A 137,290-nucleotide genomic window follows, 5' to 3' on the forward strand; every position below is an offset into this window, starting at 1 on the left:
AAACTCTATTTCGGGATTGTTTACACATAAGTCGACATCCAGTCACTATTTCAACTTAAACTTTAAACCTTGGAACTAAGTGTTCCAATTTATTCCAAAATCTCATCGGACCCGAACCAATCACCCCGACGAGTCACATAATAACTGTAAAGTATAAATAGAGCAGTAAATAGGGGAACAGAGATGTAATACTCAAAACGACCGGCTGTATCGTTACAATTATTATATCAATTTATGGAAACTTTACTATACACGTTAGGAATGTCGTGATAATATTTCTTCTTTTAAAGTTTTCTCTGGATGTCTAACCTTCAAACTAATTAAAAGAGGACTCTATCTCCTTATGGTTATACGATGACTTTACTAAATATTATAGGAATATTGAGTGAGAGAATTTGCTTCTTCAAATTTTTTACTATTTGTTTTTCCCCATTAAAGTTAATTAATCATTTAGACTAAATTTGCTTATAAACAACAAATATATTAACATGAATATACATTCCATGTTGGATATAATGATAATTGCCATCCATATTTTAAATGTTGGACTTACAATTAACTTTTTCCAATTTAGAACGAGCTAATATGTTAGAATTTTGAATTCAACTATGAATGTTTCACTTTTACTCTCCTAAATTTTATGAGGTTTCTTAAATTCTATGACCTTTTCAAATAATAAATAAAATTCTTATTTTATTGTAAGATCCATGCATGGCGTTGCTTATGAGAATATTGCTTTTTTCAAGTTTTTCATAGCTATTTGAATTTTTTAAATAATAAAAAAGTATTTTTCCTTGTAGATAATGATGTGAGAATATAATCTATCCTTTTAAAAATAAATTTCACATTAAACAAAATTATAATTTTATTTTTTTCTAATATTAAGAACTTAGAAATCAACTGAAATTTTTAATTTTTAAATTTTTTCTTGTTTGAACTATATAGGAACTTCTAATATTTAAGAATTTAAAATTAAATAAAAAATTACTCATTTAAATTATTTTCTTATTTGAATTGTATAAGTAACTATATAAATTATTTTCGTATTTAAACTAATACTTTTTCTTATTTTGAAAATTTTAAGTTTATTCGAGCGAGCAGAGCCCATCTACTTTTACTTCTTAGTTTTCCAACAAAAAGGCTTAAAAAGATAAAACTAATGGTTTTTCGTCAATATTGTAAATGCTTCCGAATAGAAAGAACAAAAGATGAAATTTTATGGGAAGTGCCTCCTTCCACAATATCTTGTAGGAATGTGTTTATATTCTCTAAAATAAGTTCAAGCTAAATAAAGTTGTAGTATTTTCTAGAACCTTACCTAATACTTATAAATTTGAAGTCAATTAATAATAGAACTTATTAAATTTGTAAGTATATATATATATATATATATATATATATGATATTTCAAGCGATTAGCTATGTACAAAATATTAATAGAGTCTAAATCAGAGTCTGATTAAGATAAAACTAAAAATAAAGTTTTCGATATTTTGTTTAGGTGTTTCAATTCCAAATATATCTTATTTATTTCCTTATAGTTTTTTATGCCGTGAATTTGCCTCTAAATGTCAAAATTAATTAATATTTTTAAACATAATTCAATATTACGTATCTTCTATGTATAACATAACTGCATATTTTCATAAATACAAATAAGAACTATTTTTAAGAAAATGTTTTACAAAGAAAGTATATCAAAGAAATGAACTACCATTGTTCCTTTGTAAAAGTTGTCATGAGTTCGGTCATTAAAAATTTAAATATAATTTATTGTCTTTTATATGCTAATCTTACTTAAACTTTAATTTTACAAGATGATTTCATTTATTAGAAAGTATAAAAGAATTTCTCCTTAAAATGTGGTATATACATCTTTCAATATTTCACTTTTAAATATTGTAATAACACAATACGATGCAATGTACGTGCATAAAGATTTAAGTTTTAAAAAATATTTTAAGTCATTTATATGTATAATTATCTACATTATTAGATAAATATGACCGCTTAAGTAAAAATATTGATAGACTAAAATAATTATTTTTAATATTGTATTTATCTCGATGTCAATTACTATTACATATAATTTATTCTTATTCTAAAATATATATACTTTTTATTGATACATGCAAAAAAAGCATGCAACGTACGTACACTAAAGTTAGTCTTATTAATAATAAGAAAGATTTAAAAGCCACCAACACCTATAAATAGAAGTTTCTTTCTGTCTCTATTATCATGTGTATAATCTTAGCACTATCTTTCAACAAAACCCCGAATTGGCAATGAATATGTCCTTTATACTTTACTAGAAATAGCCAATTTCTCCCATATATATTCAATATCGTTGAAGACAGACAGAGACTTGAAAACGGGAAGATATCCAGATTTGTTTGCTCTAGGAGAAAACCTTTGTTTGATTAGGACCTTGCTCAACTATGACTCAATGCACGATTCTGAAATTTGGTACTATACGGAAACGAATGGATTAAGCTATTTACGGAATAAAATCTTGACAATTACATCAATAGACATTCTTTGGTTGTTTACTCTTAGATTTATGAAGGACGGAGACATGTTTTTTTGGGAGAACTACGCTCCTTATCACATGGCCCAACAACGCATTAAAAATGTTTGAAGCCCTTACTAACTTCTATAAATGTGTGTGCCAAGACCCGGTATCACAAGTGCATGAACATCTAGTAGATTATACAAAACTCCAAATACTGTCTGAAATGAAAGAGATAGAATATAAATATAAGAAGAGACACTCGTAACTGTAGAACGGCTCAGAAAGGCAGCTCACCACTATGCCTCGGGATGACGTGGGTGTAAGACGATAGGTCCCCCACTAGTACTTGCCTCAGGTCCTGCACAAAAAGTGCAGCAAGTGTAGTATGAGTACGTAAACAACGTGTACCCAGTAAGTATCAAGCCTAATCTCGAAGTGGTAGAGACGAGATGGCCGACTTTGACACTCACTATGGGTCAATAATAACTGAAATAAAACTAGGATATTTAAATCAGCATGATTTACAGAATTCACAATAATTTATTTAATCATCAAAAATAATTAAATTCCTTCAAATGTAACAATTCTCAATATATTAATTAAATTCCTTCAATTCAAATAGTTTCCAATTTATCAATTAAACCTCATTTACAGGAGTCACAATTAATTCCTTAACAAGAAAGAATAATAATTCATTAAATCTCAAGGATTTTTCAATTTATTAATTAGTTTCACAAGTTGAAATAAATTATTAAAGTATCGTGTAATTATTATTATTAAGCACAATTTCTGCCGAGGACGTACGGCCCGATGCAGAGTGTCGTGTACACTGCAGAGGGACGTGCGGCGCGATCCATAGATGCATTTATCATGCCGAGGCGTCCGGCCTGCTCCACAAGAAAGGAGGACATTTTCTTATGTGCCTCCGGAAGGAGAGTATATTTATTATAAGATGAATTTGGAAGGAGAACAATTTCTTTTAACAATTAATTGATTTAAACAGACAATCAAGCCTATGAGATTTTCATCATTTAATATCTTTATCTAACAATTCACAATATATTCATATAGATATCAATTAATATAAATAAATCAAAGAATACAATTTACACAAGTAAGGCATGCTTTGAGTCCTAAACTACCCGGACTTTAGCATTAATAGTAGTTACGCACGGACTCTCGTCACCTCGTGCGTACGTAGCCCCCCACAATTAGCAAAAGTTATTTAATTTTAAATCACCTATGAGGTAATTCTCCCCTCACAAGATTAGACAAGAAACTTACCTCGTCTTGCTCCAATTTAATCCACTATAGGGCCATTTTCACGATTATCCAACTCTGTCTGGCTCGAATCTAGCCAAAATAATTCGATAAAATTATTAAATATTGTAGAAATCAATTCTATAAGAAAATATTACATTTTTAAGAAAAGATCCCGAAATTAATTAAAAATTTGCCTGCTGGGCCCACATCTCGGAATCCGGCGAAAGTTATGAAATCAGACAACCATTTAATTACGAGTCCAACCATACCAGTTTCACTCAAATCCGACTCTGAATCGATACCGAAATCTCAAAAAATTGTTTCTATGAGATTTCTAAAAATTTCCTAAATTTCAATCTCAAAACACTAATTAAATTGTGAAAACAATGATATACTTGTATATGTATACCAAATCCGAGTTAGAATCACTTACCCCAATATTTTTTCTTTGAAAATCTGCCAAAAGTCGTCTCTACTCAAGCTCAAGTTCGTCAAAAATGGCAAATGGGACGAATGCCCTCTTTTTATAAAACTGCCAAGCAGCCTTCGGAACTGGTCCTTGAACTGAGCCTCGATCGTGACTTCGATCACAGGCTCGAGCCTGGACCTAGGTCATGACCTCGATCAGGGCATCGAGATTGGGCCTTCGATCAGGATATCGAGGCTGGACCTTCGATTGTGACCCTCGATCTTGGGTCTCGATCTTAGCCCTCGAGCCTTGCCTTCGATCATGGCCTTCGAGCTGGACCTTCGATCATGGCCCTCGAGTTGGACGTTCGATCATGGCTTTGATACACTAGCTCGATCCTGTACTTCATCAACCCTGGGCTCGATCACATCCCAGAATGTCCAATAGAAGAGGAAAAATTGCAGCAGCTTTTTAACTCAAATTTTTGACCCGTTAACCATCCGAAACTCACTCGAGGCCCTCGGAACCTCAACCAAATATACCAACAAGTACTAAAACATCATACGAACTTAGTTGAACCTCTAAATTACATCAAACAACGCTAAAACCATGAATCATACCCCAATTCAAGCTTAATGAAACTAAGAGTTTTCAACTTCTACATTCAATGTCGGAACCTATCAAATCAACTCCGATTGACCTCAAATTTTACACACAAGTTATAAATTACATAACGGAGCTATAAAAATTTTTGGAACTGGATTCCGACTCTGGTATCAAAAAGTCAACTCATCGGTCAAACTTTCAAACTTAAAATCTTGTTTTTAGCCATTTCAAGCCTAATTTAACTACGGACTTTCAAATAAAATTCCGAACACGCTCCTAAATCCAAAATCATCATACAGAGCTGTTGGAATCATCAAAATTCTATTCCGGGATCATTTTCTCAAAATATTGACCGAAGTCAAACTTTGCACTTTAAGGCCAACTTAAGGAACCAAGTGTTGTGGTTTCACCCCCAAACACTTTCAAATCCTGAACCAACCATCCCCGCAAGTCATAAATCATTACAAGCACCTACAGAAAATTTTATTTTAGGGAACGGGGTTCTAAAAGTTAAAATGATCGGTTGGGTCATTACACCTGATATGGTTCAGGTTGTACATAATCTGAACATTACTTTTTACCAGTTAGCCTATCCCATTTTTTTTTCTTTTTATTCGTTCTTCTTCTCCCTGTATCACGATTTTCACTCCAAAATTTCTCTACCATTATATTTATTTTTCAATTCTCCTTCCAGATTCAAATCTGATAACCACTATTTAGATGAGGAGAAAAAACACTACGTAAAGATTTTTTTTTTTGGGAGTCATATGAAGATCATTTCCTCCATTGGAATGGAGGGAATTGTGAGGTTCACTTTATAGACACGTAAATTTTGACCCTCCCCAAAATTTTATATCTTTTAGTGCTTAGATATTAGTTTTAGGTCTAACAGTACTATTTTGACTATTTTAAACCTTTTTGCTCTATTTTATCTTTAAAACTTAAAAAAACTACAAAAATATTTTTCTTTAATTTAGATTATTTATATTTTGTTTAGTTAGTTTTATTTTATTTTTACAAAGGATAAAAAGAAAATTTTCAAAATAATAATAATAATTATATATATATATATATATATATATATATATATATATATTCTTATATAGTTTTAGTGAAAATTTTAATTCGTAGGATTTAGTAAATATTTTGTAGTAGTTGAATATCTTTAATATGTTACTATATTAATTTGAAGCAATAGGAATTTGTTTTTTGCTATTTGGATTTAGTAGTATTAAATTTTAGTTTTGTTTTGTTGCTTTGAATTAAATGTAGAAAACTAAAATCAAAAAGAAAAAGAAAGCCAGTGAATAAAGAGGGGAGTTGGAGAGAAATTGGGGGAGGACCACAAAATATTTTTTGGGGACCACACGTTTTCTTCCTCCCCAAGCACTCACTTTGCACACTATATAGTCATACAGGAAAAACAGAGTGAGGGACGGACGGGGAAGGCACGAACAGAGACGGCGACACCACTACTGGTTTAGCCAAAATCCCTTCACCAACAGTGATTTTCCGGACATATATTCCTTCACACTACTTTCAATCTATATACCCGGAAAATTAGATAACAATTGAATTTGTCAATTGTTTTAAGCAGTGGCGGAGCCACATAGAAGCAAGGGATGTCAAGCGATACCCCTTCGCCGAAAAATTACACTATTTTATTAGATAATTTTTTTTATTTTATGTATATTTACTATACGTTGACTCCCCTTAACTTTTTGATGTATCTAATTATTTATATTTTGACACCCTTTGATAAAAATTATGGATCCGCCACTGGTTTTAAGGATATACGGATTAACTTAATACAAAGCGATAAATTAGATTGCAATTGAAATAAATTACGATAAATTAACTGCAAACCACGTGAGTTGTATGATTTCAACGTAAGAAGCAAGCCACTCTCGAGTTGAATACACTTTTATTGACACACAAATATCAAAAGAGCACGAACTTAGAGAATATATTTTGTATCAGTACATGTTACAATGTCCTTTATGATTTGTCAAGTCCCCTTTATATATTATGGGAGATCTATCTTTTAAGGTATTATTTTATTGTTCTATAAAAGGCAAAAGTCATTGATTTGTTGACCATTGGTTCTCATTTTAAGCCGTTCCGTGATTTCTGTCATAATTGGTTAATGGTGAGAATTACGAACCCTTATCGGATGAGTTGGCAAAGCTTTTTTCGAGACCGCTAGAAACGAGACCGGTTATGCCTTTGGTTAACTTGTGGGCAAATCCGATGGTCTCGATGGCTAATTTCGACAATACTTTGGGTTCGATCTCAATCACCATATTTCGATCTTGACTGATTGTATCAAATGTTAGATCGAATTTCAAGCTCGACCTTATCCGATCACAAATATTTTGACCCCGGCCTAATGAGGGAGTTTTGGAAGCGAGATTGAATATCGAGCTCAGTTTTACCCGTATGCATATAGTCCCCTCATTTTTCAGAAAATAAATGACGAGAAACGATATGAACCTCCGATTCTTACTTCGATATATCATGACGTAACATACTCTTGTTTGCTGGAGAGTAAATGATGAGAAACGATACGAGCTTCCGATTCTCACTTCGATAAATGATGACGACGACTTCATGATGTAAGTGATAAGAATAGTTGAAACGTCCCGTTGGTCTAGTTTTCGAGGCATTAAATGAGTGTCAGTTAACGGTCGGCTGCTACAGGATGTGAACTGCAGTTTTGAGAAAACTATAAATACCCCATTCATCCATTCATTAGAACTTTTACATTCAAATATTTGCTCTTGTATTTTGAGAAAACTTCATCACTCTCATATACTAATTTTCTGAAAGCTTAAGTTCAAACTTCTTCCCTTATGGTTTTCTGAAAGTTCTTATAAGTTATCTGATAATTATACCTTCTCTTTTACCAGTACCTTCTTTCCTCCTCTATTTAGAAGAAATGGCAAAGACCTCAAAATCCGTTCATCAAAAAGAAAATCCCTCTTCTTCGAGACCGTCTAAGAACGTTTCGCATGTTGTTACTGAAGAACCGACACCAGAACCCCCTTCAAAGATGTCCGTACCTGCGGGGTGTCCAACCAGAGCCGATTTCAAGGTTGAGAAAACCTCCTCGGTACTGGGCCGGTGCGATCCGGTCTCGAGGTACATATGTACGATTACTGCAGTGTCCTTGATAAGGTCAAGAAGGACTTTAATTGGGTCGATAAGCTTGTAGTTGTCCCTACCCCCGAGGAATCGATCGCCACCCACGTGGAGAATTTTTTAAGTGTTTACATTTACCCTTTCACGCTGGGTCCTTTAGATCGAGTTATCATTGCCTTTTGCAAAAGGTATGAGGTGACTCTCAGGCAGATTCATCCTTCATTTTGGAGGATTGTGATTCTACTTCGTTTCTTCGTGAGCAAGCTCGAGGGGTGTCCTTTTACCATCAACCACCTTATGCGCTTGTATAGCCCTCGATTCTACCGATGGGAATTAATCAAGCTCGCATGTCGAGTCACTAAGTCCCCCTTCTCGAGTATTGACGAGGATCGGGATCGAGGTTGGTTGGGCCGATTCGTTCTAGTGAGGATCTCAGACTTAATCTCGGCCGTGGATATGCCATTTCCTAAGAAATAGAATATGAACCGTAAGTATAACTTTGCCTTTAAGATTTCTTTTATTGTTTTTTTTTCCTCTATTCTTATTGATATTTGGTGATGATGCAGATGTTGCCCAGATGTCGGATGCTGTTCCTCGACTCAAGGAGTGGGTCGAGTGTATCGTAACACAAATATCTTATTCTGAGCGCTCATGGCATGAGCTCTCGAAGGGTATATGGGAGGCCCGTTGTCATGGTGAGATGTTACTATATTCAACCTTATATTCAGCCTTACTTTTCATGTCGTTGATTTCTGAATTGATTTACTTTCCCTTTACAGGTTTATCAAAAGATGTCGAAATTAGACCCCCATCCACTGATGATAATATTTACACCGAGGCTCCTGCTCCGAAGAACGACAAAGAGAAGAAAAGGAAAAAGGCTCCGAGTTCTCCGGGCCCTAAGAAGAAGAGGCCAAAAAAAATATTGGCGCATAAGCCCAAGGGAAATGCCAATGGTCGATCATTGTCCCCGGACTCACTCTATCGATTGAGAGATGAATCCGGGGAGGAAGGAGAAGTCTTTGAACTGGTGGCCAGTATGCCGTCATAACTCGAAGGGTAAGGGGCCTCAGAACTAAGGATAGGCGAGGCCGGGTTTCATCGTGTCGAGCAGGTCTAGGGGGAGGCAGGAGCTGAGGCTTCCCAAGATGCGGGAATAGCGTCGCAGGAAGCACTTGGTCCGATCGAGATTGTCGATTCTCCCTCGTTTACAAAGTTGATGTTTAATGAGGCCCAAGTAGCAAAAGAATGCCCCATCGACGAAGCCCATAGATCGAAAGACTCTTTTCGCAGTTTTTTTGATGGTATGGATTCGACGGCCACGGAGGATGCCATTGGATTTGGCGATTTAGAGATACCGAGGAAGAGCTCTCCCTCTGAAGCAAGTGGGCCTTCCTCGAGCCTAAAATTGGTCAATCGATTCCCTGCCCCGAGTGCATATCCTGATCGGAAACACACCGTTGTCTTTTCCTTTCCTGAGGATGCTCGGGTTCTTTCTGCCTCGATGGTAATTGCTAGTTATCTTCAGTGCTTGGTGACCGAAGAGGATCAAGCTAAAATGAACGAGGTGGAAGCGCACTGCATGTTTAACGAAGCTCAACATGCGCTGAATCGGGTAACTTCGAATGTCCCTTCATTATGTATTAGATTTAATCGTGAATAATCGTAACATTTTCCTTTGTGTTTCCAGGCCTCAGTGCTTCATCGTGAGGCCTTTCTTCGATACCTGGAGAGTTCAAACGTCACGATATCGAGACTCAGGAACTTGCGGAGAAGAAGAATGCTTACAAGCTTCTTAGTGAGAAATCCCAGGCTGAGCTAGAAACGGCTCGGAAGGAGCATGCAAACCTGGTCGAGCAAGTAAGAAGAGTTATTGAAATTAGTTATGATGAGTCAAACTAAGTGGCTAACAACTCGAACCCGCAGGTTTAAAAGAAGCTTGACCAGATCAAGCAACTTCGAGGGGAGGTGGATACAGTCAAAGCTGAGGCCAAAGAATGGAAAAAAACATAGATCGCTTGGCTTCGGGCACAGTTGGCTTTGACTGAGGTTCATTTTCGAGCTGCAAAGGAGAAAAACTTGGAGCAGGCCCAAAAGATCGAGGGGCTTCAATCTCAGCTGAACTTGGCTATTTCTGGTCAAGAGAATCTGGCCAGGGAGCTTGAGGCGGCCAAGTAAGAGGTTATCATGATCAAGACCGAGATTGATGAAAAAGTGGCTCAGTTCAAGGGTGATGTCGAGTCTATTCAGGAACAAAAGAGAAACATGGTGAAGCATGCGAGGTGGCAATCCCGAATGGAGGCCCTCGAGGGAGTCCATGCTCAGAATTTTGACGTATTGGCTGAAATAAAAAATGCCAAGATATACGAAGCTAAGGCCAGAAAGCTGGCTTATCCTGAGGAAGATTACGAGGGGTCCGAAAAGTCGGTGAGTCTGATGATGGCGAAGACCTTGTTGGTGACGATGTTGTCCCCGATGAAGATTAGGCCGTTTAGGATCGTTTTAGGCATTTTTGCTTTTTTGTTCCTCATGTTTTTTGTCGAGGTCGTTCGGCCATTGTAAACAATATGTATCGGGGCTATGCAACCCTTGCAAAGAAATTTTGATATATATATATATATATATATATATATATATATATATATATAAGGGTTTTTCCTTTTCATAGCTTTTAAATTTTTCCTTTGCTTTTTTATTTATATTCGCAAAGGTTAGGTTCGAACCTACGAACATAACCGAATTATTTTATGCTAAGGCGTTTCGAGTTTAATGCTTGGTTCTCTGCCTCGACTGGTATTAAAGCTTCGGTGCCATAAACCAAAGAAAACGGGGTGGCCCCGGTACTGGACTTCGAGGTGGTACGGTACGCCCACAGGACCTTAGGTAGCATTTTCCTTTAGCGTCTGTTAACCTCTTTTTAAGGCTTTGGAGTATAGTTTTATTGGTAGATTTAGCTTGTCCATTCCCACTAGGGTGATAGGGAGTGGATACGATCTTTTTGATTTTATGGACTTCAGAAACTTGCTTACTTTGCTACCAATAAATTGTTTCCCATTGTCGCACACGATCTCGGCCGGTATTCCGAACCGACATATGATGTGGTTCCAGATAAAATCGATGACTTCTTTTTATCTGACCTACTCATATGCATGTGCCTCCTCCTATTTAGAGAAATAGTCAGTAATATATATAATATATTGAGCCTTACCGGGTGCCCGTGGGAGGGGGCCGACGATGTCCATCCCCCATTTCATGATTGGCCATGGTGACAAGACTGAATGTAGCAGTTATCTAGCTCGATGAATCATCAGAGCATGCCTTTGACGATTATCGAATTTTCCAATGAACTCCTTTGCATCTTTTTCCATGCTGATCCAGTAGTAACCGACTTTGATTATTTTTCGGACTAGTGATTCGGCACACGAATTATTTTCATAGGTACCTTCATGAATTTCCCTCAAAACGTACTCAGTATCCCTCAGTCCTAGACATATCGAAAGTGGGCCATTGAATGTTTTTCTGAACAGGGTTCCATCTTCGGCCAGGCTAAATCGGGTTACCTTTATACGCAGGGCTCTCGATTCTTTTGGGTTTGAGGGCAGTTTTCTGGTTCTAACATATTCCACTTACTTATTTCTCCAGTCCTAAGTTAGGCTCGTCAAGTTGATCTCGGCGTGGCCTTGTTCCACTACCGATCTCATAAGCTGTACGACTTCTCCCGAGTTAATCTCGGTTTCTTCGATCGACGATCCTAAGTTAGCGAGGGCATCGTCCTCGCTGTTTTAATCCTGAGGCACATGTTGCAAAGTCCATTCTTTGAACTGATGAAATATATCTGTATTCGCTCTTCTCTGACCTCGAATGTCCCATTAATTTGGTTTACCACAAGGAGGGAGTCGCTCTTGGCTTCGATCACCTCTGCCCCCAAGCTCTTGGCTAGATCAAGGCTTGCAATCATGGCTTCATATTCGACCTCATTTTTAGTCAATTTTACAGTTTTAATAGATTGTCTAATTATATTACCTGTTGGTGGCTTTAGTACGATGCTAAGTTCGGACCCTTTTGAGTTTGAGGCGCCGTCTGTGAATAGGGTCCAGATTCTCGAGGAAGTTCCCGAGTTAACCAGTAACTCTCTTTCGACCTCGGGTATTAGGGTCGGTGTAAAGTCAACAATAATGTCTGCAAAACTTTGAGACTTAATGGAGGTCTGAGGTCGGTACTCGATATCGTAACCACTTATTTCTACGGCCCATTTGGCCAATCGGCCCATGAGTTCGGGCTTATGCATAACGTTCCTCAACGGGTAAGTAGTTACGACACATATGGGGTGACATTGGAAGTACGATTTTAGCTTCCTAGAGGTGCTTAGCAAAGTATGCGCCATTTTTTCCAGGTGAGGGTACCTACTTTTGGCCTTACCTAAGGTCCTACTAACATAGTAAATTGGAAATTGTGTACCTTTCTCTTCCCGAACTAGGAATCCACTTACCGCTATCTCCGAGACCGCCAGGTACAAGTACAGTCGTTCGTTTGTCTTTGGTGTGTGAAGCAGCGGGGGGCTCGGTAAGTATCTGTTGAGTTCCTCCAAAGCTCGTTGGCATTCCTGGGTCCACGAGAAATTATTCTTTTTCTTTAACAGAGCGAAGACTCTATGGCCCTTGTCAGACGACCTCGAAATAGATCGCCCCAGGGCAGCTATTCACCTGGTTAACCTTTGCACGACTTTTATGTTGTCCACGACCATGATATCTTCGATGGATTTGATCTTATCGGGATTGATCTCGATTCCCCGATTGGATACCATGAATCCGAGAAACTTACCCGACCTAACTCCAAACACACATTTTTTCGGGTTCAGTTTCATATTGTACTGTTTTAGTATGCTGAAGGTTTCCTGCAAATGTTTTAAATGGTCCTCTGCTCGGAGGGACTTAACTAATATGTCGTCAATGTAAACGTCCATTGATTTTCCTATTCGTTCATTGAACATCCGATTTACTAGGCTTTGGTATGTGGCACCGGTATTTTTGAATCCAAACGGCATTATATTATAACAGTATGTGTCGTATTTAGTAATGAATAAGGTTTTTTCCTGATCACCCGGTCCATCCGTATTTTGGTTGTACCCGAAATAGGCATCTAGAAAACTGAGGATCTCGTGGCCGGTCGTGGCATCGATCATTCTATCGATGTTGGGCAAAGAAAAAAAGTCTTTGGGGCATGCTTTATTCAAATCTTTGTAATCTACACACATTCTTAGTTTATTCCCTTTTTAGGGACTACCACTACGTTTGCTAACCAATCCGGGTATTTAACCTCCCGAATGGACCCAATTTTAAGGAGTTTAGATACCTCATCCTTGATGAAAACATGTTTGACCTCGGACTGGGGCTCCTCTTCTGCTTGACCGGATTGATTTTCGGGTACAGGCTTAGCTTGTGAGTGGGATCCCTGTCATATCAAGATGGACCAATTAAAACAATCTATATTAACTACAAGAAATTGAATAAGTTATTTTATGAGCTCAGGAGTTAACCCCGTGCCCTGATATTCCTTCTGATCGGGTAGATGCTTGACCAATATAACCTATTCCAACTCTTCAACCGTCGATTTGGTTTCGACGGAGTCATCGGGGATTATAAAAGACCGGGGAACCCCGTAATCATCGTCTTTATAAGTCCCCTTCTTGCATGGTTGGGTCGTGGCTGGTATCAGTGACCGTTGTTTGGCCTCTTGGTTTGCGCCCGAATTCCGTCCCTTAGATGTTGCGAGTATTGATATTGGAATCACTCCTTACACTGCAAATATCTCTTTTGCGGCTGGTTGTTCCCCATAGATTGTCTTAATCTCCCCCAGAGTTGGGAATTTTAACACCTGGTGAAGAGTCGAGGAAACTACCCTCATGTTGTGGATCCATGGCCTTTCGAGAAGGGCGTTGTACCTTATGTCTCATTCGATCACATAAAATTTGGCTTCTTGCATGGTTTTTGTGGTATTCACTGGTAACGTTATCTCCCCCTTGGTGGTTTCACATGCCATGTTAAACTCGTTTAGAACTCGGACTGCATGCACGATTTGTATTGTAGACCGAGTTGTTTCACGACTCTCGACCGAATGATGTTACCCGAGCTACCTGGATCAATCAACACACGTTTAATTCGAGTTTTATTTATGAGTACAGATATTACCAGTGCATTATTGTGAGGTTGTACGATCCCTTCCTTATCCTCGTCGCTAAAAGATAAAATTCCTTCTGTTATGTAGTATCGAGTTCGTTTCTCCCTAGAGATGAATACTTTGGTGCGTTTCATCATCGGCCCCTATGGGATATCGATTCCACTGATGATCATATTTATGACGTGTTGAGGTTCGGTATCCTCTTGTTCTGTTTGTTTGTTAGAATCCTTGTTCCTAAAGTAGTTCTTGGCTCAGTCTCTCAAGAATTCTCGAAGGTGCCCATTTGTTGAATAAACGGGCTACTTCTTCTCTCAGCTGTCGATAATCTTCCATTCTATAACCGTGAGTGTCATGATATTTGCACATCTAGTTAGGGTCCCTTTGAGCTGGATCAGATTGTAGAGGTCGAGGCCATTTGGGATAGCTGATATGATGGCTACAACATCGACATAAAAGTTGTATTCCGATAGCCTCAACACTTCTTTAGGACCGATGGACCTATCGAAGCTGTTTTTGGTCATGAGCCCCCGATTGCTTCGACCTTGGTTATTTCTCCTTTCGTTTCTTAAGGGTTCCGTCCGGACCCTTTGCTCCTCCGATCTCCATTATATGGTAGATATCGATCCTTGTTTGGTCTTAGTTCACGATCGATGTCTCTCTTTACTCTATCGAGGATTCTGACGGGATAAACAGACTCCGAAGGGGTCCCATGTTGGTCATCTTCGACTTTGATTTTTGATTGGTACCAGTTATGTATGTCGGCCTAGGTAACGGCAGGGTATTCTATCAGATTCTGCTTCAGTTGTTGTGAAGCCACCGAGCTCCGAATATTGAGTCCCTGAGTGAAAGCTTGAACAACCCAATTATCGGCGACTGGCGGCAGATCCATTCGCTTGATTTGAAAATGGGACACGAATTCCCTGAGCATCTCGTTATCCTTCTGTTTATCTTTGAAAAGGTCTGATTTCCTGGCTTCGACCTTGATGGCACTAACATGTACTTTTACGAAGGAGTCTGCAAGCATAGCAAATGAGTCAATAGAACTAGGAGGTAAGTTATGATACCATATCATAGCTCTCTTTGACAGGGTCTCCCCAAATATTTTCAGTAGAACAGACTCGATCTCGTCGCCTTCCAAGTCATTCCCTTTGATAGCACATGTGTAAGAGGTTACATGCTCGTTTGGATCGGTCGTTCCGTTATACTTAGGTATTTTGGGCATACGAAATTTCTTGGGGATTAGCTTTGGAGCCGCGCTCGGAGGAAAAGGTTTATGCACGAACTTCCAGAATCTAGTCCTTTCAGTATCAGAGGTGCTCCTCGATTTGATCTACCCTGGAATTGTAGGTTTCTACCTTTTTGTTGTTCGCTTCGATTTTCTTTTTCCCTGATTCTATCCATTTTGTTAGCTCTTCGAACATCTTTATAATCTCGGGGTTAGCACCCGATTCTTATTCAACTCTGCTCGGCGCCTGACTTTGGCTCTGTAACTGAGCTATCGCCGCTTATTGAGCTTGAAGCATTTCGAAGATCATCTGTAGACTGATTTCGTCTTCTTCATTGTTTTCTGTGTTTCGAACTACCGATCGGACCCTACGACAGACGCTATTTTCGGGATCGGTAGGCAAGTTTGCATCGATGGCCACATGTGAATTAACATCAATCGGATCTGCGATTAGAATCCCATCGGGACCAGCGGGTGGCACTACGTTACCGGGCTCCATGTTGTTATTCTCACCCTGATGACCGGACTTGTTATCGATATGTAGGGGGTGCTAATTGAGAGTTTGACATTTTTAGCCTAAAATCAAATACACTTCAAAGAGCAAGCGTAAAGTAGTATGTGTTATGGAGATTTGTATCAAATAACCATTATTATCCTTATCCCCACGGTGGGCGCCAAACTGTTTACTTGAAAAATCAGATAACAATTGAATTTGTCAATGGTTTTAAGGATATACGGATTAACTTGATACAAAGCGATAAATTAAATTGCAATTGAAATAAATTACGATAAATTAACTGCAAACCACGTGAGTTGTATGATTTCAACGTAAGAAGCAAGCCACCCTCGAGTTGAATACATTTTTATTGACACAAAAAATATCAAAAGATCAAGAACTTAGAGAATATATTTTTTATAAGTACATGTTACAATGTCCCTTATGATTTGTCAAGTCCCCTTTATATATTAGGGGAGATCTACCTTTTAAGGTATTATTTTATTGTTCTATAAAAGGCAAAAGTCCTTGATTTGTTGACCGTTGGTTTCTCTTTATGAGTCGTTCCATGATTTCTACCATAATGATTGGTTAATGGCGAGAATTACGGACCCTTGTCGGATGAGTTGGCAAAGCTTTTTTCGAGACCGCTAGAAACGGGACCGGTTATGACTTTGGTTCACTTGTGGGCAAATCTGATGGTCTCGATGGCTAATTTCGACAATACTTTGGGTTCGATCTCAATCACCATATTTCGATCTTGGCTGATTGTATCGAATGTTAGATCATTTTTCAAGCCCGACCTTATCCGATCACAGATATTTTGACCCTAGCCTAATGAGGGAGTCTTGGAAGCGAGATCGAATATAGAGCTCGGTTTTACCCGTATACACCATCTTCTTTCCATCATCTCCTCTCCACCATTAAAATACCATGTAAACCTCCATTAACACCACATCCAAACACCTGTAAAATCCGGCCACCAACAAACGCACTTTTAAGTTTTCACTGCTGCGGCTTTTCGAGTTTTCCCGTGAGATTTTCCGTTTGAGATCGTTGTTCTTTGTTTCCGGTTTGAGGTCCGTCGTTCAGCTTTCGGTCGTCGTCGCTTGCCGTAGCAATTTTGCATCCAAACAGAAATTGTAAAGTTGGAGACTGAGGTCCATTTCTATCTCTTTTCTTTAATTAACCTTAGTGCTTTTGGTTTGAATGAAATTGCGTTCTTGGTGAGTTTGTCATTATTTTTGGATTGATTTTTCATGTTCGTCCTTATAATGTTGTTATTTGAAATTAGTATATTAATGTGATAAGTTTAGAATTGAGGTATAGGCAGCCTATAAGGAATTGTGGTTTACGAGGAATTGATCTTCGGGATTGGACTAAAGGAAAAACGGTGGTTTGGGCTAAAAATGAAATCGTAGTAAATGTTAGACTCACATTATGGGCTTTACACGGATGTGGCTTGCCGTTTAAGTTTCGGATTATTATTTTTATCATATCACTTTATTCAATTAAGTTATAGTTTAAATTAATATTTTTGTTTTGACATTTAGGAATATACTTAGGCCGTCCACACTTGGGTAGGTAAGCTTTAGGTCTTTTTTATAAAATTTATTCGAGGTGACATGTCGTTCCCTTTAGTTTATATCCGGGGGAATGCCCCCGTAAACTCTGTAAATATTTTTATCAGAGGAATACCCCAAATTGAATGTAAAAGGAGGCCGAAGCGACATCATCAGGGAGACATAGTAGGATAATTAGATTTATTTTTGTTATTTTCTTTTCTTTTCTTTTTATATATTAGGTGGGACGACCTAGATCCTCTTTTGTATTTATTTTCGTATTTGTGTGTTTCTACCTTAATTTGAGTATTCTTTAAAGCCAACTAGATCATGTATGCAACCGTGACTACTACTATACCTATATACAATTATACACAGTTTCACTACTGTGCTTATACACTTTTATATAACTATATATAATATACCTCTTTGTATAAAAGTGTATAATATTGTATAAAAATGTGTAAGTATCTCTAATGAATTTTTTGTATGATTTTCACTTGCAATTCTTGTATAAAACTAGTCCAATTCTCCATCAAATAACTACAAACTTTGTATACATCCTATTTAGACTATTTCTAATAAGTTCAAACAATACCCACTCCAAATTTCTCACAAAATCATATTCTATATATAACAAGATTAGCATTAAAGGGGGTGAGATTTTAGGTTTCTCGCGTCTGTTTTTGTGTTTTTGTAGTTGTGATAGGTATATATAAACTTGAGAAAAAAGGATAATGAAAACTCACGGATAATTCACGCCTGAAGATATAGAGGAAAAAAAACAAAAAAAAATAGGATCTAAGCTTTGATATTTGGCTATACATTTACAAACTTGTAACTGAGCTAAATTACTGCAAGGTCGGCTTACGAAGTGCATTATTCTGTAATTTTGTTTTCTTTTTTCTTAAGAATAACCCCGAATTCGTGGTTTAATTAATAATCACGAAAAAATAAAATAGAACAATTTAATAATACTGGACTTGGAAATGTTGTTACATATGTGGAAACTTTGTTCTCTCCTATTTCCTAATGCAAAACAAGAGTAGCAGCGCTCCGTAGAGCAAATTAAATAAGTTCTCAAATCGAACCAAAATATTACATGTCATAATAGCAGTTTTTCTAGTAGTATCGTTTTTCGTACATAATCGAAAGATGAACATAGATTGTATATAGCAAGCATGAACAAATATATCAGGAGCTGAATTAGTTTTTCGCTTGAATATCAAAACTCCCCCTCGTTGACTCCTTCCCCAAATCACAACCAGTAAAACTTAAATAACATATTCTATTTAGAATTGGAATTACTTTTCACCTTATGTTCTAAAATTTTCAATCTTTTATCTACATAATGGTGATTTGTGTTTATGATCTTCCCCTAATTGCTCCTTTGTCCACTAAAACACTTGCTTTAGGTTAGCGGTTCGAGTTTAAAGCCTTTACTCAAATAGATGTTTTCCTTGGGCTTCTGCAATCACAAATCCGTTATCGTCCAGCGGTTAGGATATCTGGCTTTCACCCAGGAGACCCGGGTTCGATTCCCGGTAACGGAATTTTAACACTTTTTGTTTTTTAGCCTTTTCGATTTCATAAATACTTTCTAGCACCCAAAGAAAAAGAAACTTAGTTGTAAGTGAAAATAGTATTTGAAATTTAGAATTGTTTTTGGACATGAATATAATTTTGGGTTGTTTTTGAAGTTTTGTGAGTGGTTTGAGTGAAAAATTTTGAAAAACTGCTTTTTGGAGTTTTTCAAATTTTCGAAAATTTTCAAAATGCTTTTTCAATTGGAAATTGGAAATTTTATGAACAAATGCTGATTTCGAAAAAAAGTAAAATTTTTTAGGAAAAAAAGATTTTTTTTTTATGTCCAATCGGGCTCTTAATATGGCGAAGGAAGAATTACTTTTCTTACTATATCACTACTTCCTTCCCACATTTATAATGGACTGATATGTAAGTATGATAATGGACTTTTTGCTCATTAATGGACAAGAGAAATTGAAATGCGTTTTTATTTTGTTATTGCTCTGTAAATTTGCTGTGTAGTATACTTTTAATAGAGTATATAATACTTCAATGAAAATTTCTGCATATTTTGTTTTATCCAGACTAAAAAGCTCTTGCAAAGGATCCTCAACTTAAAAGGCATATCGTATTTCTTTTCTTTTTTTTATATGGAAAAGAAAACGAATTTATTTTTTGCTGCAACATATTCATATTATTGTTCACTTTATTCAACTATATACTTACATTTTCATCTAAACTTTTGTAAATTACAAACAAAAGAAAATTCAGAGGTGAAGATAGAATTTTGAGTTTATGGGTTCTGAATTCTACAAAAGACTGTCTACTATGTTTCGAATAAATAATATACATATTAAGTGGATAATTTAACAAAAATAGACGGTCTGGACCAAAGCTACTAGGTATTGTCGAACCCATAAGCCCTACTCTAACTCCGCCCCCGAAAAAAATATAAACTAGTTACGATTATCATAGAAGTGAAAACTAACAAAAGAGAAAATTGTATTACGAACAAAATAAAAACTCAAGCATGATGACTCTTTTCGTAGAAATGTTTATGAATAACTGAAGTGCGTACAAGTTCGTAGTAGAAACCAAAAACTAAAGAGATAAAACAGAAGAAAATTAAGGAATAGAATGCAAATTCAGCGGTTATTTTTTCATACAATAAACAATATTAATAAAATAATATGCATGCTAAACAAATTAACAACGACCACTGATTTGTTGATTTATTCAAACAATATGCATGCCAAACAAATCCTTTTATAATACATGTGTTTACCTGAGCAGTTTTGGTTTTGATGATTTACAAAAGAACATATTCATGACCCAGGTCCATGGACAATGTACACAAGTGACGGACAGAATCAAGCAAAAGGCATGCACTTGAAAGGGATAAGTATAAGTGATTATTTCTGACAATCCCTGAACGGAAATATTGCATATTTGATAAGGATGGGGACTCCTTACTTGAAGAGAACTCTATCCAAGATAAGTGTCACGACCCAATTTCACCTATAGGTCGTGATGGCGCCCAACACTACAGCTAGGCAAGCCAACTAGTGATTTAAACACATATTCAACTCTTTAAAAATTAACTGAGTAATTAAACTCTTACAACTTGCAAGAATTAAGACAATATAAAAAGATCTGGTAAATTAAAAAAAATACCGAAACAGAATTAAATCCAAAAATTCTACTAGTGTGTGTGTCAAGACCTGATTTCATAAGTGTATGAGCATCTAGTAGATTATACAAAAATTTCAAATACTGTCAGAAATAAAATAGACAGATAAAATTTCAAGAAGAGGCACTAGTTGTTGCAGAACGACTCAGAAAGGCAGCTCATCACTAAGCCTCTGGATAACGTGAATGCGCGCCGATAGGTCCAACTATATCACCTGTCTTAGGTCCTGCACCAAAAGTGCAGCAAGTGTAGCATGAGTACGTTAATAACGTGTACCCAATAAGTATCAAACCTAATCTCGAAGAGGTAGTGACGAGAGGTCGACCTTGACACTCACTAAGGGTAAAATATAATAAATAAAATGACAATAGAAATATTTAAATCAATATGATTTGTAGAATTTACAATAATTTTTCTTAACCAACCGAAATAATTAAATTCCTTCAAATATGACAATTTCCCATTTATTTAACTTCACAAGCTGTAATTAAAATATCAAGGTATCGTGTCATTATTATTATTAGGCACGATTTCTGCTGAGGTCGTACGGCCCGATCCAGAGTGTTGTGTACACTGCCGAGGGACGTGCGGCGCGATCCATAGATGCATCTATACTACCGAGATGTTCGGCCAGCTCCACAAGAAAGGAGGAAATTTTCTTATGTACCTACAGAATGAGGATATATACAAGAAAAGAGGACATTTTTTTATGTACCTCCGGAATGAGGATATATATATATTATGAGATTAATGCAAGAGGGTGTACAATTTCTTTTAACAATTAATTAATTTATACAAAAATTCAAGTATATGAGATTTGTATCTTTTACTATTTTTCCTAACAATTTACAGTATAGTTCAAATACTTTAATTAAATAAAGGATACAATTAACACACGTAATTCATGATTTGAGTCCTAAACTATCCGGACTTTAGCATAAATAGTAGCTACGTACAGACTCTCGTCAGTTCGTGCATACGAAGCCCCCACAATTAGCAATAATTATTAATTTAAATTACTTAAGGGGTAATTTTCTCCTTACAAGGTTAGGCAAGAGACTTACCTTGACTTGCTCTAATTTAATCCACTAGTAGGCCTTTTTTCGATTATCCAACTCTGAATGGCTCGAATCTAGCCAAAATAATTCGATATAGTCACCAAAAATTATAGGAATCCGAAATTAACTCAAAAATCATCCGTAGGGCTCACATCTCGGAATCCGACGAAAATGACGAAATGTGAACGCCCATTCAACCATGAGTTTACCCATACCAAAATTACTAAATTTCGATAACAATTCTGCCCTCAAATCCTCAAATTTATCCAAGAGAGCTTTCAAACTTTTCCAACTTAATTCACCAATTAAATGATAAAAACAGTGATGGATTCGGGTAATTTAACCAATATTGAGTTAAGAACACTTATCCCGTTATTTTCTCTAAAAATCTCCCAAAATTCACCTCAATCTGAGCTCCAAATCGGTAATAATGGAAAATGGGACCATTTTCAGAACTTAAACTCACTTCCCAGTGATTTCTTCTACACGATCGCGAACCTTCTCACGCGATCGTGTAGCACAAATTTTTATTGTCCAAAAATAACCCTACGCGATAGCGAAAAATCCCACGCGATCACGATCCACTGACTCCGTAAACCTACGCGATCGCGAACCTTCTCGCGCGATCGCGAAGCATTAAGCACGTGGCCCAGCTCCCCCCCCCCCTTCGTTCCTCTTCGTGAACGCGGCCTTAGCCACGCGTTCGCATAGCATAGCTCGCCCAACCTACGCGATCGCGGACGTTTCCACGCAATCGCATAGAACAAATTTCCAGCTGCCCAATTAAGCCTACGCGATCGCGAACATTCTCACGCGACCGCGTAGAAGGAAACCATACACTAGATTTCAGCAAACTCCAAATCCAAAAATTGATCTGTTAGCCATTCGAAACTCACCCGAGTCCCTCGGGACCTCAATCAAATACACCAACAAGTCCTAAAACATCATACGAACTTAGTCGAAACCTCAAATCATATCAAACAACACTAAAACCATGAATCATACTCCAATTCAAGCTTAATGAAACTTTAAATTTCCAACTTCTACATTCGATGCTGAAACCTATCAAATCAAGTCCGATTGACCTTAAATTTTACACATAAGTCATAAATGACATAACAGAGCTATAAAAATTTTCGAAACTGGATTCCGACCCTGATATCAAAAATTCAACTCCCCGGTCAAACTCCCAAACTTAAATTCATGTTTTAGCCATTTCAAACCTCATTTAACTACATACTTCCAAATAAAATTTCGAACACACTCATAAGTCCAAAATTACCATACGGAGCTGTTAGAATCATCAAAATTCTATTTTGGGGTCTTTTACACATAGGTCGACATCCAGCCAATCTTTCAACTTTAGTTAAACTTTAGAACTATGTGTTCAAATCCATTCTAAAACCTCACCGGACCCGGACTAACCACCCCGTCCAGTCACTTAATAATTATAAAGCATAAATTGAGCAGTCAATAGGGGAACGGGATTCTAAATGTCAAAATGACCTGTTGGGTCATTATAATAAAGGCATAGTTAGATATCGAAGTTGACTAGAACTCTTCTACCAAGGAGGAGTAAAGCATTAGAACTCTAGTTAATCCTTATTTACTAACTCTATAAATACTTAGCCTTGGAATATAGGTGAAATAGTAAAGATAGTGATTCCGTGAGCACGGTTTCCAAATACCGCAGTGATGAGATCAAAAAGAGTGAAATTATCTAAATCTTTTGTATAAAATATAGTATATGTTCTTGCTAGAGATTTCATGTCCCTTATAATAGTAACTGAGCTCACTATTTATAGCTATGCCTAGAATAAAAGGTCCTAGGATCATACCCTTCTTTAATGCCAATTACGAGGGTCATTGATGGAGATGTAACGTTGAGTATAAATGACAAATTCTCTGTAATGGACCGTCGCTCTTAATGCTGTAGAATATTTCTTGGTAAATGCTATCGGGCGCAGAGCATTTAATACACTTTTATGAACGTTATCCGTTCCGGTGACAAGCGCAATGGCTGCGTTCGGTCCTCAACCATCTCATCCTGGATTCCACGTATCCTTCTTTTAGTCAGTCACGTGTCATATCATATTTTACCCTATACAGATAGTCCCCCTGCTTTCTAGTAATATAACTTTGTGTTACCGGGAAGTTGGTAGAAAATACCTTTTTGGAGGGAATTACTATAACTCCTTCTGAAGGCCTCTAACAGTTGATTAGATGCACGTCTCTCCGCATTTAATTCCATGAACATGCGTCATCCCATGATTCAACACAGCTTTTGCCGATTATCGAGGTAATCATGGCCATGAATTTAGCCGCCAGAATTTCACCTATACGCAACTTTATTTTCCTTTACGTTTCACAATTACTTGAGTTTTTGATTTGCATCCTTGTTTTCTATCCTTTTCCTAATTTTCTTCAAACACAAACTCTTTAGCTTCTTCTCTTCCAATGGCTTCTTCTTTCAAACGTGGTGGTTCTTCAAAGAATAAGAACAAAGCCGAGGACTCCATTCCTCCAACAGTGGATTCCATCATCCCAAGAAGCCTTAGTACTTCGAAAGATTTTGAAGAGAAGTTTCCTACTGCTAACCCTCGTATATGGGCTGTTAGTAGGTATCTATCTTCCATTTGTCCTTCCAGTATTCCTGTTGTGAAGGAGGACTGTCGCTGCAATGAGTTGGAAATTATCGCTCCTGATCGGTAGCGAGTGACACTTCCCAAGGAAGGTTTGACACACTTTTTCACGTATCCCTGTACTTTGGGTGCGTTTTCTTTGAGCGGAGAGCTTGATTCCATGATTGCAGAGTTTTTCCTTCGCTATCAGGTAAGTTTGGCACATGTAAGTTCTTCTGTGTGGAGGATGATCGCCTGCCTCCGACGCTTATGCCAAAAAACTGGAGAGGAGCTAACCTTTGCAATGATAAACCTTCCGCGGGGGAATGATAAACCTTTGCAAGCGTGGCCACCATGCTTTGTTGTCTAGCATGAATGATGAAAACGATAATGGATGGATGGAACGGTTCGTTGCAGTTGCTACCAACGACATTATTCTGACAACGACTTCATCCTTTCCGGTCGCTTGGAACCGCACTCGTAAGTTCTTTGTATAATATTCCTCTTACTGTATATTCTTCTATGGTCGTATCATATCTTCACCCTCCACATGTTTTAGCAACTTGATGGCTCCCACCGGTGGTGGAAGGTTTGAACTGGTGGGTTCAGAAGATTTTGGACGTCACAACGCCGAAAACTCATTCGTGGAAAGAACTGGCCCTTAAGTACGGGTGGAATGCCAAAAATCATGATAACTCTAATTTACCTTGCTTCTATTTTTGTATATGGAGAACTTGGTTGAACTCTTCTGACTTTGTTCATGGAATTAGGTCTATTTGTAGGCTCTGTCGCTGTCCCTGAGGAGGACATTCTGGCAGATCTTGCTGATGCAACGAGGCTGCTTCAGGAAGCACTTACTCGAATAGGAATCTCTGGGCTTGTTTCGGGTGCAAATATTTCTTTACGGAGTTCCCGGCCAAAGGATAAACTAATAAAGAGAAGGCGTTCCTCCGCGGACGGGGAAAAGAATAAAAGGGCAAAGATTGCTACCCCCGAGTCATCTCTGGTGGTGATGATGACTGGTCTTCCTTCCGTTCATAGACACCATGATAATTGATGATGATGAAGAAGTTGTTGATGAGGGAGCTTCTTTACACAGAAGGCGGCGATCCTCATCATCTCAGTAGAATGTTCAACCTGTTGAGATAGTTTCACCAACTGAAGACGACGTCTTAGCACTTTGGGGGAAATCTGATTTAGTACAATATGCTAACTCCCGCTTTTGGGCCCCAATTGTTGTAACTGGTGCTGCGAGGCTGAGCACCGGGTCCCTTCCGTCTTTGGTTGCGAGTATCAAATAACCAACACAACATTGGATGTAGCTTCTTCTCACTCTTCAACTCCATTAGCTTCATCCCCACCTTCACCAATACCAGCAACTGCTACATCATTTCTATCAACTCCACTACTCTTCCACTAGTGGTTGCTACACCATCTCCATCGGTCGCATTTGACCATGAAGAAGGTGTTCCTCTTCCACAGTCCCCAGTTCATGGGAATTTTGGGTAAAATTATTCCGCCCCTTTTGAAGATCCACAAAGTAGGAGGAACGTCACTCTTTCGGTCTCTATCGGGTGCAACTTGTTGTCCCAGCCGGTGGAGCTTGTTGACTCTCTGAAGCCTTTGGCTTCAGAAAAGGACTAGGAAAAGATTCAGGCACTCTCAGGAGAGTGCTTGTTGAACAATGCCATGAACAATGCCACAACGGTACGTTCTTTTCTTCCTTTGTCACTTCTTCTAATTTAGTATGCATGTATTCTAAGCTTTACTTCTTGTTTTGTAGGCCAACTTTCTTTCTTCTGAGGGACTTTAAAGGTTGATTCACGAGAAGGAAGACCTTACTTCTGAACGGGATCAGCTTTTGGCGGAACGGGACAAGACTGTTCTTCGCCTCTCAAAAGTGGAAACCAGAGCTGCTGAGGCTGCTGTCTTGGAGGCTCGTCTGTAGCAAAGAGAGAAAGAAGTGGTAACCCTTAGCCAAGAAATTGGGCCGCTGAGGGTTAGATTTGATGAGGCCAAGGCCAAATGGATAGAAGTCCAGGACGCCGTTCTTACTGCAGCCGACCGCGAGGCTGCCTCCGCTGAAAGAATGATTAACTTGGAGGCAACATTGAACTCCAAAAGTGAAGAGCTTGCTGCTGTGGAGGTGAAACATGCCCAGCTACAAGAGAACTACAGGAAAACTATTGAGCATAATAGGCTTTTTTAGCTCAACTATCAGCCTCCAATCTGCTAGATCCGCCCGAGAAAACCTTTCCGCCGATGTCACTCAACTCAATTAAGAACTTACGCGTTGAGAGGATTCCCTCATTATTGAGAAAACTTATTCCATGTATAGCATGAGGAGAAAAACCTTGGAAGAGGCCAAAGCTGGTATCATCGATGTTGATGCCAAAATTGCTAAGGCCCGAGAGCTTGAGTTGGTTGCAAAAAAATGGACTCCAGGTGCACTCTGATGCTCCATGTTCTTCTGATTCCGGTTCCGAATTTTCGAAAACTGAAGAAGGATCGGAAGGCGATGAGGCCTAAGGACAAATTGGGGAAAGCACTGAGCCATCGGTGGAACCAACTACTCTATCCGGCAATGCAGATACTTCTCTTCCTCCTGGTCCCGGAGGCTTTGCAGTTTAGCTTTTCCTTTTTTTCTCATTTTTTAATTGTAACGTTTTGGCCCGTTCTTGTGAATAAAGACATACTTTTTGTTCAAAATATCTTTTGAGTCTTACTTTCATTTGAATATCCATGCAAGCTTTTAACTTTTTCATTTGCTCAAGTATTCTGCGCATGTTGTTCAATTCGCGCTTTACTATGTGTAGTCTTAGATGCCTTTTCTTCAAAGAATTTTGCTTCCTAGTATTATCCCTTTTACGTGAGGGTTTTTGTGAAATTTTGCGCAAGTTTGCCTTTTACGTGAGGGTTTCTATGAATATTTATGCAAGTTTCCCTTTTACGTGAGGGTTTATATGAATATTTGCGCAAGTTTGCTTTTTTCATCCTTTTCATATGCAACTTCGGGTGTATTTATTTTTTTCCGATGGCATTTTGGATTTCAGGCATTGATTCTTCCAGAACCAACCCTTTAACGTAGGGGTTTTTATAAGAGAGGACCCTCTTATGTTTACAGTGCTCTTGAAGAGGACGTCTCCTGTTCATTATGGAACTAACATTTGAAGTACTTGTTTAACTTTGAAATGACAAAATCAACTCATCGCTCAGACAAGAAACAAGATAAATGCAAAAGGATTTCATTTTATTCCTTCTATTTTCAAAAATTACATAAGCATTTTGCTATGCATAAAAGAAATTGCCATTACTTGTGACTATCTTATATGTTCTTGCCATAGATTTCGTGTCCCTTATAATAGTAACCGAGCTCACTATTTATAGTTATGCCTAGGGAAAAAGGTCCAAGGATCATGCCCTCCTTTAATGCCAATTATGAGGGTCATTGATGGAGATGTAACGTTGAGAATAAATGCCAAATTCTCTGTAACGGACCATCACTCTTAATAGTGTAGAATATTTCTTAGTAAATACTATCGGGCACAGAGCATTTAATACACTTTTATGAACGTTATCCATTCCAGTGACAAGCGCAATGGCTGCGTTCGGTCCTCAACCATTCCATCTTGAATTCCATGTGTCCTCCTTTTAGTTAGTCACGTGTCATATCATATTTTACCCTATATAATTGTAGTAGGGCTTTTGAGTTGTACCTTTCAGCTTTATCTATAAGCAATTTTACTAGGTACTCTGAGTGTTGTATTCAAGTTAGAGTTAACTTGAAGTTGTCGCAACAACTATAGGCTGGTTGCCACAAAGGGTTAGAGGTAATCCTTGGGTTTACAAAGAGTTTTGTTAGTGTTGTTTTTGGCTCAGTGATTTAGTGAAGTGTTGGGGGAAATCCTACTGGTAGTAGGTCGTATTTCTTTTACCTTTTGAGCAAGGTGTTTTTCATGTAAAAATACTTGTGTTCTTTACTTTTCGTATTTATTATTCTGCAAAAGTAGTATAAGGAACACATAGAAGAACCAAGTCCTTCTATAATCTGTGCATGTAAAAAATTGGACACCACACAAATCACCCCCCTCCCCCCTTTCTTGTGTTGTATTGAAATACAAAAAATCAATTGGTATCAGAGCAGGTTATCCTTGAAGAGGCTAATACCTTAGGAAAAGATCAAGATGAGGGAACTACCTGAAAACTGTAAAGAGCAATCCACCACTAGGCTACCACTATTCAATAATCACTACTATTCTTTGTGGAAGGAGAGGAGAAGAGATCACTTGAAGATGACTGATGTATGCTTCAAATATGGTTAAAAGAACCACATGATCAAGAACAGTCCTATGTGGGAAATCGAGTGGAAAAAGGAGAAATCTGAAAGAAGGAACATGTTCATGACTAGAAGAGCTACAACAAAAGTTCACCCAAAGCAATGGTTGCTACGTGGAAAGATAGTTCAGATGAGGACACTGATGATAATGTTGAACGAGCTCTTATGGCAATTAGAGAGTCTGAAGATGAACCTGATGAAGAATCTAAGATAAGTTTTTCGGCCCTAAAGGATAAATTAAATTCTTTTCTAAAGATAGACTATTAGAACTATTGCTAACTTTAGTTGATGAATATAAGAATATAAGTTCTGAAAAAGAACAGTTGTTAAAAGAGTGTAACTTTTTAAAAGTAAAGTGCAAAAACCTTGAAATTAGGGCTTGTGAAACTGAAAAAGAAAATAATGTTTTGAAGAACCAGGTTCATGCACTTGACATAGTTGTTTTAGAACTTAGATCTGATAATCTGAAATTGAAGTTAGGCACGGGTAAAGAAATAGATAATGTCATACAACTAACATTAGAAGAAGATTTAGGAAAGGTAAAATATGAACTATACAAAAGGGATGAACAGGTAAGAGCTTTGAATGAGGACTTGGCTAAGGTTTAGCATGAAATTGATAGAACATGTAAATGGAACAAGTCCTCTGATGTACTTTCATGGATACAATAACACTATAGTAGCAATAGAAATGGACTTGGCTTTGGGAACTCTGCACCTAAATGGGATTCCAAAAGCGAGTACCTAACACTTTCTGAGAACAGGATTTGCACTCACTGTGGTAATACTGGACACTATAGGAGTGAATGTGTAGCAAAAGAAAAGGCAAATCTAAGGAATAAAGCTTTTGTTCTAGGGAAGAATAGGCTTCCAAGTTGGGAAAAGACAAATTTGATTTATCCATTTGCCCATAGAAAGGGACCCAAGCTAGTTTGAGCTCCTAAGACTAACTTCTGATTTTCTTTTGCAGGTCCAAGTGAGAGAGAGAGCAACCAAAAATGATATATGGAAAGTGGTTGCTCAAAACACATGACAGGAAATAAGAAAAAGGTTCCTTTTAACTTGTGGCCTTTAAAGGAGGTAATGTCTCCTTTGAAAATGGAAAGAAAGTCTTGGAGGGAAGAAGAGTGAATAATATATATTGTGGATCTGTCCACATTCTCAGATAATGATCTCACTTACTTGAGTGTCATGGACATTGATCCCCTCCTTTGGCATAAGAGACTTGGACATGCTAGTCTAAATCAACATAATAAACTAGTCTCCAAGGACTTGATGATAGGACTGCCTAACATTAAGTTCAAGAAAGATATAGTTTGTATGGCTTGTGCAAGAGGGAAACATGTAAGATCTTCTTTTAAAAGAAATAAAATGGTAAGCACTACTAGGTCGATGGAATTGGTCCATATGGACCTGTGTGGACCAATGAGGACAATGAGCATAGGTGGTAATAAATATGTTATGGTGTTTGTTGATGATTATTCTAGGTTTACTTGGACACTGTTTTTAACATCTAAAGATGGAGCATTTGACATCTTGACTTCATTTGTTAGAAAAACTCAGAAACAACTAGGTAATCAACTTGCATCAATTAGGTCTGATTATGCTAAATTTTTTGAATTTTATGATGAGCATGGCATATATCATTATTTCTCTGCTCCTAGAACTACACAACAAAATGGAGTAGTTGAAAGAAAGAATAAGACCTTGGAGGAAATCGCTAGGAATATGTTACTTGCTAGTAAATTGCCTCATAGCTTCTGGGCAGAAGCTGTGAACACTACATGTTATATCATAAATAGGTTCATGACTAGACCTCTTGTTGAGAAGACTTCCTATGAGTTACTTAAAGGGAGAAAGCCAAATATATCCCACCTTAGAGCATTTGGATGCAAGTGCCTTATGCATAATAATGGAAAGGACTCCCTAGGTAAGTTTGATCCCAAAAGTGATGAGGGAGTATTATTAGGATATTCTTACATAATAAAGCTTATAAGATTTATAACAAAAGAACCATGTGTATAGAAGAAAGGGTACGTATGGTTTTTGATGAAACTAACATTCTTTCTGAGAGGCGGGAACATGATGATGAAGCAATTGGGCTGGTAAGAAACTCAAATGAAACCATAGTCTTGGCTGAAGCTGCACCAGAGGAAGAAAAAGATGACGGAATAGGACTTTCCACCCAGGGCAACCTGACAGGGGAAACTGAACAAAGAGGAACTAATCCTCAAATCACGTGGAAGCCTGTCCATGAACATATTCCTCAGCAACAGAACCAGGAAGGAACATCCAAAGAAATTGACACTCATATTGCAATATCCACAAAATTGGATATGGATGAACCTGGTTCATCCGTTGATCAGAAGATGTATAGCGAAATGATTGGCTCTTTGTTATATCTCACTGCTAGTAGACCTAATATTGTTTTCAGTTTAGGCCTTTGTTATAGATTCCAGGAAAATTCAAAGGAGTCTCACTTGACTGCTGTCAAGAGGATCTTGAGATAACCAAAAGACACCACTGATCTCTGCCTATGATATCCAAAAGGTAGTAATTTTAACTTAGTGGGATATGTTGATGCTGATTATGCAGGGTTTCTTGTGAATAGAAAGAGCACTTCACGTATGGCACACTTTCTTGGCTCATGTCTTGTGTCTTGGGCCACCAAAAAGCAAAATTTTGTGACCTTGTCTACTGCTGAAGCTGAGTATGTGGTTGCTGCCTCATGTTGTGCTCAATTGTTATGGATCAAACAACAAATAATGGACCTTAGAATTTATGTAGGTTGTATCCACATATTTTGTGACAACACCAGTGCAAATAGTATGACCAAGAACCCGATTCATCACAAAAGAACTAAGCACATAAATGTTATGCATCACTTTTTGAGGGACAACTTTGAGAAGGATTTGATCACTGTGGAATTATATACTACTGATAAGAAAATAGGTGACATCTTTACAAAAGTTTTGAGCAGAGATCACTTTGAAAAGAACATGTTAGAATTAGGGATGATTAAGTATCACCTAAAAGAAATTGATTCTAACTCAATGATTGGTTAGATAATTTGTGAATTTTATGAATAATTAAATTAGATATTGCTCAGTCTCATGCTTTTATTAGTATACTCTTGTGCCATGTGCTAAAATGTCTCACTGATATCTAATGATATTATCCTTATTTTCTTGGAAAAAATCAGTCTTAAACAAGAGAATATTCAGAAGAATCTGGTTCATCGAGCTTATTAGGTATGTATTCTATACTCCGCATAATTTGAAATAACTGCATATGGATCATGAACTAAAAAGAGTCCCACTTTATCCTAAACTACTTTTGAACCAATCAGTTACAAACGAACAAGTTTTACCCCTAAACCCACGCGCCATAATTATCGAGATTTTTGGGGAAGAGTCTGACGCCTCTTCAAACTGAAACTACCAAGATGAAAAGACTTTTAACCTCCAAAATGTTGTTGTTACACACTCAACCTTTTCCATATTTATATTGATCTGGCCTTACCCTCTTATCTCAAATTGTTTCGAAAGATCAAAATCTCCAAAACCTCAAAACTCTCTTTATTTCTCTCAAAAGTTTTAACTAATCAAATGGAAAACACCCATGAGAATCCCAAAAACTCTTAAAACCTTTGCTCACCACCCAAAGAACTTTCACCCACACTTTCGACCACCCAAACCCCTAAGAAAAGGCATATCAAAATAATTGCACGTAAAATTGTAACAAGCAGAGAACAAGCCAAGAATTGAATGAGAAGCTAGAAGCCAATCAAGCAGAAGAATCATAAAATTCTTATGATTCTTTCCGGTCTGTGACTAAGGGGGAAGAACCAATTTCTTCTGAAATTGAACAGGTAACCTCTGAGTTTGGTTTTAAAATTGCAAAAAATCTTGAGAATTGGTTTATTTTGGTTGGGTCTAAGGCTAGTATTGAAAAGGGAAATGTTGTTATTGAATACATTGGTGGTAAAAATAAAAAATAAAAAATGAAAAAAGAGCGAGGATATTGAAGTATATGTGAGGGTAAAGGGAGAATAAAGAGTGGTTGGAGCTCCTTCACTCACTCTTGTTAGTTTGACTGAAGAAGCTGGAGCAATGATTGTATTGAGTGAAGAGATTAGTGATAATGAGAAGACTATAGATGAAAGTTTGGGGATAGAATCACAAGAGATAGGTGATAGTTCTGGTGATAGAAGTGCAGCAGATGGGCTGGTTAGGATAAGGAAATGGGTTCATGAACCAGTTCATTCTCTTGCTAAAATAGATAAGAGCCCCGATCTGCAAAAGGTGTCAGATAGTTACAATCAAAAGAAGAAGAGTAAAGTTGGAAATATAACAGAAAAGGGCATGGGAGGCACTAAGAGAAAGAATGATCCTTCTATATATGTAGTAACTCCTCCCACAAGAGGAAGAGCTACAAGGAGCCAAAAGAAGCAGAGCGAGGCCTATGTGAAAAGGGCCTTAACTGAGAGTACCAAGAAGTCACTTGGAAAGAAAAGAAAAAAGGCTGATAAGCTAAGTGGAGTAGTCCAAATTGACGTGATGAACCTGGTTCTTGAAGATGAATATGAGAATGTGGAAGTACCCACACCTAGTGCCAAAAAAAGAAAGACTTCTTGTAATGACCCGACTAGTCATTTTGAGCTTTAGTACGTCGTTCAGCAGTTTAAGGCCTTGAGTAGCTTCACTTCAGGTATTATGACTTGTACGTGTGATCGAAATTGAATTTCCAGAAGTTCAGAGTTGATTTGGAAAGAAAATTCTAATTTCGGAAGCTGTAAGTTGGAAAAATTGAGTAAGGTATGACTTTTGAGTAAATGACTTTGGAATCGGGATTTAAAGGTTCCAATAAATTTGTATGATGATTTCAGACTTGGGCGTATGTTCGGGTTGAGCATCGGGTGATCTGGGAGAATTTCGGCACCTATTATGGAAGGTTGGCATTTTGGAAGTTTAAGAAGTTCTAAGTTTGATTTGAAATGAATTTTGATGTTATCGATGTCTGTTTGGGATTCGAGCCTTGGAATAGGTTTGTATTGTGATTTATGACCTGTGCGCAAAGTTTGGTGTCATTCCCGAATATTTTGATATGAATCAGACGCGTTCGTCGAAGTTTGAAAGTCTGAAAGATTAAAGAAAGATTTCGATCAGCGATTCGTAGTTTCAATAGTGTTTGGCATGGTTTGAGGCCTCGACTAAGTCCGTGTCGTGTTTTGGGATGTGTTGGTATATTTGGACGGGGCCCCGGGTGCAGATCAAATCGAAAATGGATCGAGTTTGGGCTTGGGAGAAGTGCTGAGGCAGCTGGGATCTGGTGCAATCGCACCTGCGTGAAAAGGGCCGCATGTGCGAGCCCGCAAAAGCAGGGTTGTGGTCACAGAAGTGACATTTGGACTGAGTTGGGATGGCCGTATATGCGAGGTTATTTTCGCATCCGCGAGCCCGCATATGCGACGAATGCTCTGCAGAAGCGGAATAGGCCAGCTGGGCAAAGGGCCGCAGGTGCGGAGTTTGGGCGCGTAGATGCGCATCCGCAGAAGCGGAGAACGCACAGCAGAAGCGGAGGCTAGACCTTTGTCCGCAGAAGTGGACTTGACTGGGCCTAGGGGGAACCACACCTGCAATAGGAATTTCCACAGGTGCGGAGCCACAGAAACGGCTAATGGACTGCAGGTGTGAAGGTCGCTGGGCAGTGATGTATTTTAAATCCAAGACTTAGCCCATTTCTCTCCCATTTTCATTTGGCTGGGAGATATTTGGAGCTCTTGGAGGGAAGATATTCATCATCTATGTCAAGTTAAGTAATTTCCACATATTGTGAGTTAAATACATGGTTTATATGTAGATTTGAACATGGAAATGAGTAGAAATTTGGGATTTTGGTAGAAAACATAGAAATTGGTATTTTTGGATTTTTATCACGAAATTGGACATGAAATTAGAAATAAATTATATATTTGGGTTCGTAATGTTATGAGTAAAGTTTATCTTCGATAAATTTCAGAATCCGGGTAGGTGGGCCCAAGAGTTGACTTTATTGGCTTTTAGAGCGGAGTTGAGGATTGTTATGAATTGATTAATTATGGGTAATGGAGTATATGGATTTGCACATTTGTTTGACTAGGTTTGGAGACATATGCATCGGTTTGAGGTGTTTGAGAGGTGTTGGAGCCGGTCATGAAATTTCATAGCGAGGTAAGTCTCCTATTTAACCTTGTGAGGGGGAAACTAACCCCTAGGTGATATTTATTGTTATGTGCAACTAGTTGTGGGTGCTACGTACACACGAGGTGACGAGATTCTGTACGTAGCTAAAGCATGTTTATGTCCGGGTAGACTTAGGACCTTATCATGTAATATTTGAATTATTTGTACTCATTCTGCTGGATTAATTAATTGAAGTTATAATTGAAATTGATTTAGAAATAAATATATGTATACTAGGACGAACCTTATCACTTTGAGTTGTGGGCGAGTTATTTGAGAAATGGTAAAGATTATATTCACTTTGTGCTCATGTACTATATTGTAAGCACGGGTCTCGTAATTTGGTAACTTCCTTCCTTTCGTGTGGAGCGGGCCGAACGCCTCGGCAGTATAATAGATGCATCTATGGTTCATGCCGCTCAACCGTTGGCAGTGTACACATTATTCTGGATCGGGCCGAACGACCTCGGCAGAATCGTTTGTTATATCATTAGTAGTCTGAATATTAACGAGATAATCTTTCCACTGATGCCCAACATTTTATATGGTATTCCTTATGTATTTGATATTGGCACTTGACATTTTTTGAGTTGTTAAGGTAGAGTACAAGATCGAGAAATTCACACTTTAAAAGAAATATTTGGAAGATTATAAAATTTACAGATCCACCCCACTATCGCTATGCACTTCATATCTGTTATGAATTATTATATTATTTTATTGGACCTCTAGTAAATGTCGATCTCTCGTCACTACTTCTCCGAAGTTAGACTAGATACTTACTGGGTACGTATTGATTTACGTACTCATGCTCCACTTCTGCACTAAATGTGCAGGATCTGACAGGTTCATTTGGTGATCATCTTAGCTCGTGGGCGCACCAGTTGAAGAGACTTTATGTGAGTTGCATTCGAGGTTATACATCACAGTCCACTGAGTCTCCATCGTACTATTTACTTTATCTTGTCTTATTTACATTTTGACAAATGTTATATTATTATTGTACTCCTTAGAAAATTCTCATGCACTTGTGACACCGGGTCTTGGGGTTATACTAGTTGATGCTTACGATTTCGTATGTTATTATCGACTTCCATTTCTTTTATAAACTACAAATGTTGTACGTTTTCGTGGATTTAGAAGTGTAAATCTCCTTCCTTATTAAAATCTATATTGTCGAAAGTAATAAAATGAGTAATTAAATTGATAAATCACCGTTGGCTTGCCTGATGGTGGTGTTAGGTGAAATCACAATCTATAGTGGATTTTGGGTTGTGATACTTCTCAAAAGAATTTTCGAGAAATAGAGGCCGAGACAGAGAGGTCAATTGTGTCTAAAAGAACTAGGTCTGCCAAAAGGAGAAATGAGGCTCAAATAGTAGAAGAAAATGGCTAAGGATGCTGAGATTGAAAGGCTGAAGAAACGATTGACTGAAGTAGAGGCTGAGAAAGACCTTCTCAAGTCTGAGCTTGCTAAGTAAAATGAGAAGAATGATGGTAGTTTTCAATATACGCTGAAGCTGCTTCAAGCCAAGAACCAAGAACATGGTCCTTCCCAGTCCTAAATCCCTCCTAGCCCAGTTGTAACCAGTGACCCAAGTGGGATTTCTCTGTTTTTTTCCTCATGGTTCTATGTTTTTATTTCTTTTTATGCCTTGTGGTAGGATCTTATCGATCAAAATAATTCACTGCTTTTGCTCTAATTGTTTGTTGATATTTCTTAGATGGCTAATATCCTTAGATTAAAAAAGAAAAAAATGAATCCATAATTGTATTTGAAGTAGCCCTAGTGGCCATGAGTGATATCTGTTAAAATATGGTTGCTTAACTTAATTATGCAACTTTTTGATGATGCCAAAAAGGGGAAGAAAAGGTGTACTTTTGCTTTGGACTGTGATGTTTATAACCTAATGAACCTGGTCCTTGATGATTTGTGCATTTAAATGGAAAGCGTTCTGACATTGTGTTTGATGTTGAGCTAAGCTAAAACAGGTTCCATGCTTTTGAAAAGCACAGAGTTTGTCATCATCAAAAAGGGGGAATTTATTTACCTGAGCAGTTTTGGTTTTGATGATTGACAAAATAACACATGCATGAACCAGGTCCATGTACAGTATACACAGGTGACAGACAGAATCAAGCAAAAGGCATGCACATGGAAGGGATAAGTATAAGTGGTTATTTCTGATAATCCCTGAACGAAAAGGTTGCATATTTGATAAGGAGCATGACTCCTTACTTGAAGAGAACTCTATCCAAGGCAAAGTTAGAAGTTGAAGATGACTAGAACTCTTCTACCAAGGAAGAGTAAAACATTAGAACTCTAGTTAATCTTTATTTACAAACTCTATAAATATCAGCGTTGTTCTCTTTTACAGGTGACGCACAAACGCTGAAGTTAAACGTGAGTTGAAAGCAAAATAACAAGGCATTTTGCAAACAATTCTTGTGTGATTCAAGTGTCTATCTTTTATTCTAGTTTCATTGTAGTAGGGCTTTTGAGTTGTACCTTTCAGCTTTATCTATAAGCAATTGTACTAGGTACTGTGAGTGTTGTATTCAAGTTAGAGTTAACTTGAAGTTGTCGCAACAGCTAGAGGTTTGTTGCCACAAAGGGTTAGAGGTAATCCTTAGATTTACAAAGAGTTTTGTAAATGCTGCTTTTTGGATCAGTGATTTAGTGAAGTGTTGGAAAAAATCCTACTGGGTAGTAGGTCATGGTTTTTTTACCTTTTGAGTCAGGTGTTTTTCACGTAAAAATACTTGTATTCTTTACTTTTCGCATTTATTATTCCGCAACAGTAGTATAGGAAACACATAGAAGAACCAGGTCCTTCTATAATATGTGCACGTGAAAAAATAGACATCACACAAACCACCCCCTCTCTTGTGTGGTATTGAAGTACAAAACATTAACATGTCTGATTAGTAAATAGTAGTAGTAGTACTGTTTTTCAATTTCTTGGGGAAATAAATAGAGAAAGAATTGCATAAATAAGCTTATGAAAGTTACTTATAGCTTGTTTGGCCAAACTTCTCCAAAGGACAATTATTTTTTTCAAAAGTATTTTTTTTCCTCAACGTAAGGTGTTTGGCCAAGCTTTTGGGAGGAAAAAGTGCTTTTGAGAAGAAGCAGAAAAAATAGCTTCTCCCCAAAAGTATAAGCAAAAGCAGTTTTGACTTTTCTTATTACCAAAAATATCTTTAAAAATATATAGTATATACCAATATAACCTTACTTATTTAAACATAATACTTTTTTTTTCTTCTATTTTGTTTTTGTGCCTAAGGGCTAATATATAAATAAAATCCCAAAAATGGGTCCAATGCTTACAAGATGTCCAAACAAAAAACCAAAATAGAAGTTGCATGAAGCTACTAGCTATTAAAAAAGATAGAAAAGCTAAAATCTAATGAACTAACTATTACAACATGATAAGTTGAATGCTTCCTTCTCCTATTAGTGTGTGTGAATTCAATTGTCATTGGCAAATACCAAGCAGCACCTATCAAGCTCTCACCAGGTGCCAGGGTATATTGTCCATAGTCTAAAATGAATTCCAAACATCTCCACCACAGAGTTGAAGTCCTCATCGTCCTCCAAGTGCCGCTACTATATGATCTCCATATGCAGTGGATTGATTTTGTTCAAGTATTAATCATGTGCTCACTCATCAAGATTAATGTGTAGAAGAGGGGCATGGCTTTAGGTAGGCTTTGCAAGGCAAAAGCCAGGCTTGAGCTGGCTTTAGGCAAGCTTTACAAGGCAAAGGCCAGGCATGCGCTGGCTTTAGGCAGGCTTTGCAAGGCAAAATCCAAGCATGAGCTGGCTTTAGGCAGGCTTTGCAGGCCAAAGGCCAGGCGTGAGCTGGCTTTAGGCAGGCTTTACAAGGCAAAGGCCAGGCGTGAGCTGGCTTTAGCCAGGCTTTACAAGGCAAAAGTCAGGCATGAGTTGGCTTTAGCCAGGCTTTACAAGGCAAAAGCCAGGCATGAGCTGGCTTTAGGCTGGCTTTACAAGGCAAAATCCAGGAATGATCTGGCTTTAAGAAGACTTTGCAAGGCAAAAGCCAGCATGTGCCTTTTTGTGATCTTGTAAGCACAGATCATTCCCTACTAGAACCTTTAATGTAGACATCATTCAAAACATTGCTAAACCATCCTCAGATTAAGCTTGAAAGCATGCTAATACCACTGAGAAATGATTCAACAATCTCCAAAAATACCATATGATGGGTTCAACATCTTCCTTAGCATTTGGACATATCAGTTTGTTCAGAGTCTAATCTTGTGAAGCCATCAGTCTGGGGTTCTTCTCTTTGCTATCCTAATCCTAAGGTTAGGTGATTGAGATTTTTCTAGATTGATCAACCTCCTCCCTAAACTAGGCAGTTCAGAGAATGAATGAAACTCAGATGAACCTGCAAAAGAGAACACAATGTTAGCTATAAAATCCGCCACTGAGTTGCCTTCTCTGAACACATGTTGAAAGATCACATTGAAGTTGTCCTTCATCTCTATAATTTTCTTCACATCCTGTGCAATTACCCAAGGAGGATCTCATTCCCCTTCTATCGCCTTCTTTATCACCAATGAATCAGTCTCCAGTATGAGAGGGTAAAAATTATGCTCCATACAATATTCCAACCCTTGAAGAATAGCCTTAGCTTCAGCCACCACATTAGTTGTAATTCCCAGGTGTACTGCCCTAGCATACACCACATCACCTTCATTATCCCTCACACAAAAGCCTAGGGAGCTAGGTCCAGGATTGCCTTTTGAAGCTCCATCAGTATTACATTTGTACCAACCATGACAAGGAATCTGCCATATTACTCTTGTAGTGATCAATATAGGTTTATATCCTTCAAAGTATTGAATCATGTCTGGCCATAACAATGGAATATTAGGGATCCAAGCATACCTCACCCTTCCCAGTTGATACAATGTCCTATTTATCTCATGAATCACCCTATTTATGGACATTGAACCACCATGTTTACCTACATTTCTTCTCTTCCACAACTCCCAAGTGATGATAACTGGTACTGCTTGAAATAGTGGCTTTAATTTAGGAAAAAACTGAGCATACCACCAATGCCTTATAATCTGCTTCAATTGAATCAATTACACAGAAATTCCAGCAGCCCCCATGAATAAGTTCCATACCTTAGAGACAGTAGGACTTGTGACAAATATATGCTCAATGGATTCCTCTTGGGGCTGCTGACAACACCAATACCTAGACATCACCATTTTCTCTTGCCTCCTCCACATGTCATCGGTGGCTATTTTCTGCCTCTATAATCTCCAGAAGAAGAAGGCTATCTTGAATAGCAAACCTTTAATCCACATTAACTTGAATTCCTGATTAGGATCTGCCCTATGCCTTAATATTTGCCAAGCACTGCTAACACTAAACTTGCCTGAAGGAGTTGGCATCCAGTATGGCTTATCTCAATATCCCTCATTGCCTTCATAGTGCACATTTAGCCTTATATGTTCTGCAATTTCCTCATTGAAAGTTTGATCTAGTAGCTGATCATCCCATGTTTCCCCTTGCCGCAGTTCTGCCACCTCTTGAAGACATTCATTTATTGGAAAGTCTTCGGGAAATACATGATAAAGTGCACCCAATCCAGTCTAATTTTCATGCCAAATATTAGTTGTTCCACTCTTCAATTCCCATACGATCTCATGTTCTACTTCTTCCCTAACATTCAGCATTTGTCTCCAAACATGAGACCCTCCCCTAAAATGTACCACAGTTGGTGGCTCCTTCTTGCAATACTTATTCCACATGAAATTAGACCACAAAGATTTTGTGGTCCTAAACCTCCACCATAGTTTAGCAAACAGTGCCCTTGAGACATCATTTAAGGACCTAAAACCTATCCCCCTTCCTCTTTAGGAAGGCAAAGATTTTTCCATTAAGCCCAGTGTCTGCTTCTCCCTTCTTCCTTTGGGCTCCAAAAGAACCTAGCAAAAGTCTTATGTAGATGCCCTAGGATGCTGTTTGGTGGATCAAGGACTGATAACATGTGAACTGGCATACTTTGCAACACACTAGAGATGAGTGTTGCCTTTCCTCCAAATGACAACAGTTTTCCTTTCCATGAATGCAATTTAGCCTTCACCTTCTTGATAAGCTCCTCATAATAGTCCTTCCTCCTTCTAGTGTAAAAAATAGGACACCCTAGATATGTGAATGGGAATTTACCTCTTGCAAATTCTGTAATAGCTCCAACTACCTGAAATAATCCATTAGCAACCTTTGAATACATGTAGTATGAACTCTTATCTTTGTTGATCATCTGACCTGATATCTTCTCATAGTTCCCCAACACTGCCATAATCTTGCTCAAATAGGGAGGATGAGCAAATGCAAACATTACCGTATCATCAGCATATGCCAAGTGGTTTAAAGAATCAGACCACTTAGGCATTCCAAATCCCACAAATGACTTGTCTTCAAAAAGCTTATTCAAAGACCTGGAAAGTACCTCAACTGACAGAATGAACAATGCTAGAGATAGGGGATCCCCTTGTTTCACACTCCTTGTCGACTTAAAGAACCCCGAGGACTGCCCATTCACCAATACTGAATACCAGTTATTTGACATCAAGTTCCACACCATGTTGATGAAGTGTTTAGAAAATCCCGTCTTCCTTAGCATATGCAATAAGTACTTCTATGAGACCCTATAATAGGCCTTAGCCATATCAAGCTTGATTACCACATTAGTTGTCTTTCCCCTTAACTTTATGTCAGTGACAATTTCTTGAGTAAATAAGATATTCTCAAATATACTCCTACCCTTTACAAATCCGGATTGATTAGGAGATGTTAGAGATGGCAAAAAAATCTCCAATCTGTCATGTAACACCCTAGACAAAACCTTGTTAATGAAGTTGCTCAAACTAATAGGTCTTAAGTCAGAGAAGGTCTCGACTCTAGGTTTCTTGGGCAGCAACACTAGATTGGTGTGAGTGATGGATTTAGGCAATGCATCTCCTCCATAGAAGTGTAGCACCATGTTGTGTATATCAGCACCAATAACATCCCAGCATGTTTGATAAAACAAGCCAGTGAATCCATCAGGGCCACTAGCACTCTCCCCACTAAGCTCAAAAATTGCTGCCCTTACTTCTTCAATTGTTGGCAATTTGCTAAGTTCCAAATTCTGATCCATAGTGACCATTGAAGGTACATTATTGAGCAAGGGAAATTCAGAAGCATCACCTTCATTTGTGAACTGTTTTTGATTGAAGTCCACTGTAGTTGTAGACAATTTCTCCTAGTCTTCAATCCATACCCTACTGCCACTTTTAATCCTCTTCAGTTGCAATTTCTTTCTTTTGCCATTGACATGGTTGTGAAAGAAACTTGTATTCCTATCTCCTTCAGCAAACCAATTCATCCCAGCTTTTTGCTTCCAACACTGCTTCTCAATATTCAAGTATTTCTTCAATTCAGATTGAGCATTTTGAAGCACAATCCTATTCTCAGTTGTAGGCTCTTCTTCAAACAACATCTCCTTCACCCTAACAATGTCCTCCAAAATAGTCAATTGCTTGAAGATATCACCAAATGTTTCCCTATTCCATTTTGAGAGTGATGCCTTCACCCTCTTTATATTCTGCTTCAACATCAGAAATGGATCCCTTATGAAATCAGCTTCCCAATTCTGCCTCACCACATCCATAAATGTAGCATGCTTTGTCCAAAAGTTCAAGAATCTAAAAGGCTTGACAAACTTGGTTGTCTGCACCCCACATGTCATTAGCAATGGTGCATGATCTGATCCAGTTCTGATTAGATGCTCAACTTCAATAGTTGGCAACATGTTCTGAAATGGAAAATTCACAAAGATCCTATCCAATCTCTTGAATATACACTCAGCATTGGATCTCCCATTCCACCATGTGAATGGACTTCCTTTGTAGCCTTGCTCAAACAAACCACAAGAGTTTACACAAAATGCAAAATCCTCATATTCAGGAGGGTGTACTGGAAGTCCCCCTATTTTCTCATCTTCATGCAATAACACATTGAAATCCCCTCCAACCAACCATGGTAATTCCATATTACTTGCTAAATAATACAAGTGATCCCACAAATCCAAACTCTCCATTGCTGAACATTTTGCATAAACAAATGTCATCATCATGTGCTGCCCCAGGTCATGATGAAACACTCTCACAGTCACCTGTTGCTCAGTATCCTCCATTAATTCCCATTCCACCACTGCATCGAAGAACAACCATATTTTCCCATTAATATTTGTATAAGCAGTCTCCATATTCAACCTCATTTTATATCTCTCAATGAGTCCCTTCTTTTAAAAAGGCTCCATCAATGCAACTACACAAAAATTATGCTCTCTATTCATATTGATCACCCTAGAAAAGGCCTGCTGTGTATTCACAGACCTTATGTTCCATATTAATATTTTGATCATCATCTAGATAGAGAAGCTGCCCTCCTGGGCATTATTCTTGAAGGTTGTGGTGGATCTTTACTCTGATTCTTCTTAGTTTTTTTACCTCCTTTAGCACTAGTTGTGGGTGATAAATCCCCTTCCCTAGCCACTTGTTTGAAGTTTTCGGCAGTTAATTCATCATCTCCTTCATCCTCCATTGGATTTTGTCTCAATAAGTCTTCATCAATTGGTGTCACATTGTGTGTAACTAAATCATGTAAATGTTGTAGAGGAGTCTTAGTTAGAACATTAAGATGTAGTTGCATGGTTTGATCAGTGCCAGATTCCATAGGCACTTCCTCTATTTCCCCGGATGCTCTTGGAACAATTGCCCGCTTATCAGCCTGTTCATACTCCTTGAATTGTAGTTCATGGACATACGCCGGAACACCATCTACATAGGCCAAAATCTCTCCAGTGGCTCTAAGGTTGGGGTTTACTGTAGCTGCCTCATCAGGTGAACCTGGTTTTAGGCCTGGCGTCGCCAGCATATCGCTAGGTGAGCCTAGATTTAGTCCCGGCGTCTCCAGCATATCTCCAGGTGAGCCTAGCGTTGCCAGCCTATCGGCAGGGGAGCCTGACTTTAGGCCTGGCGTCGCCAGCCTATCGCCCGGTGAGCCTGGCTTTAGGTCTGGCGTCGCCAGCCTATCGCCAAGTGAGCTTGGATTGTTGTTCTTCTTCACTTTGTCTTCTATTGTCTTTGTTTTGCCCAGCTGATCATTCTTAACCTCAACTGCATCGCTCCATAAGACCTTTGTAGAGTTTACCTCATCAAGATCCTCCATCCGCTCAGAATCTTTAAAAGTTTGAGATGGAATCGCATGACAAGATTGGTTTGTGGTCACATTGAGTTGTTTTAGTTCCTCTTTGCTAGTCCCAAACCTTCTATGAATCCAGTCGATTGTGGACTGAACCCCAGAAGGAGTAGGACCATCTTTAGATACTTAGGATATCAATGTATAAGTATTTCTTCTTATTTTTAGGTAATCTTTCTAAAATATAGTGACTTCAGGGGTGAATGCTTTTATATTTGTTGAATGATTTTATAAAATGTTTAAATCATCTTAAAAGAATTAAAGTACTTTTAAATTTTATTTTAATATTTTACTTAAATAAAATGAAAAGATTTCATTATTGTCTTTAATAACAAAATTTTGAGATGATTTATTTACTTATAATAGTAATTATTAAGTAAATCTATTCATGTCCTTATTCGTAATTTGATACTTAAAAGCACTTCTTGGAAAGCTTGGTCAAACACAAATTATTCCTCAAAAATACTTTTCAGATTGATTAGCCAAACACAAATTGCTTCTCTTCAACAAATATTTTTTTCGAAGCACTTTTCAAAATAAACTAATTTTTCCAACTTGGCCAAATAGGCTACACCATAAAAAGAGAAGGGAGCAAAGATTAGGGTCAACAGAAATAAATAGTATATATTAGTTGTATTTTTTTTATAACCGAAAATTACTGAACTAGTAATACACGATATGAAACTCGATGAATAACGAATACTAGGAGTACATAAAATTTCCTCTTTTGCTTTTTTCTTTTCTTTTTAATGGTGAAAGAAAATGAATATCATCCTGATTTAAGTGAATAAAGCTAATACTATACGACTTCTCTAACTAGAAAGAAAAAACATACAGGATATAATGAAAATAGAATTAAAGAAATTTAAGGAAAAACAAAACAAGTTTTTTTTCTGAAAAGGACCGACACAATTTCCGAAAAGATTTCCACTGCCGGGGTTTGAACGGATTCCGTCAGTCATGAGTGGAATTGACAGTGCTACAGCAGAATTTGTTAGTGATATCCTACCAAGAAAACATAATATACTAGTGTTCTTTTCATTCTGTTAAATAATTTAGGAACGAAATTTCACATAAGTTTAGTATTACAAAAATTGTAAACATTAATTTAAGCTGGTTAAAACTCAAAACTAGTAAATTAGATAATTATTGACTTGATATTTGCATGGTTGTTAATCATACTTTTTTTAAACATATAGGTTATTGGCAATCATATATTGAATGATTTTCAAGACCTTTGAAATTACAATTTACTTTGTTGAATATTTCTAATTGAATAACTATGCAAATTTGTTTTTTTTTTAAAAAGGAAATAGTGGTGCACGTACTATGATTATATTAAATTGTGATCGGGTTTGTTTGAACATCAGATCGTATTTCTTTAATAAGTTTCAGTCGTCATCATATTTGTCAATACGATATACCAAATAATAAAATCTCTATTCAATTAAAGGGACTTATATAGTCATCGAATAACTTCTTTGTTCTGTAGTTTTCTTTATTATATTATTCAATATTTAGTATTATTACATTGTTAATAGAAATTTTTATTAGAATATTACTTTGTTTAATATTTTATCGTATATTCTATTACTCCTGAAATATTTTTTTATTTTGAAGTTTATTCTATTGTTCTCAATAATATTGTCTGAATTTTAATGAATTAAATATCTATTAAATTGAAGGGACTTATAGTCATCGAATAACTTTTTTGTTATGTATATTTCTGTATTATATTATCCAATTTTTAGTATTATTACATTGTTACAAATTTCAAATCAATGTTATCCATTCAAATTGAGTACATCATGTTAGCACCTAATTTTTGACCATATTTAAAAAAAATCACCTTCTACTATGTAAATATTTTTAGGGATTTAATCTACAATTACTTTTTTTATGGGGTAAAAATTAAAAATAATTTAAAATGTCAATTATTACTATAAATATTATTTTTATTTTTATCTTTATTTAAAATAAAACAAAAAATTAAATATTTTTTTTAAAATTTCGGTTAGAATATAAAAAAAGGAAAAGGGAAAGTAGGGAATTAAAAAATAAAAGTAAAGGAATGTGGGAAATAAAAAAATGAAAAGTAAAACAAAGTGAAAAATAAATAAATAAAAGTAAAGGTAGGTGGGAATTAAAAAAAGTAAAAGAAAGTAGAAATTTTTTTAAAACAGTAAAAGAAAGTAGATTTATTTTTTTTAAAGTAGAAGAAAGTGGAAATTAAAAAAAAATAAAGAAAGTGCAATTTAAAAAAAGTGTCACGACCCAAAATCCATTAAAGGTCGTGATGGCGCCGGGCACCGCTGTCAGGCAAGCCAACACTAAATACTTAATTTGGCTCTCGTTTTAATATTTTGAAACCACATTTTTCCTTCCATTAAATAGTAGAAGATGAAATTTACAGAGTAAATGATAATATTTTTAACAAATTTCAATACAAAATAACTCATAGTCACCCTAAAACCCAGTGTCATAAGTGCATGAGTATCAACTAGGAATGTAAAATAAAATACAACATATGTCCGGAATACAAACTTGGACAGGAAAAATATAAATACTCTGAAGGAGACTTTGCCGGCTACGGGTCGTAATGTGGAATGCAGCTTGCGTAAGGCCCCGTATGCATACACGCCTCTGCTCTCTCAAGGCCACTAGTCACATTTGTACCTATACAAAACAATATGTAGCAAGTGTAGCATGAGTACGTAAGCAACGTGTATCCAGTAAGTATCTAGTCTAACCCCAGAGAAGTAGTGACGAGGGATCGACATCGACACTCACTAGTGGTCCAATAACATAAGGTACAGTAAAGGGGGTAGCAAATATGAGGCAGAGTAAATAAATAAAATAAATAATTATAAAACACGTGATACAAATCCCCCTATTTACGAGGAACTCAAGCTCTTCATTAGAAATTCCCTCCTTAACCGGAGCATATATATAGATATAGTGGATCTCATCAAGTAGCTTACCATAATTCAAATCTGGAAATTTACCGATACACTGACTTCTTGCCAAGTCTTACGCACGATTTCATGGAGATATGATATAGTAAATACCGAGGCGTACGACCCGCTCCAACATAATAATCAAATTGTGCACTGCCGAGAGTCGAACGGCCCAAACCATATGATAAATCAATTAACCTGTCGTGGCGAACGGCCCGCTCCCATGAGAGTGTGGTACATAAATCCTACCGAGGCGAACGGCCCGATCCCATAAGTATAAGAAGTTTTGACGGGTCCTTGACCCCACTCACGAATAAACATGTGAGTTGTAATTTCTTTAACAAAAAGCCTTTCAATAAAGTATATATATATATCGTAGAAACATGTCGTAGGAGGAGCGAAGTTATTTGGTGAAAAATCGTGAAATTGTGAAGTCTCTATAATGGCAAATCTACCCGGACAATAACATGTAAAATAAGGAATTAAATAAGCAAGGAAAATCCCTATAGTACAAGTAAAACATGGTGTGAACCTAAGTCTATCCGGACAATAACATGAATCTAATTACGTACGGACTCTCGTCAGCTCGTCCGTACGTAGTCCCCGCAACAAGTTGCACCCATCAAATACAACACCTAGGGGTAGTTTTCCCCCTCATAGAGTTAGAAATGAGACTTACCTCGCTCTGAAGTTCCATAACCGGCTCCAACGCCGCTCTAGCACCTCAAACCGATGACCGCCGATCCAAAACTAGTCAAATAAGATGCAACCCAATCAAAATATATTCTAATACTCATAATTAATCAATTTATAACAATTATAAACTCCGCTCGAAAAATCGATAAAGCAACCATCGGGCCCACGTGCCCGGATTCTGAATTTTTTTGAAGATAAACACTACCCATAGCATTACGAACTCCAATATATAATTTATTCTCAATTCTATGCCCAAATTCATGGTCAAAATCCAAAAATACTAATTTCTAGATTTGTTTTTCAAAATCCCAAATTTTTACAAATTTTCATGTCTTAATCAATGTATAAACCTTGTATTTAACTCAAAACTAGAAGAAATCACTTACCTCTTGATGATGATGGAACCCCCTCTCAAAATGCTCTCAAAAATCGCCTAAGTCCAAGTGGGAAATGAGGGAAATGAGCTAAGTCTCGGAATAAAAGCCCTTGGCTCCAGTCGCAGAAGTCGCATTTGCGACAGGGGGTTTGCAAATGCGACCCCTGACAGAGTTGGCCGTCATCACAAATGCGATACAGAGTTTGCAAAAGCGAACTCTTGAGGCTTTGTAAAAGCGACCATATTGTCGCAAATGCGATGCATTCCCTCAGCAGCCCAGGTTCGCAAATGCGAACACTGCCTCGCAAATGTGATTGTCGCATTTGCGACCAAAACAACGCAATTGCGATCATACCAAAATCAGCAATCCAACTTCTTAGCAAAGCACTCTGAAGCTACTCCGAAACTCATCCGAGCCCCCGGGGCTCCAAACTAAACATCCACACAAGTCTAAAAATATAACACGAACTTGCCCGAGGCCTCAAATAACATCAAACAACGTCGAATTCATGAATCGCCCCCCATTCCAAGCTTAATGAACTTTAGCACTTCAAATTTTTACATTCGATGCCGGAACCTATCAAATCACGTTCGATTGACCTCAAATTTTGTACACAAGTCATAATTGACATTACGGACCTACTCCAACTTCCGGAATCATAATCCAACCCCGATATCAAAAAGTTCACTCCCGATCAAACTCCTCAAAAACCTTCAAATTCCAGATTTGGCCAAATGACCTCAAAATGATCTACGGACATCCAAATCCACATTCAGACGCGTTCCCAATACCAGAATTACCATACGGAGCTATTCCCAGGCTCGGAATCCCAAACCAACATCAATAACATTGAAATGCACTTCAACCCAAATTTAGGAAATTCTTCCAAAATGCCAACTTCCATAATATGCGCTGAAACGCTCCCAGGTCATCCAATCCACAATCCGGACATACGCCCAAGTCCAAAATCATCATACGAACCTGTTGGAACCTTCTAATCCCGATTCCGAGGTCGTTTACTCAAAAATTACACTTTAGTCAAATCCTCTAACTTAAGGCTTCGAAAATTATAATTTTCTTTCCAAATCAACTCCGAACTTCCCGAAATTAAATTTCGACCACGCATACAAGTCATAATACCTAAAGTGAAGCTGCTCAGGGCCTCAAACTACCGAATGGCATACTTGGGCTCAAAATGACCGGTCGCGTCGTTACATTCTCCCCCACTTAAACATGCATTCGTTCGCGAACGTGCTAAAAACTGCTCTGGAGTTGTTTGAAATCAATGTTTAACACCTCGTGCACCTACCCGTGCTACCATAACCCAGTTGAGCACATTTTCTGGAGCAAACCTGAAAATCCTCCCTTTTTATCTAGCCAAATAAGCCTTAAAGCCAAATTCCAACATATGAAATCCTCTACCAGGTTAGTTTCCAACATATGAACACCGTATTATTCACTACATGATGCACCAATACATGTTTGCATACCTTCGCGGAATCCACACCATGCACCGCATAATTCACATGACCATGATAACATCCCCTGACAACAACAGTCGAAATCTCATGAATTCGATGCTCACAACACACCTTATGACCCATATAAGTCATGTTCCAACTCTTGCAATACTGCCACGACATAGAAGTTGTGTAGAACTCATAACTACCTACCAAATCACAATTTATGGAGTCTCTCCTCCCGATAAGAACCATTACCTCATTCTGGACTGAATAACAATATTTACTTTTTAATATGCTTTATATAAATCCGATCACACTGATCCCAGGTCCAATAATCTCGTCTCAACCAGTACAAGCTACTCAGGCAATAAGCCACCTCAGACACTGCCAAAAATCTCATATGATGCCACAATGTGCCAACAAGCTACAGACTCGAAGGCCATACATAAGGAAAAACAAACTCTGGGAAGAACTAATCAACCCACGTAACTAATTAAACAACCGAATGGATGTTATGAACCTTACTCAGGAAATGAGAAGCAAAACATGCAATAATAGATATGGGAAACTGTACTCAATAACACACTGTTGCGGCGTGCAACCCGATCCACACATGATACCGTTGCGACGTGCAACCCAATCCAACCATGATACCCATAGCGGTGTCCCACCCGATCCAATCAACATAATAATCTAAAGAAAACACACATCGAGATGTAACACTCATACACATGAAATTCCCGAATATCAACCATAAGCACGCCAAGTGAAAATACAAATCCTGGGGAGATGGGTAGCGTCACGCGCTACAAAACTCAAGCACAACTAAGGTGCGATATATGATCTGAATCTCGAGAGCCATCCTACTCACATAATATCACAAACTATACGGGACCTCAATACGAGTGCGAATAATCAAACCACCTCACAACCCACCTGGTATAATATATATTACATGGAATAGTTGACGACAAAAATAACATCCAAGGCTCGAAGACCCTTCCGAAAATAACCCTAAGCTGAGATGAGCACATCCGACCTGAAATAGAGCCCACATTCACATTTAGATCCATCCACGGACCTCAAACCATTTCTGATCATACCATGCTTGACTAAGTAGCCCCTCAAGGACCCATAATGACCCATTCATGACACATAAAAACAACCGTCAAATTCGGAATAAACTTCCATATTCCAAAACCAAATGAATTGAGCGCCCTTCAGGCATACATTCTCACATTAGCAATAGTACCACAATTTCCATACTTGGTTTTAAATCTTTAACCAATCAAGTGACTACATGTCACACTTATACAATCTTCCCGTGGAATACACTCTCACAACCCTCTGCACCAGGTAACAAGTCTGCATATCCATACCACCAGTCACACTAATGTTGTAAAGCAAATCAAGAAGCTGCAAATCAGTACACAAAGCCTCTTACACAGGACACCGATCTCAGGTGACGCTAAGGACAATACCATCTTACTCTAAATATCTGAATTCTAACCTGCTTATCCGAGCTCGTGACATTCTTGTTAACACCAAACTGCAACCTTGATCCTCAGCTTCCAATTTCCCATGCCGCTCACTGCACCTAACATGCCAATACGTGAGAGTACAAGAATTCCATAATAACCCTTGATCCACTAATAGGATAAGCACTTCATCATATAGAAACCTTTTACTTAGCTCATTTCGGAAGAACCAATGAAACATGCAACCTAATTCCTAAAACACAAAAAATACAACCTCGTGTCGTAATCTAAACTGCCATAACTCTTCCGTAAATCCCTTTACATAACAAAGCCATACGTGTCGAACACCTCCCAAGTCAACCAAGTTGTGGTGGTGCTCAAGCCTAAGTGTACAACCACAAACTACATGTATTACTTCACGCTGGAGAAACTGGCTACTGCCATAACCGTGCTGATTCAACCATTACCAACCGAGCCACTTCTTCTAATTTACTCGGGACTTGCCCTAGAAATAATGATAGCTCCATTCAGAACATGATGAACCCAATCTGCACTCATCCTGAGTGACCTTATATCACGAGACCACGTTTTCTCCAAAACCCACGAACCATCTCATACTCTCCTTATGCGCATATTCACATCTTCAACTGGTACACCTATTCTGAAAATTCTTCCATGAATCCAAAGTTATTTTCTTCCGTTCCTCCGATGATGCACCGCATACTGTAGACAACATAGAATATTCCAAGTCCCATTTTCCATAATCCGTTGCCAAAACTTGATATGTAACCATACCACGGACTCGAAATCCTTAGGCACCGCACTCTGAATTTTTGAACCCACTAGAACCATTGTTGAGAGTCACCCACTCTGACTTATTCCCAATTATGACCAAACTCCAAGGCCCTGCTAGCATGTGAACACTCTCTCAAAGAAGCAACCGACTAAGTTCATTTTCCTTGTACATCACATCCCCACGAAGCATAAAGTCTGAGTCTTCCTAAAACCTGAACATAAATCGATAAGGCCAATTACAACACACATTCCTCGAATCCTTTGCTCAAATTACCATTGATGTTATCTTTCCTTAGTCATGATAACCCGCCAATACACTGATAACCAGAAACCGCACAAGTTGACAACTACGCAATCCAATCATTGACGGTGGGCTCTCCCACTTATCTTGAATCTACCATTGCATAACTCTGGAACCCACTAAGATTCCTTATCCCCTATTGACATGATCTTACACAACCAACCCGCCAAATTCCTCGAAATCCTTATGTTAAACATTTCATGAACATTCTGAATCACTAGCCACATTCACATATTCGACCTCTTACTGGATAGCCAGTAAAATTCTTCATAGAAGCTTCATCAATACTACGCAACCGCTAACCTGCTCACAGAAGATATCCCACCGGTGGAAATTCTATGCCGACATCCTCCAACAACGCTGCACCGAGTACAATTACCACGAAATCAATAAATCGTCCTGAGCCCGTGCCCATTCACCAGTTGTACAAGTCCGTTCACTCCTCATGGACATTAACTAAAGGTGAAACAATACATTCCAATCCAAAGTCATGTGGTATCTTGCTTCATATTAGGCAACTCCCTCCTGTCACACCTAATCTTCCTCAATATAGCAGCCAATATTCCAAATTAATCCCGTAGACCTAGTCACTGTCCACCATGAATCCCAAATCACTCTAACTTCCCCCAAGGTGTGTGGCTATCCTACCATAGAACCCATATGCTACTCTTTCACTCTCCCACTTTGGTCAAACCCTCTCCTTTAAGCAACTACTTGACTTATGTTTTCTTATATTTGGCCTTCTGGAAGTTTAACCACCGCAAGACACCTCCCACATGTCCTTCCTCATCCTTAGTTGCCTAGTTGTTGCCCCAATTCCAAACCCATCTCTATAAACCAATAGATCGCTACCACTCTAAACCTCTCCGAAGATCATCCTTCTCGAGCCATCCATATTAGGATTACCGATTCGATCCTGAACCACAACACACTGTGCCATCTGATAGCCGCTTCCCCGACACCATTAAAAATACTCTACCCCAAAGGCGATTTGAAGAAGGTCATAACACCGGCGAACTTAACACATTCAATCAAGGACGACAACACCACATCTCGGATGAAGACTCCACCACACTCGAAAGTACCAAGTCTCTTTACTCCATCAATCCAACCTGAACATTCTTAGTCTGATTGTCTTTCCCTCCATTGGAAATAAAATGCTAAACTTCTGAATCATGCACTGAGAAAAACCTCCTTTCAATTCATCCATTGCCCATATACGTAGACAAGTATCCTACCATTGCTTTAATAATGTGCGATAATAACTCGTGAACATCATAGCAATTGGTGCACAGACCCAAAACCATCAGAAATACGGCTACTGAGCTGAGATGACAGAACATCCTTCCACCAGGCGACGACATCAGCCCAATCAAATATGCAAGGAGAAACATCCTGCTCTACCTCAGTAGTGCCATAAAAATCCCTCGATTCCAAATTTATAACAAGCTCTTCACGTCACATAAGATTGAATGGGAAGGAAATGAAGGCATAAGCCTCAAAAGAATCAATTCGCACGATGGGGAATCAAGAAGGGAAGTGCTCCTAACAGCCTTGTAGCCTCTCGAAGATAAGTACAGGCGTCTCCGTACCGATCCACAAGACTCTACTAGAATAGCTCATGACTCGTGAGACCTAAGTGAACCTAGCGTTCTGATACCATATTGTCACGACCTAAAATCCATTAAAGGTCATGATGGCGCCGGACACCGCTGTTAGGCAAGCCAACACTAAATACTTAATTTGGTTCTCGTTTTAATATTTTGAAACCATATTTTTCCTTCCATTAAACAGTAGAAGATGAAATTTACAGAGTAAATGATAATATTTTTAACAAATTTCAATACAAAACAACTCATAATAACCCAAAAATCCGGTGTCACAAATGCATGAGTATCAACTAGGAATGTAAAATAAAATACAACATATGTCCGGAATATAAACTTGGACAGGAGAAATATAAATACTCTGAAGGAGACTCTGCCGACTGCGGGTCGTAATGTGGAATGCAGCTCGCGTAAGTCCCAGTATGCATACACGCCTCTACTCTCTCAAGGCCACTAGTCACATTTGTACCTGCACAAAAGAATGTGCAACAAGTGTAGCATGAGTATGTAAGCAACGTGTACCCAGTAAGTATCTAGCCTAATCCCAGAGAAGTAGTGATGAGGGGTCGACATCGACACTCACTAGTGGTCCAATAACATAAGGTACAGTAAATGGGTAGCAAATATGAGGCAGAGTAAATAAATGAAATAAACAAGTATAAAACACGTGATACAAATACCCCTCTTTACGAGGAACTCAAGCTCTTCATTAGAAATTCCCTCCTTAACCGGAGCATATATATATATATATTGATATAGTGGATCTCATCAAGTAGCTTACTAAAATTCAAATCGAGGAATTTACTGATACACTGGCTTCTTGCCAAGTCTTACGCACGATTTCATAGAGATATGATATAGGAAATGCTGAGGCGTACGGCCCGATCCAACATAATAAATAAATTGTGCACTACTGAGGGTCGAACGGACCGAACCATATGATAAATCAATTAACCTACTGAGGCGAACGGCCCGCTCCCATGAGAGTGTGGTACATAAATCCTGCCGAGGCGAACGGCCTGATCCCATAAGAATAAGAAACTTTGATGGGTCCTTGACCCCACTCACGAATAAACGTGTGAGTTGTAATTTCTTTAACAAAAAGCTTTTCAATTATATATATCACAGAAACATGCCGTAGGAGGAGTGAAGTTATTCGGTGACAAATCGTGAAATCGTGAAGTCTCTACAATGGCAAGTCTAGTCTCAAGTAGAAATGTAAAATAAGGAATTAAACAAGCAAGGAAAATCCCTATTGTACAAGTACAATATGGTGTGAACCTAAGTCTACCCGGACAATAAAATGAATCTAACTACGTACGGACTCTTGTCACCTCGTGAGTACGTAGTCCCCACAACAAAGTTGCACCCATTAAATACATCACCTAGGGGCAGTTTTTCCCCTCAACAAGTTTCTCCAATGCCGCTCTAACACCTCAAACCGATGACCGCCGATCCAAAACTAGTCAAATAAGATGCAACCCAATCAAAATATACTCTAATACTCATAATTAATCAATTTATAATAATTTCCAACTCCGCTCGAAATATCGATAAAGCAACCATCGGGACCACTTGCCCGGATTCCGAAATATTTTGAAGATAAACACTACCCATAGCATTACGAACTCCAATATATAATTTATTCTCAATTCTATGCCCATATTAGTGATCAAAATCCAAAAATACCAATTTCCAAGTTTTTTCTTTCAAAATCCCAAATTTCTACAAATTTTCATGTCTTAATCCATGTATAAACCTTGTATTTAACTCACAACTAGAAGAAATCACTTACCTCTTGATGATCGTCTCAAAATGCTCTCAAAAATCGCCTAAGTCCAAGTGGGAAATGAGGGAAATGAGCTAAGTCTCGGAATAACAGCCATTGGCTCCAGTCGCAGATGTTACATTTGCGACAGGGGGGTTTGCAAATGCGACCTTCTCAAATGTGAACAAAGCATCGCAAATGCGACCCCTGACAGAGTTGGCCTTCATCGCAAATGCGAACTCTTCAGGCTTCGCAAAAGCGACCATATTGTCGCAAATGCGATCCATTCCCTCAGCAGCCCAGGTTCGCAAATGCGAACACTACCTCGCAAATGCGATGGTCGCATTTGTGACCAAAACATCGCAATTGCGATCATACCAGAAGCAGCAATCCAACTTCTTAACAAAACACTCTGAAGCCACTCTGAAACTCACCCGATCCCCTGGGGCTCCAAATCAAACACCCACACAAGTCTAAAAACATAACACGAACTTGCTCGAGGCCTCAAATAACATCAAACAGCGTTGAATTCATGAATCGCACCCCATTCCAAGCTTCATGAACTTTAAAACTTCAAACTTCTACATTCGATGCCTGAACCTATCAAATCACGTCCGATTGACCTCAAATTTTGCACATAAGTTATAATTGACATTACGGACCTACCCCAACTTATGGAATAGGAATCCGACTCTGATATCAAAAAGTTCACTCCCGGTCAAACTCTTCAAAAACCTTCAAATTCGTGCTTTCACCAAATGATCTCAAAATGGCCTACGGACCTCCAAATCCACATCCGGACGCGCTCCCAATACCAGAATCACCATATAGAGCTATTCCCAGTCTCGGAATCCCAAACGGACATCAATAACATTGAAATGCACTTCAATCCAAATTTAGGAAATTCTTCCAAAATGCCAACTTCCATAATAGGCGCTGAAACGCTCTCGTATCATCCAAAACCCGATTCGTATATACGTCTAAGTCCAAAATCATCATACGTACCTGTTAGAACCTTCCAATCCCGATTCCGATGTCGTTTACTCAAAAATCACACTTTATTCAATTCCTCCAACTTAAGGCTTCGAAAATTAGAAGTTTCTTTCCAAATAAACTCTAAAGTTCCTGAAATTATATTCCGACCACGCGTACAAGTCATAATACATGAAGTGAGGCTGCTCAAGGTCTCAAACTATGGAACGACGTGCTAGGACTCAAAACGACCGGTCGGGCCGTTACAAAAAGGAAAGTAAAGAAAGTGGAAAAAAAAAGTAAAGGAAGGTGGGGAATATATTTGTTTTTAAATAAAAGAAGAAAAATGGGAAGTGGGAATTTTTTTATTAAAAAAACAATAAAAAACAAATCTGAAAATTTTTGAAAAGTCTTCTATAAATAGAAGAGAAAAATGGGAGAAGAGGAGGGAAGGAGAAAAAAAAAGAGAAGAGGGAATTGAGAGAAATGTTTCTTCTTCTTTTTCGCTAAGGGAATTTCTACTCCTGTCATTCTTTCTTCGTCTTTCTTTCGAAAAATCCAGCAATTAATCACCCAAAACCCAACAACAGTACTTCAAAACATCCTTTTTTACACGCCAAACAGTGGAGTCAATAGTCGAGGTCGAGGATTCCGTTGGAGCTTCATTCACTAGCTTTGATGTTCTTCTTCACGTATGCTTGCTCGATGTTCGTTTGAGTTATTGTACCCGTTCTTGGAGACTCATTTACTTAAAAATTTTGCATCAAAGGTTTATTCTTCTCTCTATTCTTTTTATCTTATTTCATGTGATTTTATTTATTTGCCTTTAAACTTTATAAATAATAATGTAAATTAGTCCTTAAATTCTATATGCTTAATCATGTTTCTGGAAATATGGTATTCAATTGTTGAGTCGTAGGGTATTGGTATATGATAGTTTATTTATTCAAATATCTAAAATCATACACTTCTTCCACAAGTAATTCCATAAGTCATGACTATACAATAATCTCAAAATTTAGGAAGAATAATGAACATTGTTAGAGTGATTTAGGCGCGCTTTTAATTAGTTTATCGCGATTATGTATACTTTCGCTTGACATAATTATGATTTTCAAAATTAAAACCAAAGTATGTGGTCACGCAACTTTGGCCAAAATAATCTTAATATAATATAATACCATTAATTGTATATACATACGCGTGACATGATTTTGGCACAATAAACAAAACGGATTCATACACATGATTCGTTTCAAAGATAATTCTATATTTTAATAATTAAAAACGGATAGATAAAATATGGAAACCAATAAATCACAGTTTATCCAAAATTTAGTTCAAGCCAAGTTGTAGTCAATAAAGCGACCCATGCTAGAGCTACGGGACTCGGAAAATGCCTTACACCTTCTCCCAGTCAACAGAATTCGTTACCTAGAATTTATTTTTGCAGACCAATAATAATATAGTCAAACCTTCCTTTGATTAGGGATTCAAATAAAAGGTGACTTGGAACACCCAAAAAATCAATTTCAAGTGGCGAATCTGTAAATAAAATAATCCCTACTCAAATTTGTCACTTTAATTGGAAAACCTCTTTAACCCACAACAATCCATACACATACATATATCTTTTGGGGGGTAAAGAGGGGTGTGACAGCTCTGGCGACTCTAATGGGGATGACTAATAAGAATTCGAGCTTTGTATATTGATTCTTGTTTGGCTTTTATCATGTTTTGGATATTATTGTGTTTGGAAGCCTAATGTGCTATTTGTCACTTATTTACCGCTTTAATATTTATTTGAACTGTGATATAAATTGTATCCTCTCTCGCACCCCTCTGAGTCTTCTAATAGTTAGTTATGTTGTATTTGCCTACTAGCATCACAAAATTTCTGTCTTGAGATAAAGCCAGTTTACCAGCTTCTGGTGAAGGATTTAGCCACACATGTTTAGGCGGGAGAGCCGTTAGCTAGTCAGTGATGTTCTACTATTGGTGACGCTTGAAGCTCCTCGGCTCAGGTTGTCCACCCGGGTAAGCCAGGTCTAGATACCATCTCCTTTAAGATTTAAAAACTTAGAAGAACAAGCCACAAGCAATGAATATCCCTAGTAGGCTACGCTTTATTTGCATCATGTGCATTGGACTTAGCGGGACCCGGCACAGAGGCCGGGCCCGTCTAGGACAGGTACTAATTTTTCATACCAACATGTTTATTTTTATGTGCTATATGTAACATTATTTGATAGGCTTTACTCAAATGTTGACCGGATTTAGGATAGATTGATTGAATAGAGAGAGAAAGAGAAACTTTCCTCCACGTTTTCATAAAGTTCCCATTTTTAAAAAAAGTTTTGAAGGGTTCTAATGTGTAAAATCACAATTTTCAAAATATTTTTTTATTTATTTTAACCAAACTACGCGGGTTTGATTCTCACCGGATATGAGATACGTAGGCAACCATCATCGGGTTCAAACCCTTTTTTTTTTTTAAAGAAACATTAAAAAAAGTGTCTGTGATATATTTTTTTCAAATAATAATAATAATAATAATAATAATAATAATAATAATAATAATAATAATATAGTCGCTTAGTCAGTTTTATCTCTTTTCACCAGTTTTGCCCTTGCGTCTGCTCCTTTTGTTAAAATATCCTTGAAACCTTCCTCAGAAATGTGAAATGGTCATTTTAACAAAAGAGGCCAATTCTTTTTTAATTATTTTTTTATAGAGTAAAACCCGAGAAATCGGAATTTTTGTGTGTCAATAATATATTTGATCAAATCCTAACCCCGTGTCAGGGTAAACAAGTACACCATGAGTGGGGAAAGATGTAAGTTGAAATGAGGCCCAGATCAGAAGGGATACCAGATTTTCTGATTGTCGATCAGATACCACAATTGTTATGGGAGTGGTGGAGAGACTTTAAGGAATATGAGCGAAATCAGATAAAAAAATTACTTGGGACATTTGGTTCATATGATTACGATCAAGCCCAGGAGGGATGTGATCGAAGCTTTGATTCCGCACTGGGATCCTGAAAACAATGTGTTCCATTTCAACAACTGTGAAATTACTCCGACCTTGGAGTATATCACCCATTTCCAGGGGTGGGGTCGCAATCTTTGCCGCCAAAGGCCCATAGTACCAAAAAATGTGAATGAGGCTAGGTTTCTGAAGCTCTTGAACATAAATTACGGACAATATTAAGGTTTAGTAGGTAAGTGGATTAAGTTGGAATTTTTGTTTCACTTGTATGGCCTAGAATGCAATTTCGAAAGGAATGTGGGAAAATTGAAATCAAGGGAAGATAAGGAAAGAACTACTTTAGTGAGCTATGGCCCAATCATACTTATGATCACCAGAAAAGAATTGATGAATGTGACTTAATAGAAGGGACTGACGCCTGGAAAGAACTACTTCTTACTCTGTCCGCCAAACGGATCACTTGGAACTACGATTGGTTTTTCTCTAAAGAGGTCATTTGTGAGTTTGCATACCATTCTTATTTGATACTCATAGGATTGGACGGTGTTCAGCTCTATGCTCCACTTTGGGTAATGCACCAATTTGCGCAACTACAGGAGGTGCCACCAATACGAGATATGAGCAAGTTCTGTTATGATTTTGGTAAAAATCAGCCTCATGACGAAGAAGAAATTATGAAAATTTGGTATGCAAGTAAGGTCTCGGAGTTAAATGAGATGGTAGAAGACCGAGATCGTGGAGAGGTGATCCCTAAATATATTACCTGGTTTCATGACCCTTCGTCATTTAGAGATAGGCCTAAGGGGTCCAACAAGAGGAGAAATGATCAAAGAACTATAGAAAAGCTAAAAGAGGAATTAGAGCATGCTCGGATGACCATAGCCAAAAACAAGCCCAGCAGCAAGCCGGAGTCGCTCAAGTTCGTTTAAATATTGAGAAAGATTATCCGTCTGCCTTACGGGTCATGGATAAAGATCTAAAGCATTCTAAAAATGAGGCGGCCAGCTTAGAAGAAGAACTAGCAAGCACGATTGGTTTAGTCAGAAGAGTTGAGGCAAATAAAAATGTTGAAATGCATAATCTGCAAGAAGACTTGAGTATCATTGAAGAGGATACACACAAGCAACAATTGGAGTTTAATCAGCAGAGAGAGCAGTTTGAAAGAGAAAGGGCCTATTGGATACGCTCAAAGGTTCAACTTTATGCACAATTGAAAAAATAAAAAGGCAGAAGAGGGTCATCAACATGCAGATTTTGAGGTAGAGCGGCGTCAGTGGATGATTGAGAGAGGTGTGCTAAACCGTCGTATTGAAGAATACGAGGGACGTGAGGCTCAGATGGGGCACACCCTCAACACTACCCAGATGTGGTTGCAGAATTGTCACGTGAATATGGGGCAAGCCAGAGAGCAAGTACTTCAATTGGCAGAGAAAGCAGCATATATTCATGATGATAATCTCCATCTAAACAATGAGAAAGTTGGTCAACAAGCACATGCCCTCGTTCCACAGTTGCCGGCGGTGTTGCAGAATTTGTACCAGACTTTGGGGGGAGAGTGGAGGCCAAAGGATGCAGACCATTGATGATATCAGTTTAAGCAAGCATTCCATTTAAGATTACAGCTTTAGTGCAATCAAATTAGTTTTTAGTTTCATTTTCATTTGTCACATTTTTAATTTTATATTTGGAGGCTTTTATTCCTATCAAAGTTTATTTTATTCCAATCATATTTATGTCTTTAGAGTCAATTGAGTTAGTTTCTATATATTTTACTTTTTCTCTCATTGTATTTAAAAATAACAAACATTGATTGAAAATGAATGAAAAATATTCTATTTTGTTTCATAAAAAAAAAAATTTAAAAATTATAAATCATCAAAATTGTTATTATTTCCCCCATGAACTATGCAATGATCTGATTCATGCGGCGACATGATACGTAGGCAACCCCCAAAAGGTTCGATCAAATATTTTTCAATGACTCTAGAATGAGGGATCAAAATGAGGTAAGTGAAAAAAATAGAGAAGGAAATAAGAACGTCAATAAGAAGCAACTTTATACGCCGGAATGAAATATGAAGCCTTCCAAAAGCATGTTAGAGATATTAATAATCTTAGGAGCATAGCATATTTACGTGTGACTCGTATCTGTTAAATGCTTAACCCTAACATGTTTGTTGCCTCTTATAAAGTAAGCTTAAGGTGGTTGGTTTATGGTGAAACTGGCAACACATCATTACTTCACCAGATCTAAGGGAAAAGTAGCAATGGCTAAGACTGATGAGATCGAGATGGTCAGTGACGATCCCCAGGGTCAGTCAGTTGAGCAAGAGTCGGAGGACATAAGAAAATTGGTACAATAATTGTCTGATGTATATTAAGCTTGGGTTACCGGTCAGCCTCCACCGTGGGGTCCCTCATAGGGAACTTCCACTGTACCCCTGGCTACTCAACCACCGCTCCCTGCAATGAGCAATCACATTCTACCACCAGGGTATGTTCCAAACTACAGCCTCCATGCTACCCCTGATACCTCTAATATACGACCTACAGTCGCACCGGTCAGGAACACCCCTCTCGTCATGTCTGGCGCACCGGTATATACAATCTCGTCACCACCTCCTCTGATGAGGCCAAAAAATGAGCCACCATCTCATGCTTATGATAGCCAATACTACTCTCCAAATATGGATTTCAGGGTCCCGGCTCTATACAATCAGACTCCTCAGTACGAGTCACCAGTGGAAAAAGAAAAGCGTGCCAAGAAGATTGAGCCGAATGAGATGGCTCGGAAAATGAAAAGACTTGAATAGAACATAAAGAACATACAAGGACTAGGTGGTCAAAAAAGTATTTCATTTAGTGATCTATGAATGTTCCCCACATCCATTTGAAAGACCCTAAAATTTGAGAAATATAATGGACACGGTGACCCTATCGCCCACTTGAAAAGGTATTGTAACCAACTGAGGGGTGCAGGTGGAAAAGAAAAATTAGTGATGGATTATTTTGGGGAAAGTCTTGTGGAGGTAGCCTCTGAATGGTTCATTGACCAAGATATCTCTCACTAGCATGTTTGGAATGACATGGCCTAGGACTTCGTCAAATAATTCTAGTACAACATTGATATTGCACTAGATCATAATTCCCTGTCCAATATGAAGAAAAAGCCGACTGAAAGCTTTATGGAGTATGCCATCAAGTGGAGGGAGCAAGCGGCTAGAGTTAAGCCACCTATGGATAACCATGAGTTGATCACTATTTTTCTTGAGGCTGAAGAGCCTGATTACTTTCAGAACATGATGTCCGTGATGGATAGACCTTTTGCAGAAGCAATTAAAATAGGGAAGATGGTCGAAAATGGCCTCAAGACTGGCAGAATTGTAAGTCAAGAGGCTCTCAAAGCCACCACCCAAGCAATCCAAAATGGGTCGGGAAGTTTGGCAAATAGAAAAAAAGATACAAGAAGGGTCCATGATTGACCTCGGGATCCAGGGAAGTTCAAAGAGGGGCATCACACCCTTATGTGCAAGTTCAGCAGGGGCAATCCAGCTACCCTCAACATTATTATCCCCCGCCAATTCCTCAGTACTTTGTGGGCCCACCATAATATACAATGTTTAATACTCAATCATATGCTCGGCCTCCCAATCAACAGGTGTGGGCACTAGCTCCAAGGATCCCCCGACCTCAGTAGTAAAATTTTCGGACACCCTACAATGCTCGTCCCAGGCAGGATTATGGTCGAGAGCAGAGGCCAGTGGAAAAATTCACTCCATTGGTTGAATCATACTCTAATATGTTACAGAAGTTGAGGCAGAATGGCGTGATTGGACCCATCGCTACCCACCATATGCATCCTGATTCACATGGATTTCAAGCAAATGCTAGATGTGAATATCATTCAGGAGCCCCGGGGGATAGCACTGATGACTGTTGGACTCTGAAAAGATCCATAGAAAGACTCATCGCTGAAAAGTTGATTGTGTTAATGGATGTCGAAGATCCCCCTAATGTGACAAACAACTAGTTGCCAACACATAATGTTATTCATTTTGTGGGAATGATTGGCCGAGATCAAGAATGCAAGCCATTTGGTCGAGCAGGAATGACAGTGGAAATGATTGAAGAAGGAACATGACTGGAGGTAAGTCCAAGCCGAGATGTGCCGTTGATCGTGAATGGTGCTCAGTGCTCAAGGAAGGCAAATTTATTTGTTCTAGAAATCTCGAGGTTAGAAGTTCGCTACAGTGTTCCAAGCCCAAGGTTATATGTCCTTGGAGGCCATCCCACCACAAGGCATAATCATAGCGGTACAAAGGGTATAACAGAGCCAATCATAATCAAACCTGTCGTGCAACCCCCTGTGACAAACACAAAAACTATTCCTTGGAACTACACCAAAACTGTGGTGACCTACAAAGGCAAGGAAATCATCGAAGAATTGGGGGAAACTGGAGGTTTGACTCGATCAGGGAGGTGTTACTCTCCGAAAGAGGTGAGGAAGGCCAAGCAAATCAGAGAAGGCCAAATTCCAATAAAAATACCAGTCACTGAAGAAGAGGCGGAAGAGTTTTTGAAAAAAATAAAAGTTCAGGATTACTCAATCATCGACCAACTGAGGAACTCCTTCTCAAATCTCTCTGTTATCTCTGCTCATACATTCAGAAGAGCACGGCCGTGTACTAATCAAGATCTTAAACGAGGCATATGTCTTGGAGAAGACCATAGTAAATCAGTTAGAGAAGATTTTGTGAGGTGAACATAATCTCCTTTACTGAAGATGAACTCCCTAAGGAAGCAGCTAGGCACAATAGGGCTTTGCACCTAACTGTCAAATGTGAGGGGCACTACGTAAAGCGAGTCATGGTTGATGGAGGCTCGAGCGTAGATATATGCCCTTTCTCTACTTTGCAAAGCATGAAGATCCATACAGACAGAATCCGACCCAGCAATGTCCGCATTCGGACTTTTGATGGCTTAACAAGAGATACCATTGGGGAAATTTGCCTCACCATGACAATTGGGCCGGTCGATTTTGAATTTGTCTTCCAAGTAGTGGACATGAAAACTTCTTATAACTTTCTTCTTGGAAGGCCATGGATCCATATCGTTCGAGCTGTGCTATCCATCTTGCATCAGATGCTCAAGTTCGAACATGACAGGCAAGAAATTATTGTTTACGGAGAAGACGAGTCATCCATTTATAAAGACCTGTTAATCCCGTGTATTGAGGCCAAGTAACGGTGCGAGTCCATTATCTATCAGGCTTTCGAAGCGGTTGTTGTGGACCATATTGAGGAAGGAAAGCCCATTATACATCCTCGTCTTTCTACCATATTTGTATTGGTGGCTGCACTTATGATGAGACAGGGTTATGATCCAGGAAAAGGCTTGGGGGCATCATTGTAAGGAATTTCGGAACCCCTCTCCCCTTTTAGTAACAGGGGTACTTTTGACTTAGGCTTCAGGCCAACACAAGCAGACGAAGACAAGGAAAAGCACCGCAAAATGCACGGGTGGGTCTTGCAGTAACCTATCCCTCACATTTTCTACACTTTTGTCAAGCCATGACTCCAAGAGGGTCAAAATTCCTCGGCGCACGCAAACATTGATGAAATTTGCCATGGCCTCAACCAGATGTTTTCTGAAGTGATATGATCCATGCTGGTGAAGGCACTAGTCATGCCGATATGCAACTAATTAGCCCAGACACCATGCTCAACAACTGGGAAGCAACTCCTCTCCCCACAAAGAAGGAATCTTGGTAGTTTGCTTTTGCAGGTTTCTTTTTGTACTTTGGGTTACTTTCAGGGTTGTAATCCAAACATCTTAGCATGATTGTTTTATGTTGTTGTTAACTCTTCTATCCTTTCAAATTCAATGAAATGCAGTTAAGTTTCGTATTAAGTTTTGTATATTTTCCTTTTCCTAATTCCTGTCATTTTGTTTCCATTTCAATTTTGTTAATGCCGGCTTTAATAACATGACATGCATGCGGAATTCATGCACAAATCTTAAAAAGCTGTCTAATTTCGAAATAATGCATCAAGAGGCCGAATATGATGAAGATGGGGATGTTAAGGAAATAAAAAGAGAGTTGGAACAATTTGAAAACAAGCCTAAGCACAACCTCAATGAAGCTGAGCCAATTAATATCGAAAGTCATGAAGAAGTTAGAGAAACAAAGATAAGCATTCACACTGAACAAAAACCCAAAGATGCCTTGATTCAACTTTTATTTGAATACATAGATGTGTTTGCTTGGTCTTATGATGATATGCCGAGTTTAAGTGCTGATCTAGTGGTTCATAAGCTTCATACGTATCCTGATTTTCCACCAGACCAACAAAAGCAACGAAAATTAAAAACGGATATGCGTGACAAAATCAAAGAAAAAATAATGAAGCAATTGAGCGCCAATATGGTCAAAGCTGTCCGATACACCACCTGGGTGGAAAATATTGTTCCTATGCCAAAGAAGGATGGAAAAACCAGAGTTTGTGTTGACTACATGGACCTGACCAAAGCAAGTCCAAAGGATAATTTTCCTTTACCATATATCCATATTCTTATAGATAATTGTGCAAAGCATGAGATACAATCGTTCATGGATTGCTATGCTGGGTACCACCAGATTCTAATGGATAAGGATGATGCAGAAAACACCACTTTCACCACTCCATGGGGTACTTATTGTTACAGGGTCATGCCATTCGGTTTGAAGAATACAGGGGAAATATACATGAGGGCCATGACCACCATTTTTTACGTCATGATGCACAAAGATATTGAAGTATACGTCGATGATTTCATCATAAAGTCAAAGACAAAGTTGATCATGTGCGCGATTTGAAAATGTTCTTCGAACGGCTGCGAAGGTATGACCTTTAGCTCAATCTAGCCAAGTGTGCATTTGGGGTTCCATCTGGGAAGCTCCTTGATTTTATAGTCAGTCAGAGAGGCATCGAATTGGATCTTTCTAAGATAAAGTCCATTCGAGATCTTCCACCCCCGAAGAACAAAACTGAAGTCATGATTTTACTTGGGAGATTGAACTACATCAGTAGGTTTATTGCTTAGCTCACAACCACGTGTGAGCCCATCTTTAAGTTGCTGAAAAATGATGCTGATATCAAGTGGACGGACGATTGCCAAAAAGCTTTTGACAAGATCAAAGATTATCTGTCAGAACCCCCTGTATTGGTCCCACCAGAACTTTGTAGGCCTTTGTTTTTATATCTATCGATGATGGATAATTTCTTTGGATGCGTTCTGGGGCAACATGATGCGACAAGCAAAAAGGAGCAGGCAATCTATTATTTGAGCAAGAAGTTCACCAATTATGAGGTTAAGTATACCCTTTTTGAAAGGACATGTAGTCAGGCAATCTATGTCACTCGCATCACAATGAAAGCACGGACTTTGGCAGATCATTTGGCAGAGAATCCAGTTGATGATGATTACAAGCAACTTAGCACATACTTCCCAGACGAAGAGGTCAACTCAATAGATGAAGTAGTTCCGGACGACAACCATATGGAAAATGTATTTTGATGGGGTTGTCAATATCAAAGGAGTTGGGATCGGGGCAACCCTTATCTCACCTATTGGACAGCATTACCCTGCAACGGCACGACTTCGGTTCTTCTGTACCAATAATACGGCAGAATACAAAGCTTGTATCATGGGCCTGAAAATGGCCCTCGATCTGGATGTGCATGAACTATTGGTTATGGGAGATTTCGACTTACTTATCCAACAAGCCCAAGGCAAATGGGAGACTCGAGACATCAAGATTATTCCATATAGACAATGTGTAAAAGACTTGAGCAAAAGATTCAAATCCATCAAATTTAGGTACATTCCCATGTTTCACAACGAGCTAGCTGACGACTTGGCTACCTTAGCCTCGATGCTCCCTTATCCAGGCAACACAGAACCAGATGGTGAACCATGGTATCATGACTTAAAACGATTCTTGAAAACAAGGATATACCCAGAGCATGCCAAGGGAGATCAAAATAGAACTATAAGTATCTTGCCGGCGGTTTCTTCCTGAATGGGGAAATTTTGTACAAAAGGACCCCGAATTTGAACTTGTTGAGATGCATAGATGTCACAGAAGCTGAGCGGATCATGATTGAAGTGCATTCGGGGATATGTGGACCTCACATGAATGGATATGTTTTGGCAAAAAAGATTTTACGGGCGGGGTATTATTAGCTTACTATGGAGCGAGATTGCTTCAGTTTTGTTTGCAAGTGTCACCAATGCCAGATTCATGGCGACCTGATTAACTCACCTCCATCGGATTTTCATCATATGTTCTATCCTTGACCTTTAGTTGCTTGGGGAATGGATGTTATTGGGCCAATTGAGCCAAAGTCTTCAAACGGGCATAGATTCATTTTGGTCGTCGTTAATTACTTCACCAAGTGGGTAGAGGCAGTCACGTTCAAAGCAGTCAGCAAGAAAGCAGTGGTAGATTTTATTCATTCAAACATCATTTGTCGCTTTGGTATTCCAAAAACCATTATCACTGACAACACAGCCAATCTAAATAGTCATTTGATGAAGTAAGTATGCGACCAATTTAAAATTATTCATTGTCATTATATCCCTTACCGTCCAAAAGCCAATGGAGCCGTTGAAGTGGCAAAGAAGAACATCAAGAAGATTCTAAGGAAGATGATCCAAGGGTCAAGGCAATGGCATGAAAAGTTACCTTTTGCTCTTTTGGGATACCGCACGACTGCTCGCACATTTGTGGGTGCAACTCCTTATCTGCTGGTTTATGGAAATAAAGTTGTAATACCGGCTGAAGTCGAAATTCCCTCTCTCCGAATCATTGTGGACTTAGAGATTGAAGACACCGAGTGGATCAAGACCTGATTAGAACAGCTAATGTTGATTGATGAAAAACGGCTAGCAGCAGTGTGTTTTGGCCAACTATACCAGCAAAGAATGGCCCGCACTTATAACAAGAAAGTACGCCCAAGGCACTTTGAGGTAGGTCAGCTCATTTTTAAATGCATCCTTCCACACTAAGTAGAAGCTAAAGGAAAGTTCGCCCCAAACTGGAAAGGACCCTACATCATCAAGAAAGTGTTATCAAAAGGGGCCTTACACTTGCTAGATGAATAAGGACGGGTACCAGACATGACTATTAACACATATGCAATCAAAAGATATTATGTTTTATATATACACACTGCGGAACTTTCACGCCTGATTTTCTCAGATCAATATGACAAAGGTTATCACTGCTCATTATCTCAAATAGGTGTCACCCTTTTGTTAACCCTTTTGAGTTGTATTTGTCGTCTCTATTTTCCCTCCTTTTGGAACCTCTGTACTTGTAAAAGCAAAAATAAAAAAGAAAAAAAAGAAAAAAAACTTTTGAGTCAGTGAACTACGTACGACCTAATTCTAAAAGGATACGTAGGCAGTCTTACCCTGGGTTCGGTCCCATCACAACAAAAAATCCATATTCCCAATACTCCAAAACTGGGGAAGAAGTTTATTTTATTTTACGATTTTTGCTGTAAAAACGGTTCCCAAAGTTGTAATTCAGTTCAAGGTTCCTTTTGCCTTTTCCATGTTAGGAACTTCTGATTGATCTTTGAGAATGTTTTAAGTCCCCATGCCAAGGGCATTTGGCAACTTTCCGCATGCAGTATCTTAGTAAAAAAAAAGAAAACAAAAGAAAAAAAAGAAATGAGAGAGTCTTATCGGTGAAAACCCGTATGGGCACTGTAAGGCGACAGTGAGTAGAAAATTAAGAGAGTATTATTGGTGAAAACCCAGATGAGCACCATAAGGCGACGGTGAGTAGAGAAATGAGAGGGGTCAGTTAGCGAAAACCTGCGAAGGGCGCTACTAGTCGAATGAGGGTCTTCGATACTCCGGCATGAGCACAACCAAGAAAGTTTCAAGATGAACATTTGCGACGGATTTTGAGAATTAGACATCTCAGATGGATCAGGCGTCTAGTCAAACAAGCATTTCATGATTCATTGAAGCCGGCACATACTTCCAGATAAGTCTCCCTATTCCTCTCCCCGAAAGGGACACCTTTTGTTTAGACACAATTCCTTTTTTACTTTCAATTGCTCTTATGTTTTTCCCATAATTTTTCTTTGTGTCCATTTCGGCCTAATCTTGCATCAAAATGAAGCAAATAAATGGTTGTAAAACTGGTTACAGTTCTCCCATAATACCGATCAAAATTTGGGACGTATATGGCATTGACAAAGGCACGAATCCGTATGTGATCTCTTTTGCTAAGCCAAACAATATGTCTCAAAGAAACTGAAAAGGTCGCCTAAGCAAGACTTGCTTCATGGAAAAAATTGATAAGCATTATGTACACAAAATGATATTGGGTGCAAGACAACTAAGTTTGATTATAAAGAAAACATTTCCTCGCTTTAGGGACAAGGATTAGAGGTACTATGGACATCTGGGTATGAAACAGTCGGGGCAACATCGGAAAGCCTAGGTCTCCAAAAAGCGATATAGTGTATCTGAGCATCTTGGTACCACTCTGGTAGAATCAGTTCTTCGACAACGGAGTGGCCGTAAATTAAAACTCCTTAGCGCATCAAGGCCATAAACTGACCACCACTTTGAAAACTCATAATTTTTCTTTGTTTGGAGCAGGAAGAAAGCAGTGCAGAATGGTGATTGTCAAAGGACGAATGTCACCAAAGGTAAGTTTCCTTAAAATCTCCACTTCCTTTATTTTTAGCATGCATCACTACCGATCATACCTCTCATTTTCGTAGCTTAACCCAGGTAGAACCTTTTCTTCTAGGAGGATCTAGCTCATATTTCCAGGTAGAACTACTTTTTGCCCAGGCTGTTTTACGTAGCTTAACCCAGGTAGAGCCTTTTCGCCTAAGGGGATCTAGCTCATAGTTCCGGGTAGAAGTACTCTTCTCTCAGGATGTTTTACGTAGCTTAACCCAGGTAGAACCTTTTCGCCTAGGGGGATCCGGCTCATAGTTCCGGGTAGAAGTACTCTTCGCTCAGGTTGTTTCACGTAGCTTAACTCAAAACCATTTTGCCTAGGGGGATCCAGCTCATAGTTCCGGGTAGAAGTACTTTTCACCAAGGCCTGTTTTACGTAGCTTAACCCAGGTAGAACCTTTTCGCCTAGGGGAATCCAGCTCATATATCCGGGTAGAAGTACTATTCACTCAGGTTGTTTTACATAGTTTTACTCAAGTAGAACCTTTTCACCTAGAGGGATTCAACACTTCTCTGTAATATAGGGTGCCAATCCCTGGTTACTTTCTTTCTCAGTAATACAGCATACCAACCTCTAGTTACATTCCTTCTCAGTAATACAGGGTATCAACCCCTGATTATATCCATTTTCAATAATACAGGGCGTCAACCGCTGGTTATATTTCATATCAGTAATACAGGGTACCAACCTCTGGTTACATTTCCTTTCAGTAATACAGGGCACCAACCCCTGGTTACATTTTCTTTTCAGTAATACAGGGCGCCAACCCCTGGTTACATTTCATATCAGTAATACAGGGTACCAACCCCTCGTTACATTATTTTTCTGTAATACAGGGTACCAACCCCTGGTTACATTTCTCTACCAGTATATGGTACACCAATCTTTAGCTGTGTTTTTCATCATAAGGTACACTACTCCCTAGTTGATTTGATCTTAAATGCAGGGTAAACCACTCTGTAGTATCATTGTTAATATAGGGTACATTATTCCCTACCCACATTTCCCAACATAAGGTACACCAATCCTTAGTTGAAGCACCATTTAGACAATCAGAGTACGCCATTCCTAAAGAATCATGTTTTTCCTACGGTACACCATTCTTGACCTTTTTATTGCTTTCAATACTGAAGGAGTTTAGAGTTTGTTACAAATAACTCACGAAATCTTCCTAGTGAAAACTGGGGCAGAAAACTTTCATTCGCTTGTTTTATTTTAGTGTCTGGGCAGGTTTTACCTCGAGGCACAGGGTTCAAGATGAACAAAAAAAAGACTTGATCCAAAATAAAAAAATAAAAAGAGAGAGAAAACTGAATCCAAATGCAGAAGCAGATGGAAAGGATATGGATTGCTCAAGACGACTGAAGTTACGAGCTTTACATTTCCCATTTTGATCAAAATAAGTCATAGAAGAATGAACCAGCACTTGCAGCTAGATAGAATCAAGGTTCAGATCAGAGTCTGCGTGAAGAACCAGTGAAGACTCAAAATCAAGTTTTAGAAGACTTATAGATAGGAATCTTATAACTGATAGCTGATAGGCTTGTTTAGTTTCTTTTGATTTTGATGTAATAACAGGACCACAGACCGGAGCCTCGACGGAACCTCACTCGACTCTTCAACTCATCATTCCAACCCTTCTTCCTCCTTGAACTACACACGACGTGACTCCCTTAAATCCGGGATATGTGGGTTGTCCAAAACTAGTATCTAGTTGCACTCTTTTCTCTTCTACATATTTTTACCCATTTTATTAAAGATATGTTCAAAATTAGTCACATGGCTCACCTTGTCTTTTCCTGAAAACTCTTTCATGTTTTCAAGCAAAGAGGCGCGTGCTGTGAGCACCTAATTTGACCATATTTAAATTTTTTTTCACCTTCTACTATGTAAATATTTTTAGGGGTTTAATCAACAATTACTTTTTTTATGGGGTAAAAATTAAAAATAATTTAAAATATCAATTATTACTATTAATATTATTTTTATCTTTATCTTTATTTAAAAATAAAAATAAAACAAAAAATTAAATATATTTATTTTTAAATTTCGATTTGAATATAAAAAAGAAAAAAGAAAAGGGAAAGTAGGGAATTAAAAAATAAAAGTAAATGAATGTAAGTAAATAAAAAAATGAAAAGTAAAACAAAATGGAAAATAAAAAAATAAAAGTAAAGGTAGGTGGGAATTAAAATAAAAGTAAAAGAAAGTAGATTGTTTTAAAAAGAAAAGTAGAAGAAAGTGGAAATTAAAAAAAAAAGTGAAAGAAAATGGAAATTTAAAAAAAGAATAGTAAAGAAAATGGGAAATAAGAAAATAAAAGTAAAGGAAGGTGGGGAATATTATTTTTTAAAGAGAAGAAAAATGGGAAGTAGGAATTATTTAATTAACAGAAAAAATCTGAAAAAATTCGAAATTGTTTCTATAAATAGAAGAGAAAATGGGAGAAGAGGAGGGGAAGAGAAAAACGAGAGGAGGGAATTGATAGAAAATTTGTTTCTTCTTCTACGCTAAGGGAATTTCTACTCGTGTCATTCTTTCTTCGTCTTTCTTTCGAAAAATCTAGCAATTAATCACCCAAAACCCAACAAAAATATTTCAAAATATCCCTTTTTACACGCCAAACAGTGGAGTCATAGTCGAGGTCGAGGATTCCATTGGAGCTTCGTTCACTGGCTTTGATGTTCTTCTTCACTTATGCTTGCTCGGTGTTCGTCTGAGTTATTGTTTCCCGTTCGTTGAGACTCATTTTATTGAAAAATTTTCATTAAAGGTGTATTCTTCCCTCTGTTCTTTTTATCTTATTTCATGTGATTTTATTTATTTGCCTTTAAACTTTATAAATAATAATGTAAATTAGTCCTTAAATGTTATATGCTTAATTATGTTTCTGGAAATATGGTATTCAATTGTTGGGTCGTAGGGTATTTGTATATGATAGTTTATTTATTCAAATATCGAAAATCATACACTTCTTCCACAAGTAATTTCATAATTCATGACCTTACAATAATCTCAAAATTTAGGAAGAATAATGAACAATGTTAGAGTGCTTTAGGCACGCTTTTAATTAGTATATCGCGATTATGTATATGTTCGCGTGACATAATTGTGATTTCCAAAATTAAAACTAAAGTATGTGTTAGCGCAACTTTGGCCAAAATAATCTTAATATAATAAAATGCCATTAATTGTGTACACATACGCGTGACATAAATTTGGCACAATAAACAAAACGGATTCACACACGTTATTCATTTCAAAGATAATTAAATGACTAGTCGTTTTAAAAGTTGTAGCCATGTTTCCCTATTTACTACTCATTTTGTACTTTATAACTGATATATGACTTGCCGGAGTAATTAGTTTAGGTCCGGTGAGGTTTTGGAATGAATTGGAACACTTGGGTCATATAGTTTCATGCGAAGGGATCAAGGTGGATCCGAAGAATATTGAAGCAGTGCAGAGTAAGTCCAGACCGTCCTCAGCTACGAAGATCCGGAATTTTCTTGGTTTGGCAGGGTATTATCGTCGATTTATAGAGGGTTTCTCTTCTATTGCTGCACCTATGACCAAATTGACCCTGAAGGGTGCTCCGTTCAGGTGGACCGAGGAATGTGAGGAGAGCATCCAAAAGCTCAAGACAACTTTGACTACAACCCCATTATTGGTATTACCTACAGGTTCAGGGTCTTATACTGTGTATTGCGATGCGTCTCGTATTGGTCTCAGTGCAGTGTTGATGCTAGACGGTAGGGTGATTGCCTACGCGTCTAGACAGTTAAAGGTACATGAGAAGAATTATCCAGCCCACGACCTTCAGTTAGCAGCTATTGTTCATGCCTTGAAGATTTGGCGGCATTATTTGTACGGTGTCCATTGTGAGGTCTACACCGATCACCGGAGTCTACAACATCTGTTTAAACAGAAGGATCTTAATTTGAGGCAGCAAATATGGTTGGAGTTGCCTAAGGATTATGATATCACCATTCTCTATCATCCCGGGAAGGCCAGTGTAGTGGACGATGCCTTGAGTCGTAAGGCGGAGAGTTTAGGCAGCTTAGCATATTTACCGGTAGCAGAGAGGCCTTTAGCCTTGGATGTTCCTTGGCCAACTAGTTTGTTAGATTGGATGTTTCCGAGCCGAGCCGAGTTTTGGCTTGTGTGACTTCTTAATCTTCTCTTTATGATCGTATCAGGGAGCGTCAGTATGATGACCCCCATCTGCTTGTCCTTAAGGACACAGTTCAACACGGTGTTGCCAAGGAAGTCACTATTAGAGATGACAATGTATTACGTAGCAGGCTATGTGTGCCTAATGTAGATGGTTTGCGTGAGTTGATTCTCCACGAGTCTCATAGTTAACGGTAGTCCATTCATCCGTGTGCTACAAAGATGTATCAGGACCTGAGACAGCACTATTGGTGGAGGCGGATGAAGAAAGACATAGTGGAGTATGCAACTCGGTATCTCAATTTTCAGTAGGTAAATTATGAGCATCATCGGCCAGGTGGATTGCTTCAGAATTTAGAAATTTTGGAGTGGAAATGGGAGCGGATCACTATAGATTTCGTTGTTGGGATTCCACGGACTCAGCGGAAGTTTGATGCAGTTTGGGTGATTGTGCATAGGCTGACCAAGTCAGCTCATTTCATTCCTATGATGACTACCTATTCTTCCGAGCAGCTGGCTTAGGTCTATATTTGCGAGATTATCAGACTTCATGGCATACCAGTATCCATCATCTCTGACCAGGGTACGCAATTCACATCGCTGTTCTGGAGGGATGTACAGCAGAAGTTAGGTACTCTGGTTGAGTTGAGCACATCATTTCACCCTCAAATGGACGGACGGTCCGAGCGCACTATTCAGATACTGGAGGATATGCTCCGCGCTTATGTGATAGATTTTGGGGGTGCTTGGGATTAGTTCTAGCCACTTGCGGAGTTTTCTTACAACAACAACTACCAGGCGAGTATTCAGATGGCTCCATATGAGGCCTTTTATGGTAGGCGGTGTCAGTCTCCAGTGGGTTGGTTTGAACCGGGCGAGGCTAGTCTATTGGGTACAAATTTGGTTCAGGATGCCATGGAAAAGGTTAAATTGATTCAGGATCGACTTCATACAGCCCAATCTAGACAGAAGAGTTATGCGGATCGGAAGGTTCGTGATGTTGCATTCATGGTTGGTGAGCGGGTCTTTCTCCGGGTTTCGCCTATGAAGGGTGTGATGAGGTTCGAGAAGAAGGGCAAGTTGATCTCTAGGTATATTGGGCATTTTGAGATTCTTGAGAGAACTGGAGAGGTGGCTTACAGATTTGCACTACCACCTAGTCTCTCTACAGTTCATCCGTTATTCTATGTTTCTATGCTCCGGAAGTATCACGGCGATCTGTCTCTTGTGTTAGACTTCAGTTTAGTTCAGTTGGACAAGGATCTATCTTATGTTGAGGAACCAGTGGCTGTTTTGGACAGGCAGGCTCGAAAGTTGAGATCAAAAAACACTACTTCCGTAAAAGTACAGTGGAGAGGCCAGCTAGAAGGAGAAGCTACTTGGGATACTGAGTAGGAGATGCAGAGAAAATATCCACACCTTTTTAGAGTCTAGGTATAATTCTAAACCCGTTCGAGGACAAACGTTTGTTTAAGAGGGGGACGATGTAATGACCCAACCAGTCATTTTAAATGTTGTAGCCCCATTTCCTCTGTTATTGCTCATTCTGTACTTTTTAACTGATATATGACTTGCCGGAGTAATTGGTTTAGGGCCGGTGAGGTTTTGGAATGAATTGGAACACTTAGTTCCAAGTTTTAAAGCTTAAGTTCAAATAGTGACCAGATGTCGACTTGTGTGTAAACAACCCCGGAATAGAATTTTGATGATTCCAACAGCTCCGTATGGTGATTTTGGACTTAGGAGCGTGTCCGGAATTTTATTTGGAAGCCCGTAGTTAAATTAGGCTTGAAATGGCTAAAATAGGAATTTAAGTTTGGAAGTTTGACCGGGAAGTTGACTTTTTTATATCGGGGTAGAAATCTAGTTCTGAAACTTTTCATATCTCCGTTATGTCATTTATGAATGGTGTGCAAAATTTGAGATCAAACGGACTTGATTTGATAGGTTTCGACATCAAATGTAGAAGTTGGAAATTTCTTAAGTTTCATTAAGCTTGAATTGGGGTGTGATTTGTGATTTTATTGTTGTTTGATGTGATTTGAGGTTTCAAATAAGTTCATATGATGTTTTAGGACTTGTTGGTGTATTTTGTTGAGGTCTCGAGGGCCTAGGGTAAGTTTAGGATGGTTAACGGATCAAAAGTTGGACTTAAACAGCTGCTGCAATATTTTCTGCTGGAAATTCGGGGGCAGAAATCGAAGGCCGAAGACCGAGGCCTAGGATCGAAGTCCATGGATCGAGGCCAAGGATCGAAGACCCAAGATCGAGGCTGAGGATCGAAGACCGAGGATCGAGGCCCAGGATTGAAGGCCCAGGATCGACGCCAAGGATCGAGGCGGAGGATCAAAAGTCGAGGATCAAGGGTCGAGGGCAGCCTCGATAGAACTGTAAGTTATAAAGCAAGGGACTTCGTCCCATTTTTCATTTTTGACAAATTGGAGCTTGGGGAGAGGCAATTTTTGGGCGATTTTCAGATGAAATATCGGGGTAAGTGTTCTTAACTCATGGTTAGATTACCCGAATCCATCATTTGTTTTTACTATTTAATTAGTGTTTTGAGATTGAAATTTGGAAATTTTTAGAAATCTCATAGAAATGAATTTTTGAGATTTCAGTGTCGATTCGGAGTAGGATTTGAGTGAAACTGGTATGGTTGAACTCGTAATTGAATCGGTTGTCGGATTTTGTGAGTTTCGCCAGATTCCGAGACGTGGGCCCCACATGCGATTTTTGAGTTAAATTCGGATTTTATTGAAAAATGTAGTATTTTCTTATGAAATTAATTCTTATAATTTTTGTTGACTGTATTGAATTGTTTTGGTTAGATTCGAGCCATTCAGAGTTGGATAATCGAGGAAAAGACCTACTAGTGGATTAAATTGGAGCAAGTCGAGGTAAGTGACTTGTCTAACCTTGTGTGGGGGAAATTTCCCCTAGGATTGGTATTAAAGTGATAAATTGTAATGTATTGAAAGTCGTGTACATGAGGTGACGAGTGTGTACACGGGCTAAATGTGGAAGATTATGTCTTTAAATTGTGTAGATCACTATTGCATATTAATTAAATAATTTTACCTTGTTATATTTTTCATCATTGATTTAATTTTTATATTTAAAATTTGCTTGACCTTTTCCTGCTAATTGTTTTACCTGTTTAGTTGAAACTTGGTTTCTTTTATTCTGTGCATTATTTGAAGGTTGATTTTCTTTAAATTAAATATTATTAATATGAAGTATTTGACATTTTAAATTTGTTATTGAAGCAACGTATTAAAAAATTTAAAATATTATTTTGGTTGAGTTATTTATTCCTGAATATGTTTGTGATATTATTTGTACTCGTTGTGATTGAGTTGTGAGCTCCATGTTATGGAAAAATATTGTTGATGTTGTTTACTTTGGAAAATTAAATTATTTGGGCACTTGAGGTGCAAATTGTGATATATTATAATATTGATACGCATGCGGTGGTGTAAGGTCTGGGTGTTGAAACACATGCGGTGAGATAATGGTGTCTTGATACGCGTGGCTAGTAGGTGAACTACTAGAAGTCATGCGGTGTGATAATGGTGGCTAAAACGCGGGATACTATTTCGGAAAAAATATTTTCTTTAAAATTAAATGTGAAGGCTCTCGCGGTGATAGAAGAAAATGAGATATTGTTAATTTATTTATGATTTGGGACTACGAGGCGGTACCTCGGGAGTGCCCTTGTAGATATTGATTTATGGTCGCAGTTGCCTTTGATTATTGTTGTGATTTTCTTAAAGCTGAAAAGAATTCTGTTTTGTTTCCACGAGGTATTATTTGCCATTATTTTGCATAGTTAATTGGTGACATACTACTTGATAAATTTCCATTGTCATTTCATTTTTATTATATTGTTAAATATTTCACCTTATCTTTTATTATTCTAGTAGGGCCTGACCTCGTCACTACTCTACCGAGGTTAGGCTTGGCACTTATTGGGTACTGTTGTGGTGTACTCATACTACGCTTTTGCATATCGTTTTGTGCAGATCTAGGTACATCTTACCTGCCCAGACATTAGTAAGCTACCTGTGTACGGATACTTCGAGGTATATCTGCCAGCGTCTGCAGACTCCGAAGTCCCTTTCTATCATTATTTTGTTGCTTCCTTATTTTCTTTAGACTCTGATATATAGAGACAATGAGGATAAATTCTTAGAAGTTTGTGACTTATTTCTACCGGGTTTTGGGAGTTATAATTATGTGAATTGCAAATTTGTTTATTTCATATTTCAATTGTTATTCCGTATTGATAGGCTTACCTAGCCTTATAGACTAGATGCTATCACGACATCATACGGAGGGAATTAGGGGTCGTGCCAATTCCATATTTTAATAATTAAAAGCGGATAGATAAAATATGAAAACCAATAAATCACAGTTTATCCAAAATTAATTCAAGCCAGGTTGTAGTCAATAAAGCGACCACGAGACTCGGGGAATGTCTTACACCTTCTCCCCGGTCAACAGAATTCCTTACTCGGAATTTGTTTTCGCAAACCAATAATAATTGAGTCAAACCTTCATTTGACTAGGGATTCAAATAAAAGGTGACTTGGAACACCCCAAAAAATCAATACCAAGTGGCGACTCTATAAATAAAATAATCCCTACTCAAATTTGTCACTTTAATTGGAAAAACTCTTTAACCCACAACAATACATACACAGACATATATCTTTTAGGGGGTAAAGAGAGGTGTGTCACGACCCAAAATCTAACGTGTAGTGATGGTGCTTATCTGTGGTACTAGGCAAGCCGACCTTCCCAAAAATACTTTCAAACTAAATGTAAAAGTAAAGTAAAGCTTTCCATATCAAGAATTTTTTTTTCTTCATAAAATCAAAGTTAAACTCAAATTTGCAACAAAGTGCGGAAAACCAGCCCAAACATCAGGGTGTCACCAAGTCATGAGCGTCTAAGTATTTAAAACTATTACAGCCAATGTATAAGTATCAAAATAGAAAACAGAAAGAAATGTTGAAGGAGTAACAAGGTCTTGCGGATGCTGGCAGCTACCTTTCAGTCTCCAAAACTCAACCACGTCTGGACTCAACAATCTCCGTGCTTAGACACACCTGGATCTGCACAGGTAGTGCAGGGTGTAGTATGAGTACAATCAACTCAGTAAGTAACAGAAATAAATAAGGAATTGAGAAGTACTGACAAGCTATACAGAACAATTCAGTTGATAATTTTCATAATTAAGAGTAAACATGAGTGAAAGATCAGTTGCATAATTACCAATTCCGGCCAGACAATTTTTAGCTTAATGCAGCAACAAAGTGAAATAGATAAAACCTCACAAACACTGTCACTCAAACCCTCAATAACTCGACACTCAACTCTCAACCGCCAATGCATACCGCTCAATAGGTACCTACACTCACTGGGGGTGTTCAGACTTATGAGGGGCTCTGACAGCCCAAGCGTTATAATCTGCACGGACAACTCACGTGTTGTACGGACATCTCATGTGCCATAGTATAAATATCTGGATCTGCACGGACAACTTACGTGCTATAGTATAATATAAGGATTTGCACGGACAACTCATGTGTTGCACGGACAACTCACATGTTATAGTATAATATCTCAAAAACAGGCCCTCGGCCTTACTCAGTCATGAACATATCTAGTCTCATAGCTCTCAATAAAGAAAGGGAAAACACCCCAAATCAAAGTGTTACAATATATCATACGGGAAAATAACAGAGACTGAGGTAAACATGTACAAGAATCACTATGACTGAATATAACTACCATGAGTAGGAATATAGCCTAAGCATGATTTCTAACATGAAAGGCAGTCAAATTCTAGTAGACAGGAATACATATAAACACAAATAAAGGCTATTAGACTTCACAGTCTCCCGAGATGGACTAAGTCTCAATCCCACATGGCGTACACCCACACATCTGTCACCTAGCATAGGTGCCACCTACAAACAGTCACATTATACCAAACTCTAGGTTTCATACCCTCAATAACAGATTTAAAACTAATACTTACCTCAACAGCGTAGAACTCCTACTCTGGAATGCTCTTTCCTCACGAACTGGCCTCCAAATGACCCGAATCTAGCCACAAGCAATAAAATACGATCAATATGAGCTAAAGGAATGAATCCCACAAGTAAAATACCAAATTATAGGCCAAATCCCGAAATTCACTCAAACCCGGCCCCCGGGCCCACATCTCAAAATTCGACAAAAGTCACAAAACCCTAAAGCAGATTTGCTCACGAGTCTACCCATACTCAATTTTTCAAAATCCAACATTATTTGGTCCCTCAAATCCTCAAATTACACTCTCCAAAATCCCTGTCGTAACCCCTTGTCTAACTTCACGAATCCTACTAATTAGGTGGAAAAACAATGGGAAAACACCGTAGCTAATGATAATAGAGCTCAAGCAACTTACTTCAGTGAATATCCTTGAATCCCCGTCAAAAATCACCCCAAAATATCCAAAGTTCGAAATGAAAATGGTGTAAAAGAGCAAAAATCACGAAGTCCCCCTTTTATACCTTCTGCCCGGTGAAACCGCACCTGCGGTCCCTTTTTCGCTTCTGCAATACCGCACCTGTGGAATTTCCATCGCAGGTGTGGAACTCACTTAATACTCCAGGTTCTGCATCTGCGGCCAACCTCTCGTACCTGCGGTTGCGCACTTGCGCATCTCCCCCCGCTACTGCGGAAATAGGTCAATCTCCTCGCTTCCGCATCTACGACTCACCCTCGCATCTACGGGTTCCCAGATGCGACCACTTTTATGCACCTGCGGTTCCAGCCCAGGTCCTCTTTGTCTACATCTGTGGCTCCCCAAGCGCACCTACGACGCTACCTCTGCAGGTGCGGAAAAATACCACCAGCAGCAGTTCAACTGCATTTCCAAATTCCAAACCTCCTGTTAGCCATCCGGAATCACCCAGGGCTTCTCGGGACCTCAACCAAACATACCAACAAGTCATGTATCAACATACGAACTTAGTTGAGCCTTCGAATCATTCAAAACAACATCAATATACCAAATTACCCTCGAACTCAAGCCTAAGAACTTCTAAACTTTCAAATTCGACAACCGATGCCGAAACCAACCAAACCAGGTCCGAATGACCTCACATTTTACAAACACATCACAAATGACACGACAAACCTACTCCAACTTCCAAAAATCCATTCCGACCGTGATATCAAATTTTCCACTGCCGACCGAAATCGCCAAATTTCCAACTTTCGCCAATTCAAGCCTAATTCTACTACGGACCTCCAAATCACATTCGGGACGCTCTCCTAAATCCAAAATCACCTAACTAAGTTAATGGAACCATCAGAATTCAAACCCGAAACCGTTTACACATAAGTCAACATCCGGTTGACTATTCCAACTTAAGGTTCTAAATAAGAGACTAAGTGTTTCAATTCATTCTGAAGCCACTACGAACCCAAACCAGCTAACCAGATATATAATAATATAGCTAAAAAGCACAATAGGAAGCATAAATGGGAAATATGAGGCTATAAATATCAAAACGATCGGTCGGGTCGTTACATCCTCTCCCTCTTAAACAAACGTTCCTTCTTCAACCTCTGAAGCAAGCCACACAGTTTCTGATGCTCATACTTAACTTGCTGACAGTTGAGACACCGAGCCATAAACCCAACTATATAATTCTTCATCTTTCCCAACCATAAAAGACACATCACGGACCTTCTTGTCCGCGTAGCTCTTCTGCCTAGACTGCACCGTGCGAAGCCGCTCCTGAATCAATTTCACCTTATCTAATACATCCTGGACCAAGTCTGTACCCAAGAGCCTAGCCTCACTCGGTTCAAACCATCCTACCGAAGATCTACACCTCCTCCCATATAAATCCTCGTACGAAGCCATCTGAATACTCGACTGGTAACTGTTGTTATATGCAACCTCCGCGAGCGGCAAGAATTGGTCTCATGAACCCCCAAAGTCAATGACACAAGCGCGCAACATGTCCTCCAATATCTGAATAGTGCGCTCGGAATGTCCGTCCGTGTGGAGGTGAAAAGTTGTGCTCAACGCAATTTGAGTCCCCAACTCTCGCTGTACAGCCCTCCAAAACTGCGATGTAAACTGAGTGCCCCTATCTGAAATGATGGAAACTAGGACACCATGCAGGCGAACAATCTCTCGGATGTAAATCTCAGCCAACCGCTCTGAAGTGTAAATAGTACCAACTGGAATGAAGTACGCAAACTTGGTTAGCCTATCCATAATCACCCAAATAGTATCAAACTTCCTCGAAGTTCGTGGAAGCCCAACTATGAAGTCCATGGTGATCCTCTCTCACTTCCACTCTGGGATCTCTAACCTCTGAAGCAAGACACACAGTTTCTGATGCTCATACTTAACTTGCTGACAGTTGAGACACCGAGCCACAAACCCAACTATATCCCTGAACATCCAATACCAAGGGTCTCTCTGCTGCCGGAAGATATGCTAAACTTCTCAAACTCTCCGCCCGGCGACTCAAAGCATCAACCACCACATTGGCCTTCCCCGGATGGTACAAAATAGTGATATCATAGTCCTTAAGAAGCTCTAACCATCTCCGTTGATGCAAATTAAGATCCTTTTACTTAAACAAATGTTGCAAACTTTGATGATCAGTATAGATCTCACAATGAACCCCATACAAATAATGATGCCAAATCTTCAAGGCGTGGACAATGGCTGCTAACTCAAGATCATGGACAGGATAGTTCTTCTCATGGGTCTTCAACTGGCGCGAGGCATAGGCAATCACCCTACCCTCCTGCATCAGAACACATCCAATGCCTATCCTCGAGGCATCATAATACACGGTGTAAGAACCTGAAGCTCATGGCAGAACTAGAACTGGAGTCGTGGTCAAAGCAGTCTTGAGCTTCTGGAAGCTCTCCTCACACTCATCCGACCACCTGAATGGAGCACCCTTTTGGGTCAATTTGGTCAAGGGCAATGAATTAGATGAAAATTCCTCCACAAAGCGACGGTAATAACCCACCAAACCAAGAAAGCTCGTAATCTCCGTGGCTGAGCACGGCCTAGGACAACTCTACATTGCCTCTATCTTCTTCGGATCCACCTGAATACCCGCACTGGACATCATGTGCCCCAAGAATGCTACTGAACCGAGCCTGAACTCACATTTGGAGAACTTTGCATAAAGTTTCTCATCCCTCAATCTCTGCAATACAACCCTCAAATGCTGAGCATGCTCCTCCTGGCTACGAGAGTACACCAGGATGTCATCAATGAATACAATAATGAATGAGTCCAAATAGGGCTGGAATACATCACCAAGAACTCGTAATGGCCATATCGGGTCCTGAAAGCTGTCTTAAGAATATCTGAATCCTGAATCTTCAGTTGGTGATAACCGGACCTCAAATCAATCTTGGAGAACACCCTCTCTCCCTGAAGCTTGTCAAATAAATCATCAATACAAGGCAAAGGATACTTATTCTTGACTGTGACCTTATTCAACTGCCTGTAATCAATGCACATCCTCATGGAACCATCCTTCTTATTTAAAAATAGAACCGGTGCACCCCAAGGTGACACACTAGGCCGAATAAACCCTTTATCAAGGAGTTCCTGAAGTTGTTCCTTCAACTTCACCGGTGCCATATGATACGGTGGAATAGAAATGAGCTGAGTGCCCGGCACCAAATCAATACCGAAATTAATATCCCTGCCAGGCGGCATGCCTTGTAGGTCTGCAGGAAACACATTCGAAAAATCTCGTACCACCGGAACAAAATCAATGGTAGGAGTCTCTGCACTAATATCCCTCACAAAAGCCAAATAAGATAGGCAACCCTTCTCAACCATACGCTGAGCCTTCAAATATGAAATCACCATACTAGGTACATAATCTATAGACACGCTCCACTCAACCCTCGAAAATCCTGGCATCGCCAACGTCACGGTCTTAGCTTGACAATCTAGAACAGCATGACATGGAGATAACCAATCCATACCCAATATCACATCAAAGTCAACCATACTGAGTAGCAAAAGGTCCACTCGGGTCTCCAGACCCCCAATAGTCACCACACATGACTGATATACACGGTCTACAACAATAGTATTGCCCACATGAGTAGATACATGAACAGATGAAACTAAAGACTCACGGGGCATATCTAAATAATAGGCGAAATACGAGGAAACATATGAATACGTGGAACTAGCATCAAATAATACAGAGGAATCTCTATGACAAACTAAGACAATACATGTAATCACAGCATATGAATAAATAGCATCTGGTTTGGCAGGGAGGGCATAGAAACGGGCCTGGCCACCCCCTGATCTGCCTCTCCCTCTCGGGTGACCCCTAGCTAACTAGGCTCCACCCCTAGCTGGCTCAGCTCCACCCCTGGCTGGCTGGGCGGGTGGTGGAGGAACTGGTGATGGTGCCATCGGTCGAGTACTTCAGTGTGGAGTCCCACCCAATAGCCTAGGGAATTCTCTCATAATGTGGCCAAAATCTCCGCACTCGAAACAACCCCTTCTCTAACAAAACTGCTGCTCCTGATGCCCAAAAGAACTGCCCGAGGATGTCTGAGCGAATGGGGCATGATGAGAACATTACGCTGGTAGTGCACTGAATGATGACTAGCCCTACTGATGACCGTGAGAACCATGGCCAGATGACACATCACGGTGAAATGGCCGAGCTAACTGAGCATGTCTGAAATGACAACCTCTACCGTGCTGGAACTGACCCCAGAAGGAGCACTGCTGAATCCACCCTGACCACGAGGCCTCTTGGTCTCCCTCTCAACCCTCTCCTGATCACGAACCATCTTAATCTTCCAAGCAATGTCGACAACCTCATCAAAGGTAGGACCAGAAACCCTCTCTTTGGTCATAAGCAACCGTAGTTGAAAAGTGAGACCATCTATAAACCTCATGATCCTCTCCCTATCTATGGGAACCAACCAGATAGCATGACGGGCCAACTCCATGAATTGCATCTCATACTGCGTAACAGACATATCACCCTGGCGAAGCTGGTCAAACTGTCTGCGCAGCTCCTCTTTGTGGGACTGAAGCACGAACTTCTCCAAAAAGAACACGGAGAACTTCTGCCAAGTAAGGGGTGTTGCGCCAACAGGCCTATGCCTCTCGTAAGTCTCCCACCATCTGAGTGCAGCCCCAGAAATATGAAAGGTAGTGAATGAGACCCCACAAGTCTCCAGAATACCGGTTGTACGGAGTATCCTCTCACACCTGTCTAAGAAGTCCTGGGTATCCTCTCTATGTGTGCCACTGAAAGGTAGAGGTTGGATTCTCCCAAACCTCTCCAACCTACGTTGATCATCCTCGGGCATAGCAGGAACCACATAATCCTGAGCGGATACAATCGGTTGGGCTGGTGGTGCCTCCGGTGCCTGGAATCCTTGTACCACCTGCTCTGGTGTGCGGGCAGCGGGATTCTAAGCACCTCTCCCTGTCTAAGAAGTGGTTGCGGCAGCCGGAACAGAGACCGCCTGAGCAAGACCGGTACACGCAGTCAAAATCTGAGCTAAGGCCTCCTAAAGGCCTGGAATCATAATAGGCACAGGTGGTGCCTGAGCTGGTGCATCAACAACTGGAATCTTGTCCTGATCTGGGACAACTGGTGGATCTGCAGGTATTGCCCCAGCTGTTGTGTGGGCTGCACCTCTGCCCCTCCCACGGCCTCTATTGTGGCCTCGGCCTCTCGTGGCCCTGGCTGGTGGTACTGGTGGCTGGCCCTCCTGACCTGTAGCACGAGTCCTCACCATCTATGAGAGAATGAAACAACAGGTATTTAGTTACCAGAATAGACAGATTCACATGACAAGAATCCAAGAATGTGAAATTTTCCTAAGGGTTCTGCATCCTCTCGAAGATAAGTACAGACGTCTCCGTACCAATCTGCAAGACTCTACTAACTTGCTCATGACTCGTGAGACCTATGTAACCTATGCTCTGATACCAACTTGTCACGACCCAAAACCTAACGTGTTGTGATGGCGCCTATCGATGGTACTAGGCAAGCCGACCTTCCCCAAAAATACTTCCAAACTAAATATAAAAGTAAAGTAAAGTTTTCCATATCAGGAAAAGTTTTTTTTCATAAAATCAAAGTTAAACTCAAATTTGAAACAAAGTGTGGAAAATGAGCCCCAAATATCGGGATGTCACAAAGTCAGGAGCGTCTAAGTATTTAAAACTATTACAACCAATGTCTATATATCAGTACAAAATGGAAAGAAATGTGGAAGGAGTAACAAGGTCCTGCGGACACTGGCAGCTACCTTGCAGTCTTTAAAACTTAACCAGACCTGGACTAAACAATCTCCGTGCTCAGACACACCTAGATCTGCACATGTAGTGCAAGGTGTAGTATGAGTACAACCAACTCATCAAGTAACAGAAATAAATAAGGAATCAAGAAGTAGTGACGAGCTATACAAAACAACTCAATTGATAATTTTCACAATTAAGAGTAAACATGAGTGAAAGATCAGTTACATAATTTCCAATTCCAGCCAGACAATTTTCAGCTAAATGCAGCAAAAAGTGAAATAGATGAAACCTCACAGACTTTGTCACTCAAACCCTCAATAACTCGACACTCAACTCTCAGCCCTCAATGCACTCGCTCAATAGGTACCTGCCTTCACTAGGGGTGTTCATACTTATGAGGGGCTCTTATAGCCAAAGCATTATAATCTGCACGGATAACTCACATGTTTCACGGACAACTCATGTGCCACAGAATAAATATCTGGATCCGCACGGATAACTCACGTGTTGCACGAACAACTAATGTGTTATAGTATAATATAAGGATCTGCACGGACAACTCACATGATACACGGACAACTCACGTGCTATAGTATAATATCTCACAAACAGACCCTCGGCCTTACTCAGTCATGAACCTCTCTAGTCTCATAGCTCTCAATAAAGAAAGGGAAAACAACTCAAATCAAAGTGTTACAGTATATCATACGGGAAAATAACAGAGACTGACGTAAACATGTACAAGAATCACTATGACTGAATATAACTACCATGAGTAGAAATATAGCCTAAGAATGATTTCTAACATGAAAGGCAGTCAAGTTCTAGTAGACAGGAATGCATATAAACACAAATAAAGGCTATTAGACTTCACAGTCTCCCGAGATGGACTAAGTCTCAATCCCTCATGGCATACACCCACACATCCGTCACCTAGCATAGGTGCCACCACCAAACAGTCATATTATACCAAACTCCGGGTTTCATACCCTCAATACCAGATTTAAAACTGTTACTTACCTCAACAGCGTAGAACTCCTACTCTGGAATGCTCTTTCTTCTCGAACTGGCCTCCAAATGACCCGAATCTAGCCACAAGCAATAAAATACGATCAATATGAGCTAAAGGAATTAATCCCACAAGGAAAATACCAAATAATAGGCCAAATCCTGAAATTCACTCAAACCCGGCCCCCGGGCCCATATCTCGAAATTCGACAAAAGTCACAAAACCCTAAAGCACATTTGCTCACGAGTCTACCCATACTAAATTTATCAAAATCCGACATTATTTAGTCCCTCAAATCCTCAAATTACACTCTCCAAAATCCCTGCCCTTAACCCCTTGTCTAACTACACGAATCCTACTAATTAGGTGGGAAAACAACGGAAAAATACCATAGCTAATGATAATAGAGCTCAAGCAACTTACCTCAGTAAATATCCTTGAATCCCCTTCAAAACTCACCCCAAAAGCTCCAAAGTTCGCATTGAAAATGGTGGAAATGAGCAAAAATCACGAAGTCCCCCTTTTATACCTTCTACCCAGCGAAACCGCACTTGTGGTCCCTTTTTTGCTTCTGCAATACCGCACATGCGGAATTTCCATCGCAGGTGCTGAACTCACTTAATACTCCAGGTTCCTCATCTGCGGCCAACCTCTCGCACCTGCGGTTGCGCACCTGCGCATCTCCCTCCGCTTCTGTGAAAATAGGCTAATCTCCTCACTTCCGCATCTGCGACTCACCCTCGTATCTGTGGGCTCGTAAATGCGACCACTTTTACGCACTTGCGGTTCCAGACCAAGTCCTCTTTGTTCGCATCTGCGTCTCCCCAAGTGCACTTGCTACTCCACCTCCGCAGGTGCGGAAAAACACCAGCAGCACCAGCTCAACTGCATTTCCAAATTTCAAACCTCCCGTTCGCCATCCGGAATCACCCCGAGCCACTCGGGACCTAAACTAAATATACCAACAAGTCATATATCAACATACGAACTTAGTCGAGCCTTCAAATCACTCAAAACAACATCAAAAAAATAAATTACCCTCGGATTCAAGCCTAAGAACTTCTAAACTTCCAAATTCCACAATCGATGGCGAAACCAACCAAACCACGTCCGAATGACCTCATATTTTACACACACATCAAAAATGACACCATGAACCTACTCCAACTTTTGGAAATCCATTCCAACCCCGATATCAAATTTTTCACTGCCGATTGAAATCGCTAAATTTCCAACTTTCGCCAATTCAACCCTATTTCCACTACGGGCCTTCAAATCACATTCCGGATGCTCTGATAATTCCAAAATCACCTAAAGATGTTAATGGAACCATCATAATTCAAACCCGAGACCGTTTACATATAAGTCAACATCCGGTTGACTTTTCCAACTTAAGGTTATAAATAAGACACTAAGTATCTCAATTTATTCTAATGCCACTTCGGACCCGCACCAACTAATCTGACATATCATAATATGACTGAAAAGCACAATAGGAAGCAAAAATGGGAAAAACGGAGCTATAACTCTCGAAACGACCGACCGGGTCGTTACAGTGTGACACATCACAGTAGTTGATTTCTTTATTTTCGGTGGTTCTTCAAATTTAGGACGATATTAAAATTTATATCTATATATTATTAAAAGAAGAGGAAAAACTCCTCTCCTTAAGCCAAGTAGTTGCATTAAAATTAGCCACATGTAATATATTAACTAATTAACTATTAACTAATAACTAATTAAGCCATATGGCATAACCGAAAAAATCACATATAACGTATTTCTTAATTAATTAATAATAATAAATCAAAATACTAAAACTTTAATAAAATATATATCCATATTTTTAAACAGAATCTAGAAAAAAACTTTTCCAATGATCTCATATTATTACAAATTTCAAATCAATGTTATCCATTCAAACTGAGTACATCTCAGTAGTTGATTTCTATATTTTTGGTGGTTCTTCAAGTTTAGGGCAATAATTGTCACGACCCAAAATTCACATGTTGTGATGGCGCCTATCTCAATACTAGGCAAGCCGACAACCTCAATAAGCCACAATTTCTTTTAAGTTTGAAAACATAAAATATAAACTTAATAGAAAAACCCCACACATACTGATATAAAATACACTCCCAAAACCCGGTGTCACTGAGTACATGAGCATCTAAATGATAACATAGTCTGACTGATACAAATACTGTATGTAATTTAGAACAATACAAATAACTGAAAGGAAAGAGATTCAAGGTCTGCAGACTCCAAGCAGCTACCTCGATAGTCTCCAACAAATAAAACTCTGAAATCTAGCAACCGCCATATCCGAAAGTACCTGGATCTATACACGAAGTGCAGAGTGTAGTATGAGTACAACCGACCCCATGTACTCAATAAGTAACAAGACTAACCTTTGGGCTGAAAGTAGTGTCGAGCTCCACAGGTACAGTCCAATATAGAAATAATTGTATAGAAACATAGGCATACTTTCAAGTTCAACAGTTAAACTCAATATAAATAAAATAGATAAATTCTGAATGATATGAGGAATGTGACATCTCTATATCTGCATGCCAATATACATGTTGTATGTGATGCACCTCTGTGGAAAACCCCGTGCACTCACAATCTCAAAATACTCAATCACTCAGTACTGTATATAGCCAATCCAACCCAGGGAAGATTCATCCTGTATATATGCACATCAACTGACAATCAGTCGATCAGTACTGTATAAGGCCAATCCAGCCCAGGGAACTCAATCCCAAATATAAATGATTCGGACAAGATCCATGTCGAGGGAACTCCATCTCTAATATAAATAAATAAGGCAACTCTATGCCTAGGGAACTCTGTCCCTAATATAAACAAATAAGGCAATTCCATGTCCAGGGAACTCCATCCCGAATATAAAGAAACTGCACATACTGTGAGGGGTGCAGACTTCGGAGGGGCACCTTCAGCCCAAGCGCTATAATAAGCCAGATTTAGGCATATATAAATAAAACATGATGCGGCGTGCAGCCAAATACCATAAATATCACTCAAAATCTCCAGTCTCTCGGGTTCTCAATGACATGAAAATCAACCTGACCTGATGATATGATGTATCAATAAATGATAACAGAGACTGATATATGATATCCAAATGATGGATGTGAATGAGTACACAATTACAATTTAAGCAAATAATTCAACAGCAACACGACCTTGTGGGTCCCAAAATATCGGCACGTAGCCTAAACATGATCTTCAACATGAGTCTCAACTCAATTTCCTCTAACACATGGAGGATATATGGATAATGACATGATTCTTTGATTATACAACTCTACGGAATTTATTTAAGTCACAATTTCCATGGTGCACGCCCACACGCCTGTCACCTAGCATGTGTGTCACCTCCAAACAATTCACATAACACGCAATTCAGGGATTTATACCCTCAGAATCAAGTTTAGAAGTGTTACTTACCTCAAATTGTGTAATTCTTTATTCCAATATGCCCTTGCCTCGCGAATCGGCCTTAGAACGCCTCGAATCTAGTCACAATTAATTCGATTCAGTCAACACAAATTATAGGAATTAATTACATATGAAAATACTAATTTTCCAACAAAATCCGAAATTCCACTCAAAAATCGCTAGTGGGGCTCACATCTCGGAACCTGACAAAAGTTACAAAATATGAATGTTCATTCAACCACGAGTCCAACCATACTAAATTTACCAAATTCCGATAACAACTCGACCTTCAAATCCTCAAATATATTTTTCGAATCCCTAGACACAAATCCTCAAATTTCACCTCAAAATACGTAATCTAGTCAAAATACTCGATGAAAATTCAATATTATTGACTAACAATGATCACAAGTGACTTACCTCAAGTTTTCCCGTGAATTCTCTCTGAACAATTGCCTCAACCCGTGTTGGAAATTATCAAAAATGGTAAAAGCTCGGAACCCTCTATTTTTGTACATTGTCCAGAGGTTCCGCTTCTACAGAAAAACTAACTGTATCTACGGTTCCGCTTTTGCGAAAAATCTACCGCTTCTGTGGTTTTTCCTAACTTCCCCTGCCTCCGCTTCTGCGACCTTGGTGTCGCTCTGCGGACTCGCTTCTGCGAGGCTGCGTCTGCTTCTGCGGACCTCACGCTTCTGCGATCAACAAGCCACTTCTGTGGCTTCGCAGATGCGGCAAAAGTTTCGCACCTACGCACACTGCCTAGCCCCTTGCCAGGCTGTTTCTGCGATGCCCATCTTGCTTCTGCGAGCTCGCACCTGCGAGAAAAATTCCGCATGTGCGATTGCACCAGAAGGCCAAAATTTCCAGATTTTTCCTTAAGTCCAAATTTGATATGTTAACCATCCGAAACTCACCCAAGGCCCCCGGGACCTCAACCAAATATACCAACAAGTCCTAAAATATCATACGAACTTAGTCAAAATCTCAAATCACATCAAATAATGCCAAATCTACTAATCTCACCCCAATTCAATCCTAATAAAAACTAACGAATTTCAACTTCTACTTTCGATGCTGAAACCTATCAAGTCAAGTCCGATTGGCCTCACATTTTGCACACAAGTCATAAATGACATAATGGACCTATTTCAATTTTCAGAATCAGATTCCAACCCCGATAACAAAAAGTCAACTCCCCTATCAAACTTCCAACTTAAATTTTCATTCTTGAAACTAAGTGTCTCAATTCATTCCGAAACCTCACCGGACCCGAACCAACTACCCCGACAAGTCATATAACAACTGTAAAGCACAAAATGAGCAGTAAATGGGGGAACATGGTTGTAATACTCAAAACGACCGGCTGGGTCGTTACAATAATAAAAATAATTTTAGAAATAAAAAATTAATATTAGATTTTAACTTCAATTTTAAATTAAAAACAATTACCATTTGTATTTCTTTTTAAAGGATGAATCTGTATGTTAAGATTAGAGTAGCTTTCAACTCTATTCAAATTAAAATATGGATATTTATCTATTTTAGTTCATTTATTTTTCTCTAATCATCATTAATCGATAATAATAATTAAAAATATGAATTTGATCTAAAATTTATCCCACTGCATATCGTGAATGAGCAAAAAATAATATTTTTTGCATAATTTTATTATTGAATTTAAATATACTTTACTATTTTTTACGGAAATAATAATTTTTATATATTTAAAATTACTTATTCGGAAATCTATTCTATTTTAAATTGGGAAGTTTCCCACACATAGTATAACTTCATATATTATATTAAAGGAATAGTAGTGACGCATAAGATCAAGTCAAGTGTCATAAAGAAAATGCTACTTCACACTTTAAAGGCAAACTTTAACTAGATTTTATGGAAAAATCTAATCTATATGTATATTATAGATTTGTATAGACAATTTGAAATTTTAAGAGTGTATTTGAAATTAAAAGATAAAATACACAATCTTTAATATTCTTAATAGATTATATCATTTCGAAATTTTGTATATATTTGAATTGATATAAAAGAATATTGGTCTCGCGGGTCAATATCGATTCCCATAAAATAGAAGATATATAATAGTGAAATAATTACAAGAAACATAGTAAAAAATGTAAAAAAAAATAAAACAAAATAAAAATTTATATTGAAAATAAAATAGAAGAAAAGTCTAATTTCTTATTACATATAATGTAGAAAAATATTAAAGATTTTATTACATTTTACACAAAATAATAAAATAACATCTTTTTCGGTCGAAGTAAAAAATCAAAATTAGAATTAACTATGAAATTATTTTAGCTAGAAATTCAAATCAGAAGTTGTTGAGTTATAATGACAAAAATCATAAATACGTAAAATATCACGTAACTTAAATCTTAATAGATAAAGTCAAAAACAAAAAAGGTTAGGTAATGAAAGAATATCAAGCAATAAAGCATAATTTTAAAAGATAGTTGACTTTCATAATTAAATCTTAAAAATCAAAAAAATTATAAAAATTCAAAGGAGAAGAAAAACTTAATTTCTAGGCATATAATACAAAATAAAAGTTATTTAAAAAATTGGTATATTTATAACTAATAAAGAAAAAATTAATTTATATTTTTGACGGATTCAAATGAAGATGTACAATGCAAAAAAACGTTTCAAGAAAATATTTTAGGGGTAAGAAATATATATATATATATTATTAAAAAGATATAATTAACAAAAATATTAAGTCAGTTACAAGCTAATGAAATGTCATAAGAAGAAATAAAATAATAATAAATATAGTAGATCATGTAATAAAGAAAAGTGAGGAACTGAAAGTTATTCGATGACCATATGAATCTTTTCTAATTTTATCCAATTTTCTTATTCTGCATATTTCACTCGATAAATAAAAGAAAATTAAAATTTAATACAAGCAATATATCATATATAATGTGGTTAAACAAATTAGATCACACAATATAATTTATATTCTTCGCGCATCGCGCGGGTACTATACTAGTGACTCATAATCATTATAGTTCATAAATATCTTGAATTACTCCATTCGTTGCTTGAAAAATAAGAATTGAAAGCTCAAATTATTATTCTTTTTACATTGATCAAATCTAACAAAATATTTTAATACTAATTAAAACTTATGACATTAAATTTGTAATTCTTCTACTCAAGACCATGAATAAGCAAAAGACAACTAAAAGGAGGCATAAAGTGATTGTCTTAGTTTTAATGTTGTTTTCCGCATTCCGAGGGTGCGAGTGAGTCCATTTTATGATTTTAAACTTATTTGGACGGGCCCTGGGGGACCAGATGAAATTCATACGAAGCGCAGAGGTCGTTTAGCCTTGGGTGCATAGCTTAAGCACCCAATTTCAGGTACAATCGCACCTGCGGAGGGCCAACCGCAGGTGCGAGCTCGCAAAAGCGAGCCAAGAGCCGCAGAAGTGGCCCAGTGTGAGTTGCTCAGGGATTGCAGATGCGGAGCATGGGGGCGCACCTGCGAATGCGCAGGTGCGATGGAAGCAATCGCAGGAGCGGCCAAAGCCGCATGAGCGACACTTGCATTGCAGAAGAGAAATCGCAGAAGCGGGCCAGTTATCCGTAGATGCGGAAGAAGGCCAACTAGGTAAGGGCCGCATCAATGCTGACTTTCTGCAGATGCGGAGCCGTAGAAGCGGCCGTCCCTACGCATATGCAAAATCGCTGGAGGCAGAATGGTCCATTTAATGCAGAACTTAGGCTATTTTGGCTCATTTTTGTAACAAACTGGGCCGGTTGTCTTGAGAATTTAAGTCACGTTCGGCGGCTTAAGAACCTGAGCAGCTTCGTATTATGTATATTGGCTTGCGTGCGTGGTTGAATTCAATTGTCGGATGATTCGGAGTGATTTGGGACACTTAGTCCCTAAAACGAAAGCTTAAGTCTTAGGATTTTGACCGTAGTTGGAACTAAGTGAAGACGACTCCGTAATGGACTTTCGGCGGTTTCGTTAGCTCCGTTGGGAGATTTTTGACTTAGGGGCGTGTCCGGATTGTATTTTGGAGGTATGTAGCTCATTTAGGCTTGAAATGGCGAAAGTCAAATTTTTGGAGACTTTGACCGGTAGTGAATTTTTTGATATCGGGGTCGGAATCCGATTTCGGAAGTTGGAGTAAGTCCGTAATGTTGAATATGACTTGTGTGAAATATTTGCGGTCAATCGGACGTGGTTTGATAGGTTTTGGCATCGGTTGTGGAAATTTAAAATTTCAAGTTCTATTAGTTTTAATCGGAGGATGATTCATGAATTTAAAATTATTTGATGTGGTTTGAGGGCTCGACTAATTTCTTATGGTATTTTAGGATTGGTTGGTATGTTTTCTTGAGGTCCTGGGGGCCTCGGGTGTGTTTCAGATGCTTAACGGATTTAGTTTTGGACTTATGCAATTGCTGAAGCTATTTGAGTTCTGGTAATTTTGCACATGCGGTGGGGAGACAGCAGGTGAGGGATCGCACGTGCGGAGAGAAGGGCGCAGGTGCGCTTTTTGTCAAGAAGGTCTATGAGCACAAGTGCAAGAAGGGAGCCGCATCTGCGCATCCGCAGATACGGAGTGATGGTCGTAGGAGCGGTATGGGCGGCTTGGGCAAGGGTCGCAGATGCGGAAGACAAACCGCAGAAGCGGGCTCGCAGGTACAGCCCAAAGCTCGCAGATGCGATCCCATCCATTTAAGTCATTTTCGCACTTGCGATGATTTTCCCACATGTGCGGTTGAAGGCTCGCAGAAGCGAGTTTGCTGGGCAAAAAATAGGATTTCGAGGGTTGTTTTCCCATTTCGATTTTGGGACTTTGAGAGCTCGGATTGGGCGATTATTTGAGGGATTTTCAGAGAAAACTTTTGGATAATGATTCTTAACTCATTTATGGTTATATTCCACTAATCTATGGTTGATTTCATCATTCAATTTCGGATTTGGATTGAAATTTTGGGGAAAATGGGAAGAAGTTCTTCAACTAAGATTTTGGGTTTTGATTGAGATTTTGACATCGGATTTGGATAATTTTGGTACGAGTGAACTCGTGGTTGATTGGGTATTCGTATTTTGTAACTTTTACCCGATTTAGAGACGTGGGCTCAGGTCGACTTTTTGGGGCGATTTTCTAATTTCTTGCTTTAGTTTTGATTTCATTAATTAGATTAATTTCTTATAGTTGTATTTATGGTATGTAATTAATTTTTGGCTAGATTTGGGCCATTTGGAATCGGATATTTGTGGAAAAGGCATTGTTACCGATTGATTGAGCTTGGTTCGAGGTAAGTATCTTGCCTAACTTCGTGTGGGGGAACTACCCCTAAGGATTTGAGTTTTCTATGCTAATTGTAGTCCGTGTATGCGGGGTGACTAGTACGTGCTCTGACTTATTTGTAAAAAGTTGGCCTTTTAGGGTTCTTAGGTCCTTGTATTCACTGATTATGCTGTTGTTTTGTTATGAATACATCTCTTAGTTACTAGTTTCACCTCTACCTTCTTTAATTGGAATTAATTGCTTAATGATCTGCCCTTGATGCTTATTTGAGTCATATACGCCTTAACTAAAATTGTTATCTCTTCTATGGCCATGTAATCTTTCCCCAAACTGCTTATCTTTATTGAAGTTATAATTATCTCTTCTGTAATTGTTCATCCTTAATTGAGACTATGACTATCTTTCTGCTGCTTATCCTTAATTGAATTTGTTGTGTCTCTTTCGTAATTGCCCGACCTTAAAAGAAGTTTAGATATCCTATATCTTAGTTGAATTGTCCTTATTTGGGATCATTAGACTTCTGTTAGCTCCCTTGTTGTCGAACTGTACATTGTGGACCGTTGTTACATAATATTTCCTTTCTTGTTGAGCTGTTCTTATTATGACTAGCATTCTCTATTGTGGCCACTCCTTGTGAATTAGTTTCTCTGTTCCTTTGAGTTGTGGAATTTCTGAGTTGATTTATTTGTCGTACCCTTGTATTAGTGTTATTGTTGTTGTTGTACTGGTTGTTCTTGCATATTTACTTTGAGACTACGAGGCGGTACCTCGGAAGATCCCCCTGTCTTGCATATTTACTTTGGGACTATGAGGCGTACCATGGGAGATCCCCTGTCTTGCATATTTACTTTTGGGACTATGAGGCGGTACCTCGGGAGATTCCATGTTGAGCATTTACTTTTGGAACTACAAGATGGTATCTCGGGAGTGCCCTTTGTTGACATCTTTTTGTTTTGGGGTTGCACGAGATTTCTGTCGTACTATTATTACTATTGATATTTTCATATGCGGCGTGATAAGGCGGGATATATATATATATATATATATATATATATATATATATATATATATATATATGTGTGTGGGGGGGGGTTGTGCATGTGGCGAGACAAGTTGGGAATATTATTATGCACGAGTGGCGAGACAAGGCGGGAATTTATTTTACTATTGCACACGTGGCGAGACAAGGTGGGCTTTGTTAGGGATTGATTTGTGATAATCTGTGATGGCCTGGGCGCATTCTTGTTGTTGATATTTGTGTAGTGGTACACTTACCTGTGTGAGCTTTATCTTGTGAAAGTTGTGAGAAAACATTCTACGTGTTGTCCGTTCTTTTCCTTATGCTCACTAGCTAGTATGAACTATGTTAGGACACTTGCACAAGCATACACGTAGTTAAGCACTCTTATCGAATAAGAGGTTTTCTTGATATTGTTGAGTATAAATGCACACCCTTGCTTACTTGCCTTCTATGTGAGAATGGCTCTATTTGGCACGCGAGTCGTTAGTGCGGTTATGAGATGTAATGAGGGCACAGGATGCCAAGTGTTAGCGTTCAGGTATTGAGACCCGTGAGTTGTGATTTGTCTGGTGTTCGATACCTCATGGAGTTTATTGACTGAAACTCGGTGTAAAAGTTGTCGTATTGTTGAATTTTTACTTGTCCTTTCTTTATATGTGATTATCGGACTTAGGCTGTGTTTCCGTTCATTCTTCTATGTCATTATTATGGTGTTCCGCTGATAATTGTTGCTTTCCTTCCTTATTGCAATTACCGTATTAATTGCCACTCGCGTAGTCTTTATGTAGATATCATACTCTGTTGTTTCTATACTTATACTTGTTCGGGTTATTTAGTCCAGTAGGTGTCTTGATTGTACCTCGTCACTACTCCACTGAGGTTAGTCTTGATACTTGATGGGTACCGCTATGGTGTACTCATACTACACTTATGTACATTTTTATGCAGATCCAGGTATTTCGATGTCAGTTAATCATTAGGTAGCTGTGCGGATTGTTGCTGTGGAGACTCAAGGTAAACCTGTTGCTGCGTTCGCAGGCTTCGGAGTCACCTTCCTATTTTGTATTCACACTGTTTTACCTATTTCCAAACAGTTGTAATTAGAAATTTGTAGCAATCTATATAGAGCTTATGACTTGTACTACCAGTTTTGGGAATTGTAAACTTTTATAAAAAAAATCATTTCAAGTTGTTAGATGTTATTTATTATGGTTGTTATTTAGTAAATGTTAGGCTTACCTAGTCCCTAAGACTAGGTGCCATCACGATACCCAACGGAGGGGAAATTGAGTCGTGACAAATTGGTATCACAGCTCTAGGTTCGTAGGTGCTATGAGTCATAAGCGAGTTTAGTAGAGTCTTGCAGATCGGTACGAAAATGTCTGTACTTATCTTCGAGAGGCTACGAAACCATTAGGACAGTTTCACTTCCTTCATTCCTATCGTGCGAGTTCATTGGTCTTGAAGTTTGAACTTTTATCATTCCATTCTCTCACATATGGTGAGGACACGAGCTGCAATTGCTGATGACGTTACTCCCAGAGCAGATGTCGCTAGGGGCAGAAGCAGAGGCCGATGAGAAGCATGTGCCATAGCTAGGGCACCTACCAGAGCAGCATTTGAGAAGCCGCCAGTAGTTTCAGTTGGGGGGCAGGTACCGGAGGCGCCTGCATTACCCTCAGACTTCAGGAGACCTTAGCACAATTCCTGAGCATGTTTGGTACATTGGCTCAGACAGGGTTGATTCCGATTGCACCAGCTACTTCACAGACCGGGGAGGAGCTTAGACTCCCGCAGCCCACACTCCAGAGCAGTGGGTTCATATTGGTCAGGTTCTAGGTGTCATGGCAACACAACCCGAGGTTAGGGCAGCAGCATCCGAGGAAGAGCAGCTTAGACTTGCAAGGTTCAAAAAATATGACCCTCCTACTTTCAGTGGTTTGGCTTTAGAGGGTGCACAGGGTTTTCTAGAGGAGTGTCACCGTATTCTCTGTACTATGGGTATTATAGAGACGAGCGAGGTTGCTTTTACTACGTTCCAACTCAGGGTAGCGGCTTATCAGTGGTGGCGGACGTATAAGTTGGGTAGTCTGGCCGATGCAGCTTCACTTACATGGGTTTAGTTTTCAGAGATGTTCCTGAGAGAGTTTGTACCTTAGTCCCTTCGAGATGCATGGCGCGCGGAATTTGAGCAGCTGCGCCAGGGCACTATGTCAGTGTCAGAGTATCCCATTAGATTCAGTGATTTGGCCAGAGATGCACCTCCTTTGGTCACTAAAGTTAGAGAGCATGTCCATAGATTCATTGAGGGGCTCAGGCATGATATTCGGTTCAGCATGGCTCAGGAGTTAGAGTCGGATGTTTCATTTCAGTAGGTGGTAGGGATCGCTCGCCGAGTAGAGGGCATGTGGGATCAGGAGAGAGGAGACATGCGGGGCCATGAGAGAGAGGACATGCGAGGTCAGGAGAGAGAGAACAGGGAGGTGAGGAGGCCTCGTAGACTGGAGAGATCTACTGGTCCTTATTTAGAGGCAGGGTATGATATGGTAGAGGTTTTGTGGGTCACCCAGTTTAGTTTGCACTTCAGGCTTCGCACAGTGTTTCAGGTGCTCATGGGTCTCAGAGTACCCATACCGCACAGTTCCCACAGCCACGTCAGTAGAGAGGTTGCTTCAAGTGTGGAGATACCATCCACAGGGTGAGAGATTGTCCTAGACTCGGGATAGGTGTGTCATAGCGGAGTATTCAGGCGAGTAGAGGGCGCCCAAGAGGGGAAGGTCTGGCCCATTGATGTGTTTCATATAGAATGCTTGAGGCCACTATGCCAGATGATGTCATACATGTATGCTTTTGATTTGTTACAGAGGGGCACCATTCGTATTTTGATTCGGTTCTGCTTATCGGGGCGAGTTCCCCTATTTGTTGTCCTACCTATGGGTGAGTTCATGACCTAGTATTATGTTTATGTGTTTTCCCATGTTATGAGATTTTATAAGTGATAGTCATTCTGATCGTTGTCTTAATTCATTATTGAAAGTTACGAGACTAGAAGTGAATTCATGTTGTCCATTATGGCAGGTTTGATGTGATTCCTGAGTAATTTGGTTAAGATTTGTGATTTGATACTCTACCGGGGTGAGAGTTCAGTAATTGTTGTGATTTTATGGGCAAAATTGAGTTAGTGGAAGATTTCAATTCGTAGGATGTGTATTCGGCTTGTGATTCAGAAATGAGGGTGAGGCCCGCGCGATTCCATGTGATTTGATATGTTTGAGTCGGGCTGCATGCCGCGGTGGAAGTTATATCACGATGAGATCCTTGTGATTTGTTAATATACTTTAATTTTTCCTTTTAAATTGATTTGTAGTATGGTACTATAGAGAGTTGTGCCTGTCGGGCCTGTTTGATATTTCTCTTATACGTTTCTCTTTACATATTCAGTCATTTTCGTTCTGTGCTTCTTGAGTTTTTGCTTGCGGGGTGTATGCCCGATGGTGTTAGTTATGACTTATTGATCCGGGTATATAGTTATGAGGTCTTCATGTTGCTTGCATCATTGTCAGCATTGTGGAGGTTTGAAACGGGTTGCTAACGGATATGAGGCTAATTGCCGGTGCTGTTTTTTATTACGGGCAGCTATTGTGATCAGAAATGTTATTACGGGCCTATGTATGGCCTGTCATGTTGAGTGGTCATACCTTGTGGGCGTAGGCATGAGCTGTTACAACTGGTTGAGACTGATATCGGGTATGGATTTAGAATCGGGTCTTTTGGAGATGAATGGAAGGTGAGAATTTCAACTCTAAGGCTTGTCGGTGTTGGTGGAAAGGGTGAATTACAGTTGAGATGGTGTCGTCAGGTTTATGTGGATTGGGGTGATGTGGGTTCACCCGCGGGTGTATGTTAGAGGTGTCAGTGATTTGATGACTTTGAGGCAATTCTTGGCACGTTCGAGGACGAACGTTTGTTTAAGAGGGGAAGGATGTAACGACCTGGCAGTTATTTTGAGAACTTAAGTCCCATTCGGCGGCTTAAGGCCCTGAGCAGCTTCGTATTATGTGTATTGACTTGTGTGCGTGGTTGAGTTCAGTTGCCGAATGATTCGGAGCGATTTGGGAAACTTATTCCCTAAAACGAAAGCTTAAGTCTAGAGATTTTGACCGTAGTTGGAATTGTGTGAAGACGACTTCGGAATGGAGTTCAGGCGGTTCTGTTAGCTCCGTTGGGCGATTTTGGACTTAGGGCATGTCCGGATTGTGTTTTAGAAGTCTGTAGCTCATTTAGGCTTGAAATGGCAAAAGTCAAATTTTTGGAGACTTTGACCAGTAGTGTGGGGTCAATCGGACGTGGTTTGATAGGTTTCGGCATCGGTTGTAGAAATGTGAAGTTTCAAGTTCTTTAAGTTTGAATCGGAGGATGATTCATTATTTTAGCATTTTTTGGTGTGGTTTGAGGGCTCGACTAAGTTCGTATGATGTTTTAGGATTGGTTGGTATATTTGGTTGAGGTCCCGGGGGCCTCGGGTGTGTTTCAAATGCTTAACGGTTTTAGTTTTGGACTTATGCAATTGCTGAAGCTATCTGAGTTTTGGTGTTGTCACACCTGCAGTGGGGAGACCGTAGGTGCGGGATTGAACGTGCAGAGTGAAAGATGCAGGTACACTTTTGGTCAAGAAGGTATGTGAGCGCAGGTGCGAGAAGAAAGCCGCAGCTGCACGTCCGCACATGCAGAGTGATGGTCGTAAGAGCGGTATGGGCGGCCTGGGCAAGGGTAACAGATGCGGAAGCCAAACCGCAGGAACGGGCTCGCAGGTGTGGCCCAAAGCACACAGATGCGGTCCCAGCCATTTAAGTCATTTTCGCACCTGCGATGGTTTTCCCGCAAGTGCGGTTGAATTCTCGTAGAAGCGAGTTTGCTGGGCAGAAAATAGGATTTCGAGGATTGTTTTCCCATTTCGATTTTTGGACTTTGAGAGCTCGGATTGGGCGATTATTTGAGGGATTTTCAGAGAAAACTTTTGGATAACGATTCTTAACTCATTTATGGTTATATTCCACTAATATGTGGTTGATTTCATCATTCAATTTTGGATTTGGATTGAAATTTTGGGGAAAATGGGAAGAAATTCTTCAACTAAGATTTTGGGTTTTGATTGAGATTTTAACATCGGATTTGGATAGTTTTGGTACGAGTGAACTCGTGGTTGATTGGGTGTTCGTATTTTATGACTTTTACCCGATTCCGAGATGTGGGTTCGGGTCGACTTTTTGGGGAGATTTTATAATTTCTTGTTTTAGTTTTGATTTCATTAATTAGATTAATTTCTTATAGTTGTATTTATGGTATGTAATTAATTTTTGTCTAGATTTGGGCCATTCGAAATTGGATATTTGTGGAAAAAGCATTGTTACCAATTGATTGAGCTTGGTTCGAGGTAAGTATCTTACCTTACTTCGTGTGGGGGAACTACCCCTTAGGATTTGAGTCTTTTATGCTAATTGTAGTCCGTGTATGCGAAGTGACTATCTCTGACTTATTTGTGAAAAAATGGCCTTTTAGGGTTCTTAGGTCCTTGTATTCACTGATTATGCTATTGTTATGTTATGAATACGTCTCTTAATTACTAGTTTCACCTCTACCTGCTTTAACTAGAATTAATTGCTTCATGATCCGCCCTTGATGCTTATTTGAGTCATCTGTGCCTTAACTGAAATTGTTGTCTCTTTTATGGCCATGTTATCTTTCCCCTAACTGCTTATCTTTATTGAAGTTATAATTATCTCTTCTGTAATTGTTCATCCTTAATTGAGACTATGACTATCTTTCTGCTACTTAACCTTAATTGGATTTGTTATGTCTCTTTCCTAATTGCCCGACCTTAAAAGAAGTTTAGATATCCTATATCTTAGTTGACTTGTCCTTATTTGGGATCATTCGACTTGTGTTAGCTCCCTTGTTGTCGAACTGTACATTGTGGACCTTTGTTATATTATATTTCCTTTCTTGTTGAGCGGTTCTTATTATGACTAGCATTCTCTATTGTGGCCACTCCTTGTGAATTAGTTCCTCCGTTCCTTTGAGTTCTAGAATTTCTGAGTTGATTTATTTGTCGTACCCTTGTATTAGTGTTATTGTTGCTTTTGTACTGGTTGTTCTTGCATATTTAATTTGGGACTACGAGGCGGTACCTCGGGAGATCCCCTTGTCTTACATATTTACTTTTGGGACTACGAGGCGGTACCTCGAGAAATCCTTTGTTGAGCATTTACTTTTGGGACTACGGACGTGGTTTGATAGGTTTGATTGGTTTCGGCATCGGTTGTAGAAATTTGAAGTTTCAAGTTCTTTAAGTTTGAATTAGAGGATGATTCATGATTTTAGCATTGTTTGGTGTGGTTTGAGGGCTCGACTAAGTTCGTATGGTGTTTTAAGATTGGTTGGTATGTTTGGTTGAGGTCCCGGGGGCCTTGGGTGTGTTTCGAATGCTTAACGGATTTAGTTTTGGACTTATGCAATTGCTGAAGCTATCTGAGTTCTGGTGTTGTCGCACCTGCAGTGGGGAGACCGTAGGTGCGGGATTGCAAGTGCGGAGTGAAGGGTGCAGGTACGCTTTTGGTCAAGAAGGTATGTGAGCGCAGGTGCGAGAAGGGAGTCGTATCTGCACATCGGCAGATGCAGAGTGATGGTCGTAGGAGAGGTATGGGCGGCCTGGGCAAGGGTCACAAATGCGGAAGCCAAACCGCAGGAACGGGCTCGCAGGTGCGGCCCAAAGCTCGCAGATGCGGTCCCATCAATTTAAGTCATTTTCGCACCTGCGATGGTTTTCCCGCAGGTGCGGTTGAAGGCTCGTAGAAGCGAGTTTGCTGGGCAGAAAATAGGATTTCAAGGGTTGTTTTCCCATTTCGATTTTGGGACTTTGAGAGCTCGGATTGGGCGATTATTAGTCTTGATACTTGCTAGGTACCACCGTGGTGTACTCGTACTACACTTCTGCATATTTTTTGTGCGGATCCAGGTATTTTGTCAGTTGATCATTAGCTAGATGTGCGGATTGTTGCTGTGGAGACTCAAGGTAAATCTATTGCTGCATTCGCTGGCTTCGGAGTCACCTTCTTATTTTGTATTCACGATGTTTTACCTATTTCCAAACAGTTGTATTTAGAAATTTGTAGCAATTTCTGTAGAGCTTATGACTTGTACTGGGTATTGTAAACTTTTATAAAGAATTCCATTTCAAGTTGTTAGATGTTATTTATTATGGTTGTTATTCAGTAAATGTTAGGCTTACCTTGTCCCTAAGACTAGGTGCCATCACGATACCCAACGGAGGGGAAATTGGGGCGTGACAATTTTCTTTCATCTCTTGGGCGATTTTGGATCTCTTGGAGAGGGGTTTTCACCTAGCATTTTGAGGTAAGTAATTTCTATACAATGGGAGTTAAATACATAGATTAAGGATAGATTTTAACATGAAAAATTGTGAAAATTATGGGTTTAGATGAAAAACCTAGGTTTTGATAAAAATGGGATTTAACCACGAAAATGATTATGGAATCGAGTAAAAATTATATATTTGAGTTCGTGAGGTTATGAGTAACAACTTTCTTCGAAAATTTACGGAATCTGGGCACGTGTGCATGGGGATAAATTTTAAGAATCGTTCAATTGGGGTTGGGTAATCACTCTAATAGTATCAATATGAACTTTTGAACATGTATTGATTCATATTTATAACATTTGACTAGTTTTGGATTGTTATGCACCGAGTTAAGGCTTTAGAACGAAATTGTGACCGGAAAGTGAGCCTTGAGACAAGGTAAGTCTCTTGTCTAATCTTGTAAGAGGGAAATTTCCCCATAGGTAATTTAAATTAATACTTGCTTCTAATTGTGCGGGCTACGTACGCATGAGGTGACGAGAGTCCGTGTGCAGCTACTATTTATGCTTATGTCCGGGTAGTTTAGGACCCAAATCATTAATTACTTGTAATATTTGCACCCTACTTGTTAATTTAAGTACCTGAATTCTATTAGAACTTGTTAGAGGAATTGTAAAAGACCGAATTTTATTTACTTGAATCTTTAGCGGATTACTTGACCGTAAATAGAAAATTTATTATATTGTGTATTAGCCTTGTAATAAAGCTTAAGTCAAATGCTTATAAAATATCCTCTCTTCTTATGGAGCGGGCCGAACGCTTCGGCAGTAGATAGATGCATCTATGGATCGTGCCGTATTCCCTCAGCAGTGTACACATTATTCTGGATCAGACTGTACGATCTCGACATAAATTGTGCTTAATAATACTCGGAGCCTAATCATACTTGACATTATTTTGTGGCTTATGAGGTTACACTTATTAATGACGGGAATATATTTGGGACTTATCAATTTGTGAAAGAGTTATTTGCACCCGCTTGTTAATGAGTCATTATAATTATTTACATAACTCATGCTTATTTAGAACTTCTATATTCATATAGCTAGCCCTTAGTAAGTGTCGAAGTCGACCCCTCGTCACTACTTCTTCAAGGTTAGACTAGATACTTACTGGGTACATGTTGTTTATGTACTCACGCTACACTTCTGCACTAATCGTGCAGGATCTGAGGTAGGTTCATCTGGCGGTCCTACCGGCGCGCATCTCAGATATCCCGAGGCCTAGTGGTGAGCTACTTCGTGAGCCATTCCGCAGCACCTAGAGTCTCTTCTTTGCATTTATTTCTGTCTATTTTCATTTAAGCTAGTAGCTAGAGTTTTGTATAATCTATTAGTGCTCATACACTTGTGACACCAGGTCTTGGCACACACACTAGCAGACATATGGTTTTGGGTTATTCTATTATTATGATTGCACTCAGCTGCTTTGATCTATCTATTTGAAATTTGTTGTTTCTTAACCTTTTAATTTATGGAATTTAATTACTTGAAAACTTATTAAAAGAGAAATAACATGGTTTAATTCACTGTTGGCTTGCCTAGCGGTAATGTTGGGCGCTATCACGGCCTATAGGAGAATTGGGTCATGACAACATGGCATCAGAGCAGTAGATTCACGTAGGTCTCACAAGTTATGAGCAAGCCTAATAGAGTCTTGCGGATCGGTGCGGAGACATCCGTACTTATCTTCGAGAGGCTATAGGGTGTTAGGAAACTACTCTTTCTTCATCTCCTATCGTGTAGTTGATGTGGTACTAAGTATCTTTCTCTTATTCTCTCACAGATAGTGAGAACGCGCGGAGTGGATGTTCCAGACCATGGAGGAGTTGCTCCACCTGTTATTAGAGGTCGTGGCAGAGACCGAGGGAGAGCTCCAGCCCGTGGTAGATGATAAGGACGTCCCATAGTTGCTCCAGCTATTCCACCAGCAGATCCAACAGAGGGTCCTATCATTGAGGAGCAGGGCGAGGTGCCTGCAGCAGAACTAGCCCCAATGGATTTCATGTCCGCGCCAGGTTTCCAGGAGGTCATGGGCCGTATGCTGCTATTCATGGATACTATTAACCAGGCTGGTTTATTTCCAGCAGACCCAGCCACATATCAGGCGGGAGAGGGAGCACAGACCCCTACCGCTCAGGCTCTAGAGCATGCAGCTGTCAGACCCCGGGCGCACTACCCGTGGGCGGAGCTCAGCCAGTTGCAGCAGCTATACCTGAGCCCAGACCAGCTACGGCCGGTGATCCGCAGAAGCTATTGGACAGGTGGACCAGGTTTCATCCTCCTGTCTTTGGAGGTGAGCGACATGAGGACCCCCATGACTTTATTGATCGGTAGAGGGACAGACTGCACAACATGAGGATATTGGAGTCCCATGGGGTGGATTTTACTACTTTACAGCTGCAGGGCAGGGCCCATAGGTGGTGGTAGTCATATCTCCTCGGCAGACCAACAGATTCACCTCCCATGACTTGGGACCGGTTCACCCATATTTTTTTGGATAGGTATATCCCGCCCTCTCAGAGGAAAGAGTTACAGTTTCATTCGAGTAGCTCCATTAGGGTCAGATGTCAGTGACGGACTATGAGGCGAGGTTCTCTGAGTTGTATCATCATGAACTTATGATCATTCCCACTGATGCAGTGAGAGTGCAGAGGTTTGTTGCGGGTTTGCACACTAGCATTCAGGCCACCATGGCCTGAGAGGTTGAGATGGGGACTTCTTACGAGCTAGTTGTAGAGATAGCTCGGAGGATCGAGCGTGTACGTCAGTGTATCCAGGAGCAGGCTATGAGGGATAAGCGGTTTCAGTATTCCGGAGAGTTTAGAGGTGGCCCGGCTGAGGGAAGAGGCCAATTTGTGAGGGGTCATACTAGCAGGCCCACATATAAAGCACCGCCGCCTTCTCGGGGTGCTCCAGTGTGACTTTATTTCAGTGCCATGCCAGAGAGTTCCTACCGCCCACTAGCTATTCAGGGTTCCTCTAGTGGGTATTCGGGCAATCAGGTTCAGACAATGCCAGCAACCCATCATACCGAGAGGTTGTTTCGAGTGCGGGGATCTTACTCATGTGCGGAGGTTCTGCCCCAGGTTTCAGGGCAAGACAGTGCAGCAGGCTCAGCAATATATGATTACAGCACCAGCTGCCCCACCATTCGTCCGACCGCCCAGAGGCGGAGGGCAGATGGGTAGGGATCATCCTAGAGGTGGAGGCCAGCCAGATAGAGGCCAGTCAGGTGGCGCTCCAGCTATGTTCTATGCTTTTCCGGCCAGACCAGATGCAGTTGCCTCAGATGTCGTGATCACATGTATTATTTCTCTCTGCGCTAGGGATGTTTCAGTACTATTTGACCTAGGATCTACATATTCATACGTTTCATCTCTGTTTGCTCATTTCCTGGGTGTTCCTCATGAGTCCTTGGTTACTCCTATCTATGTGTCCACTCCTCTGGGGGTTCGGATCTACCAGTCCTGCATTGTTATATTCTATGGTTATGAGACTAGATCAAATCTTTTGTTGCTCAATATGACCGACTTTGAGGTCATCTTGAGCATGGACTGGTTATCTCTGTATCACGCCATCCTTGATTGCCATGCCAAGACTGTTACCTTGGCAATGCCAGAGTTGCCTAGATTTGAGTGGAAGGGATCGTCTGTCAGTGCATCTAGACGGGTTATTTCTTTTTTGAAGGATCGACACATGGTCGGGAAGGGTTGTTTAGCTTATCTATATTATGTTCGAGATACTACCATAGAGACTCCGGTGATTGATTCAGTGCTCGTTGTCCGGGAGTTCTCCGATGTGTTTCCTTCTGACCTACCAGGTATGCCACCAGATCATGATATCGATTTATGTATTGATTTGGCTCCAGGTACCCAGCCTATATCTATTCCACTGTACCGCATGGATCCGAAAGAGTTGAAGGAGTTGAAGGAACAGCTTGAGGAGTTTCTAGGAAAGGGGTTCGTCAGATCGAGTGTATCGCCTTAGGGTACACCAGTGTTATTTGTGAAGAAGAAAGATAAGAATATGCTGATGTGCATTGATTATCGCCAGTTGAACAAGGTTACGATCAAGAACAAGTACCCGTTGCCACGTATTGATTATTTGTTTAACCAGTTGCAGGGTTCCAGGGTGTTCTCTAAGATTGACTTGAGATTGGGGTACCATTAGTTGAATATTCGAGATTTGAATGTTCCAAAGATGTCTTTCCGGACTGGATATGGCCATTATTATTTTCTAGTGATGTCCTTTGGCTTGACTAACGCCCCAGCGGCGTTTATGGATTTGATGAACAGGGTGTTCAGGCCATATATTGATTCATTTGTCATTGTCTTCATTGATGACATTTTGATCTACTCACGTAGCATGTAGTAGCACGAGCAGCATTTGAGAGTGGTGCTTCAGACCTTGCGAGAACAGAAGCTATATTCTAAGTTCTCCAAGTGTGAGTTCTGGTTGAATTATGTGGCATTCTTAGGGCATGTTGTATCAGACAAGGGTATTAAGGTAGACCCTAAGAAAATTAAGGTAGTTTAGAGTTGGCCTCGTCCTACCACAACGACTGAGATTATGAGATTCCTGGGGTTAGCAGGTTATTATCATCGGTTTGTGGAGGGCTTCTCATCTATTGCAGCACTTTTGACTAGATTGACCCAGAATGGTGCTCTGTTCTGATGGTCCGATGATTGTGAGGCGGGCTTTCAGAAGCTCAAGACCGCATTGACTTCAGCACCGGTGTTAGTGTTGCCTTCCGGTTCAGGGATATACATTGTGTATTGTGATGCTTCGCGTGTTAGTTTGGGTTATGTATTGATGCAGGAGGGGCGAGTTATTGCATATGCTTCACGTCAGCTGAATCCCCACGAGAAGAATTACTATGTACACGATTTGGAGTTGACTGCAATTGTTCATGCACTTAAGATCTAGAGGCATTATCTTTATAGGGTGTCCTATGAGGTTTACACCGATCATCGCAGCTTGCAACATTTGTTCAAGCAGAGGGATCTCAATTCGAGGTAGCGCAAGTGGCTTGAGTTACTAAAGGATTATGATATTACCATCCTTTATTATCCGGGCAAGGCTAATGTAGTTGCGGATGCCTTGCGCATAAAGGTAGAGAGTATGGGTAGTTTGGCATTCATTTCAGCGGAGGAGAGGCCACTAGCTTTGGACATTCAGTCCTTGGCTAACAGACTTGTAAGGTTGGACATTTCAGAGCCCAACAGAGTTCTTGCATGTCGCCCAGTCTTCACTATTCGAGCAGATCAAGGCTTGTCAGTTTGATGATCCGCATTTATTGGTTCTCAGAGACGGTACTGCAGGGTGGTGCCAAGGAGGTTACTATCGATGAATATTGTGTTCTGCGACTCTAGGGTTGCCTATCTGTTCCTAATATTGATGGTTTGAGGGAGGAGATCTTAGAGGAGGCACACAATTCTCAGTATTCTATTCATACAGGTGCTACGAAGATGTATCGTGACCTGAGGCAGCATTATTGGTGGTGGAGAATGAAGAAGGACATAGTTGAGTATGTAGCGAGGTGCCTTAATTGTCAGTAGGTTAAGTATAAGCACCAGAGGCCAGGTGGCCTACTCCAGCAGATGGTTATACCTGAGTGGAAATGGGAGCGCATTACTATGGACTTTGTAGTTGGGTTGCTGTGGACCTTGCGGAAGTTTGATGCAGTTTGAGTCATTGTCGACAGGTTGACCAAGTCAGCACACTTCATTCCGGTTGTGACCACGTATTCTTCAAAGAAGTTGGCCCAGATTTATATTCAGGAGATTGTTCGGTTGTATGGTGTGCATGTATCCATCATATCAGATAAAAGCCCTTAATTTACTTCACATTTCTGGAGGGAAGTACAGAGTGAGTTGGGGACTCGGGTAAAGCTCAGCACAACTTTTCATCCGCAGACTGACGGGCAGTCGGAGCGAACAATTCAGATCTTGGATGATATTCTCAAAGCATGCGTGATTGACTTCGGAGGGCAGTGCGATCGATTCTTGCCTTTGACTGAGTTTGCTTACAACAACAGTTATCAGTCCAGCATTGAGATGGCTCCATTTGAGGCTTTATATGATCGGCGATGTCGTTCTCCCATCGGATGGTTTGAGCCCAGCGAAGCTAAGTTATATGGTACTGATTTAGTGAAGGATGCCTTGAAAAGGTAAAGTTGATTCAGGAGCGGCTTCGCACAGCACAATCCAAACAAAAAGGTTACGCGGATCAAAAGTCATGTGATTTATCGTTTATGGTGGGCAAGAAGGTTCTCTTGAAAGTCTCGCGGATGAAGGGAATCATAAGGATCGGGAAGGAGGGAAAGTTGAGCCCAAGGTTTATAGGCCCATTTGAGGTGATGAGACGAGTTAGGGAGGCTGCTTATGAGCTTTCTTTGCCTCCTAGTCTATCGAGAGTTCATCCGGTTTTCCACGTGTCTATGCTCTGGAGGTATCATGCCGACAGGTCACATGTGTTAGACTTCAGCACGCTTCAGTTAGATGAGAGCATGGGTTATGAGGAAGATCCGGTTGCTATTGTTGATAGGCAGGTTTGCCAGTTGAGGTCCAAGAAGATTTTTACGGTAAAAGTTCAGTGGAGGGGCCAACCAGCGGAGGAGGCGACATGGGAGGCCGAGGAGGACATGCGAAACAGATATCCACACATATTCAACACTTCAGGTATGACTCTAGACCCCTTCGAGTACTAACATTTGTTTAAGAAGTGGAGAATGTAACGACCCGACCAGTCATTTTGCTTTCTAGATCCCCCCCATCCCCCTAAATAAGACTCCTTGTATGTGTTTTAACTATTTTATGACTTGCGGGGATGGTTAGTTCAGAATTTGGAAGGGTTCGGGTTGAAATCAGAACACTTAGTTCCTTAAGGTTGGCTAAAAAGGGCTAAGTTTGACTTGAGTCAATGTTTTGATTAAACGACCTTGAAACTGGGATTTGATAGTTCCAATAGGTTCGTACTATGATTTTGGACTTGGACGTATGTTCGGATCGAGTTTCGGATGACCCGGGAGCGTTTCAACGCTTAATATAGATAGTTGACACCTTGAAGGTTTTAAAGTTATTTAAATTTGGTTTGGAGTAGGTATTTGTGTTATCGAGGTTCGTTTGGGATTCCGAGCCTGGAAATAGTTTTGTATGGTGATTTAAGACTTGCACTCAAAATTTGAAGTCATTCCGAGTAGTTTAAGTACGAATTGGCGCATTCAGGATAAGTGAAGAATTTGAAGTCCATAATTTGATCCTATTGGTTTTGGGTTGCGATTCTTAGTTTTAATGTTGTTTTCCGTGTTTCGAAGATGTGAGCGAGTCCATTTTATGATTTCAAACTTGTTGGTATGTTTGGACGAGGCCTGTGGGCCTCAGATTTCATTCCGACGAAGCGCGGAGGTCGTTTGGCCTTGGGTGCATAGCTGAAGCACCCAGCTTCTGGTGCAATCGCACGTGCGAAGGGACAATTGCAGGTGCGAGCTCGTAGAAGCGAGCCAACAACCGCAAAAGCGAGCCAACAACCGCAGAAGCGGCCCAGTGTGAGCTGCCCAGGGATCGCAGATAAGGAGCATGGGGGCACACCTGCGAACGAGCATGTGCGATGGAAGCAATCGCAGGAGTGACACTCGCGTCACAGAAGCGGGCCAGTTGCCCGCAGATGCGGAAGAAGGCCAACTAGGCAAGGGCTGCCGCATCTGCGATGACTTTCCGCAGATGCAGAGCCGCAGAAGTGACCGTCCCTTCACAGATGCGAAATTGCCGGAGGCAGAATGGTTCATTTAATGCGGGACTTAGGCTATTTTGGTTCATTTTCTTTCATCTCTTGGGCGATTTTGGAGCTCCTGGAGAGGGATTTTCACCTAACACTTTAAGGTAAGTAATTTCTATACAATAGGAGTTAAATACATAGATTATGAGTAGATTTTAACATGAAAAATTATAAAAATCGCAGGTTTAGATGAAAAACCTAGGTTTTGATAAAAATGGGATTTAGCCACGAAAATGATTATGGAATCGAGTAAAAATTATATATTTGAGTTCGTGAGGTTATGGGTAATAACTTTTTTCGAAAATTTTCGTAATCCGGGTACGTGGGTCCGGTAATGAATTTTAGGAATCCTTCAATTGGGGTTGGATAATCACTCTAATAGTTAGAATATGAACTTTTGAACACGTATTGATTCATTTATATAACATTTGACTAGTTTTGGATAGTTCGGCACCGAGTTGAGGCTTTAGAACGAAATTGTGACTGAAAAGTGAGCTTTGAGACGAGGTAAGTCTCTTGTCTAACCTTGTAAGAGGGAATTTGCTCCTCAAGTAATTTAAATTAATTTTTACTTATAATTGTAGGGGCTACTTACGCACGAGGTGACGAGAATCCGTGCGTTGCTACTATTTATGCTTATGTCCGGGTAGTTTAGGACCTAAATCATGAATTACTTGTAATATTAGTACCCTACTTATTAATTTAAGTGCCTAAATTATATTAGAACTTGTTAGAGAAATTGTAAAAGACCGAATTTCACTTACTTGAATCTTTAGCGGATTACTTGACCGTGAATATAAATTTTATTATATTGTGTACTAGCCTTGTTGTAACGTTTAAGTCAAATGCTTATAAAGTATCCTCTCTTCTTGTGGAGCAGGCCGATCGTCTCGGCAGTAGATAGATGCATCTATGGATCGTGCCGCACATCCCTCGGCAGTGTACACGTTATTCTGAATCGGGTCGTACGACCTCGGCATAAATCGTGCTTAATAATACTCGGAGCCTAATCATACTTGATATTATTTTGTGGCTTATGAGGTTACACTTGTTAATGACGGAAATTTATTTGGGACTTATCAATTTATGAAAGAGTTATTTGCACCTGCTTGTTAATGAGTCATTATAATTGTTTACATAATTCATGCTTATTTAGAATTTTTGTATTCATATTGTTAGCCCTTAGTAAGTGTCGAAGTCGACCCCTCGTCACTACTTCTTCGAGGTTAAACTAGATACTTACTGGGTACATGTTGTTTATGTACTCACGCTACACTTCTGTACTAATCGTGCAGGATCTAAGATAGGTACATCTGGCAGTCCTACCGGCGCGCATCCCAGATATCCCGAGGCCTAGTGGTGAGTTGCTTCCTGAGCCATTCCGCAGCACCTAGAGTCTCTCCTTTGCATTTATTTCTGTCCATTTTTATTTTAGACAGTAGCTAGAGTTTTGTATAATCTATTAGTATCATACACGTGTGACACCAGGTCTTGGTACACACACTAGCAAACATATGATTTTGGGTTATTGTATTGTTATGATTGCACTCAACTGTTTTTGTCTATTTATTTGAAATTTGATGTTTCTTAACCTTTTAATTTATGGAATTTAATTACTTGAAAACTTATTAAAAGAGAAATAACATAGTTTAATTCACTGTTGACTTGTCTAACGGTAACGTTGGACGTCATCACGGCCTATAGGAGAATTGGGTCGTGACAACATGAACCTCTTTGGTAAATTCGAATGTCGCGATTCTAATGCATATTTGAGTCTATTGATGATAAAGCTAATGCATATCATTAAGTTTTCTTGTTGTTAAAGCGATGTAATTTAGTTGTTCAAAAGAGATATATGACAACTTGTTAATAATTGGAGAACATTTTAATTCTATGATACTCTTTTAGAGGTGGCATTTTTCCTGGGTGTGCCAGGCCTGGGCTGTAGTGCAACCCCAAGCAACGCACGAAGGCCCAAGTAACAAGCTACCTTAGTGATCCTTCCCTTTCAAAAACTTGAGTTATCGGCTCACATATAGATATTAAACTAATAAAAATATATAATACACTTGATCTTAGCCAAGCCGAGAAAGGTATTTTTAGGGGGTGACTTAAGTTCACTTAATAATTGTACATCCCAATTAAGAACATACGTAATAGCAGTCAAAGATCAAATATTGACATTTTAATTATATGTAAGTGACCACACCTTAGGTATTCTCTTGATGAGAAAAAAAGATAAGAAAACAAGAAGACTAAAATATCATTGGGTGAAGGAAAAAGGAGATAAAGATTTGGCCTTTACCCAATTTTCTGACAAAACTCATTTTCTTATTTAAAATTCATTTATCACGTAAGCTTACATTTTTATCTCGTTTTTCCTTTCGTTTCTTGTGGTATAAAATACACATTTTCGCAGTAATATTAGCTTTTCAAATTCATGAAAAAATGGTTGTGATGACTGTGTAATTAATCATATAAATCATGCCTAGTATGTCAACAATTCCATGATTAATATGTCTTTTTAATTCTAATTTCATTGCTATAATAGTTTTTTAATTGACCAATGAATATCGTAAACTCGTAATGTTTGTTTATCTTTTTCATGTGAGCTATACACACTTAAAGTTAAGGTCGGTTTTGTTCAAATTGAATCTCCCGTTCAAAAATATTATATTTCGGAATTTTTTAGCTACTATATGATCAACGCAATAAAGATTAAAAGAATAGCTTGAAGGAGTAATATACTAATAATACCTATTTAAGTTCATTGATCTGAGGAAATTATGTTTATATTATAAATCTTTGAGAGGCAATATGTCACCAAATCAAAAATCAAGGGAGTGTAAAGTGTAAACATCGATGTTTGATTTGATTCCTCCAACCACAAATGTTGTCTTGTTCTTCCTTCTTATTTATTAGTATTTCCCTTAAATCTAAGGTGTAAAAGATCATTAAATCTAGCTTTATCTACAAATAAATACATTCACATCCTAAAATCATATCTTTTGTACGAAATTATTTTTCTATTCCTCACTCGTATCAACCACAAGTCATTGATTTTTGGTAGATTTTTTTTTTCCGGTTAAAGATGAAGGTATTCTATCCGTCCTGTCATAATTTTTTATGGTGGTAGATAACGCATCGTAATCATCTCTTATAAAAATAAAATATTTTTTAATACAAATCATTTTAATATGTAATATTGATAAAACGTTTCTGGCCTTTCTTATATAATCTAAGATTTGCAATTCTGGTACATATTTAAAGTTAGCCAGTTATAAAGCAATGTCTAATTATCAAAATCGATTCATGCCAACTTGTTGCCTAGATGGTTTTGAATAATTTGAGTTAGATAAAGGATTATAGTTTTCAAACTCGTTTATTTCGTTTTATGTTATCTAAGCTTACCACCAAAATTCTGATAAGAGGTACTTTCCTTTTTAATACGTCGTATGTGACATGAATTTAAACTAGTGTTTGACCATAAATTCTCAAATTTGTTTTAAAAAATCTGATTTGGGTGAAATTTGGTTTGAAGATGGAAATCTGTTTGGACATAATTTTTCAAAACAAATTTTACTTTTTTTTTTTTGAAAAATACATGAAATGTGACTTGTACTCATAAGTTTTAAAAACTATCAAAAATACCCAATAACTCTGAAGGAAATTCATACAAAACAAGCGAAAGAAATCTGAAGAAAATTTATACAAACATTAGCAAATTACCTTCAACTTTTATCTTTGCGGTGGATTGCCACAGATTGACGAATATTTTCTTCTGTTTATAGAGAAGGGCAAAGTCACGTGAGTTTAATGGGAGAAAAATGGGTAGATATGAATTAGTTGGGTCATAATAACACAAAATGAGCTTTTTTATAAAATACAAAAGTTTAGGGCAATTTTTTTTTTTTTTTAAAAAATCAAACAGTAATATTTTGGGCCACAAATATCTCTTGAACTGGTTTTGGGATTTGAAAAATTATCAAAATATGGATAAAATCTATAAACATACAGGTATTTGCCAAACAAAAAATTGGATAAAATTTGACAAAATCTATGATCAAATGGGGGCTAAATTAATTGAACTCTCAAAGTGAGTACTAAATACCAAATGAGAAATCAATTATCTAAGCTTACTAATAATAACATGTATAATTAACAGTAGGAGAACATTTTAAAACTATTATATGCTCTTTTATTTTTTATCAAGACTATCATTTACGATTATTTCATATCTCAATAAAATTATACGATGGTTCCATCAGAAACATCCAATAAATGGAAAAATAATACTCCTCGGTCCACTTTAAGTGAAATTTTGATCTTTTTTTTGTGGTCCAAAATATTTAATTTGCTTAAATATCAAGAAAGAATTAATTTCTTTTTTTTAAAGTTACCCTTAGAATAAATAGCCTAGAAGTATTTGTTCTATTTTAATGAATAAATTAAGATTAATATGATTAATTTTATTAATTAATAATAAAAGATAAATTTCTTAATATATATAAAAATAACCAAAAACATTACAGGAGAAAGTAAATGACTATCTTACACAAAATTCCACACCATATTAAATGCACTTTTCCAATTACATCTCTTTCTTTTCCTCTTTTTTCTTTCATTTCCCTCCTTTTTATTATTTTATTTTTTGTTCAATTGGCCTGACTTTGACGTGACATCCCAAATAAGCACATTCGTAGTACAAGTCCAAAATCAAATATCCTACCGTCAGGATTTAAGTAGTCCCCACGTAACTCCATGCTCACAAAACATTTAACATGTGAGTGACTACACCACAAGCCTTCCCTAAATGCAAAAAGAAAGGAAAAAAAACAAAAGATAAAGGGTGTGTTTGGTATTGAAGAAAATATTTTTCATTATCGAAAAATTGAAACATAAATTTCTTAAAGAAGTAAGAAAAATATATATTCTTAATCGCTTTCAAAAATAATAACTTACAATACACATATATATATATATATATATACAAAAAATATGTATATTTTATAAACTTTTTGACTAGTCTATTAATTAATTTTATATTTTACTTTTTAAATAATTTTTCGTAATAGATTTACGAAAAACAAGTTTAATAGAAGAATTCACCCAAATAGCCGTAATAGATTTACGAAAAACAAGTTTAATAGAAAAATTCACCTAAATAGTTGCCTATCCAATCACTTAAAAGTAAAAATAGTCAGTGAAAGTATAATATACGTATAACATATATATTATATATGTATAATTTATATATATGACTAGAAAAAATAAATAATGAATAGACCGGTTATTTATGTAAAGATCCTTTTATAAGTCCATTTACTCCTATTCTCATTCTCCACGCTCCAACCCAATCCCACCCCTCAACCCCTGACCCCGATGCCCCCACCCCACTAGATCCCCGCCCCCCACCTCAACTCCCGACCCCAACCCACCCCATCTTGACGTGACATCCCAAATAAGCACATACGTTATACTAGTCCAAATATCAAATGATAAAGGGTCCTGATTAAAGTAGGCCCCACAGAACTTCAGCTCACATAACATTTTAATATGTGAGTGACTACACCATAGGTCTTCCATGATGTGCTAAAAGAAAAAAACAAAAGACTAAGACTAAACAAGCTCTCTCCTCTATAGCCAAGACAATTCACAATTCATTTCATTCATTACTTTGTGTGTGTGTGTGTTTTTCTCGTGTTCACTTCTCTTTCTTCGTTTTTCCTGTGCTACTGAGAATACCCTCTCTTTCTCTCTAACTTTATTAGCTCTCTTTCTCTCTACGCCGTCGTTTTACCGCCGGTGAAGGTTTATTTAACCGGAGGATTTGGTCAGTTGGAAAGTTCGATCGGCTGTAGAGAACAATTAGCACACGGCACCAGCTTAATCGCAAAGTCAAGCTCTTTTGATCGCGGTAAAATTACCTTTCCGTCCTCGATTTTGCCCTCGGATCACTAATTTTGTTAAATTTTTGAGCTTTTTTGTTGAGCTCTTGCTGTTTTAATTATGATTTTTCTTAGTTCTATTTTCGACTATTTTAGCCTTTTTAAGTTTTCTATAATTTGGAGTTTGCATTTTTTTTTTAAAAATTAATTTGAATTTGAAGGTCTTAGGTTACTCAAGTTATAGGGATTATGGTTTTAGGTAGTTTTTGATTAATCTTCTGAATGTACTTGAAGAGAATTTGTTAATTGATTTCTCATTTCCATTTCTAGTGATTAGCTAATTCGAAGGCATTAAATGAACTGAAAGTGATGAGGGATTCTTTTTTTCTACATGGTCTGTTTTACAAATTTGTATCAATAAAGCTTGGTTTTTGGAAGTTTTGTCGTGGGTAGAGTTACCCGGTACCTGAGCTGGTGGGAGGTAGCAGCTACTCGGTCTAATAATAATAGATGTGCGTGTAAGCTGGCCCGGACACCACCGTCATTGAAAAAAGCTAGTAATATTTGTGTAGTCGTTTTAGCTTATTCAATTTGTTAATTGCATTCCGACGTGTGAAGAGGGAGAAGAAGAGCCAACAGAAGTATGATTATAAAGAGGATATTACTAGGCTGATGGTTTTTCTTATTGGAGTCTACATCTGGTAGGCTTCTCGTTATGCTAGGTTTATTTATCCAAGAAACTAAGAAAATGAGAATGAGTTATTTAAATAAAGGGCAAACAGGGTTTCTCAGTTTCACAGGCCTTTATCCCTGTCAGTTTACTGAGAAGGATTGTGTTTTTGATAAATGACCTTTTCCTTTTTCATGATTTTACAGGGCAGGAGAGGTGCAGTTTGATTGTAGAAACCCTCATGCAGTAGAAATAAGTCAGATTTGAAGCTTTTGTGCTGTAGCTGCTTTGTCAGAAAAAATGTTGGAGGCTCCAAACTTTGTTGGACTTATAGACTTAAATCAAAACCTGTCACAAAATTTCTACCATAAGCTTGGTGAGGGGTCAAACATGTCAATTGAGAGTTATGGGAGCTTGCAGATGAGCAATGGTGGAGGTTCTGTTGCAATGTCGATGGATAACAGCAGTGTTGGGTCAAATGATTCTCACACTCGTATTTTAAACCACCAGGGCCTCAATCGCGTCCACAATAACTATTCTGTTGCAGCTAGTGTAAACAGGGGGAGAGTTTCTAACGGGTTGAGCAATGATGCCCTCGCTCAAGCCTTGATTGATCCTCGATTCCCCACCATTGGGCTTGAGAATTATGATGAGTGGACAATTGACTTGAGGAAGCTTAACATGGGACCAGCTTTTGCTCAAGGAGCTTTTGGAAAACTCTACAAGGGAACTTATAATGGTGAGGATGTTGCTATCAAGCTTTTGGAGAGGCCGGAGCATGATCTTGAGAGGGCTCACTTGATGGAGCAGCAATTTCAGCAGGAGGTCATGATGTTGGCAAATTTGAAGCATCCAAATATAGTTCGGTTTATTGGTGCGTGTCGTAAACCCATGGTATGGTGTATTGTGACTGAATACGCAAAAGGGGGATCAGTGCGCCAGTTCCTAACGAGGCGGCACAACCGATCTGTGCCATTGAAGTTAGCAGTGAAGCAGGCTTTGGATGTGGCAAGGGGGATGGAGTATGTACATGCCCTGAATCTGATACACCGTGATCTGAAATCCGACAATCTACTGATTGCTGCTGACAAGTCAATCAAGATTGCGGACTTTGGTGTTGCTCGTATTGAGGTGCAGACGGAAGGAATGACACCAGAAACTGGAACATACCGCTGGATGGCTCCGTAAGCATCTAGACTCTTTAGCAGCCTTGTTAAATCTGGTGTCTTATTCCAGTTTTTGGGCTTATGGCCAAACCCTATACTAGAGCTCTTAAGCTTTTTGACCTACTCTATGGGATATGTTTTAGCTTTGTAGATTACTTTTAAAGTTTTCAATTTCCTTATTTTAGTTTTAAATTCCAATGCTTTTTATATTTGTGCATGTGAAAAACTAGCCTTTTACTTGCTAAGAATAAGGTGAAATTGTAGCAAACATAGATATTCTCATTGCTGCATGATATATTAGAAATATTGTAGCATGCTGGATCCTTTTTTTTGGCAAAATAGAACTGAAGTGAAAAGCATGGAGTCGATGGGTTCAAGACCTGTATATTCTTTTGATAGGACCTCATAAATTGCGATTATATTGCTGTTGCTAAGAGGGAGAAATTATTTCTTCCGATCAAACTTTTTAACTTAGTTATGCGCCTATTGATGAAGGTCAAAGAAATGATCAGCTTAATATTCTCTTTCAATTTCTTTCCCTCCTTTCTTCTTGCCTGTGACTTGTAATTTGTTTCAAGTTAGTCACACTTAAGGGTGTGCCTAGTGGTTAATGAAATGGGTGCAAATCGTGGAGACTAGGGCTTAAATCCCAGCAGAGACAAAAACACTAGGTGATTTCTTCCCATATGCTTACGCCTTGGTGCGCAATACCCGATATCTGCGCTGATGGGAGATAGCAGGCATTCGGTGAAATAGTCGAGATGCTCTGGCCCGAGTATCATTGTAAAAAAAAAGTTGCTTTTAGTTAGTCTAGCTGGAAAGGGTTCAAACTACAGCAGCTACCTCACTGGGTTCAGTTTCAGGATATGTTTGAGAGATATGAACCATAGTTCTACTTGTTGAATAGGTAGATGAAAGCTCATTTGGAAGTACTTCTTCTCTCCTTTGTGATGTTGACCTTCCATCGTCAGCTTTAGCATTGCCTCGCTCTTCAGAGCAATGGGGTTCTTTTGGAATATTGTATGGGTAAGAAAGAGAATGGGGAGGTGCGAGTCATTGGATTTCTCTCTCTTTACAGGATAACATACTTCCACATACTATGTTCGTTGTTGCTGGAAAAACTTGAAGAGGAGAAGGGGATAAGGGATGACAATTTTTGTGTCTACTGAACGCATGTCTCCCTTTACTGGAAGTTGGTGGGGAGGAAAAGATTGCTATTGGTCTTTTCTTAAAAGAAATGATTATAGCCTCTAACTTTAGATTGATTAACCCAATTAGCGACTTTCCAGTAAGAGATGACTTGATATTATTCGAATTCCTCGCCTTTCTCGCTCTTGGTAATGTGGTGGGAGGGTATAATATTGAGAGTTCTGTGGTTAATTTTTTCCATTCACCATTATTAAAGAAGGCTGTTGTCGTATATTGGATTCGTACCTCTATGGAAACAGGTTATTGCCTTTATTTGCATTGCTCTCCTAGAAAGCTTAGCAATGCTTGTCCTAAGCTGGACAGTGGACAATGTACTTGTCTACCTGGATGATGATTTCAAATGGACGTCCGAGTTCATGGTCAAGATTCGGAACTAGATGAGTATTTGAAGATGTTATAATGCAATTGTCATAATTGCACGCACAATTAATGGTTTACTGCTTTGGGGTAAGGTCATTTGTTTGTTCAAAAAGGTAGATTCATTACACCATAAGTCAGTGTACCTCTTTAAGCATCTTCGCTAGCTCCGAGTTGGAAAGAAGCTCAAGCCCTGTTGTTAATTGTTTTTTCAAAAAGGTAAATTGGTTACACCATAAAGCAAGTGTACCTCTTTTAGTATCTTCGCTAGCTCTGAGTTGGCAAGAAGTTAATTCTTCTCCGAGATGTTTCTTGTCTCTGCTATGGTGATATGATTCTCCGTTGAGTTGCTAAATAGACTTTCTCCATCTAGAACACCATCTCAATCAATGAAAAGTAGAAGTGGAATATTGGCTCAATCTTCTCATGAACCTGAATCATTTTTTTTAATAACCGTGGTGTCCGGGTTAGCTTGCGCGCACCTCGACTAATCCATGGGGTACCTACCATTGCTATCTCCCACCAGCACTGGTGCCGGGTAACCCTATCCTCCAAGACTTGGATCGATGAGAAGAAATCACTTAGTATTTTTGCCTCTGCTGGGATCGATCTGAACCTGAGGCGTCATGGTTCTCAACCCACTTCATTGATCATTACGCCACTTTTTTTATTTTTATAAGTAAATCATTTTCTAAAACCTCCCGTCATTCTTTCTAGAAAGCAGTGTTTCTAAAGTGAAAAGCGTAAAAAGTGACAAGGTCCATGGAGTTTGATGCGAAAAGCGAGAAGTGAAGCACTCAAGTTTTCCAAAAGTATAAATGTATAATATACAATATATACAAATTTATAAATCTTCTCATGAACCCGGATCATTTCCTGAAACCTCCAATCATTCTTTGTGGAGAGCATTGTTTTGAAAAGTGAAGCACCAAAAAGGATAAGGTCCATGGAGTTTGAAGCTAAAAGGAGAAGTGAGGCACACAAGTTATGGAAAAGTAAATAATACCAAACATAGAAAAGTTTAGTAGTATAACAATCCAATTTGCAATTAAAATAACTAAATTTAACAACCAATTTACGATATTGTTGATATTAATCCAACTCCTCAAAATCAAGATTTAAAGAATCGACCCCTTCTCATTAGGATCACTTTGTGCATCATCATTTAGAGTGCACACTTCTCTGGAGCGCATGGTGTCGTCTATGAAGCGATAATCCCTTGCTTCACATCGCTTAAAGTGATGGCTTTGAATAACAATGCTGGAGAGATGCTATAAATGAAGAAAACAATTCCCTGGAAAAAAATTATAATAATGCCTTAGTTTGTTGCTTAGTCTTATAGCATGTGTTGCTCGACCTAAATGCTTACTTTAGTTGAAATAGGCCTTTTAGAAAAGGAGCACAAAAAGCCGTTAATGATCAACTAATACAAGTTGTGTTAATTACGGGGGAGAGCCTACACATGCTGCGGCTCAGTACTTGACATCTTTCTTTTATTTTATGTTATTTTATAAGACTTTTACTGCCTTATATTTTGTGCAGTTTAATTGGGAGAGGCATTGCCTGATTTTTTTGTTTTGGGACAATTTAATTGCTTCAGGTTTATTGAAAGTTGATCGAATTATCACAAGCTATGTTATACTGGTCCTTTGCATTTGCTTTTCCTGTGTCGAATGTGTGTACCGTGGGTGGGGGTACTTTGTGCATACTCTTCAAAACGCACAAAAAATTAACAAAAAAAGAAATGCATGTACCGATTCCAGTATTGCATACATCTGATAGAATCCGTACTCACAAACGAGTCCACATAATATGGATCACATGCTGCTTTTATTTGCTGAAAATAAGTACTATATTTGAAACATCTCAAGATTTTAGATTTCTCTTGACCAGAACTCATCAACTGAAGGGGTTTGAAAAAACCCATGCATCAAATCTATTTAGGGCGTTGGGGTGATATATGGGCTTGATTTGCCAAGTCCGTCCATATGCATTAAGAAACACCAAATTATTTTTGAAATACCCATAAATACTTAAGAATATATTTTACATGTCATTATTTTTTATGAAGGCGTTACATTAGAAAGCATCAAGGAGATGCAAGGTTAAAGGAGTGTGTTAGCTCCATTATAACAGATTATAGGGAGCTAGCACAATCCAAAAAATGATCGGTACTAGCTACAGGGATTAGGTTTGTCCTGCAAAATAAATTAAGCAAACATCTAGCTTTAAGAGAGTGATCTGGAGTTGAGATTCCATCAAAACATCTTTGTTTCCTTTCCATCAAGAAAATAACTGCTGGGTTCATCAACCAGATTTTCTTGATGGATTTATCAACTCTAACTTGCATATGCATCTCTGATATCACATGTCATTTTATGTATTATGCTTGCATTTCTAGGTTCATGCATTTGCATGCCTGAGTATTAAATTGTTAAAATCTATGTTTTATTGGATAACCATGGAAATAATCTTCTTCGGTGGCATGGACTAGCATATAATGTGCAAAACTAATGACAAGAAAGAAAATTTTGCTTCAATTTGTTTAGTAGTTTATTGTTTTGCTGACATTCGGGTTTTTCCTGTATTTGGTGTCATAACCGAGAATTGGTATATTAATGCTTTTGGAGGAATATTTGCTAATCATGATTTCCTGGGTCTTTAGGATACTGTTCTTGGAAGCTCAGTTATTTGTTTCTCGGGCATATATGGCAGTTAGAATTTAAACCTTAAATTAGATCTGCAATTCCACATTGGGAATATACTGGGTATGTTGTTATTGCAATTCAGGATGAAAGACAACAGGATATAGAATTAGCTCCCTTTCCATCTGTTGTAGAATGCTCACTTATCAAGTATCCACGGTAGATTAAGACTGGCATTTGTTCCTTTTTTGTTTTTGGCTTGTTTCCTACACAACGTTGGAGATGAAAATTGGCTTGGGAGATGAAAGTATATTCTTCATAAGCTAAGTGAGTTGGAGATTAAGCATTTGTTTTCTTGAGATAATGTGACAAATGGAGAAATTGTTTTCATTTCTAATAGGATTTTTAGACATTAATCAAAGAAGATAGTGTTCATGCCTGCCTGAAGTAATGTTGAAATGCTTGTTGTAAGAATGGATGTATGAGGCTGGTCTGCTTAGTGGTGATAATTTTGGTGACAATCTAGTCGTGAAGCACCAGACCACTGTGATGGTGGATAACATCGCAGTGAAATATAGTTCTTCTCAGTGTGAGAATAGACTAGTATGCATGACTTGCCTTAGGGAAGTAGACAGATGAATGTGCTTTCTCTTGACTGAGTTTGATGTAATAATGAATGATCTTACAAAAGAATGATATATTCCCAAAACAGTGGATCTCAATAATCTGGTAAAGTTCGTAGCTTAGCATGCGTAGCCAGTCTTTGAATCTAACTGATATTATTTGTACTCAAATTTTGATTCCAAGTAACCTGAAAATGAAGTTACCTTTCAAGTTTCCTCTTGAGAAACTATCTATTCATGTTCTGCAGATCCTATCCTGTTTAACTTTATCTTCTTTTTTTTTTTTCTTTTTTTTTTGCAATTGTTCTAGTTTCTTCTCTATTTAGAAAGAGAAAAACAATGTTCAAAGTTGTTAGTGCGTGTTTGGTGGTGGACTGCTTAAGTGCATTTGACTTTGTTTTGTAGGGAGATGATCCAGCACCGACCATACACCCAGAAAGTTGATGTTTATAGTTTTGGCATTGTTCTCTGGGAGCTCATAACAGGGATGCTTCCTTTCCAGAACATGACTGCTGTACAGGCAGCTTTTGCTGTTGTCAACAAAGGCGTCCGCCCAACGATCCCCAATGATTGTTTGCCTGTGTTATCTGAGATCATGACCCGCTGCTGGGATGCTGACCCTGATAATAGGCCACCTTTCTCTCAGGTGGTCAGAATGCTTGAGGCAGCAGAGACAGAAATCATGACTACTGTCAGAAAGGCCCGTTTCAGGTGCTGCATCCAACCTATGACTACAGATTGATTCGCGAAGAGGAAACTAGCAGCAAAATGTTGGATGGCAAAACTGATTTGAGTCCACCATGTGTATCTATCAGGCATAATTTCTTTATTCAGATAGAAAAAGGGAGATAGTTATGATAAGAACTAATTGTTTTTCTGTTGTATCTTGTTTTTCTCTTTAACTTGGATTTAAGATGTTGACTGGTGATAAATGCTAATAGGGGGATATTTTGATGTGTATTTATGCATGTCCTTTTATGGCAGTGTTTGCTTAATTTGCTCAAAATATATTAGGTCCTGAATATCTTACTTTGTGCCCACACCCTTATTTTGTGTGTTACACTCTATTTGTATCTGTGCAGAACATACAGGGAACGGAGGAATACGATTTGCTTCAAGAGCAGTAAGGCACATCTAAATCTATGGTAAGTGTTGCAAAATATGCAGAATCTGCAGTATGGAAGTATGGTTACTTTTTAGAATAGATTGTTTTGATATTGGAAACTTCCACAACTCTTTTGCCCCCTTCCCCGCTCCTCCCGGACTTGGGGCAGTGATTTATGTGGTAGGATAGATGCCTAGTCTTGAGCATCTTTCCTATAGTTAACAAGAGAATATGGAAGGCGATAGGAGTATTTCGTCGAAGTCGTCCGTTGGACAACTTTATTTGACATATTGACTTGCAAGTCTTAATATCCTGGAGTCAAGAGTCTACATTCCTGTCCTTATTAAAGTTTGCTAGCAGTCCAGTGAGATCATGTAGGCTTAGGGTCATATTTGACTGCTGAGTCTAAACTAACAAAATTCCAAGTCTTTCCTTGTTAAAGCTTTTATTTCGCAGTCGTTCATTAGAAAAACTATTTCCATTTGGAAAAAGAGAAACTTTTTTGTTGGAAAGTAGCTTTAGTCTACTTTAGTTGTTTCACGTTAACTTTGGAGAAAAGTTGATTATATACATATTGGTTTTTGGGGGAAAAAATATTGAGGAGCATGTGTTATTTTTATGAAGACATTCCTTTGTGTTATTTCTTTTAGTTTTTTTTTTTTTTGGCAAAGCATTTTAGTTTGATTTATGAAAATAGGACTGTTTTTTAATCCAGCCGTTTGTTTTAATTTTGAAAATCTAGTCAAAACTCTTACTACTAGTTTTCGCAGGTAGTATTATTTTGGTTTTCAATAATTTACTTAATCGGCCAAATAATTGATGAAAATCAATAGAATCCGAATTAAATCTGAAACTTAATTTATAGCCTGTTTGGCCAAGTTTTTTTTTGGGGCCAAAAGTGTTTTTTTTTTGGGCCAAAAGTGCTTTTGACCAAAAATTGAGGTGTTTGCCAAGCTTTTAGAAGGGAAAAAATGCTTTTGAGGAGAAGCAGAATTAGTTTTTGAGAAGCAGAAAAATGTAGCTTCTCTCTAAAAATACTTTTCTGAGAAGCATTTTTGAGAAAAATACACTTAGAAGCAGTTTTCAAAAGTTTGGCCAAACACTAATTACTGTTCAAAAGTGCTTTTCAAATTAATTAGTCAAACACAAATTAATTCTTACCAAAAATATTTTTTTAAAAAGCACTTTTCAAAATAAGCAGATTTTAGAAATTTGGTCAAACATCCTATTAGAACACTCATTCCTTGACGAAATCCAAACGCTAGAATCGATTTATTTTCCACTTGGGACGAAAGCTAAAAACTAACCTCTTTCCACTTGGTAAACATGGATTAAGTTGTGGAAAAATATGTAGAGTATTAAATCCGCCTCTACCATAATTGGACTAGTGTTCAAATTCCTTCAAAACTTATAACATGTTTGGCCAAGCTTCTCTACTGTGAAAAATACGTATTTTTTTTTTTCAAAGTTGAAGTGTTTGGCCAAACTTTTAGGAGGAAAAAAGTGCCTTTGAGGAGAAACAGAAGCAGTTTTGGAAAAGCAGAAAAAAACAGCTTCTTCCGAGAAGCACTTTTGAGAAAAATACATTTAGAATCACTTTTTAAAAGTTTGGTCAAACACTAATTGCTGCTTAGAATTGTTTTTCAAATTAATTAGTCAAACACAAGTTGTTTCTCACCAAAAGTACTTTTGGAAAAAGCACTTTTGAAAAAAGAAAAACACTTATCAAAATAACCTGATTTTTCCAGCTTGGCCAAACAGACTATTAAATTTGCTCCGGGACAATATTATGAGGTTTTGCTTGTAGAATTTGAAATAGTAAGATAGTGATCGTTTCTCAATTACATGGACGGAAAAGTAGTTACAATTTTACACAAAAGTGGACGGTTATAATAAAAATAAGAATAATGGGGGAATTTGATGCATGTAGCAAGTCATGTTAGTTTACCATAATTAAGTGAAAAAATTGAGCTAATATTTCATACATTATTTAATCATACGTACAAGACTTACAAAACAAAGTTAGATGATTTTTTTTTTTTTTTTTAAAGTCTTGATAGGTAAAGTTACTTGACATTTGTATTGATACAAGGTAGTAGTAAGTAACTAATCAAATAGACGTGTAAATTGACTCAAACATCACCACAACAACAACAACATACTTGGTGTAGTCCCACAAGTGAGATCTGGAGAGGGTAGGGTGTACGCATACCTTCTGCCTTTAGAACGCAGAGAGACTGTTTCCGGAAGACCCTCAGCTCAGGAAGGAAAAAGGGGAGGGGCAATACAAGCAAACCAATCTGACAACCGAAGCGAAAGTACAAAACTAACACTAAATAATGCAATCAGAAAACTGAAACAAAGGCACCATCAAGTAATAATATAAGTCTAGGAATATGAAAAAAAATACAAAGGACACTAAATGATGTATCAAAGTTACTGCTACAAACAAGAAAGACTCAAACATCACTGTTATTAAAAAAAAATTATGTGAATATCACATATCATTATAAAAGCATGAATACAATGTTGGATTACAAAAATAACCTTTTAATATTAAGCATAATAACTCATAATAAAAGGACATAATCAGAATTCTAGACATTAGCCTTGTAATCCTATTAGTTTTAGGACATAATACTACACGTTAGGAATCCTACATGAGTTATTTTTGGGAATAGATATTAGCCTTGTAATCCTATTATTTTTATGATATACTTCTTAAAAAATTCGAAATAATATTCCTATGTCATGCATTACTTGCAAATGTCAAACCAAGAGGCATAATATTTTTAGCAATAAGAACAAGTGGTGTACCGGCAACGATTTTATTATGAGGTCGTATAAATCACTTTAGATTTGATGTACCTCTTCAAATAACTGAAATAACCATCACAAATATATCACATCAGAGCAATATTGCTAAATTTATAAGGAAAGCAAAAGTGATAATATGGGATGAAACGCTTTTGGTTAAGCGTCAAACGATCGAAACACTCGCCTAGAGTTTTAGAGATATATTGGATATCGATGAACCGTTCGGTGGAAAAGTAATAGTTTTGGAGGTGATTTCTGTCAAGTACGATCAGTAGTTCCAAAATTGACCAAAGCAGAAACTGTAAAAGCTAGCTTGCCAAAATTATACTTATGACCTCAAATGAAAAATATTCAAATGACAAGAAATATAAAAGTAAGAACACATCCAATATTCAGTGACTTCTTGCTTCGTGTCGGAAACGAAAAAGAACATCCAATAAAAGATGATTTGGTTCTTCTAGAACACTTGGTTATCAACTCCAATGGTAATAGTAGGGCATTTAATAAGGAAAATATATATTTTCATTATTAGATTAAAACGCAATTTGTGCAAATTACATGATAGAAATTAAAGAGCTATCTTAGCTAGCAGAAATGAATATGTTGATAAACTAAATAAAAGGTTGATTACTAAGTTTTATGATAAAAACAAAATATTTTTCAGTTTTGACTCAGCAGAAGATGATGCCAACAATAACTACTAAGAATAATACTTAAATACTTTAATACCAAATGACCTTCTACCCTACATTTTTGTTGTCACGTTCATTATTTCTTACGTATGTTAGTATCACCATATATATAATAGACTAAGTTAAAATTTATCTTCCATTACATATAGGTTAATTTTGAATAAAAATATGTATGTCATGCTACTGAAATCCGCTGAATAGCATATGTAATAGTACACATATGGTATATAGAAGTCTTGACAATAACGTCATACATGCAGAACTTATGATACTGGTAATATGCTTCTAAGTATGTGTTTATCCCCGAATTCAACTTTCGTCTTCCGAAACTAAAGAATATCCTTTTAAATTTGTGTGAAAATAATTTTCAGTATGTTTATATTTTGTAGTTATAATAAATAAAGCACAAGGACAAATATCCTAAGTATTGAACTATATTTACCACAATATAAATTCTTACACAAATAACTATATGTTGCACTTTTAAGAGAGATATCAATATCGACAACAAGAGTTCTGGTTATGGCAGAGTAACCAAAGTATTAGAAGGAAACATATACAAAAAAAATACTGTTTATAAAAAAAGTATTCGGTAAGATACCACCGCATTAGATACCTTTAAACTACAATACATAATTATCTACTTAATATGACTAAAATCGATCATTTATGTAAGTTCTGATAATATCTTTTCATTTTGAATTCACATATTATACTAATGTAACAATAGTTTTCGGCATTTAGATGATTGTTGTAGTATCATATATAAAATTTTTATCATTAATTAAATTTATTATTCCTTCATATAAATAAATATTTAAACCATCATGTGTCATTATTAACATACAACGCACGTTTATAGATACTAGTTATTATAAAAGTACGAAAGTTAAGACGCTAAATGTTGTACGACAAAAATATTCCTAAAATACTAGCTGACTCTTATGCCCCTAAAAATAAAATTACTTCTTCAAAAAAAAAATTCATACAGGATAAAATTGTAATATGCAACTTTATAGTTTTTAATCTATACTATATTAAAAGCACGAAGACCCTTAGCGAAATATTGTTCGCCTTTTTTACCCCTTTAAAAATAGAGTTCGCACTAGAAAAAATAGTCATTTAATTAATTTTCTAATATGTAGGAATAATTATTAAATTAGTTCCCTAATATTTATGAATAGTCATTTACTTATTTTCCTAATATTTAGGACTTTGAGTTTTCAATATTATTATTTAATTATTTTTCTAAAATATAGTACTTTGAAATCAACTAAAAGTTTAGTACTTATTAATTGTTTCCTTATTTGAACTAGAATAATTTCCGTTTAATAATATTTGAACCCCTTCCTTCTATGTATGAACGTAGAACATCATTGTCGATTTAAATTTGTTTTAAGAAGTCAATTATTATTTAAATTAAGGGTTTACCAAATAGCAATGATTTTTTTGCTAAGACTCTTTATGATGTATATAGTTGAAGAGAATTTAACGTAAATATAAATATAATAAAGGAACTTAAAAATGTAAATGTTAGTTATAGATACTTTGAAGTGCATTATGACATTTGTAATTGGAAATTTTACCTCCTATAGTAAACTATTATACCCTATTTATTATAAATAAAATAATTTCGAAATATTATTACTTATAGCTTCATTTTTCTATTTTATAGCAAAATAGGTATATTTTATACCCTACCAATGAGGCATAAAATACGCTAGTTATGTTCGTTCTCTCTCTATCAACGAGATTCTCAATCCTCTCTTTTCTCCCTCTGTCACGACCCAAAATCCTAACTTGTCGTGAGGCTCCTATCTCGATATTAGGCAAGCCGACAACCTCAATAAACCACAATTTCTTTTAAGTTTGAAAATATAATATTTAAAATCAATACAAAAATCTCATTAATATCGACATAAAATACTCCCAAAACCCGGTGTCACCGAGTACATGAGCATCTAAATGACAACAAAGTCTGACTAATAAAAATACTGTCTGAGAATGTAGAACAGTACAACAACTGAAAAGAAGAGAGTCAAGGTCTGCGGACGTCAAGCAGCTACCTCGATAGTCTCCAACAGATAAAGCTCCGAAAAACTAGCAACCGCCGTGTCCGAAGGTACCTAGATCTGCACACGAGGTACATGGTGTAGTATGAGTACAACCAACTCACCAAGTAACAATACTAAATAAAGAGTTGAAGATAGTGACGAGTTTCACTGCTAAGTCCAATTACAGTAATTTCTAACATAAAAAGATAGGCATGCTTTCATGTTCAACATTTAAAACTCAACAGTAATTTCATATCAAGTTCGACTGAAAAGGAAGATAATATCTTTCAGAAATTTCCAAAACAGTGATATATGACAGCTCAAGTGCAACAATAATGAAATCAATGCATCCTCTCAGAGCAACAATCACTCAGTCCTCCCATTCACTCCAACCTCACAATCACTCTTTCCTCACAGTCACTCATTTCTCTTAATCACTCAGCACTCGGCACTCGCACTCAGTAGGTACCTGCGCTCACTGGGAGTGTGTACAGACTCCGGAGGGGCTCCTTCAGCCCAAGCGTTATAACAAGCTAATCATGGCATAAATCAATAAAACATGTTGCGGCGTGCAGCTCGATCTCATAAATATCTTCACAATTAGGCCCTTGGCCTCACTCAGTCATCAACTTTTCCAGTCTCTCGGGCTCTCAGAAATCATGATAAGCAGCCCAAATAACAATAATATGATGTATCAATAATGAACAATAGAGACTCAGATGTAGTGTGTAAGTAAAACTGTGACTGAGTGCAAAATAATAATTTAGCAGATAATTTACATGTACACGACCTCTGTGGGTCCCTACAGTGTCAACACATGTCTTAAACATGATTTATAGTTCAATTTCTCAAATACATGGAAAAGGTACGAATATCAACAGATTATTCAACCACACAGTTACATGGAATTTATCAAGTCACAATTCCTACGGTGCACGCCCACACGTCCATCACCTAGCATTTGCGTCACCTCAAAACCAACCACATATCACAAAATCCGGGGTTTCATACCCTCAAGACCAAATTTAGAACTGTTACTTACCTCAAACCGTGTAATTATTTATTTTGAAATCCCTAGGACCAAATCCTCTAATTCCACCTCAAAAACACGTAATCTAGTCGAAATACTCAATAATAATATAATATTATTGACTAACAATGATCACAAGTGACTTACCTCAAGATGTTTCGTGATTGCTCGATCAAAAATTGCCTCAACCCGTGTTGGAAATGTCCAAAAATGCAAAAATCCCGCAACCCCTCTGATTTTATTCTGTCCAGGGGTTTCGCTTCTGCGACTCACTAAGCCGCTTCTGCGGTTCCCGCTTCTGTGGAAAATTTGCCGCTTCTGCGGAATTCAGTCCGCTTCTATGGACGCGCTCCTATGAGGAGCTATCCGCTTCTAAAAAGCGGCCTCACCAAGCGCCCTTGCGCTTCTGCGATCAAACGCTTACAGGGCCTCTTCTGCGGCTACCTACCGCTTTTGCGATCACGACCCCAGCCACGCCTGGCCGCATTTGCGATGGAATTTCCGCAGGTGCGATTACACCAGCAGCTTCCAACTTCAGCAATTCTCTAAGTTCCAAACTCGATTTGTTAAGCACCCGAAATCAACCCGAGGGCCCCGGAACCTCAACCAAATACACCAACAAGTTTCAAAACATCATATAAATTTAGTTGAAGCCTTAAATCACATCAAACAACGCCAAAACCACTAATCATACCCCAATTCAAGCTTAATGAATCTAAGAATTTCCAACTTCTATATTCCATGCCGAAACCTATCAAATCAAGTCCGATTAACCTCAAATTTTGCGCACAAGTCATAAATGACATAACAAACCTATTTTAATTTTCATAATCGGATTTTGACCCCGATATCAAAAAGTCAACTCCCCGGTCAAACTCCCAAACTTAAATTTCTATTTTAGCTATTTCAAGCCTAATTTAACTACAGACTTCCAATTAATTTTTCGAACATGCTCCTAAATCCAAAATCAACATACGCAGCTATTGGAATCATCAAAATTCTATTCCGGGGTTGTTTACACATAAATCAATATTCGGTCACTATTTCAACTTAAGCTTTAAACCTTGGAACTAAGTGTCCGTTGGTGTTCTCAGTCTCAGTGCGACCTTGCTTGGTCAACAAGGGGATCAAAATGAGCGAGTTCTCGTCCCATACTCAAGTCTGACTCCGATCATCGTCTCCCGCATTTGCAAGATGGATTTGGCTTCGGTGACTCACCATTTGAAAGACGAGAGAACACTATCGACACAGAACCAACAAAGTCCGGTTCTGTTTCAACTGTAGGTATTAGTGAATGAATAAAGAAAGTAGGTATATGTGAATAAATTCATTAAGTCTTAATGCCAATGTCGGCCAATAGGCTTAAAAACAAAAAGAAAATGGAAATGAATGTTGGAGTCTCCTTACTTCTCCAATTCACCAAAACTTCACTGAACCCGAACCAATCACCCGACAAGTCACATAATAACTATAAAGCATAAATGTGATGACCCAAAATGTCATCTTTAAATTTAATAAGTAATTATGTGTTCTAAGACCTCAAAAAGTACTAATTATCATTCCTCGACTTGCGTGCACAGTCCATAAAATTTTTCGGAAAGTTTTTATGTGAAAAATGGATTAAAATATGAAATAGAGCCTTGAAACTCAATTGAGTTGACTTTGATCAGTATTTTGAGAAAATAGACCCGGATAAGTATTTTGACAGTTCCGGTAGCTCCGTATCGTGATTTGGGACTTGGGCGTATGCCCGGAATTTAATTTGGAGGTTTGTAGCACAAGTTATGACCATTTAACGGAAACTAGTAATTCAAAGGCTAAAGATTTTCAAAGTTTGACCACGGGGTTGATTTTTTGATATCGGAGCCAGAATCCGATTCTGAAAATTAGAATAGCTCCTTTATGTCATTTATGACTTGTGTGCCAAATTTGAAGTCCTTCCGGATTCATTTAATATGTTTTGGCACGAGATTTGCAAATTGAAAAGTTTAAAACTCTTAAGTTCGAATCGGGGTGTGAATTATAAGTTCAGCATTGTTTGACGTGATATTAGACCCCGAGTACGTCCGTATTATATTACGGAACTTTTTGGTATATTCGGACGGGGTCCCGAGTACCCCGAGTATGGTTCGAATCGAAATCGGAACAAGAATTGGACTTAAGCAAAATCTGAAATTTTGCCTTCTGCTGTAATCACACCTGCGAATTTTTTACCACAGGTGCGATCTCGCAAAAGCGAGTCTTCCATCGCAGATGTGTCCGGGCGTGGCTAGGAAAAAGTCCGCAGGTGCGGAAACCTACACACACTCGCGCGTCGCGCAGGTGCACATTTTTCCTCCGCAGATGTGAGGCCCCGACTGGCAGCGCCTTTTCGCAGATGCGAGATTTTCTCGCAAATGCGAGCTCATGCACCGCAGGTGCGGAAATGCCTGGGCAGTATATAAATTGAAGAGTCCGATATTATTTTCACATTTTGGTCGTTTTGAGCTCGGTTAAGGCTAATATTTGGGCGATTTTCATGGAAAATATTGGGGTAAGTGTTCTTTATCCTATATTGATTATATTTCATGATTTCATACTCGTTTATATGATGAATCCATGAATTTATGGAAGAAAAATCAGATTTTTCTAAAAATCTTCCAAAAATGAAAAATTTAGATTTGAAGGTCCATTTGACATCGGAATTGGATAATTTTTGTATGGTTGAATTTGTAGAAGGACGGGTGTTCGAATTTCGTGATTTTTTTTTCGGTATTTGAGATGTGGGTCCCACTGTCGAATATTTTAATAAATTTCGGATTTTTATCCGAAAAATTAGTAAATTTATATGGAATTAATTCCTATGATTCGTATTGAGTATATTGAATTGTTTATGAATAGATTTGTAGCTTTTGGAGATAAATTTAAAAGGAAAAGCTATGGTCGACTAATTGATTGAAATTTGCAAAGCGAGGTAAGTGTCGTGGTTAACCTTGACTTGAGGGAATAGAACCTTTAAATTATTTGTTATGTGAATTGCATATGAACGACGTATAGGCAAGGTGACGAGTGTCTATACGACATCGAATTAATTGTTTGCATAATTATTTAAAAATCATAAATCATTTTAAGTCATGAATGAATTATTATATTAATTGTTTCACTCATAATTCCTTGTCAAATATTAATTCTTGAATTCATGTAATAATTGCTACATGCTTATTTGAATTATGTGCATTAATTGCTACTTGACATTTAGTATATTAAACATTAAACTGCCTATTTTCTCCTTGATTTCCATCATAAAATATTATTTGTCATTGTTTGTTTCATAATTAAATCATAATTATTGTGTGCTTGTTGTCTTAAAATTTTATATTAATTATTGCATTTATTGGAGAAATTTCTTCTATAAGAATTGGTAAATAAATATATTGGAGGAGCGGGTTGCACGCCGAAACAGAATTGACCGAAATGAATATATATGAGGATCGGGTTGCACGCCGCAACAGACTTATTAAAAGTCCATATTGGAGGATCGGGTTGCACGCCACAACAGACTTATTAAAAGTCTATATTGGAGGATTGGGTTGCACGCCGCAACAGAATTGATTGAAATGAATATATTGGAGGATCGGGTTGCACGCCGCAACATAATTGATTGAAATAAATATATTAAAGGATCGGGTTGCATGCCGCAATAAACTTATTAAAAAGTCTATATATATACTTGATAAAATGAATATATTATGGAAATAGGTTGCACGCTGCAACGGAAATTGATTGAAATAATAATTGATTATGACTAAATGAGTTAAGTGATTTATTTCTATTATTGTTATTTTACTAATATTGCGTACATATTAATGTAAGTGACCTACCTTAGCCTCGTCACTACTTCGTCGAGGTTAGGCTCAACACTTACCAGTACATGGGGTCGGTTGTACTGATACTACACTCTGCACTTCTTGTGCAGATTTTGGAGTTGGTCCCAGCGGCGTACCATAGACTTGCTCGGATTTCAGCTATTCGGAGGAGACTTGAGTTATAACTGCACAGCGTCCACAGTTCTGAAGTCCCCGTCTATTTTACTTTAGCTGTGTGTTTATTTCTAGACAGCTTTATATTATTCAGACCTTTATTTGTATTTATTCTAGAAGCTCGTGCACTTGTGACACCAATTCTGGGATGGTATTTAGACACCGTTATTTTTATG

At 38.6% G+C, this 137,290-nt stretch overlaps 7 protein-coding genes, 1 non-coding gene and 1 pseudogene across 8 annotated transcripts; 6 read left to right on the forward strand and 3 right to left on the reverse strand.

Annotated features, from left to right (window-relative positions):
• Positions 1–18,875: 18,875 nt before the first annotated feature.
• Positions 18,876–18,947, forward strand: TRNAE-UUC (transfer RNA glutamic acid (anticodon UUC)). Its single transcript has one exon. It is a non-coding gene; the product is annotated as a tRNA-Glu (tRNA).
• Positions 18,948–39,406: 20,459 nt separating this feature from the next.
• On the reverse strand, positions 39,407–41,238 carry LOC138893587 (uncharacterized). The gene is made up of 3 exons (XM_070178223.1): positions 41,067–41,238; positions 40,189–40,272; positions 39,407–39,894 (listed from the first exon to the last, which is right to left on the reverse strand). Exons 1-3 carry the CDS (start codon positions 41,236–41,238, stop codon positions 39,407–39,409), a joined length of 744 nt encoding a protein of 247 aa, XP_070034324.1.
• A 906-nt stretch (positions 41,239–42,144) lies between these two features.
• LOC138893588 (uncharacterized) lies at positions 42,145–43,161 on the reverse strand. Its single transcript, XM_070178224.1, has 2 exons — positions 42,939–43,161; positions 42,145–42,794 (listed from the first exon to the last, which is right to left on the reverse strand). The coding sequence occupies exons 1-2, from the start codon at positions 43,159–43,161 to the stop codon at positions 42,145–42,147; spliced, it is 873 nt and encodes a 290-aa protein (XP_070034325.1).
• A 24,088-nt stretch (positions 43,162–67,249) lies between these two features.
• On the forward strand, positions 67,250–67,612 carry LOC138893589 (uncharacterized). Its single transcript, XM_070178225.1, has one exon. It carries the CDS (start codon positions 67,250–67,252, stop codon positions 67,610–67,612), a length of 363 nt encoding a protein of 120 aa, XP_070034326.1.
• Positions 67,613–67,908: 296 nt separating this feature from the next.
• On the forward strand, positions 67,909–68,445 carry LOC138893590 (uncharacterized). Its single transcript, XM_070178226.1, has 2 exons — positions 67,909–68,071; positions 68,189–68,445. Exons 1-2 carry the CDS (start codon positions 67,909–67,911, stop codon positions 68,443–68,445), a joined length of 420 nt encoding a protein of 139 aa, XP_070034327.1.
• A 39,798-nt stretch (positions 68,446–108,243) lies between these two features.
• Positions 108,244–109,050, forward strand: LOC138893591 (uncharacterized). The gene has a single exon (XM_070178227.1). It carries the CDS (start codon positions 108,244–108,246, stop codon positions 109,048–109,050), a length of 807 nt encoding a protein of 268 aa, XP_070034328.1.
• A 2,266-nt stretch (positions 109,051–111,316) lies between these two features.
• LOC138893592 (uncharacterized) lies at positions 111,317–111,772 on the forward strand. The gene has a single exon (XM_070178228.1). It carries the CDS (start codon positions 111,317–111,319, stop codon positions 111,770–111,772), a length of 456 nt encoding a protein of 151 aa, XP_070034329.1.
• Positions 111,773–114,760: 2,988 nt separating this feature from the next.
• LOC117277540 (U2 spliceosomal RNA) lies at positions 114,761–114,936 on the reverse strand (annotated as a pseudogene).
• A 3,546-nt stretch (positions 114,937–118,482) lies between these two features.
• Positions 118,483–126,403, forward strand: LOC104099224 (serine/threonine-protein kinase STY13-like). Its single transcript, XM_009606150.4, has 3 exons — positions 118,483–118,756; positions 119,604–120,581; positions 125,803–126,403. Exons 2-3 carry the CDS (start codon positions 119,698–119,700, stop codon positions 126,137–126,139), a joined length of 1,221 nt encoding a protein of 406 aa, XP_009604445.1. The 5' UTR covers positions 118,483–118,756; positions 119,604–119,697; the 3' UTR covers positions 126,140–126,403.
• The last annotated feature ends 10,887 nt before the right edge of the window (positions 126,404–137,290 follow it).

This window comes from Nicotiana tomentosiformis, chromosome 6 (genome assembly GCF_000390325.3).
Source record: "Nicotiana tomentosiformis chromosome 6, ASM39032v3, whole genome shotgun sequence".
NCBI lineage: Eukaryota > Viridiplantae > Streptophyta > Magnoliopsida > Solanales > Solanaceae > Nicotiana > Nicotiana tomentosiformis.

Coding starts and splice junctions, on each gene's coding strand:
- LOC138893587 (XM_070178223.1), bottom strand. CDS start 41,238: ATGTTTGCATTTGCTCATCCTCCCTATTTGAGCAAGATTATGGCAGTG. Junction 40,273..41,066: donor TATTACAGAATTTGCAAGAG/GTAAATTCCCAT, acceptor CAACTCCTTCAG/GCAAGTTTAGTGTTAGCAGT. Junction 39,895..40,188: donor CAAGTTAATGTGGATTAAAG/GTTTGCTATTCA, acceptor TATTTCAAGCAG/TACCAGTTATCATCACTTGG.
- LOC138893588 (XM_070178224.1), bottom strand. CDS start 43,161: ATGAGGTTGAATATGGAGACTGCTTATACAAATATTAATGGGAAAATA. Junction 42,795..42,938: donor TCACTTGTATTATTTAGCAA/GTAATATGGAAT, acceptor TGTTTGAGCAAG/GCTACAAAGGAAGTCCATTC.
- LOC138893589 (XM_070178225.1), top strand. CDS start 67,250: ATGGCCCTCGATCTGGATGTGCATGAACTATTGGTTATGGGAGATTTC.
- LOC138893590 (XM_070178226.1), top strand. CDS start 67,909: ATGGATGTTATTGGGCCAATTGAGCCAAAGTCTTCAAACGGGCATAGA. Junction 68,072..68,188: donor AAACATCATTTGTCGCTTTG/GTATTCCAAAAA, acceptor ACCGTCCAAAAG/CCAATGGAGCCGTTGAAGTG.
- LOC138893591 (XM_070178227.1), top strand. CDS start 108,244: ATGGGTAGGGATCATCCTAGAGGTGGAGGCCAGCCAGATAGAGGCCAG.
- LOC138893592 (XM_070178228.1), top strand. CDS start 111,317: ATGGTGGGCAAGAAGGTTCTCTTGAAAGTCTCGCGGATGAAGGGAATC.
- LOC104099224 (XM_009606150.4), top strand. CDS start 119,698: ATGTTGGAGGCTCCAAACTTTGTTGGACTTATAGACTTAAATCAAAAC. Junction 120,582..125,802: donor ACATACCGCTGGATGGCTCC/GTAAGCATCTAG, acceptor TTTGTTTTGTAG/GGAGATGATCCAGCACCGAC.